The sequence below is a fragment of the Panthera uncia genome (genome assembly GCF_023721935.1).
Source record: "Panthera uncia isolate 11264 chromosome C1 unlocalized genomic scaffold, Puncia_PCG_1.0 HiC_scaffold_4, whole genome shotgun sequence".
NCBI lineage: Eukaryota > Metazoa > Chordata > Mammalia > Carnivora > Felidae > Panthera > Panthera uncia.
The window spans coordinates 84,985,626-85,103,714 of NW_026057585.1; the positions used below are offsets into that span (position 1 = coordinate 84,985,626).

Genomic DNA, 118,089 nt, shown 5'->3' on the forward strand with positions numbered 1-118,089 from the left:
GGGCCCGGGATGGCGCTCGCGCCCCGCGGCCGGCCCCGGCCCCGCTGCGCACCCTGAGCCGCGGCGGTCCCCTCTGCAAGATGACGGGGCAGCAGATGCGCGCTCCCGGGCGCCCTCTGTTCCCTTGCAATGAAATCATTTCTTGGGTGTCCCCTGTGTGCCAGGCACCTTGCCAAGCGCCGAGATTCGAGTGGTGGACTTCTTGATCTACTTCTGGCAATCTGTAATTCCAGGGCCAGGCTTCACCCATCTCTGAGGTCTGACTGGATAGGTATTGGGGGGGGGGGGGGGGTGGGGGGGGGGGACTGGCAGGGGAGGGCGTGGGGACACAATCTGCTTTGAAACCCAGGGGCCTGTTAACGACTGTCTTGGAGTTCACAATGCCCAGTGGGCGTGTGTGGCACATCCTGACCTTCCCTCACCCAGATCTGTGATCTGGACCCAGACCAAGGGTTATCTAGATATCTGGGTTGATGTAGAGTTGATGCCACAGGCCTCAGTATTTTTCAAGAATTTTGGGTGTGTTTGCTTTCCAAATGGCTGTGTAACAAATTATCGCAAATTTAGTGGCTTAAAACAATACACATTATTATCTCATACATTCCAGGTCTGGAGCCCCAACCCAGTCAGTTGAATCCTTTGCTCTGAGTCTCAGAAGGCTGCAGTCAAGGTATCAGCAAGGCTGCATCCTCATCTGGAGACTCAACTGGGGAAGAATCCACTTGCAAGCCCACTCAAGTTTTGTTGGCAGAACTTATTTCCTTAGACTCTGTGACTCAGGGCCTGAGATTTTTGCTGGCTGTCAGCTGGAGGCTTCCCTCGGGTTCCAGAGGCCATCTGCAGTTCCTAGAGATTCCCACAGTTCCTTGCCATGTGGGTTTCTCCAACATGGCTGCTTATTTCATCAGGCCCACAAGGAGAGTCTGACTCCAGTGTGCTAAGTCAGAGTTTCACATAATGTAACTTATTATGTATGTAGCAGGAATGACGTCGCGTCACCTTTGCCATATTCTATAGGTGAGAAGAAAGTCACAGGTCCCACTCGAACTCAAAAAGAGAGAATCACAAAAAGATGTGAATAGCAGGAGGCAGGAATCACTAGGGGTTACCTTAGGGTCTGTCCACAACACTGGAGTTACTGGAAAAACCTAAGGAAAAGTATAGGAAAAGGGAGAGCTGGAGACGAGCATAGGAGAGAGTAAAAAAGAAAGTCAAAATACACGATGCAGAGGGGTGGAAAGGTAACAACAGTGACCTCAAGGATCACTAATTGTTACACATGCCAGAGGCTGCCCAGCCATGCCTTTGGTGCCAAAGATCCTGGGTCTGATGAGCCCCACCTTGGAGTGAACCATGTTGTGGGCTTCTTCCCCTCTTGCTCCTTGGCTGTAGAACAAAGTTAAAAACTGGACATACTGGTTTCAGTAAAGAGTCCTGCTGTCCCACCCAACTGGGTTCTTTTGCAGCCCTACACCTTTGCTTGCTCCTTGTCACTTTCCAGAAACTCAACCTATCCTGCTTGATTTCAGCCTTCCTCCTCTCTACCTCATAATCTCCCCATTTGCATGGATCCTTTCCTCTCGTCTTAAAGATGTGGGCTTCCTTCTGCCCATGGCCAGGCCTCCACTCATGTCCACTCATGTCGCTCTCCGTTCATACAGACTGCAAACACACACTCTATTCTCCTCTATCAATTGAAAGGCAAAATGAAACTAAAATATCAATAACAGAAACAGCATTCCCTCCTCGTTCTAGAGTCAGGTTTATCTTTTTCTCTCTCATTTAAAGAGCAGCTACCACTTGCATACCACCCATTCATTTGACTTTTTTCAGTTTAGCCTCTGTTGACATCACTCCTCTAAAACCTCTATCTTGGGGCACCTGGCTGGGTCAGTCCGTACAGCATGCGACTCTTGGTCTTTGGGTTGTAAGTTCAAGCCCCACACTGGGTGTAGAGATTACTTAAAAATAAAATCTAAGGGGCGCCTGGGTGGCTCAGTCGGTTAAGCATCTGACTTTGGCTCAGGCCATGATCTCATGGTTTGTGGGTTCAAGCCCCGCATCAGGCTCTGCACTACAGTGCCGGAGCCTGCTTGGGATTCTCTCTCCCTCCCCTGCTCTCTCTCAAAATAAATAAATAAACTTTAAAAAAAAAAAAAGAACCCTTCTATCTTAAATGTCACTAATGACCCATTTAGTGTGGCATAAACTACTCATTCTCACCAATACCCACAGTTCCCAGCCTCTCTTACAGATGGGTGTGGCCAAGTGACTGAATTCTAGCTAATGGAATGTGAGTGGAAGTGACAAGCTGGCTCACAGAAGTCCCAAGTGCTGATCTTTGCTCCCTTCCCATCTGCTAGTAGAATGGAGGAGACTCTGAGAGTCAAACTAGATGTCCTCATTCCAAGTTTCAGGGTCCCAGTCTTTCTCAATCACCAGAAAGATTTAATAAGACTGAATTCAACTGATGTAATTGTGCAACATGCACAATATTTTTTTTATGTTTTATTTATTTTTTGACAGAGAGACAGACAGACAGACAGACAGAGCATGAGTGGGGTAAGGGCAGAGAGAGAGGGAGACCCAGAATTCAAAGCAGGCTCCAGGCTCTGAGTTGTCAGCACAGAGCCCGACGCGGGGCCTGAACTCACAGACTGCGAGATCATGACCTGAGCTGAAGTCAGACGCTCAACCGACTGAGCCACCCAGGCGCCCCAACATGCACAATATTTTGTTTTATTTGTAGCAGATAAGTCTGGGGGCTAGAAGAAATAAGACATTGTTTTATGGTTATCCTGGAAACTCTCTGATTCTCTGACTGTGACTTAGAGAGTTTAAAGATCCAACCTTGTCATTTTCTTTCTGCAAGAACTCTGATGCATTCAGAAGCATTCCTGTAGTCATCATCACTGCCATAACAGTCAAGTGCAACAATCACTTGGGCCCCCAAGGCACTTGCTTTAGTTGGCACTCCGTCACAAATAACCACAGGTGATAATTTGATTAATCATGATGCCACAGCACGCGGTGGATTCGTCCCATTGTGTTTCCCATCGGCAAGGAGCTCAGCACCCTGAAATCCAAGGACACAACCAAACCAGATCCCTATTCCTGTCTTTTGAGATTTTCTGGGACTCCCCCTGAGTACCAATTTCTGTATCAGTCAGGGTCCAGCCAATGAGACAGAACCATACCAGTCATTGCATAGAGGGGATTTAGTATAAAGAACAGTTGGAACCGTTAACTAGGTATAAAGCTGTAGCTAAATAACTGGAAGTTATTAAACACAACTTAAAACAATTTTTTTAATGTTTGTTTATTTTTGAGAGAGAGAGCATGAGCAGGGGAGTGGCAGAGAGGAGACACAGGATTCAAAGCAGGCTCCAGGCTGTGAGCTGTCAGCACAGAGCCGGATGCGGGGCTCTGGGCGCTCAAACTCATGGACCGCGAGATCATGACCTGAGCCGAAGTCCGACGCTCAATGGACTGAGTCACCCAGGTGCCCCTAAAGACAACTTTAAAGTTGTAAAAAGACAACCCTGAGAGATCACGGAGGCGGCAACAGCAGGAGGCATCTATAGCTCGTAGGGCTAGGAGAACAAAGGGGAGCGTTTGGAATCACTCAAACTTAGCAACTGAGAAGAGGGGCTCCGCAGGGCTGACACTCAGACCCCTGTGTCTAATGCTGGTGTCTGGTGTCTCTGCGCATGGAGGAGGGACCAACACCGCTGAGGAAGGAGTGCCACCTGGCTGGCGCTGGTGTCTCTGACTGGGACACCGTGAAGCTGGTTCTGAAATCGTTGGAAAAAATCTGCAAAGTGGATTCAGCTGCTGCTACGGGAAGGCACTGCTGCCACCCAGGTGAAGGGGCGTCGCTACAGTGACCTCACAGGAAAAGGAAGCACACAGGAGGGCGCTTCTCTTCCTCCTCTGGACTCACTGGCTCCCTCTAGTGGCCCTTATTGGCAGAGCCAAATACAGAGCCCGCTGACAGAGCAGAAATGTGATTTGCAGAGCCCCGGCTCCCCGATCTCATAATAGAAAGCAGAGGGTGGGTTTAGAGCTGCGAGACAGCAACTCGCTAACTAGCCCGAGCGCTTTTATAAAGTATTAGAAGAAAGAGGTGAAGTTAGGTGAGAATTAGCTGGTTTTCAAGCAGAGATGGAAGGGAAATAGAGACAGTCCAGAGGTAATGGCACTTTCAGAGTCAGAAAAGCTGACTGCGTTTAGACAATAAGTAGTATAAGACTGAAAAGGGTCTTGAAAGACGTGAGCACCTGTAAGGCAAGTATCAGCCGAAGAGTGTGGACTTCCCAATTATTATTTCATGTGACTTTGGTGTAGCCACCATTACATTAAGCATGAGGCAAGGGGTGATGAAGCAAATAAATAGATTAGCTTGAGAATTCAGTCTACGAAAGAACTTGAGGGTGGTTAGTGTCACATGGATATGACTAGAAGCAAATAGAACAGAAACTTTGTATTGTAAACGTTGTATTAATTTTGTATGTCAATTTGACTAGGCCACCGTATGCAGATATTTGGTCAAATATTATTCTAAATGTTTCTGTGAAGGTATTTTTAAGGTGAGTTTAACATTTTTAAAGTTTATTTATTTATTTTTGAGAGAGAGAAAGAGTGGTGGAGGGGCAGAGAGAGAATCCCAAGCAGGCTCCACACTGTCAGCGTAGAGCCCAACACAGGGCTCGAACTCATGAGCTGTGAGATCATGACCTGAGCCAAAATCAAGAGCCAGATGCTTAACCAACTGAGCCACCCAGGATTAGGCTCAGAAATGTTATATTCTTAATGTTTTTAAGAATATATTTTTAAAGTAATCACCACACCAATGTGGGGCTTGAACCCATGACCCCGAGATCAAGAGTCGCCTGCTCGGCCAATTGAGCCAGCCAGACACCTCATAAGGTGAGATTAACATTTAACCAGCAGACTTTAGGGACGCCCGGGTGGCTCAGTCAGTTAAGCATCTGACTTCAGCTAGGGTCATGAATCTCACGTTTGGTGGGTTTGGGCCCCACAACGGGCTCTATGCTGACAGCTCAGAGCCTGGAGTCTGCTTCGGATTCTGTGTCTCCCTCTCTCTGCCTGTCCCCTGATCTCACTCTGCCTCTCTCTCTCTCTCTCTCAAAAATAAATAAACATTAAATAAATAAAGTTTAGTGAAGCAGATTATTCTCCATAAAGTAGGTGGGCCTCATTCAATCAGTTGAAGGCCTTAATAGAAAAAAGACTGACTTCCCCCAGTGAAGAGGGAATTCTGCCAGCAGACTGTCTTCAGATTTGAACTGCAACATCAACTCCTCCACGGTCTCTAGCTGCTGGCCTAACATGCAGATTTTGGATTTCCCAGCCTCACAATCATGAGCCAATTCTCTCCCTTGTACCCATCTATATGTACCCCACATATGTACACTTAATATATCCCATTAGTTATGTTTCTCTGGAGAACTCTGACTTATATGCCAAAAAGGCTTTGTGGTAACTGTATTGCCAAAGAATCCATGAGACCAAATTTTAAAAAACCTTTGTCTGCCTAAAATTAGTATGAAATCTCAAGGGACCCTGAACAGTCAAAACAATTTTGATCAAGAATAAAATTGGAGGTCTCACATTTCCTGATTTCAAAATGTACTACAGGACACCTAGGTGGCTCAGTCGGTTGAGCATCCGACTTCAGCTCAGGTCATGATCTCACCGTTTGTGGGTTCAAGCCCCACATCAGGCTCTGTGCTGACAGCTCAGAGCCTGGAGCCTGTTTTGGATTCTGGGTCTCCCTCTCTCTTTGCTGCTCCCCAACTCATGCTCTGACTCTCTCACTCTCTCAAAAATAAAATAAACATAAAAAAATATTCAAAATGTACTACAAAGCTACAGGAATCAAAACAGTATGGTACTGGCATAAAGACAGACATATAGACCAATGGAATAAAATTAAAAGCCTGGAAACAACTTTGCATAGAGGTACCTGAGTGACTCAGTCAGTTAAGTGTCCGACTCTTGATTTCAGCTCAGGTCATGATCTTATGGTTTGTGGGATCAAGCCTGGGATTCCCTTTCTCTCTCTCTCTCTCTCTCTCTCTCTCTCTCTCTCTCTCTCTCTCTGCCTTTCCTCTGCTCTCTCTCTCTCTCTCAAAATAAATTTTAAAAAACATTTTTAAAAAAGAAAAGAAAAAGAAATAACTTTGCATATATGGTCAAATGATTTCAACAAGGGCCCCAAGACCAGTCAATGGAGAAAAGACTGTCTTTTCAACACACGGTACTAGGAAAATTGGATATTCACACGCAAAAGAATGGAAGTTAGACTTTTCTCTCACACCACATACAAAAATTAACCCCAGACGGATCAAACACTTAAACATAAGAGCTAAAACCATAAAACTCTTAGAAGAAAACAAAGAGCAAAACTTCACGACATTGGATCTGGCAATGATTTCTTGCACATAACCTTGAAAGCATAGGCAACAAGAGAAAAATAGATAAAATTGGACTGCATCAAAATTAAAACTTTTGTGCATCAAAGGACACTATGAACAAAGCAATAAGGCAACCGGGCAACCTATGGAATGAGAGAAAATATTTGCAAATCATGTATCTGACTGGTATCCAAAATATCCAACAACTCAAAAACAACAAAAAACAAGCAACCTGATTTAAAAATGGGCAAAGGAGAGGTGCCTGGGTGGTTCAGTTGACTAAGCATCCGACTCTTGATTTCAGCTCAGGTCACCTCATGGTTTGTGGGATCAAGTCCCATGTCAGGCTCTGCACTGACAGCACAGAGCCTGCTTAGGAGTTTCTCTCTCCTTCTTTCTCTGCCTCTCCTCTGCTCATGCTCTCTCTCTCGCTCTCTCAAAATAAATAGACTTTCAAAATATGGGCAAAAGATCTGAATGTTTTTCCAAAGGTATACATTTCATGCACCAGTAAGCACATGAAAAGGTGTTCAACATCACTTATCATTAGGGAAATGCAAATCAAAACCACAATGAGACATCACCTCATACCCACTAGGATGGCTATTAGTTAAAACAAAACAAAATAGGGGCACCTGGCTGGCTCAGTTGGTAAAGCATGTGACTCTTAATCTCAGGGTTGTGAGTTCAAGCCCCACATTGGGCATGGAGCCTACTTTAAAAAATAAAATAAAACAAGTGTTGGTGAGAATGTGGACAAATTTGAAACATGTGCATTGCTAGTCGGAATGTAAAATGGTGTGACTCCTGTGGAAAACAGCATGACAGTTCCTCAAAAAATTAAACATAGAATTAGCATATCATCCAGCAATGCCAATGCTGGGTATATACCCAAAAGAATTGAAAGCAGGGACTTAAACAGACACTTGTCTACTAATATTCATAGCAGCATTATTCATTAATAGCCAAAAGGTGGAAGCAACCAAAATATCCATTGACAGATGCTCCATTGACAGATGCTTGGATAAGCAAAATGTGGTGTATTCATACAATGCAATATTATTCAGCCATAAAAAGGAAAATGTGACATAGGCTACATACAATACGGATGAACCTTGAAGGTATAATGAGAAGTGAAATAAGCTAGTCAAAAAGGGACAAATATTGTGAAGGAGTGGCCAGATTCACACAAAAGTAGAATGATGATTGTCAGAGGATGGGAGGGTAGAGGGAATGGGGGGTTACTGCTGAATGGGTATCAGGTTTTAGTTTGGAAAGATGAAAAAGTTCTGGAGCTGAATGGTGGTGATTGTTGGACGACAAGGTGAATATACTAATGCCACTGAACTTTACACTTAAAAGCGGTTAAAATGCTAAGTTTTATGTTATGTATATTTTAACATATACATACCCATGAGTGCCCGTGAGTGCACACATGGGTGCCTCTGGCTGGCCGTGATTTAAAATAATTTTTTGGTCCCCATGCTTGCACCAGCAGGAAGTAGACTGTGAAACCTGCACATTCTCCAAGGAGCTCATACTGCCCAAAGCCCATCTCAGATGCGGCCCTAAAGGATAATCAATGAGCCAGAGGGCACAGCCAGGAGGCCTGGAGAACAATGGACAAAGAAGTCCCTCCTGGAACAAATCAGTGTCTAATCAAGGAGTGTCTCCAGCCCCAGGGAAGAGGACTTTGATAATCTGACCAGTGGAGATTCAGAACTGCTTTGGATCAGAGACTGTGACACATCTTCAATTCTTTCCTTTTCTAAATAGATATTTCTATGGACGTTATTCTTGCTCTGCCATTGGATGTTTTGCTTTTTCAGTTCATAAGGAACCAAATCAGAAGCAGACTGAGAGACTTGGAGCTGAATATAGTCACTAGATGGGATTTGGGGTTATCTCCCTTGGGAAGGGGTGTGTTCTCTCTGTGAGAAGAGCAAAAACAGGTATTTGGCTCCGAAAGACAGACTGAGGCAGACTGTGACACAAATATCTGTATTTTCTTCTTCCTAAACCCACATCCAGACTTTATTTCCCAGTAGGGTTCCCAGATTTAGCAAATAAAAATACAGGCTGCCTGGTTAAATTTGAATTTCAGATAAACAATGAAGAATTTCTTAGTAGAAGCATGTCCCGTGCGATGTTTGAAACCATAATTATACTGAAAAAAAAAATTTGTTTACCCAAAATTAAATTTTAACTGAACGTCCTGTATTTCATCTGGGAACCCTACTTCCCAACCTCCCTTGCAGTTAGATGCGGCCATGTGACTGAGTTCTAGCCAATGGTACGAAGTGCAAGTGATGTGCATCTCCTTTAGGCCTGGCCTCTTAAAACCTCTCTGAAAGCAGAGGACTCTGAGCATCTAGAGGGGGAGTCACAAAATGGTAGAAGCCTAGGTCCCAAACGACTGGGTAGAAGAGGCCTCCCTCTCCAAAGCTGCACAAGACTACGATGCAAACAAGAAAGGAGCTTGTATGATTAAGCCACTGAGTTTTAGTAGTTGTTTATTACAACAGTTAGTCTATCTTGAATAATATCCCTAATCCCTAAATCAATAACTTTTCCCATCCTTTCCTTAACAGTGGGTGATCTTAGTAACTATCTGTTTCTTCTTGAAACTTTCTCTTCCCTATTTTTTTTTCTAGTCCTTTGATGATGATGATGATGATGATGATGATGATAAATACCCACTGCTCATGAAGTTCTTACTATTGCCAGGTGCCGTGCTAGTGCTTTATCTAGTGTCTCATTTAATCCTCGTAACTACTCTGTGGGGTTGGTGCTATCACCCCCATTTTCAGGATGAGAAAACTGGCTTGGAGAAGTTGAATCACTTGCCCAAGGTCTTCTAGGCCCTCCTACTCTATACTTTTCTGACAGTCTCATCCGAGATCATGGCTGCTGCTGTAATGATCATGTCTGTGTGGATGGCTCCCTGACCTCTCTCCTTGTCTCCAGTTCCACATTTCCTGGCGTATGAATGTGTTGAATGTGTTGTCATTGTAAACTCAGCAAGTCTGAAGTGCAGCTATTCATTTGTTGGACTGTTCTAAACACTTTTCATTCAGTTTCCACAACAACCCTATGAGACAGATATTATTCACATCTGTGAGGTAGATAGTGTTTCCATACTTCACAGGTGAGTAAACGGAGGCTCAGAGATTCAGTATCTGGCTCACATTTATGCGTCAGTACGCAGATCTCAATGACAATACCTCAGTTCCACTCAAGCTAAGCTTCTTCCAGTCCTGTTCCATGGCCTGCTTCCTATACTCATTCTCTGCCCTTAACTTTCAAATCCTTTCTGTCCTTCCAAGTCCAGCTCAAAGGTTATTTCCCCGCCAAGTCTGTTCAGGTATTACAAACTGGAAGGGGTCACCACTTTGTGTGAATTTACAGAGGACTTAATCTGTACCTCACTTACCTTTTCCTAAGCATACAAGCAAAACTTTAACTCTTCCTTGGCATAAAAAGTTCAAGTAGAGAGGTACAGAGCAAGAAGTTTACGTGGCCCTTCAGTCTTCAGAATTTTCCAGTTTCTACCTTGATTAATGTTTCTGTGTATCTGCTAGCAACTCTGTTAGACAGTTATTTGAGGGCAGGACATATAGCAAATCACCTTTCGTCCCTAAAACAGGCATAATAAACAATTGTTGAAAGAATCCATCAATTTCAAATCCTTTGAGCTTGCACACACTACATTTTTAGACGAAGGTGAGAAGGTCTGTTCAAGAAAAGAAGTGATTTTTCCTCAAGGGGACTGGTAAAGACATGTCAAACACTCCCTCTCCTCCCACCTTCATTAAAGAACAAAAAAGCATCTACTTCTTAGGTGTATGGAGCGTCTGGTTTCTGTTTTAGCTGGGTCTCAGAAGGAAATGACTTTTCTCTGAAATTGTAGACGCCCAACCCAGCTGCAGCATTGTTAGACCTTAAGGTAAACAGGAAGCTTCCTGCCTTGGGCCCTTCATGTCCCTCTCCCAGACTATTAAAGACTGTTAATAGGATGGTAAAAGGACAGCTGCTGGCCATAAAATCAGCCCATTCCTTAGATCCTTGGAGAATAGCAACTAGATCCCTCCAAGGTCAGAGAGAAAACTGTGTCCGTCTCCAGGTCACATACCAGGTGTGTCCATCTAGCTGGGGTCCTCAGTTATCTCCTCTATGATCAAATGTAACCATTAAGGCCTTTGCAGAACACCAAGAGTTTGATTCCTCGGTATTAGTTGAGAAGGTGGGATTTCCATTTACAAATGGAAAGGGTTTCTGGTCCTTGAAAGAATTTGTGTCTGCAAGCATCATGTCCTGTTCACCCCCCAAAAAGACGTAAAGAGGAGAATCCATGAAAACAAAGCATCTAGTGCTCCTACCTCTGCGGTACAGAGCTGAAATAGGACCTCAAGTCTTCCTGCACACGGGGTGGATTTGCAGCTGTTGGTGAGGAAGGAGGGAATGGTTTCTGCCAACTGGAGGGACACTAGGGCAGGGGTTATCCTCTTTTGCCAAGAAGGGCACTCGGGTGTCTTGGCAGAAGGCAGAGGGCTGCCCCAATCTGTGTGTACATTTTCAGAAGCATTTGACTCTGGACCAAATGCTCTCAGCTGTGCTAAAGCTGGGGCAATGGATGGGAAATGCTTATTGGCCAGGCTGACTAGAAGCTCCAACAGAGGGTGTTGGGGCTCAGCCAGGAGCTTCCCTTCAGCTGGCAAGTTTAGCTTTCTGTCATGGTCAGAGGGAGCATGTCAAAATTCCAATTCTCAGTGCTCTCCAGAAGCTATGATTACCCATCTATTTTGAAATTTCTGCTTGTTGGAATTTTTAGCTCAAACAGGGATCGAGTGGTGACGATACAGAGCCTCTTACCTGGCTCAAAGAATGAGCAAAAATAGCTGAGGAGGGGTCAATGCTCTTACCACCAGTACAGTGATGGGCTCATAACCAAATGGGAGCCAGAAAGATACCATTTCGTTCAACCTTGTACTTACAATTTTTCAATTCATGCTGCCTGGTTGGCTCCTCTGACCCATGTCTACCAATCAAGCAAGCACAGACACTTGGGCAGGGCAGGGAAACCAGTCACCACTTTGACCATTTATTTGCCCGGCACAGATTTACTTACACAGGTCAGGGAGCCGTATTTGCCAGGTGTCGCTGCTTTCCCTCATTCAAAGGAAAGGTCACTTGAGTTACTCGTCAGAGTTGCACCCAAGAAGGGAGAGTTCCTTCTAAGTACTGAAGGCAGGAGAATTGGATATTTTCTCCTAAACTCACATGTGTGAGCCGCTACACGAAGTGTTTAGACTGGGGTGATTCCATGGCTTAAGGCAGCTCTTAAGATCCTAGAGCAGAAAGGGACCTACTAGATTATATGGCCCATCCCCTCTCCTCTCCCAATAGGATAATATTATTTCCCCCAGTTTCAGAAGAGGTGACTAAGGCTGTGAAAACCCTCCCAAGGTCACACAGCTGGTAAGTGGGGTTTTACTGAGAGGACTACAATCCAGGTCTCCTGCTTCTTTGTGCAATGTTCTTTTTACCATGACTTTTTCCCTAAGAAATTTGTAGTATTTTAAAAAAGGTAATTCATTGCCTGCATAACCAACACTTGTTTAATTTGCCTATCTTTGCAAGTTTTTTCGTATAAATAAATGAACGAATCATGAAAAAAGTAGTCAGAAACAATGTCCCATTAAAAAGGTGGTCCTACTTTACTTCTTACTGCCACTACACTGTTCAGGCCTCTGCCATCATGTGTGGACTATTACCAGCCTGTCAGCTAGAGCTTTTGATGAAATAGACATTTAAACAATTTACATTTAAATTTACATGTGGGTCAGTGGTAAGTTTGCAACTATCTTTGCTATGCTTGGTTGAGGGGACAGATCCAAGTGTAACTTTAGACCTAGAGTATGATTTCTTTACTCACAGAGAAAATAGCTGCTACTAATCTAAAATTTGCCACAGCCAGGACCAGCAGGGGTTCTCCAGTGGCTCACACTTCTCCCAGTCCTGACCAACCTTCAGAGAGAGAGACGGAGGGGTTCTAATGGACGGAGCAACGGTCCCAGGGCAGTGCAGCCAGTCCCAGTGTGTATCTGTACTTCCAGACCCCTGAGACTCCAGGTCACGTCCAAGGCAGGAAGTTGCAATGTAGGAGTAGTCCCAGGAGCCAGTAAGACAGGAAGTAGCCCAGAATGCATCGTGTGACTAGAGAACAGGTTTTCCAGTTGTACAAAAGTCCCATGATAGAATTCCTGGGGACCTTTTGTCCTGGTGGGCAGGCCCCTGCAAGCGGCTTCCAAGGCACAGTCTCTAGGGATCTCAACAGTGGCTCTTGATCCTGAAGCAAGTAAGCTGGAAACCAGTACACAATAGGAGTGGAGGAACCTAGAAATCTGGTGAGAACCTGAAAATCGTAAGAGAGGGAAAACCGACATTTATTGGACTGTCAATGCTTCAAACCGGACCAGCCTGGGACTTCCCTGCTGCTAGGTGAACTACAGCCCCATGACTAGAAATGTATTGTACTGGAAAAGAGACACAGCAGAACTTAGGATCTGCCTGATAAAGCTGTGTGTGACACCAGCCGGGTGACCTCAATGTTACAAATAAACAGCTACAGGCTAATTACTACAGTAATGGGCCAATCAATACTAAAAACTCTATGGGGTCCAATTTTAGCCTAGAGCCTGGACTCTAAACACTAGGCTGTGACGTGGGCTTTGGGGACCTGAAGTGGTTTCCTCATCCCCTGGGAATGGCAAAACAGAGGGAAAAGGGGCAGGCAATCCTGTGGTTCAACATTTTCCCTTCTAGGGGAGTTCAGAGCCAAGTCTCCACATGGCCTCCCTCATCTAAGCTGGAAACTCTAAGCTTTGCTGGCACGCACTCTACTAGTTAATCCAGCTACAAACACAGAATGCTACTTTCTATTTCCCCTGTGCCTCTTATTCACACAGCCCAGAGAACTTCACAAACAGCCAATGTGCGCCTCCAAGAGGCAGAAACTGCTAAGGAGTGGCCGGCACGGAGAAAAACAACTTCCTCGAGATTATGTGGGAAATGGGGCCACAGCCAGGAATAAAAAAAAATAGAAAGAATCAAACACTTCCCATTCCTATCTCCCCACCCCCACCCCAAAGATGGCACAAGGGAGCTCCTCTGAAGACGGAGTATCTGCCAGAGGGGAGAGCACCTCAACAAGTCAACACTCAAGCAGACACTCTGGGTGTTAACCATACAGGAGGGGAAGGTCCCGAGCTCTCCTCTGCACTTACTCCTTTATCACCATCACATCAGGTCCTTCTACAACTCTCGTGTCTCCGCACACACCCTTCATCTGCCCAGAATAGCTTTCCTCTGCTTCTTAAATGCATTCCTTCTTACTCTTTAGGACCCAGCCTTAGTATGATGCCCTCCTCAACTCCTTCAGTCCATTTTTTGCTCTGTGCTTCCAAAATACTTGATCTCAGAACAGCAACTCCTCTTCCATCCCGCTATACCAGAATTTTATCTGGGAAGTGTCTGTCTCCCCATTTCTACCATGAGACCCACCAGGGCAGCAACTTTATCTCACTTGTGTTCCATTCCTCAGTGGTCTGACCCAGGATCTAGACAAAGAAAGCCCACAAATAGTTGTTGAATGAATAAATTAGGTGCAGGTTTCTCAAATGGGAGAAGCTAGCAGGCTTCCTTGTCCCTGGCCAAGGGGTCCTGCCTGTATTCACACCCTTATCCCAGCCAGGAATTCACACCCTTATCCCACCTCACCTGAACATGCATGCACAGACTGCCAAACAGCAACAGTGCTGCAGCGTGGACCAGGTACACAAACACCCGAGGACCGAGGAATCCAGAGTCAGATTTTTCTAGGGTCTTACTCTTCTTGCTCCTTTGCATTCCAAGGGTAAGGCAGAACCAAGGGTGGGTGGTCACATATGTCCACGTGGCCCAGGCAACCAGGAGGGCCACTGGTGCCGCCAGTAGGAAATTGGGCACCTGCTTGAGCTCATAGTATCTCAAAAAGCCAACATTCCAGTAGATATCCTGGATATAGCTATATATTAGGGGAAGTTCCCAGGAGCACCAAGGTGGCTCATTTCCCTCCACGATCCGGTAGCCCTTGTCAACAGCTAACTGCAGCAAGGGCTTAGGGATGGGGTGGGCTGAGCCTGACAGACAGAACTGAGTATAGGCATAATACTGAAAGAGGGCAAAGGGAAGGCCAAGTATGAGCACAGAGAGGAACACAGAGCCCATCAGCTTCAAGAGCTGTCTCAGAGGATTCAGCACCATGAGAGAAGACAGAAAGCTTTGGCACTGAGAATACACGAGGAAGCCAATGTTGACCAGCCCATTGGAACGTACACCAGTGGCAAGGGCAAAGAGGAGTCCACTAGTCCAGCTTCGGCCCCTTTCCAGCTGCCCCATGGCGCTGAATGTCAGGAGGGCAAACAAAGCTTCTGAGTAACCAGCTGCCAGGAAGACATTGGCTGGGCTGAGGCAGAAGAGCAGGGCTCCGTAAAAGGCCTGGCGGGGACAGTGCAAAACCAGACAGCCCAGGTCGTGAAGTGCGACTGCAGCCAGGACGGAGAACAAAGAATTGAGCAATGCTACTGAGATTAACAGGCAACTCCGTAGGTTCAGTAAGGCCCGCAGGGGTCTCAGGAGTTCAGCTCCCACCAGGAGAGCCAGGGGGAAGCCAGGGAAGAAGGCAAAGTTGTGCTCATACAGATAGCCGTGCTCGGCAATGAACAGGAAGTGTTCCGCATCCCAGTGAGACAGGCCACCCAGAAGACCTTCCACAAGTTGGTCCACAGAGCCCGAGGGGGTGAGGCGAGGAGGAGAGAAGGCTTCTGCACGGTGATCTGGGATGACGACATTGAAGAGAGCCTGCGGGATGAAGGAGAACTAGGATTTCGGTTGAGCAACTGGAAGGGAAGAATTACCATTTAATAAAATGAGGAAGAACCGACTTGTTGGAGGACAATCGGGAGTTCGGTTCTAGACTAGCTAAATTTGAGTTAAGACATTCCAGCGCAGAGGTCAACAAGGCAGTGAGATCTAGGAGTCTGAGGGTAAGGAGGGCAGTCAGGGCTGGAGATGTAAATTCAGGCATCATAAGTGCACAGAAGGTATTTAAAGGCATGAGACTGAATGAGATCATCTGGAGAGGAAGTATGGCTAGAGAAGAGATATCGGAGGATTGGGCCCTGGATGTGTCAACATTTAGAGGGTTGGGGCTTGAAGGACAATGAGGATCCAGAATGAAGATAAAGAAGGAACAGTCAGTAAGGTAGAGGAAAACCAGGAGAGAGTGGTGTCTTAGAACCAAGTGAAGCATGGGAGTGATCAACTCTGTTAAGTGCTGCTGGGAGGTCAGGAAGATGGGGACTGAAAAGTGACCACTGGATTTAGAAATGTGTAGGTCACTGGTAAGTTTGACAAGAGTTATTTCAGTAGAATTGAGGACACAGCAGACTTCATGGACTGGGTTTGGCAGAGAAGGGAAGAAGACAGACTGAGGCAAACAGACAACTATTTGGATAAGTTTGGTTGTAAATGGGGTAGTAGTGAATGACAATGTGGGAGATAAGTATTTGTTTGTGAATGGGAACAATCCAGTGGAAAGGCAACCACCAGGTTTGCAGGAGAGAGGGGAGAATGGCTGGAGCAGGCAGAAGGGGGTAGGAACTGCTACACAGGTAGAGGTGGGGGGCGGGCCTGGATAGGAGGGCTGGGTTCAGCCTCACTTCAGCAGTGAAGGCCCAGAGGTGCAGATGCAAGCGTGTGACAGAGGAGGTGGGAGCACTCCCAAGGCCATTTCTGATGGCATCTATTTTTCTGAGTTTTCACTCAGGGAAGCAAGTTGGGGAAAAGGTGTTAGGGACTTGAACAAAGAGGAAAACGTGTAAAATAAGTCATCTCTGACTCTAGTTCTCAAAATAGGCTGTGCACTGGAATCACCCCAGGAAATTAAAAACTACTGAGGTCTGAATGTCTGGGTCCTATCCCCAGGGTTAATGATTGAACTGGTATGAGATACAGCCTGGGTATTGACATTTTTTTAAAGCTCCCCCAGGGGGATTCTGATGTACAGAACAATTTGAGAGAATGGGAGGGTGAATGGGCCTGGGAAATACACTAAGATTGCCAGGTAGCACTAAAGACTCACTTGGGCCAGTGATCTTGCAGAGAAAGAGACCAGTCAATACAGTTGTGTGTTCTCTGGGCAGACGCAGCAGTAGACAGAGAATGAAACTGAGCTGTGACTGGGCTTTTGTGTTGTAAGCCAGGGAGAAGGGAGCAAGCGAATTATGCGTGTATGCCTGGTGGACTATGGAATCTAGCTGGCTAAGAAGGGGCATGGAAGCCATAAAGTGGATGAGGCACAGTGAAACAGTGGTAGAACCAACGGATTTTAAGTTCTGAGGGGGTGGGAGAACCGTTAGAACTGGGTTACTAGAGGGAGTGAGCTGGAAAGATAGGAGATAGTGGTTAGTTGTATCAGCTGTATTAATATTGAAACCACCAAGAAATCAACAGTTCTGGAAAGAGCAATGGTGAGTCAGGAGCTAAAATCTTCAAGGAATGAAGAGGAATGAGTTGTCATTAACAGAGAGGCCAGCAACAATGAAGGATAACTGGGGATATCATTTGAGGCGTGAGCTTTAAAGCTGGAAGGGGGCTGGGGGAGAGAGAGGGATGATGAAGTAGCATTACTGTCAAGTGTCTTTTTGCATCATTAGATTGTCAGTTACTTAAAGGAAAAGAGACCAAGACTTTTCATACTCATCACCTAGCACAGTACTCAGAACAGAGTAGGCACTTCATACAATTGTGGTGGCTGAGTGAGAGAAGAGGAGACATACTCATTTCCAGATCACCATCGGAATTAGTCCTGGTTCCCTATCCCAGATGCCAGTTCACGGTCCTGCCAGTCACTCATCTGATGCTGTTCAAAGCCATCACTGAGTCATTTTCCCCATATGACCCCATTTTTAAGGCTCTCTCTCTTTTTGGTCAGTTTCTTTATCAGGCCACTTTCAACAGTGAAGACAAATGGGACAGGAGAGATAGTCACAGAAAATGGCCCTAGTCTCCAAGTTGAAGCTACTTTTAACTAAACCTGGGGCCCAGCAGAGGCTGCTATGCCTCATTGTGTGGGAAGGGAGAAAGGAGGTTTCCAGAAAGGAACCAGCTATGAGCCTGAGGAAGTGCCATTTGTGAAAAAAAGCACACATAATTATGCTAATATAACATCACTAGGTTGTTGGCATCCATTCAACAACACACAGTGAGAACATACTAAGCACTGAGCACCGTGCTAGGCACCAGATAGAATTCATATATGTGTGAAATTTGATTAAAATATGTATCAAGGCCAGCCTCAGAGGGGAAAGGGAATTGTAAAAGTGCAAATGCATTCTGAGGGTTGTGGTGGGTAAGGCAGCAAGGGGCGATACCAGGGGAAGAGTTGGGACATTGCTGACTAACCGAGTATACACAGAGTGTCTCAGGATCGTGCACTCAACTGACTGACACAGTGCTCAGTCTCCTGCTAAGGGAACTCTAGGGCAACGCCTTGTGCTGTCATGCCCTAATGGCATCTCTCATTACAGAACTTCATGGTCTGTTAGAAAGCCCACTACCTCTGGAGTTAGGAACCCTGGGGTCTGACTCTGGCCCTTCTCTAACTTGCTGTGTGTCTTTAGGGAAGCCACTTAACCTTTCTGGGCCTCTGCTGCTTCATGTGTAAAACAAGGGATTAAAAGATCATTTCTGGGGCACCTGGCTGGCTCAGTCAGTAAAACATGCAACTCTTGTTCTTGGGGTTGTGAGTTTGAGACCCACACTGAGCATGAAGTTTACTTTAAAAAGTCAGTAAGGGGCGCCTGGGTGGCTCAGTCGGTTAAGCGTCCGACTTCGGTTCAGGTCACGATCTCGCGGTCCGTGAGTTCGAGCCCCGCGTCGGGCTCTGCGCTGACAGCTCGGAGCCTGGAGCCTGCTTCCGATTCTGTGTCTCCCTCTCTCTCTGCCCCTCCCCTGTTCATGCTCTGTCTCTCTCTGTCTCAAAAATAAATAAAAAGCATTAAAAAAAATTAAAAAATAAATAAAAAATAAAAAGTCAGTAAAATATTTTTTAAAAGACCATTTCTAAGAGTCCCGACCACTTCTGAGTTATCAGGTATAGGTGTCTATGGTTCCAACCACATGGAAGGGTACACCTGGGAGGCAGAAAGAATACAGGGACAATTCTTAGTGCCTAGCCCAGCATGTTCAGGACAAAAGATCAGAGACTGACCTGCAGCACCAGAGTCAGGACACGGCAGCTGACTGCAAACCTCAGCACCTCTTTCCTGGATGGATCCATGGGCCACATCCTCTCACCACCGGGAATTCAGGGGTGTTGCTGCCAGGACTGAGCTCCCTCGGGTTTCTAAACTCCAAAACCCAAGGAGAAAACATTACATGTGGGCCAAAAGTAAATTCTTGAAAGCATTCTTCACAGGAGACTCCCCCTTCGGCATTACATGGCAAACTCAACCACCTAACGGCCCAGATGAGGGAAAAGCATCTTGAAGGCAGATGGGACCCACTTGGTATCACCCTGAAGCACTGTATTGTCAGGAAAGTTCTACATGAAGATTGGCATGAGGTTGGCAGCTAAGCTCGCAGAAAACCTTTAAAAGACTGTTGAGTGCCTCTATGTAGGAACTAAAGACCTGGGTTCAAGTCCTGACTCTGTCGCTCACAAGGTCTCATTTAGTCCTTCTGAGCCTCAGTTCTTTACGCATAAAATGGGATCAGACTATTTTTTTCCCCAGACTATTTTCTCTCACAAAATTGTCATGATGGTGAAATGGACGAAAGTGTGAAAAAGTACTAGCAAATCCATGTTGTGGTTGCTATTATTTGGTGTGTGCCCTTTTCCTCCTGCCCAGAATAATAAACTAGATCCCAAACCAGAGTCCCAAAAGTGGGGCATAGAACTGAACTGGAAGACCATAATGACTACACCCTCTAGCCTAGCTCTCTGATGTGTGTTCAGCTGGTCTGTTAAATTAAGTGGAGAAGGAAAAGAAAACCACCACTCAGCAGGACTTCAGCCAGCTCACATTGCTAAAACAAACTTAGGGGGAAGACAGAGTCGACTACTAGGGATGGAGAAAACTCTTATTTCCCCATCTCTTTGTTGGAATGGCAGCAATGTATAAACAATTGCAAAGCCATTCTGAGGCAAGGAATGAACTTTAAGGCTTTTTTTTCTTTTCTTTTCTTTTCTTTTTTTTTTTTTTTTTTTTTTGGTCTTAAACAGTTCCTTGGGCTGAAAGAAGTAGCAAAGGCTCCTACAGAACATTCAAACACCAGTCTGGGAAATCAGAAGTGGGGGCAAGAGCACCAGAGGCAGCTCACTGATTTGGGGTGCACTATCCCTAACAGAAAAAATATTAAAACTTAGAAATTAATGGAGAGGGCTGGAAGAGTGTTCTTTCTTATCTGGCCAATACCTATCACATCTTTAGGTGTCACCTGTTTCTGGAATTCTTCTCTGATGCTCACTAGACTATTTGATATGCTCTCATTATACTCGGCCTTGTCGTCCTTACTGCTGTTGCTTATTTAAGTTGCTTGTGAGGGCGGGGGCTTTGTTTTGCTCCCAACTATACCCCCAGGGCCTGGCATTATAAACAGGCATTTCAAGCCTGTGTTCCCATTGAGTGGAAGTGGCAAGAACAAGATATGGCATCACCAGTTCATTGGCTCGGGATATAAAATCGCTGCTTTAAGTATTCCTCCCACCATATCTCACGGTAAGATCAAGACCTAAGTCACAGAAGCCACAGGAAAATACAATTCCTCCAGAAAGGGAGCAAGGTTGGCCAAGGCTGACAGTACACTTTCCTCAGCAGAAGGGGGCGCCTGCTGCTCACTCCATCACCAGGAGGCCTGAAGGAAGGGAGGGGCCCTTAACGCTACACCGGTTTGCTCATCAAGATTCAGTTCAAAGGCAAGCTTTTGAAAAAAACCAAAGAGCCGCGGTAGTTTATGAATCTACCCAACATTTCCAGCATCTGACTCACTGAATTGAGAGGAACTGCAGAAACAAGTACAGCCAACTTCACACGGCGGCTGATTCTTTATCCTAGAGCGAATTCACTTTTTCCCTTCCTTCTCTTCCCACTCACATGCAGAAGAAAAAGTTGGGGACAGAAAAGCAGTTAACCCACCTCTGCCTCTTCACCAGGCTTCCATTCTTCCTTTCCTCTCTCCAGAGTCAAGCTCTAGCCCCAGCGACCACCGGAGACTTGTAACCTACTCTTAGCTTACAGGTAAACCAAGTAAAAAACAAAATAAAGCCAGTGAGTTGTCCCTCTTGGCTAGTTGCAGACCTCACTTCCCAACAACCCCTTGACGGAATCAGACTCTTGAATTGGCAGGACATTTACAGGGCAACTAGTTTTACTCTATCTTCCCGGGAGATAAATATGCCCATAGTGGTGAATAATAAAAATCTCCTTGGTTTTTACATCAGAGATCTCATCAGACCCTGTGAGGCCAGTATGGTTACCATCGCCATTTTATGGATGTGGAAACTGAGGCTCATTGGGGTCAAGTGACACACCTTAGGCTATATTTAAAGAGAATGTCATTTTTTTCCTTCTGGAACTTCATGGTCTTCCCACCAGCCTTCACCCGGGCCAAAGGGGATGCGCTCTTTCACAGCCAGGGCAACAACCCAGGTCTCCCAAGTCCTAGCCCAATACTTGTCCGAAGACAGCGCATGCTCCTACTGGGTATGCTCAGGGCAAGGGAGGGCCCTGAGACTCTGAGGGAGCCTGAATCGGAGCCCTGGACCCTTGGATGCTCCCTTGGAGCATCCTCTGTGGAGTGAGGAAGTTTCCGTGACTCAGGGTCCTTGGGGCCAGAGGCCTCGCTGGCTGTCGCGAGCCAGGGGCCGCCTTCTGCCAGCCCAGCCGGGTCGGAAGCCCATTCTAACCCTTACTCTCGGACATAGTCCTAAATGGACAGTGGGCACCTCTTCTCCCAAAAGGAGCCACGGCTCAGGGACTAGTCCCGAGGGGGCCGGCGGGGCCCGGCCTAAGGCCGGAAGGCAGGCTAGGGCGGGAGGCTGTAAAGGAAGAGGCGGCACCGGGAAGCCGCTATGGCGGAGGGGCGGGGCTCCCCGCTTCTCGGCGGCCTCCGCCTCATTTCCCTCGGCCTCCGTTTGACGGCTTCCCTCCCCCGAGAACTCCAAGGCTCCAGAGCTGGCGCCTGGTCCACAACGCCGGCCCGTCTCGACCTCCCAGGCGGGGCCCGAACCTCGGCTCCTCCATCCGGGGCCCCGAGCATCCCGCGCTTGCGCACTGGCTCCGCCGAGGCGACCCCGCCCCCCTCCTGCCCGGACTCGGTGTTGCCCCGCCCCCTTCCGCGGCGGCCATGTTGACTCCGGGCGCGCGGGGCGGGGACGGCGTGGACCCGAGAGGCCGCGCCCCTCGGCCTTGGCACCTTCCCGCCTTGGTGACACCTGAAGAGTTCCCCCTGGCGCTTTACGCGCCTCAGGCCCCCTCCCTCTCCTTCCGTTAGTCCGCCGTGTGTCAGAGTCGGCGCTCTCGCCCGGGTTGCATCCCGCAAACATCCACTGAGTTCCCGATGTGTGTGTGCTGAGGCTCTCGGAGTTTCGGGCCGCCCCGCGACCTCTTCGCAGAAGCCGGAGAGAGCCGCACTTTCCCTGCTGTCAGGCAACCCCAGCTCAGCACAGGGCCTGGCACACAATAGATGTTCCCTGAATAGAAAGAAACGCCTTGGGGTTTCTGTGGCCAGCAGTGGCATTTTGCGTCCTGGGTGTGAGGAAAGTGGGGGATCCCCATGCTTTTCCCCTTCAGCTCCCTACTTCGTGTCCTACTTCGTGTCCTACTTCGATCCTCAACCCCACCTCCTCAGGTGGCTAACGAGGATTATGAAGGAAACTTAAGAGAATGCGCCCCGCCCCCCCCCCCCCCCCCCGACTCTTCTTCCTCATTCGGGCAGTTGCTCTCGTAGGAAGTGAGGCCAAAAAGAAGAAGAAAAAGAAGCTAACTCAACAAAACCGTCTGTTAGGGAGGAGCGGCCGGTGGGCACCCCTGTAACGGAAACTGTTAGAACAACTTTGCACCCTCCTTAAAGGAAATAGATAATAAATCCTTCTCCGTTGGTGGATTTCTTGTTTCTCAGGATTCCAAAGCCTTCTGTGGTTTCAGTTATCGGCCCTCCAGAACGGAGCGAGGGTCTGGGTTAGCCTCTGGCCACAGCCCCGGCTGAGGGAGGGGTTTTATCTTCTGCCACAGCTATTAACGTGGGTGGGAACAAAGGGATGGTTGCTATCTCTCCAGGCAGAGAAAACTAGCCTCCATCAGTTCTGTGGGGGCCAGGGACTGTAGCTTTTGGTTCTCCCTCATTTCAGGCTCTGAGACCTAAGCTGCCCTAGGGTACTGTTGTGTGTAAGGTGGATCCGGTAGAAATCACATTTTAGTCCTGTGTTGGAGAAGGGAAACAAATGGAGAGGACTCTCCCCCCGTTTTTTCAGGGACACTTGTCCTCAGCTTCAGACGCCCCTGAGTGAATCGGCCAAGCTGTGGTGCACACTCGTGACTGGGGCCTGAGGTTGTGGCTTGAATCTCTAGAAGTCCATGAGGCTCCCAGCAGCACTCAGTTTGCAGAGACTAAACTGAGCAGTGTACCGTACTTGCTTTGTGAGTTCACAAGGGAGAAAGACCAGCATTCCTAAGGTTCCCTCTATCCACACCAAATTCTCTCAAAAATCTATTTGTAAAAAGGACAGGGGTCTCTTGTGACAAGTCAGAATGTTTCCTAACAGCTCAACTGTCACCCGTGAGAGGTAGAACTTTGTCCAGACCTTCAGCTCTACTTTCCAGCAATTTCCAGCAATTCCTTCCTTTCTCTGCTGCCCACCCCCCTCCTCTTCCGCTCTGTTTCCTGTTTCATTTTCTGGCTTCTGCTCTGACAGGAAAACAAGAAAGCTGAACCTTGTGCTCTCAAAGCCCTGGCTTGTCAGAATGGAAGAAGACTGGGTGGGATGGGAGGGGGTTCTGGGCCTCCAAGGCCGTGGGTAAGTAGTTGAGGAGGCAGCTCTCTCCAGTCTGCGTTTAGAGTCTGCAGCTAAAATGGAGTCTGCATCTACACAGGGAGCCAGCTGAGCAACCAGCACTGTGGGAGAGCCAGGGAGACAGAGACGTATCCAAGGGCTCCACAAAGACTCTATACCACCCATCCACTTCCATTAAGAAGCAAATGTCCCATACCGCCAACAAATGATTTCATAATACAAATCCCTGACCTAAACAACACAAGCAATGCGTCACTATTTCTAGAATCCTAGAAGGTAAGGGTTACAGCATTTCTGTTTCTTCGACTTGCCTGGCTCTGCTCTTGCTGCTTCCCCTGCTTGAAATGCCTCACTGCCAGACCACCCTCTAGCCAGCCCACTACCTTCAGGTCTCAGCTGAAAGGTGGCTTTGTCAGAGGGGCTTTCTGCCACTACCTGGTCACAGCCAGCACTCTGTACTATCCCATCACTCTGTTCTGTTATTTTCATAGCATCTATCATCACCTGATTGTCTTAGGAACTTCCCTCCTTCCATTGTCTGTTTCCTTCTTATGAAATATAAGCTCTATGACAGCACAGGCCTCGTTCACCAAAGTATTACCAGCACTTAGAACAGTGCTTTGCGCATCGTATATACTCAGTAAAGATCTGGTTTATGAATCAGCTTAACCTGACACCAATTGTTTATGGATATGGGAACTAAGGCTCAGAAAAGAGGAGTTACTCGCCTGAAGTTACATAGCTGGTGGTGAAGGTGGGACTTGAATTCGGATCTCTGGCCTCTGAAGCTGGTTTTCTCATAGTATTTTTTTTTTTTAATTTTTTTTTTATTTTTGGGACAGAGAGAGACAGAGCATGAACGGGGGAGGGGCAGAGAGAGAGGGAGACACAGAATCGGAAACAGGCTCCAGGCTCCGAGCCATCAGCCCAGAGCCCGACGCGGGGCTCGAACTCACGGACCGCGAGATCGTGACCTGGCTGAAGTCGGACGCTTAACCGACTGCGCCACCCAGGCGCCCCTGAAGCTGGTTTTCTGTCCCTCCACACTACTTTAGTCTTTTTCAGGTTTACCTCTTTCCCTCTCTTCCTTTTGTTCCACACAACTACGAATCTTTACAGGCTATGCCAAGAATCCTGCATCGGGCATACCATGGCTTAATGGCTCCTACCTCCTCTTTCCTCTAGTAAATTCCCATATTACCTCTTTGATTTAGTCAACAAAATGGGACTGCCTACTGTGTGACAGGGGATGAGAATGTAACACAGAGCAAGACAGACACAGTCCTTGTCCTCGTGGAGGAGATGGTGATAATATCTACCTCATGGTTCCTGTAGTGCTTGGCACAAAGGGCTCGATAAAGATGGGCTGTTGTAATTCCCTGAACAAAAAGGGGGAGAGAGTGATGTTCCCACTGGAGGTGTGAAGAAGGAAGGTTGGTAGTTCTCATGGAGCACTCACCATGCTGAGCAACCTGACGACTCATTTCTTTCTGTAGCTGCCTTGCCTTGCTCCTGCACCATATCCAAGCCCCAGACCGAGCAGTGTTATCTATTCTCAGTAATTCAGTTTCAGACACTAAACTTGCCTTTTTTTTTTTTTTTTTTTAGTTTATTTATTTTGAGAGAGAAAGAGAACGAGTGGGGGAGGGACAGAGAGCAAGGGAGAAGGAGAATCCCAAGCAGGCTCCTCATTGTCAGCACAGAGCCGGATGGGGGGGGCTCAAACTCACGAACCGTGAGATCAAGAGCTGAGCCGAAGTCAAGAACCGGATGCTTAACTGACTGAGCGACCCAGGCACCCGAGACACTAAACTTTCCATGGCCCCAGTCCTGTGGGAATGATGGAGTAGGTGACCCTGATCTTGGCTTTGAGGCCACGCCATCATGGGATAAAAGTGACCACACTGGCTTCTGATTCAGTCACCGCCAACTGTTAGCAGGCAGGTCTAATGCCTGTGATGACAGGCAGGCATCTGTGCCTTACGAGAACTTTATGCCACTTCTTTCCCCTGTGGGTATCCACTGGCAGTTTCCAAGGGTGCCCGGTGACATTTACATCCATCCTGAGATCTGGGGTGGCACCAGCCAGGTTTTGGACATTTACCAAAAGCAGCATCCTTTTGGCCTCTGCTGTGTCATTTGAAGATGTCCATCCACCGTAGGACAGAGTCCCCACCCTGCCTCTCAATTGCAGGAGCCACCAGACACTGACCCTTTAAAGGTCATGACACTAAATATTTTTCACCCTTCTTTCGGTGTTTGCCTTTCAGTAGTTAGAAAACCTTGACCCCACTGAGAGGCCTAGTGGGAAGGGCTTTAGCCACTTGGGGGTGGCAGTGGCTGCAAGGCAAAAGAGCCAATGAGGTTGAGAGTATTGTTTAGGCCAGACTTGGCTGCTCTCCAGCTATGAAAGAAGGTTAAGGTCACTTGGGGGGTGGGGAGGGAGGAGCCTGGGAAAAGAACTACTGGCCACACCCCTGGGTTCTCTACTGGCGAGGTTCTATTTACTTCTCAAAAGCAAATTACTCACAGCTCAGTGGCTAGCCGTTCTCTCAGCCTGTGGTAACTCCAGTCAGAAACTGGAGACCAGGCTAGGCTCCCCCTGCATTGCAGGAGAGTAGATGAAAGGAACCCAGGAAACCAAACTCCTAGGTAATGCTCCACACACAGCCCAGAAATGCACTTTCTAGACTAGAAAATGAAGTTGAAGAGGCCCGGTGCAAATATAGCCATTAGCAACACCGCTCACCAAAATATAGATATGAAAAGTTTCCCATGTCGTTTTTTTCCAGGAGAGTCCCAGGAAGGCATCCTGGTTGACAGAGGTTCGCCATTGTCTCTACCTCCCCCTTAATAGAGAAAAACACTGATTATTCATTCCTGTCCCTGACCCAAATATTAACAACCACACTCAGGCTGATGAACACTTGATTGATATTCTTTTTTTTTTTTTTTTTAATTTTTTTTTTTTTTCAACGTTTATTTATTTTTGGGACAGAGAGAGACAGAGCATGAACGGGGGAGGGACAGAGAGAGAGGGAGACACACAGAATCGGAAACAGGCTCCAGGCTCTGAGCCATCAGCCCAGAGCCCGACGCGGGGCTCGAACTCACGGACCGTGAGATCGTGACCTGGCTGAAGTCGGACGCTTAACCGACTGCGCCACCCAGGCGCCCCTTGATTGATATTCTTGGGACACTTTTTACCTCATGCTGAATACAACAAAGATCTTTCCTGCGGAGCTCCACAGCTAGATTCCGTTACTCCTTGTTGTCCTCTGACCCAGGAAGGAGGGCCTTCGTCAGCAGGACCTTGCTTGGTGTGTGAGCTCAAACCAGCCACTTTCAATTGTAAAATGGGAACCAGAATACTGATTCACAGGCACAATCCTCAATCCTCCCTTGTAGGGTTATTTGACCTACTACATCTGGTACCCAAGTGGGTACTCACTAGAGCACTGTGGTTTCAAGTTTACTTCTAAGTGTCCACAACAATAGCATTTTCTCTGTTACTGCTTCTGATCTCTCCGTTGTTTCCCCAAAGAAGGAGATGAACAGAGAAGCTCTATATTGCAACATTTAGCCTCATAAAAGTAACTGCATCTGGCCAACATCTACAATTTCATCCAACAACTACTTAAGTGGCCAGGCTGTTGTAGGACAGGGATGGAGCAGTGAACAAAATAACCTCCCTGCCCTCAGAGAGCTTACATTCTAGTGGAAGGCGACAGGGGAGTACAATATACAGTTGACCCTTGAACACTGGGCTTGAACTGCACAGGTCCACTTAGATTTTTCGATCCGGTGCAGTACTCTTAAGTGTATTTTCTGTTACGATTTTCCCGACATTTTCCCTCTCTACCTTGATTGTAGAAACACTGTATATAATACATGTAACATACAAAGTATGCGTTAATCAACTGTTTGTGTATCAGTAAGCCTTTTCCTGTCAAAAGTAGGCCGATAGTGTTAAGTTTTGGGGGGGATCAAAAGTTACACGTGTTATTTCTGGGGCACCTAGCCGGCTGGCTCAGTTCGTGGAGCATGGGAATTCTTGATCTTGGGGTGAGGAGTTCAAGCCCCACGCCGTGGGTCAAGATTACTTAAAAAGGAAAAAAAATAAAAGCAACATGTGTAAAATTAAAAAAAAAAAAATTACACATGTATTTTTTGCTTGGGCAGGGGGTTGGTGCGCCCCTAACCTCCACATTGTTCAAGGGTCAACCATAACAATAGGCCAGATGGTAACAAGTGCTACCAAGTAAGGTAAAGCAGAGAGGGAAATAAGGCAGGGGAGCAGAGATTGCTATTTTAAATAAGGTAGCCAGGGAAGGATTCGCTGATACAGTATTTGAGCGAAGACCCGAAGGAGAGAAGGACTTCAGCCGTGTAGTTATCTGGTCAAAGAGTATTCTGGACAGAGGGAACAGTAAAGTGCAAAAGCCCTGAGGTGGAAACATTGCTATGTGGTGGAGCGAGCAACGGGGAAGAGAAAAGGGGCCCAGGGAGGTAATAGCAAGCCAGATAATGGAGTGAGACGCGCTGAAGGATTTCTTTTTGATCTTAGGTTTTAAAGAGAGCGTTTCTGGTTACTATGTCAAGAATAGGTTCAACCAGGCAAAGCAGAAGCAAGAAGGTCAGTTTGGGGAGTAGTTCATGAATTCAAGAAAGATAGGACAGCGTCTCGAACTACAGTGATAATGGCTAGACTGAGGGTTCTTTTTTGGAGAGCGCTAACATACTGGATGTAGAAATGATAGTAGTTGGGTTTTTTGGGTTTTTTTTTTTTTTGCCAAGGAATGGAGTTGCTGTTTACTGGGCAAACTATGGGAGAAGCAGGCTTCTAGGGGGAAGTCAGAGGATTTTAGCTTGGTGGGGTGTTCAAATTAAACTTCCAAGCAGAGATGTCAAGAAGCAGCTGAATGCTCAAATCTGGTAACAGAGGAGAGTGCCAGTCTGGAGAAATAAAGTTGCAGGCTGCCTCGAGATAAATGATTGTCTTACTGTTAAAGATTTTCTAGAAAAGCAGATATCCTCCCTTCGCCAACTATTCCCGAAAGTTTTTTTTTCTTTCCTAGAGCATCATCAATTTCTTTGGCTAGTACACCCGTTTCATTTCAAGAGGCTACCGTGTTTTTTATGTCTAAAACTTCCTCTTGCAGGTGTAATCATCTCAGACGCTTTCTTGCACTGTGGAAGGTAAAGCAGGATGTGATGCAACGGTGACAGTGTCCAGGATGCCACCACTCAGTGGGGAGAGAGAGCGCACCACAGGAGATTTCCAAAAAAAAAAAAAAAAAAAAAAAAAAAAAAACAAAACCGAGACCGGCAACTCCCCATGCCCCACCCCCCGAAAGGTCAAGCTTTTAAATAGTCGGAAAACAGTAAAAAGCCTCACAAACGTCTTACCAAGATTTAATGTACATTTATTCTTAACACGTGGAACATATAGTATAAAGATTTCATACTGAATAAATGATATTCATTAAGCCAAAAAAGGAAAAAAGGAGGAATTTACATCAAGTTTTAGCTACATTGTTTGAAATACAAATATGCAGATTTTATCACTGAAAAAATCTCAATTGTGTTTCTTCATCAGGAACTTCAACTGAACCTAGAACTTTTTCACACCTCGATTAGAAAGAAAACAAAACAAAACAAAAAACCCGGAAAAAAATAAACTATAAGTTGATTGGCTGCTGAGACAGCAAGGACTTTTTACAGAGACCTGTACAGCATCGCGCCGAGGGGGGCGATGTCTGGCAAGAGATTAAATAGCTGTGTCTCGCTTTGTGCAGGTCACCAACTTGTTAACTCGTCATACTATAAAGGGGTAGCTGGGAGGGGGACCAAACTGTGGGTATCCAAGGGTATGTGCAATGTACAACGTCATGTATATACACACGTGGCAGCGCAGCCGCTGCAGCTAAGGTTAAAACCAGTTCTAAGAGGTGATCTCAGGGTTATTCATACAATCAAGGAGGAGAGAAAGAGGTCAGGGTGTTGTAGGTTCACACATGATACTTTGGGGGAAAAGCCTTTTTTTTTTTTTTTTTTTCTCCTCAACGTTTAACTAAAAACATTTTTAAAAACTACAGCTTGCTGCTGACCCAGCGTTTTCTCTTGTTTCCATGTGAGACATTATTATTACAGTATGTTTACAGTATCGGGTGTACAGTACAGTACATGAAAGGGTCTACACTCTACTGCACAGGCCTCTCCAGTGAACAGAGTCTGTCCACAACTGCGAACTTCTCGGCTCCCGCAAGATTGTGAATGTACAACAATAAACCACACACAGTTCAGCAGTCACCTTTTTTGTCCTTCAGAGGGTTTTTTTTTTTTTGTATTTTTTTCCTTTTTTTTTTTTTTTACCATTAAAAACAGTTATGAAATGTGGCATCCCGTCGATGCAAGGGCCGGGAAAGCCATTTTTATTTTATTTTATTTTTTTTCCCCAAACTCACTGTAAACGACAGTAACTTTGGTTAAAATAAAAAAGTCTTCTATGTAGGCAGAGCTTTGTCTTTTCAAACAGGGTGGGGTCCTGAGGGGAGTGAGGTGAGGACAAGGAACAGACAGGTGTGGGGGGGGTGGGGGGGGGGGGAGAGGAGGAGGAAAGAGAACTAGGAGAGACTTTTGACCCAAGGGAGAAGCCGGACAGCACAGGGTAAACTGGATTCTGAGGTGGTTTTGCATAAATAAAGGGCAACAGTCAGTTTCTAAGTTCTCCACACACGCACACACACACAGGGAGGGAGGTGTCCCACGGCTGTCATGACTGGCCAATCAAAAACAGTACATCACAAATGACTTGTGAAACCAACGAGTTCATCAACGGTGAGACCGAGATGTCCAACAGCCGCGACTCGTACAGCGTGAACTCCGAGTGGTTCTCGTCCACCTTGGCCAGGGCCAGCAGCGCGCGGGCAGCCCGCCGCATCATGTCCACGCTAGTTGGCTCGAAGGGCGGGTTCTGCATGTGGAGCAGGCTGGCCTGGCTCTGCTGGAACTGTGTGGCGGCAAGGCTGTCCTCCAGGAAGCCCAGGAGGTTGCCGATGCTGCCCTTCTGCACTGCGATGGCACGGGCCGCCAGGCTGTCGCCCTGCGCCAGGTTGGCCAGCAGTACCACGGCCATCTCCCGGCACACCGGGTTCTTTCGGTCACTGAGGAAGCGCACCATGGTGCTATACAACTTCTCCAGGCGGCTGAAGGGGGGAGTGGCCAGGATCAGGTCCACATTGTTGTCCTGGATGCTGAGTTTGCTGAGGGTTTCCAAGACCAGTCTCTGCGGGGAGAGGACGGCGTTGGGGCCCAGGGTGGAGAAGGGGTCCTGGGCTTCGGCGGAAGGGCAGACTGCCCAGTGTAGGAGTCCGTCCAGGACAGGCAGGCAAATGCTCTCAGGGTATGGGGAGAGGTCCAACTGCCCCGAGATGTTGGCGAGTGTGACCAAGGTGTTTTCCCGGAGCATCTCCAAGCAGTCCCACCACCACTCCACTTTGTTGCAGCTCACCCCTTGGTCCTGCTCCTCCTCCTTCTCGTAAGTCAGTGGTGCCTGCTTCCGCTCTGGGTGCTTGTGGTGCAGAAGGATCAGCTTGCCCAGGATCAGCAGCAGCCCCGGGTGTTTGGACATCTCAAAGTCGTTGCCTGGCACGAATGACAGGCTTCGGATGGTGTTGGAGACACAGACGCAGCGCTTGGCGAGGGAATCCTGCCAGTCCAGAAGGGTACACAGTGGGGTCTCATCTTTACTGTGGGGCTCGTCCTCTAGGATCTTGATGTTCCGGTGGCTCTGTGCCGGGCTGATGCCAAACGGAAACTTGCTGCTCTCCTTGGTGGCCTCTGCACTCTTAGCTCCCTCCTCGCTCAACGTGCTAGACCGGGTGGACAACATGTCATCCATTGTGGCTGTGATCCGTTTCTCTGGAGGGCCATCGGGTGGGGGGCCCTCCTGTTCTGTTGTCCCTGGTGTCCCCTCTGCCGCCGTGACGTGTTTCCGGGTGACTGGTGGGCAGGGCACGTGAGGCCGGGTAGGCAGCAGCTCCGTCTTGCTCTCAAAGTGGGTCTGGATATGCTCAGTGGTGTCCCCCCCACCAATCCGCCAGTGCAGCAGGCCACTGTCAAACTCCTGCACACGCCCAAGCTTATCTGAGCAGTCCACCACAAACGGGTCATTCTTCTGCACGATCTTTACCGGGAGCTTGTCAAACTTGCTAACCAGTTTCTCCTCACTACTCTCCGAGGCCGCCTTGTCCTTGCTCGAAAAGGCCATCTCCTCATCATTTTCCACTACTTCCTCCTCTTCTTCCTCCTCTAGTTTAGGACCTAGAAGGTCTTCCTCCTCCTCCCCCTCCATAGGGGCTGGACTAGACGCCTTGCTGAATCTCCCAGGGTCCAGTAGTGTTCTCTGTCCTGGGTCACCCACCTCATACTCCTTTAAAATGCCAAAGATCTCGATGAGGCAACGCCGGAAATATTCCACAAGGAGCTCTAGCAACCCTGGGAGCTAAAAGAGGAAAAAAACAGGAGATAAATTAAGGGAGAGAAGTGGGCTAAACGAGAGAATCCTTGACTTGAGAGGCCCCCCCAAGGTCTTCTAGCAGATCTCCCCGCTTTCCTTGGAGGTCAGACATCTGTATCCCTGGGAGAGATGAGAGTTGCTCCTTTCCCAAAGGCTCTCCGCAGAGCAAGTCGTTGGGTCTCTCCCATGCCCAGCACACAGTTGTCCCTTCTGCTCAGCCTACCTCCATATAAGCCCGCTTCCAGCAGGACAGACATGCTGAGTGACAGCCCTGCACCTCACCATCTCACAGCCTCCTCTTTCCCTACCAATCCCTGCTTTTCTTCCTCAGGCGCAGTTTCCTACCCACTGGTCAATGCTACCGTCCCTCTTACGATACCCTACGTCACACTGCCAAGTGTAGCCCGAGGCTAGGCACGGTGGGATGACCCCTCTAACACAAGCTGAGAGAAGAAGAGATGCAGTGCGGACAGATGTTCACCTGCTCTCTTCTCCAAGCTTCCCAACATTCCAGGAGGCTAGACCTCCATGAATCAATCGTGCAACATAATGAAAGGGATGAGGCTTCGGTCCTTCAAACACTGGTGCAAGCTGGTGCTAGATAGACCCAAATTCCAGCTTGGATCCAAAACAGGCTAGTTATCTCTAGAAGAAAACCCTAATTGCCAGTCAGATTAAATCTCTGGCAAGACTACAGCAAAATGGAAAACATAAGGGCTTTAGAATTAGAAAGACCTAGGTTTGAATTCTGGCTTTTCTAGGAACTAGCCATATGATTTAAACTCTCTAAGCTGTACTTCTTCTATCTTTCCACTGAACATGACGGAAATTCCTAAACTTTAAACGGTGGTTCTGAGGACTAAATGGAATATATCAAATGCCTGGCATATGGAAATCAGTATCTGTTCCTTTTCTTTCTCATGGGGAGGCAATTTTATAAAATGGACATCAAGTCAGGCTTTGGAATCAGAAAGACCCTGATGATAGCTGTGTGAACTTGGGCAAAGATAAGACGCTCAGCCGACTTACTCATCTCTAAGAGGCCACACGTGCCTCAGAAGACTGTTGTGAGGCTGACATGAAAGAAAATATGAAGGATCTTGCACAAGGTGACGGCACAACAAATGGTTAACTATTAATAACAATGCTCCCTAGTCAGCTCCTTGATAGATGGGTTGGTAAGTACTAAGGATGATCAAAAAGACTGGGATGGTGCAGCAGAAACTCTTCCCAGCTAGTGGGAAAACTCAAGGTGCACACATCCTGTGGAGAGAGGATCCGGAGAACCATCTCTCTGCAAGAACGTAATTAAAATACCACCATCACCCCTCGCCCCCCGCCAAGCCTACTTCTTTCCACTTCCCTTTCTATACCTTAGGAAAATGGGATTGATAAAGACCTCCCGTACTCATGGTGGATGAAGTAAGAAGGGGAAAAAAAGAAACTGTCATGCTCACTAATAAAGACCACAGGTTTTTCTTGTAGTCTGAAAAGGTGGTGTCCTCACTCACACCAACAGAATCTGCATTTCTTACCGATTCCAAAAAGTTTCTCCCCAATTCCCTTTGAAGTCAATCCTGATACCTTACACAAATTATTATTGTTCCCAGTGTTCTGGGCCCATGGCCAGTGGCAAAGTACTGGCATGGAATCAAAGCACTGGCATGGAAGATACCAGAGAGTGAGTGAGAGAGGGGAGACCATTTTGGCCAGGGAAGGCTTAATTCCCTGTGTCACGTAGCACTGTCTACTTCAAGAAGGTCTCAGGCCCTCCCATTCTTCCAATCTTTCCCAGGCACCTGTACTCACCTGACTGAGGTTGAAGGTCATGATGCTGTTGTCGTCATACAGCAGGATGTTAATGGTGTCTAATGCCCATGTGCTCTCTGCCAGCAGCCCAGACTTGAGGGACATCATTACCCGCCATGCCTCCGGGGTTCCTGAAATAAACCTCCATGTCGTCCATCTACCAAGCCCAGGTTGGCCGGATGCTCCCCCAGGGCTGGCCCATCAGTCAGGCTACTCTGAAGATAACACATGGCGGGAGGCAGTTCCTATCTAGGAGAGGACACACATCTGCTTCTAGGCTCCCTTAGGACATCACTGCATGGCGCTTGCTTTTAGTAAAGCCTCGTACCAGCTGTTTTCCTTATCCAAAGTTCTTTGGCTCTATTTCAGACAACACTGGACCAGATTTTATCTCATCCAGAATGTTGGGATGGAGACAAAAAAATGGACAAGACTTTAGGAAGAGATAAAGCAACCTGATCGGGGAGGTCTCCTTACCAATGTCTTTCATTGTGAGCCGCCTCCTCTGCTTCAACACAGGCTGTGTTGCTTCCACAGAGCCAGGTGGGAAGGTGATGTCCCGCCGAATCATGGGTGGCTGCACAGGGGCAGGTGCTATGTGCGAGGCAGGCACTGGGGGACCTGCCTTTTGCATCTTCATCCCAGAGTGCAGGAATGGAGACTTGCTAGGGGAGGTGCGGTTCTCCATTGGCCGGGGCAGGGGAGCGGGGCTGGATACCTGAGGAATGTGATTCTGCATGCTTGGCGGGGGCTGGTAGTTGGATGGAGGGGGCCTTGTCATGGGGGGCACGGGGGCAGAGGGACCATATGGGGGCTGACGTGTGCCATGGGAAGGCCACGGGCCTTCATGGTTGGCCCTCTGATCCGTGTGCAGCATTTCATCTGTTCGGTTCACACCATGATAGGCGGGGCCCTGGGGGGCAGAGCCAGTGCTCTGCCTGTTGGCGTAATTGTAGGTCATGTCATTACGCCCTTGCCACATGGTGCCTTGCTGAGTAACCTCAGCCGATGCCTGTATGGGGCCGCCCATCATTTGCGGTGGCATGTTCTGCTGGGCATTGGAGCCGGGGGGTGCAGAGACACGGTCTCGGCCAAACTGGAATGGAAACTGGTTCTGGGGGCCGCCTGCTGGTCGGCGCTCAGTAGCAGCAGCGGCAGTGGCGGGGTAAGTGTTGCCATACTGGTTGTACACATCTTGCTGAGGGGAAGGCTGGGCAGCTTGCTGCTGGCTGGCAGGCTGGGGCTGGGCTGGGGGCAACTGCTGCTGTTGGGGCTGCCCCTGCCCCGTGCTGTACGGCACGCTGTACATCTCCCCTTCGTGCCGCTTGGCAGGAGGGCCGTACGTGCCATCCATCGGCCGCTTGTAATTCTAAGACAGGGACAAGCAGAGGGGAGGTTAAATTCTGCACTCAGGGACCCAAGATCCAAACGCAGCTGCCAAGATGGCTACACCAGACACTCGCCAGGCTTACTTCCACTCCTCTAGAAGAGGACATGGTCTCCAAGCGAACAAAGGATTCACCTTTACAAATGATCTTTTGAAGTTGTTTCTGAAATCAAGAACCATTCCCTATTCCCCTCTGGTTCTCCCTTGCTCTGTGTAGAAAAATGTACATAAGTCTAAAAATCAAAATAAGGCCTGTATCTGGCCCTTGTGGAGAACTAGAGAGACTGGACTAGAATCTAAACAGGACGAGGCTGAGGGCTTGGCTCTTCAGCAGAATTGGTCATGTAGGTGGGAGAACACCAAAGTATCAAAAGCAAGCCTAAACTTTTCAACTTCGTTTTCTAACTGCCTCTCGAGGGGAACCTGTGTGTCAGTTCACCCTGTTACCCTCCTCACCTGCTGCTGCTGCTGATACATTGTGGTCTGCTGGCTGGGGAAGGGGCTGCCGGAAGGGGTGCCTTGAGTGGAGAACTGATTGCCATAGGAATCATGTCTGCGGGAGGGAGAGAATCAGAGGATCAGGGTGGGAAATGGCAAAGCCTGAGCCACAACGACACTAGGACCAGGGTTCACTCACCGTTGTTGCTGCTGCTGCTGCTGCGGGGGGTAGCGGCTAGGAGAATACATCCCCGAGTCTGGGTTGGAAGGCATGAGATTCGGCTGTGGGGCTCCAGTGCCCATGTTTCCCTCGGGTCCTATTCCAGGCTCCGTCCTAAACACAATTGAAGAAGTGGATTGAGTCCACTAGAGCTGTGGGGTGCTGGGGTGGGACAGGAGCGGGGGCCATGTTTACCTCACTCTGTCATAAGGACCTCCATAGGGATAGTGCTGTCGAGGTCCCATCGCCACATTTCCCAGCCCAGGGCCGGCAGCTCGGCTGTAGGGGTCTCCCATTCCGCCATTGGGGCCCTGCCCTGAGGACATGAAGGGATCACTCCCTGGAGCTGAGTACAGAAAGGAAGGCAGTGAGCAAACGGGTAAGCCAGCAGGCCTAGCAACCCACACCTTGCCTGCCCCAAAGACCAGGCCCTGTTTGGAGCTTGGGTTTGTTCCTACGGTTTCCCCGGCAAGTTCATAAGAGATCTAAAGAGGCTCCAACCAGCAAAGAGCACATACTTGTTAAGGTATGACAAGGTAAGGCCAGGGAGAGGGAGACAAGAAAGGAGGTAGGGACGAAGAGTGGTGGTTAGGTCTGGAAATGCCTTATCTCAGAAAATGGCTCGACAAGAACCCTGAGCCACTCTCAAGACATCCCCCCCATTTCCCTGGCCCTGTCCTCAAGGGCACGAGGCCAACAGTAATTGGTCACCTTTCCTCATGCTGCCATAAGGATCCTTATTTGGCTCGTAGGACATGCGCCCCATCATGTCAGAGGTATTCATACTGGGCTGGTACCCAGGGTTTGGAGTCATGGAATTCCGCTTCTGGAATGTGGGGTCACTTCCATCAGGAAAGGCATCCTGGATCCCAACCGAATTGCTCCTGCTCCAGAGTGAGGAAAGCCAATTAAACCCCAAATAAAGCAATTCCTCCAGTAAGCAGGGCACATGCGAGTCACTGGCTGGGCAGGCAGAGCAGGGACCACTCCTGGGCTGCACAGAAGCTCATGCACTTCTGCTCAGGTCTTTCAACCCCCCTGCCCCTGCTCCTGGCCTTACCTCATGCCTGGCAAGGGGGGGATCTGACTGTGTGGTGTGGATGCTGGAGTTGGTGGCTTCAGGTCTCCTCCTTCTGCCATGGAACTGCTGGTTGACTGAGGTGTCTGTGGCCCCTGCATAGACCCAGATCCCGCTGTGGACAGAGATGTGGGGTGAGCCAGCAAGTGTTTAACTCTCACAGAAATACACAAATGCCCCAGGATCTTTTTGGAAGGGATTGCTATAAAGCTAAAGCTGGGGTTCTTTAAAGCCTGAATCGCCCTTCTCAGCAGGAGATCGATCTATAAGGCCAGGTAATAGAGGAGGGAATTTGAGGGGTCTATTGCTCCTTGCTACGATTTCACATTTGGAGAACAGGGGTAGTATGGCAATGCCATCACCACGCTGGTGATTTCCTGGACTCTCTGCCAGCTTCCCTGACTATTTTGCTTTCCTTCCCCAAGGACTCTGGTTAACTTACTAAACCCTGTAATGCTGGAGCCCAAGTTCCCAGGCAGAGCCCCTAGAATCCTAGGTAGGAAGGCTCCATCTTGCCCTAAACCTGCAGCGTGCTTTAGGAACCTAGGAGCTCCTACTCACAAGAATCTAGCACAGTGTCACCACTTAGGTTCCAATGTTCCTCCTCTAAGCTGATGCGAGCAGAACCACCAGTAATTAATGTTTCCATTAGTTACCATTCCCAACAGCAGACATCCCACTGCTTAGGCCTCCCCAGCTGATGAGTCATCTCAGGCACTCATTACACCCTCAGAGGTCAATACCAGGGCACATGTGTTTACACCCACCTTCTAGGAGCCCTGGCCCTCTTCCCTCTCCTTCCCATGCTTGCCCAGGACCCAGCCTCCTCTCAGAAAGGAGGGTGGGCAGAGGCCCTCCCATCAGAGAGTTCCATTCATATCCCTCCCTACCCGCTCCTTCCCATTCATTAGCATCTGAGCTCCCTGGGGAATTCAGGGCTCTCGTCTGAGCGGCATTCTAAGGCGCTGACATCAGTGGGCCAAAGCTCCCAGATGGCCCTGCCTCACTGCTATTTGTCAGATTTCCCCACTCCTCTGGTGTCCCTCCCACTCACTAGTTTACAAACATTTGGCAAGATGCCAGGTGCACAATGAAAATTAAAACTTAAGGGCTGCTACAGACTACGTCTCAAGGGAGTCGCCACCGTCCACTCTTTAGTCTGTCAACGCGTTAAAGCCCTGTGGTAGGACAGGGCGGAGTACACGTCCCCGGTGCCAGGCACTGCCGGATAACGAGCCTGGACCCTGAATGGTTTGGTGGGGCGGCTCACCCAGATCCTTACCAGGAGAGGGAGGCTGGATCTTGGGCTGCGACTTCTTGGAATCAGCAGCTGCGAAGATGTCTGGGGGAGGGTCTTCCCCCCGTTCAATCTTGCACTCAAAGGCATAGAGACACTGGATGTACTGCTTTTTCAGGGAGCTGGCAGCGCTGCTTGAGGTGCCCACATTGAGGTTGGTCGCAAGTTCCCGCCATTTTTTGTTCTTGTTGACCTGTACAACCAACCAGAAGAGTCGGGGTACGTCTTCCACCTGATCTTCCTGCCCACAAGCCCCAGACCCCATCAGGCTTCCAGGTTCTCATCTCTTAGGGAATCACGGTTCTCAGTCAACCACCAAAGTTAACCCCGCTTGGTGCGTAAGTCCGTGACAAATGTTAAATCCATGGCTAGCGTCCCTCCACCCTCAGCAGGCTCTATCCACAGATCACTGCAACTAGCAGACAGTGCTTATTCACATGAGGGCAAATTTCACATCACTGTTAGTGGGAGAGAACAGAATTTAGAAGGTATGATGCTTTACACAAGTATATTACTGAAAACTGTTGTGCAAATCACCATCAGATCCAAACCCCTTTCAAGGCAACAATAAAAAATCACTTTTCCAAAACGGAGATGTGGTACTGTCAGCCACCACTCTGCCTGACTTACTTTTGTCAAACTGGAGGTTTCCGGGTTTTTCTTTTCTTTTTTTTTTTCTTGGTGTGGGGCTCTTTGCAAATTTTACATTCTTGTGCCACTGCTGCCCTCCTTCTCAGTGACATGTAACTAACTACAAGCCCTTCCCTACTAGGCACTATCCTGATTGTTCAGGAGATGCTTCAGGCCCTATAACTTCTCTGTGCCTTCCCAGCAGCTAACCTACCCTTCTGCCTCCTTTCCTAAGCTTCAGGACACGCTGACCAAGACCATGCCCCAATCCCTACAATTAGACAGTCTTTCTGCTCTAGCCAGGCAGGCCTCCTTCTTCATGTATTCTTACACTTATTCATCTACCTCAAAGGCTGGGAACACCAGCTTTCCAGTCCTAACCCATAACGGAAGTTCAATATGTTGTCATATCTACTGATCTGGTACCCGTGATACCAGAGAGAAGAGTGATAAGGAAGCAAAGACAGGGACAACCTAGATGGCGGGGAGGTGACCAGAACACGTCCCTAGAACAGGTAATGTCCGAGATGAATTCTGAAGGTTGGAGATGGTGTCGGTCGTGTATATTCCAGACTCTCTCCTATTTCCATGCCACTTAGGCCAGTCAACTGGAATGGCCCCTTCCTCTGCCTAACACCCTACAAATCCTTCACAGAAGCTCAAGACTCATTTTCTGCCTTCTTGGAAGCATTACAGACTAGCTTTTAACAGCGCTATTTCTCCTCTGAACCCCGTCTTTAGCGTTCAATTACATCATAGCGCCTAAAAGGCTGGCATTTTCTCACAAACTGCAAGACAGGCACAGGCTTCAGGATTCCCTCTGTACCTCATCCTACATCATTTAATGAATCCAGAAGCCCATTCAATCAAAAGCGTGCCAAACCTAAGCCAACGACCCCCCCACCCCCACCCCCCGCCCCCATCCCCACAGGCAGGAGAAGCCTGGCTAGGAAAACTCAACGCCAGGGATAACGGCGGGAATGAGCCCAGGGTCACCTCAGAGGCCTGCTGTGGCGTTGCTTCCCACGCCAGTTATGTGGCAGTGTGCACGTGTCTTGTTTTGTTTTGTTTTCCTTTGTGGGGGAGGGGAATAAAGCCTGAAGGGAGAAGGAATTCATAACTGACTGTTGGCTGGCTTCATTCCAATCACTTTCTTTTCTGCTGGTGACAGCTGTTTTCCTCTTCTGATTTAGAAGGTTTGGAATACATCTCTCCCTGCCACGCCTCCCCCTGAGCTAAGCCACAAACTCAGATCCAACAGCAGGCTCCTGATCTAATGACTACGTAATACACATAGGAGGAAAGTTTGCAAGGCACAGCACTGCCTCAACTGTGTGCCTCATGGGCTGAGTGTAAAGCAAAACTCTAAGGTTTCAGAGCAGAGGCAGGGCTCAGGATGGAGTTCAGTTCAGAGTTTTTCAGCAGAAATGAATCCATTCACTTAAATATCCCATACAGAGTAACTAAACAATTTCCCAACCTACTTTGTCCTTCAGAAACTATTTCTACTAAATAGCTCCTGAAATCCCATCTTCACCAGGAAGTTTCCAGGAATGAAAGGGTCAGCCACTACTATGGCTACCTGGGTACCATCTCACAAACCAATTTACGTGGCAGAAATCTTGCTGTAAGCTTTGCATATTATTTCCAGCTTTAGACAATCTAGCAGGATACACACTATCCCTACTTAACAAATAAGAAAAGTTAGGACTCAGAGTGGCCGTACACCTCGATTAAGGTGACATATATTGTTAAGTGGCTAAGGAAGAATTCAAAACCAGGCCCATCTCTCCAAACCATGGTCTTGCTTGCAATGCCAGACTGTCTCCCATGGAATCAGAATGTCCACATTTTGCCTATCTTTGCACCCCAGTGAGACCCTAGACATATGGTAAACTCAATGCTAATACTTCATACTAGCCAGGGAGGTCTCAGCCTCCTGCCTATGGAAGCCCCATGCTTCCAGTCTATCAGTATGTGCCTCAGAGAGCAGGAGACGGTGACGTCCCTGTGGGATGCTTTGCACCAGGTGAAGCCACTGAGCACCTAGAGAGAGGCTTGTTGAAACCACAGGGGAAGCCAAGTGCTAGGCACTCACCTGAGTCAATCCACCAATCTCCTTCACAGACACATAGAGGCGATAGAGGTCCAGAGGTTTCCTACCCACAGCAGGCAGATTTGTCATGCCCATGGCCTTCTCCTCCGTGAAGGCCAGATAACGGTCCACCCACATCTTCCTCTCAGGCTCACCACCCAGCTCATACAACTTGGTGATCTTCTCATTGGTTGTAGTAGAAGAACTGGATTTCTGGAAGGGGCAGGTCAAGATTCATAGGAATCGGTCAGATTCAAAGCCTATGCTAAGGGTCTCAGAAGTCCCTTGATTAGGGTAGTGGTAAAGCTTCTTATTCTGGGGTACCTTGCATTTGCAAGGTCAAAAGACCAAATGAGAGCTAGAAATTCTTCCTGTAAAGGAAGGAAGCTAACACTGACTATATATAATGCATTGGGCGCTATGCTAAATGCCTTTTCATATTAGGTATTATAAATTATTCTCCTCTTCAAAGATAAGGAAGCAGGCACATGGAGGCCATTCCTAAAATCTCACAGTTTTTAAGCAGCAGAGCTAAGTGTCAAACCCTTATCCACCTCACATCAATGTCACTACTACTCCCCTGCTATCACCCAGGAGCCTAGGCATGCTTTTATACACGGTTTCTGAGAATTCAAGAAACTCAAAACATGATCTTGAGACAATGGGATGGACTAAAACAAAAAGAAACTTCCTCCTCTCAAGAAAGGAAGGGTCTCCTACGTGCCTAAAAAGGCTCTGGATGTTAATTATCCTGTCCAAGACAGGAAGATGGCTAAAAGGGTCTGAGAGCCAGAGGTGAAGGTCCACAGGAGGTGGCAGCTGTAGATTTTTACTTTCCCCTACTTTATAAGATGGGGAAAATGGGGTATGACAAAGGGCAGAAATGTTTCAAATGACTCAAACACTGAGCAGGTCCCCAGATTGCCACATAACCCAATAGACAGCACACTCAGGACCATCCTACAGGGAGGCCAAGCAAGGGCCCAAACCCCACCTGCCTCATCTCCTTCTTTAGAGAACCCAGGGTACCAACCATTCCTACTGCTCTGAGTAAGGTCCAGGAAGAGAAGAGGAACTAGTTGCCTATGGCACACACCACCTATCAATGCATGAGCACAGGGTGCACAGTTTCACAGAGGGCATTACAGACAATTCTACACTGCTGGCCTGGCACTTCCTCTATAACAGACAGCTGTGAGAACACCGTGTTATTTACATCAGGACCCCTTAGGCTAACTGAAATCTAATTCCATGAGCTATTAGCCTGGGAACCTTCATGATTAGAAGAGGTAAGAGCAGCCTTTTCTGAGATGATCTAATCCATGTCATAAAAGACTAGAGAATCTAGTCACCCTCTTTTCTTTTTCCTTCCTATCACTGGAAAGCATGGGACAGAGAGCTGAGAGGAGTCAAGATATAAATCATTACCTTGGATTTGGATTCTGTCTTGGGTGTCCCATCTGCCTTGTTGTTCATTTTGGTGGCTGGAGTTAACTTGACGTCCCCAAGGCCCATCATCTCTGGGCTGGCTGCCATCCCTATAAAAGAGGGAAAAAAAATCTCAAGTCCAACAAGCGTGTGACAGGAAGATCATTCTAGACGAAATTCCTGGAGTGAGCAAGGACTTGTACTTACCTGCTGAATTGTTGGCCATGGTTCCACCCATGGGATACGGGGGTCCCTGAGGGTTGATCATGCCAGCCATACTATTAATCCCTTGCCCATAGGGAGGTCCTGTTCCCATCATGCCTCCCTGATTCATATTGGGGTAGCCTGGTGGCCTGAGGAAGAAGATGGAAAGTGTGTGTGAGAGAGAGAGAGAGAGAGAGAGAGAGAGAGAGAGAGAGAGAGAAGACACTGAGCGTCACACTTGGACCTGAGCTGAATAGAGTTTGTGAACCAAGATTATCTACTGAGGCTTATACAAGGAAAAAGTTTATGGGTTTCCCAAACCAAAACCATGTACCACCTGACCTAGATATTCCCATCTTCTACCTCCCACAAGAAGTTCTAAGAGGGTTCAGGCTCCAAACAGGACACAGTAAAGCTCAATTTTAAACGATACAGTACTTGAAGAAGGAAGTCCTACAGTGTCTCTCTGTAAGTACTGCCTCCCTCTGAGGCACCTCCAGTGTCAAAATGTGTTTCCATACAAGGACCTTCTGTATGGCAAAAGGCCTAAATTAAATGCTCAACTTTACCATTCTTTGTTATGTCAAATCCCAACCAAACTGGACCCCTCACAGCATTGCACCTGGATGGACCTACTGCAAACCCTATGGTTCCATCATTCTTCAAAGTACTGTCAAACTCACCTCTTTACCATTAATCACCCTATTCTACCTTAGTTCATCAAGATTTCCATAAGATAAGAGTCACTTTAAGAACTGTAGCCACCAACAATGGAGTGCATGGACAGAGCCTTCAAAAACTAGTAGAATCATATTCACTGAAGTCAACAGCCACCAAATTGAGTGGCCAAGGAAGAATGGATGAATCTTCAAGTCATTAAACCAAATCACATGAGCTCTCTGCACTTTAGTACCAGACTCAAACACAAAGAACCATACAGAACAGTAGAAAAATGGCAAACCACAACCCTGCCATCCTCTATTTCTCACACTACAGATCCAAGTCATGTGTATATTAAAAATCCTTTTGGAAACCAAAAAACTAGATTGACACAAGAAATAAAGAAACTCTGAAGACTTATTTTACTCATCAAAATAATCTATGTTTACATACAGTATCAGGTCATGTGAAACTTGATACCAACTGAAGATGCTTAAGAATCAGCACTTTGGATCCTGTGTCCACCCCCCCACCCCAGCTCTCTCTGCCCCTCCCCACTGGTTTTCTTGGTTCTCTTTCTGTCAAAATAAATAAACTTAACACACACACACAGAACCAGCACTTTTGTTGTGTATTTCACTGTAAGGAAACTCAGTTTTCAAAAGAGCTCTCAATAAAATACATATTTACCAAGATGACATGGTTTAGAACCAGAAGTGTCTCAAGAACCTGAATCACTTTACAATTTATTTCCTTGTGCTGACACTCTCTTCACTTCCCAGACCTTACCTGTTTTGGATAGAGTTGGCAGCAACATGCATGGCGACAGCAGTTTCTTGAGTTTTCCGGTTCATGCCCCCTGGTGGGGGACACATCCCTGACCCAACCTGAGGTGGCATATTGGCCATGTTAGGGCCATAAGGCCGGTTGCCCATGGAGGCATGACTCATTCTCCCTGGAGGGAGTGTGCCATAAGGTGGGATGCCAGGCTGCCCATGCATCTGACCTCCAGCACCCATAGGGTTCATGCTTCCAGCCATGCCTGCACTGGGGTAGTTAGCATTGGGCAAGGCATTATAGTTTGGCTGCCTGGGGTAGCCTCCTGGGAGGGAAAGAAGAAAAGAAGACACAGAGATTTGGTTAGTGACTCACTAGCAACTCCCAAATCTTGCTCAGCTCTAAAACTCCAAAGACAATAAATGATGGGAATCACTCAATATTTGGTCTGGTAAGACCAACTTCATGGCAGCCTTCACCCCATTAAAAAAAAAAAAAAAAAAGGTGGGAGGAGGCCAGGAGCATACAAAGGCAGGCCTCAGCTGTCCTCTCATCTTAAAGACAGTACACAGCACAAAGCAAGGGTGGCTGGCTGGCAAGGCTAGCTTTGTTGCTATCCAAGCCCTTCAACTCCCGGAACTCTTTCCTTTCTACGTGCACAACCTGCATGCTCTCCCATGCTCTGTGTAAGACATTCAGTTTTACATCTGTCCAGGGCTCATTCTGAGCAAAGATATATTCTATAAGGACTAATTTATTTTAATTACCATTAAGTGTCTGTGCCCAGTCTTGGGTTAAACACCGTCTTCCCATTTTACAGATGAAAAAAAAGGCTCAGAGACTTTCCACTATTTTAGGACCTGGCTATGTAAACATAGACTATTTTAGGGCCTGGCTTTGGTGGATTTAAAGCAAAGGGCAATCCTACTCTTGCAACCCAGATAGCAGCATATCAGACAAGGAACTGTTTTCTCCTCCCTTCCATCTCTATGTACTCCTAACTGGGCAATATACTCACCCTGTGGGCCGTACTGACTCCCCTGGGGACCATAGCTCCCCATGGAGTTCTGCTGGTAGGAGCCCATGCCTGTGTGCATCTGTCCACCCGAAGGCTGACGCGGAGATAAGGCCGAGCCGGGCTGGGGGGAACTGTACTGGGGCATCTGGGGGTTCCTCTGCATGTAACCTATTTGTGGGTAGTATCCATATAAGTTATTACCTCAATACAATGAGAATAAATGCGCTCCCTTATCACAGGACTTCACCATCTACATTTTCTTTAGCGAATACTTGCATGAAGTCTCTTATGTTATTTGCTATATAACTAGGTGCCCTTTTAGGGACCCTCCGAAGTGACATGGCCATTAACCAGGGCATGCCAACTGTTTCTATTAAATGGGGGTTGAAAAGACAAACAGCAATGACAACAAAACGGTACATGATTTGAAGGGTAAAGATTTGATGCTGAGTCTTCAGTATTTGCTGACCAAATTAGGTGCAATGTAGGGAGGAATCCATCAGAACACAAACACTGAGAAACAAAGACTGGCGGGGTGGGAGGAGTGGTGCATGCACAGTGGAACATAATTCTGGAGCCACCAACATGGTTAAACCCACTGTAACTTCACAATTTGCTGCTGGGATTGTCCTAAGCTTCCTGGTCATACAGCTCTCCCAAAGCTATTGCACAGGATAATCAAATGGCTCCCTTAGACCTCTGCACCTCCCTGAAAGCCCAGGGTCTCACCTCGATCTTGAGCAATGCTCGATTGATTCATGGAAGGATGCATGATGCTGTCCGACTGGCCACTGGGTGGCCGAGGTGGCATCTGGTTGCCTGCTCCAAACAAAGAAAGAAGCCAATAGTGGCTAAGCCTGGAAATTCTAGCTCAAAGGTCATTTCAGAGAGAAATGGCTCCTGGGAAGGCCAATACCAATACCACCTCCCAATACCACATACACAGAGGGACCCAACCAAGGGGCTCCCATCTCTCTTCTTCAAATGCTGAAGGGAAACTTTGCAGACATCCTCTCTGTGGCAGTGGAAGGCTGGGGCTCCCTGATATCACTGGGGACTAGTCCCCTTTCCCTCTCCCCAAAGTCCAGCATTTGAGGGTACCTGGCACTGCAGCAGGCGAGAGTGGTCCTGAGCGAGACTGGGCAACACTGGCGGGAGAGCCAACAGGGGACGGGGAGGGGCCTCGGATGCCAGGCAGGTGAGGGGAAGTATGAGGAGAGAAAGGAGACTGAGCTGGATTACTCTGCTCTCCTTGGCTGCTGGAAATCCCTGATGTGCTCACTCCAGGGCTCAGAGCTCCTTCTGTCCCCATGGGGAGATCGTCTATTGAACCAGACAGATCCTGAAACATACACACAAGGACATATATTAGCAATATTAGGCAGAAAGACTCTTCTTTCAACAGTCGTACTATACGGCTAACATCTTCCTTAACCAACCAAAAGCAAATACACTGCACACGTTATATAGTCCTGATACTAAAGCTTACAGGTGGCAATGTCTATTCAGAGCCAGATAGAAAATATTTTAGACTCTGTGGGCCATTAGCATTTGTCACAACTACTCAACTCTGCCATTGTAACGCAAAAGCATAATCAGATAATACATAAACAAATGTGTGTGACTGCGTTTTTTTTTGTTTTTTTTTTTTTTACTCTTCGCTAGCTGTGTTCTAATAAAACTTTATTTATATCTATAAAAAAAAGTAACTAGCCCATAAGCTGGAGTTTGCTAGCCCATAAGCTGGAGTTTGCTGACCCATGGTCTATCTACCAGAAACAGATCATCTAGTACTTTCGTCTTCTTTCCTGTCCCCAACATCTATAGTCATAGGAAAGCTGCTCTTTCAGTGAGCCTTTAGTTCTTTTCCAATGGGGAAACTTTATAAAACACTGCCAGGATGGCACCAGGAGTTGGCTACAGTTCCCCTCTCCATCAGGTTATTATAAAGTACATTTATCAAGGACACACTTGTTCCAAGTTACCATACAATAAGCTTAAAGTGTAGGAGGTGGGAAAAAGATGTATTGTATAGGAAAGACAATTCCCTTTCTGCCAAGAAGGTCTGGGACTATATTCCTAACAAGTGGCCCACAACAGGGATGAACAAATGTACAAATGTTTACCAACTGAACAAGTTCAGTTTTTGTCCTAGCTTTTTTGTTGTTGTTTAATGAGAACTTGATGTTTATTGGGGGGCCTTGCTTGCCTTGAATTAATCAGTAAAGAGTTCACTCTAGGTCAGTAAACTCCAAGATTGGCAACCAAGAGCTCAATATGAAAAATATTCGCCACAGCAAATGCACCGCCGGCCCCAGCTTCATTCTCTAGCAATACCACTGGTTCAACACCACACATTAACTTCAAGCTGGGAACTAACTGTATCCTGAAGAAAGGATGAGAGCTTTGGGTATGGGCTCAGGTCTGGGAAAGCTCTTAATACTCAAATGGTTAAGAAAGAAGTTCTCTTGGGGCGCCTGGGTGGCGCAGTCGGTTAAGCGTCCGACTTCAGCCAGGTCACGATCTCGCGGTCTGTGAGTTCGAGCCCCGCGTCAGGCATCTGGGCTGATGGCTCGGAGCCTGGAGCCTGTTTCCGATTCTGTGTCTCCCTCTCTCTGCCCCTCCCCCGTTCATGCTCTGTCTCTCTCTGTCCCAAAAATAAAAAAAAAAAAATAATAATAATAATAAAAAAAAAAAAGAAAGAAAGAAGTTCTCTTAAAGAGACACATCTGAAGAGAAAGGAGATCCAAAATGGCCTGATCTAAGTCTATTGCTACTCCCACAACAAGCTCATCCTGGAAAGATTATGTCGAGACGACTCTGACTCTGGAGTCTGATGATAACATTGAAGGACAGAAGGTACCTCTTAGGCTCTCTCCCAAGTATCCGGGTTGGTTGGACCTTCTGCAAACCATGGGTTACTTCACTAAGCTGGGAACATTTCTGCTGAGTACTGTGTGAACAAAGCTTGCCCTCAACGCAAGGCAGGCATGTAGGTATGCATTTGTGGATGTGTCTAGCTCTCCAGTGTTAGCTCAGAAAGTCAGAAAATTCTAGCTTTCCTCTAAGCAGCAGACCTAGAACACCATAGCATGCTTTAAATATACAATTAGAATTAGTCCCATCATGGACGAGAACTCAAGAAGGCCCTCCTCTAGGTAACACCAGAGTGTCTTCCCTTCCAAAGGAATAAAGTACCTGTAGCTATAAAAAGCCCTGGGTTCATTCCAAGAAAGGAGGATTCCACCCCCATGTTGAGGGTTAAGCTATACCAGGGACAGCTGGCTTCTAAGCCAAAGAGAATAAACTCAAAAGAGGCAGCAAGAAGACAAGAGGAGCCAACTGTGTAGGCCTTGAAAGCCACCTGCTAGGCTCTGGTCTGTATCAGAAACCACAGCTCAATGCTCTCTTTTACAGGGGCCAGTAGGTTCCCTCAGCATTCCTTCCCTCAGTATCCATTCCTTATCAATCTGCCAGCTTCTGGTAATAAGAATTACTTGCTTGCAGAAAAAAGAAATCAGTGTATTCTGAAACAGAATAGGAATCAAAGGTCCATCCATAAGAACTTGGCTCTTTTCAAATGGCTTTGAAAAATTAACTGTTTTGGGGTGCCTGGGTGGCTCAGTCAGTTAAGTGTCTGACTTTTTTTTTTCTTTTTTTTTTAACATTTATTTATTTTTGAGACAGAGAGAGAGCATGAACAGGGGAGGGTCACAGAAAGAGGGAGACACAGAATCTGAAACAGGCTCCAGGCTCTGAGCTGTCAGCACAGAGCCCGATGCGGGGCTCAAACCCACGGACCGCGAGATCATGACCTGAGCCGAAGTCAGACGCTTAACCGACTGAGCCACCCAGGCGCCCCTTACGTGTCTGACTTCTAATCAGATCATGATCTCACGGTTGGGGAGTTTGAGCCCCGCGTCGGGCTCTGTGCTGACAAGCCCAGAACCTGAAGCCTGCTTCGGATTCGGGGTCTCCCCCCTCTCTCTGCCCCTCCCCAGCTTGTGCTCTCTCTCGTTCTCTCTCAATAATAAATAAACTTTTTAAAAAATCTTAAAAAAAATTAAGTGTTTTGAACATTTTTCTTTTTAACTGAGTAAGTAAAGCATAAATATTCTCATGATAAAAACAGTTCCAACAGTAAAAGCCAAAGTCCCCTTTTGCTCTCTTTCTGCTGCCCTCAGCTGAGGAACCCTGCTCAACTAGGCGTATATCCTTGAAATCTTCCGAGGAACTCGGGGGGGGGGGGGGGGGGGAGGAAGAAAAAAACCCCCAAAACAACCCACCAACCACTGTTATATAGGTCGGGCAGGGCCTACGGATGCTCACATCCACAGGCTGATGCTTCAGCCACAACTTCTGTTTTTAAAAAACCAGGCTCTCCACAGATCCACAAGTGAATGTTCTAGTCCTGCTGAGAGGTCCCAGGAGTTGGAAGAAAACATCAGCAGCCCCTGCGACAGGGCTCTCAGGACCCTGGAGGTAACTGCAGTGGCAGTGTGGTGGCTTCCTTCAGAGATACACTGAGGAGGGCTGTCAGTTTTGGTAAAGTACCCTGAGCTCCTTGGAGAAAAAGTGCGAAATAAACCACTGTCAACAGCAGCCCCACGTGGGCTGGGATGCCTGGGCACAGAATAATAGTAGGGAAGGAAGCAGCATTAATCTTATCTCTCTGATTTGGTTGGTTTGGGGCCAATCTCTCAAACTGTCATTTTCAGCAGATGGCAACTGGTCAGCATGGGGGTAGCTGATTGGGGGAAACAAATTTTTTTTTTTTTAAGAACCCAAACGTTAGCATAGGAAGAGACAGATCATTTCCCATTTGAGCATGTATGATGTGCCAGGCACTTTATGGAATTCCTTCATTTCCTACCACTCTTGGAAGCACTCCCGTTCACATGTGAGGATGAGCACGCTGATGCTCAGAGGGACTGGGTTACATGTCCAAGTCATCCAGCAAGTAAGTGGCAGAAACGAGATTGTGATCCCAGGTCTGCTGAACTCCAAAGCCTGTGTTCTCTCTCTCTCCATTACGCTGTGATACCGTATGGACTAAGGGGAAAGCACCACACCTTTGTGTTAGGAGACCAAGACCTAGTGCTTGGCACTTATCAGTTGTGGCCTTGGACAAAAGCTGGCAACAAGCTGGGCTTCGTTCTCTCAGTTATACAAAGGAGGACTGGACAAATCGGAGTTTGTGGTACCCCTGGGGCCTATGCATGAAAGTCCACTGGCACCATATGGTTGGGGCCATATGGAATATGCAGTTACCGGCAGTAACACCCTGGAATGAGTGATATGACAACACATAAGCAGTGTAAAGATGTAAGATGTATCTATCAGTCCCAATGGCTAATCACAGCAAGTGTGTTTATTGGGAATTAGGAGGGACTGGTAGGGGAGGAAGACTCCGAAGGGGAGAAGTCTCTCCCCTCTATCCACATGGACAGATAGTGCTCTGAACTCCATGTCCTTTTATTGCACAGGACACACCTCTGCTTTCTACCCTACAAAAAGCCAGTTTTTCAGGTCTTTTGTTCCACAAAAAGCCGGATGTCTGGTTGTTGAGTCAGACCTCAATGTGCCGAACAAGTTCGACTTTCTACAACACACCTATCACACAGACAAAGTTCAATCAGCCTAAGCCCCTATTCACCTGGTGGGGGCCACTTTTAGCATTTCCAAACTCAGGGTCTCCGTTCTTCCAAAAGGGCCCACCTAACAGGTACCTTCCAGGAGGTCTACTGAAAGAATTGTAGCAATGCCCCTTAAGTGGAAAGATCTCTTTCCCCGGGTTAGCTATCTTCCAAGCATAATCCTGCTGAGAGATGGGAGGTAAGGATCAGCCCACTCAGTGCCCTGCCAGTTCCAAGGAAGCAGCAGGGCCAGGGAGAATTTCCTCACGTGTTTCCAACGTGTTTCATGCATTTTATTGCTCATCTACCATGCAGATCAAAAGCGCTGGAGCAGGTCCAAGTATTTCACACAGAATCTCACACTCCAGGCTGGCTACAGCCCCGAAAGCCTTCGTTTCTTCACTTGAAATACTGCCCAATGTTATTTTGGGATGTGACCTGATAGAGGAAGCCCATAGGGACTCCATGACGATAACCGTTCCAGCTGTGATTGGTTGCCCAGCCCCAGCAAGTGCCAGCATGGGTTTGTCAGGCTCTGCTGACAAACAGAACTCGGCAGCTAACACCTTCTCTTCACACCACAACAAAACCATGCCTGAAATCACACAGTCCATACCTCACTGGGGGGTGTGTGGGGGGAGGCCAGCCAGTGCTCTCGCAGGAAGGACTGCAAGCTCTAACATGAATTGGCTGTCTGATGAAGTACATTTTCAAAGCAGGAAGATACCAGATCAGGGTTAGAGGAGGGGGGGGGATTCAAACAATCTCCTGACAGAGCCTGAGGATGACATCAGTTCGTTTTGCTGCGCAGATTAAATAACATCAACAGGCAAGTCTAAAGTACAGGCTCGTGGAAATGCTCAGATTCAGGGTTTTCTCTCAAATTTGGCTGAATCCTTGAGAAATGGAGCTTTTGTTAACCCCCAGATGGAGTTCTCGTCTTCTTTCAGTTGAGGAGTGCTTTTGCCAAGTTGTGCAGACTACTGGCGAGGAAACCACCCACCAAGAGAACCAGGTAAATCCTATACACATACTTATAGGGTGTGTATGTTGGGGTGGGGGTGGGGGGAACCTGGAAATTCAGCCACATTCACTTAAATGACTTTTCCTTGAATGAAAATGCACAGCCTGAAATGACCAAATCTGCACTGGCATTTGTCAAGTGTTTTTCCGGCGGCATACCTAACAGATCCATGGCCACGGCGGGAGGCTGCTCCCATGCTGGAGAATGGGAGGAAATCCTGAAGAACACAGAAAAGGCTGGGAGACCTGACTCTTGAAGAAAGGCAGACAGCAGGGAAGGAGGCAACAGCCTGGACAAACTTCAAGGAAAATGGAGTATGGCAAACTTAATTATATAGAAACTACTTAAGGCAAGTGAGTTTTGGGGGAGACCTGGTTTTTCATAAAGACTTCCTTAAGCAACTTAATTGTCAAGTGTCAGGGGAAAAGAAGCTACCTCAAACGCTTCTAAAAGATATTCAGTACAATAAAGCTTCAGTTGTAGGTTCTCTTTTCCTCAGTATTTGCTAAGTGGAAGAAAGGGTGATCTGACCCACCCCAGACTAGTAGGGATTCCAGAGTTACAAAACTCTGCCCTTGTTCCAATGAGTGGTCAACAGTCCAACAGACGAGCTGCCATCCCTGCCCAGAGAGCAGGCTAGCTGGTGCTGGCTGAAATGCCAAGAACGGATCAATACACAGAACAAGCTGCCTCTTAATCCTGGTGGTACTTTTTTTTTTTTTTTTTAATGTTTATTTTTGAGCAAGTGAGCGAGAGAGAGTGGAGGAGGGGTAGAGAGAGAGAGAGAGAGGGAGGGAGAGAGAGAGGGAGGGAGGGAGGGAGACACAGAACCTGAAGCAGGCTCCAGGCTCCGAGCTGTCAGCACAGAGCCTGACACGGGGCTCGAACTCACAAACCACAAGATCATGACCTGAGCCGAAGTCGGATGCTTAACTGACAACTGAGCCACCCAGGTGCCTCATACTGGTGGTACTTTCAAGTCAGGGGCTAAGCAGGGATTAACAAGGTGAAAGGGAAGGCAGAGAGGCTGGCACCATCGTTTTAGCTTAGGACCAAACACCATCTCCTGCTTGAACTACACCCACTGTTTGGAATGGCAGAAACTGCTCTGGGAAAGGCTAAGAGAACTTGATTTCCTACCTAACCCCTACCCCAAGTTTCCCAAAACCCCCCCACTGAACTCCCTCACAATAGGCTATTGTTCTGGAGATAAGGGGACATTTCTTCCTGGTACCTTCGGGCTGCCAGGTGGGGAATGCACAGTAAAGGAGAGTCAGAACTCTTCTGGTCTCCAGAATGCTTTTCAGGAGCCCACCTCCACAGGGAAACCCCCTATATATACACTTCAGAAGTCATAAATAAAGCTCAAGGAGACCAAATCTCCAAATTCAAAGGATGCTGGAAAGAGGAATAAAGCAAGTCTCCTTGTGGGAAGGGAAGCACAACTGATACAAATATGGGACTCTCGTGCGTCTAACCCTCAGGTACATGGCTGACTCACATTTAACTCTCGCAACCGTCTTCTGATGCAGGCATTCTCCCCATTTTACCAAAGCAGGAGCTCAGAAGTGAAATGACTTACCCAAGGACAGAGAACTATTAAACAGAAGCACTGGAGTTCAAACCCACAGCCCTCTGATTCCAGAGCATGCACTCTTTCCACTGTAAAGGGGAAGCTTGCCACCATGAGAGGCGATGCTCCACGCTCCACAAAAAGCCTGGCGACAACCCGTCTCTGGACATGCTGAGTGCCTACCTCCATGGTTCTAACAAGTTAACCTCACTAGGCCTTGCCTGGCTCCTATGTAGAAGGGAAGACTAAAACTAGCTAAGCTAGCTCTACTAGTCTGCAATGCCTCACACTCCCCTCGTTCCTAGCCGCTCTTCCTAGAAGAGACCTTCCTTTCTAGACCTTCTTTCATGGCTTATTTCAAATCGGCCCTTTCATCTAGAACTCTCTTAATTTAAACTTACTATTGCTACACTAAAGGGTATGGTACTTCTTCTCACCTCTGGGCCCTTAGAGGGGTACTTAATGTACAGGGGGTAGGAGGAAGGACAGTGTGACTGAGACTCCAGGGAGACCAGCAGGAAGTTGAGTCCCATGAAGGTATCTGGTCTCCGCAGGTATTCATACTGAATGTGCTCTAATAATGTTATCAAGCACAGGGGTGTGGCCCAGAGAGAGAAGTCAAAACATGCCTGGCCTCTAGATGGCCTCATCTCAGGCGATTTCAAACCCTCACCCAGACCTGCAGGCAAGCAAGCTTCAACCCCCGGACCACAGCTGTTCTCCAACAGGGGGGCACCAGAACTCTCCTCTCACACAGCCGGGTGGCCCATTTCCCAGAGAACCAGAGAACTGGGTGGGAAAACCAATTACTTGAAGCTATAGGTGCAGCAACTATGGACTAAAATCATTTATTTTTTGGCTTGGAGACTTCAAAGATAAGAATAGCTTCGTGGGGACAAAGCCTACATAGTCCCAGCACAACTTCTCTGGCCTTTCACTCTCACCCCGCGGGCGATGCTCAGAGTCCCTCCAAGGGTTCCCCTTGACCCAGTGCGGCAAGACTGATAGCACTGTGTTGAATCTGCCTGTGGGACCAGAGCAGGACCAGGCTATACCCTCTTATGTTATTAGTAACCAGAAAAATGTCAGGCACACAAAAGACAACATGCTTCATAAATGTTACTCAATGAACCAATCTACTCAAAAGCATCCTCTTTAGACCCAGTCTCTCTGTCTTCTCTCTTTCGTTTAACCTTCACTCCCACAGTAATCCCATACCCGACCGAGCTCTAGACCTCTACATGGAGGGAGAGACTCTTGGGTGCCGGCATCAGGGGAATGAACTCTCCTGTCTAAAACTGCCAAGTACAACCCCGAACAGGCCCTGGCCACTTGGGTAAGAGCTCTTGATAGAACTGCAGTGCAGAGAAGGAACGCCTGGAAAGGAGGCTGCCGGGAGGCGGGGCTCTGTGTCACTGGAGAAATTTCAATCTAATTACAAAAATACAAGAACCTGCTGTTCTAATCCACCTCAGCAAAATCTCTTGAGGTAGTTCTGACCCTTTGGGTGGGGGCCGAGGGCGTTTCTGAGGCGAAAAAGGGGGGAAGAGAGACTGTGGGGCTGCCTGCACTCCTGCGGCGGGAGCCCCTGCAAACAGCAGCCTGGGCCACTGCAGCAGCCATTGATTTTCCAGGGGTCGATATTCTGCTCCCACAGATCTGCTCGGCTAGAGGTTTAATCACATTGAGTGCTTCTGCTCAACATCTCCCCTGCACTTCCCCCTCCCCAAACCAATAAAACAAACACCAAACACAAGGAGAGCTGGCAATGGGTAGATGGCATTCCCCACAGCTGGCCCCCACCCCCAGAAAAATTCTAAATCCCAGCTCCAAGGAAGCCAAAACTACATGGGTAGTCCACAAGAAGCTGCAGGAACAGACCCACAGGTGCCAGAGAACCTTTTAACCCACTGCCTGACACTCGCATATAGACTCTTCTAATAATCCCAAGATTTTATATTAAAAGCCCAGGGCACCTGGGTGGTTCAGTCAGTTAAGTGTCCAACTTTTGATTTTGGCTCAGGTCATGATCTCACGGTCCTGAGATCGAGCCCCATGTCAGGCCCTGCACCAACAGTGAGGAGTCTGCTTGGGATTCTCTCTCCCACTCTCTCTCTCTGCCCCTCCCATGCACACACTCTCTCTTTCAAAATAAACAAATAAACTTAAAAAAAAAAAAAAAAAAAACCCACAAAACTCCAGTTTCCCAACTTGTGAAAAAAATAGATCCTAGAACTCCCATAGGGTAGCGAGCTAACTTGTTTTCCAATGTGTCACAGTCCCCACCCAGGCCTGTATAATACCACGTTACCTACCTGACCAGCCTTTGGACACATACCCCTCCCCTGAAAAGGCTACTTTCTCACTTGGGCCAGGAGAGAATGTCTTATCTAGTCAGAAATCACCTCTTGGCCAAAAATGTACAGGGTTTTAAGGGTCACTAGCTAACGGACTCAAATCTGAAAAAAAAAAAAAGGAAACTGGGTCAGAGCTGGGCCTGAGTTAGAGCAGTCAAGAACAGTGCATATTTATGGAATAGGGCTGTTCTAATCCCAGCAGGAAACAAGTGCTGTAAAGTTTGAGAAAGCAAAGAAGTTAGGAACTCCCTACTTTCCCCAAGTTAAGCATTTCCTGTTAGGAAAGCCAACCACATAGACCTTGTTCTACCATGATCATCAGCTGAAATCCTAGAACTTGAGCAAGGAGCGGGTAGGGGAGGGAAGAGCAAAGAAGCACAGAAAAGAAGGCAGAGTTCTAGAAAGGAGAAGTGTTAAGGAAGGGGTGCCTGGGTGGCTCAGTCGGTTTGATCGAGTTGACTTGATTTCAGCTCAGGTCATAATCCCAAGGGCGGAGGCTGTGTGGTGTCTGCTTAAGAGTCTGTCTGTCTGTTTGTCTGTCTCTCAAATTAAAAAAAAAAGTGTAAGGGAGAAGGGGTGTGGCCTTAGGCTTCCACCTCAAGCAGAAAGCAAGCAAGGATACAAAGTGCATAACTAGGGAAGGCAAGACTGGCACTGTGCTGCACACAGCTTAGACCAAGGTCTAGGGAGCTCCAAGGCCTCCTCGGTTTGGTATTAAAACCCCCTAAATTTATATTTGCCAGTGGTCTTCTCTACCATGGCCTACTAGATAAAATCCAAAGATTTGGGGGACGATAGGGAACAAACAGATCTGAGAGTAGGAAATGGACAGCATCTTTACCCAGAAAAGACAGCCAGCCATCTATCCCAAAGGCCTGAAAACCAGAACTCTGAACATGGGGAGAGACACAGTCAAGTTCTGAAAGTAGAAGATGAGGGGGGAAAACAACCAAATATTCTTTTTTTTAATTTAAATATTTATTTTTATTTTTGAGAGAGTGCGTGAGCACACATGCGTGCAGGGGAGGGGCAGAGGAACCGAAGCAGGCTCCGTGACAGCCCGAATTGGGGCTCAAACTCACAAATTGGGAGACCACGACCTGAGCTGAAGTCGGACACTTAACCGACTGAGCCACCCAGGAGCCCCACAACCAAATAGTCCTAATAACAGTTCTTCTGACACTGATCCCATTTATTTGGAACTTAATTCTTCACCTACCTTCCCCAGAATGTCAGGAAATTACCTTCACTTATCTTAGTAAATAATATTCAATATTCCTCCCACATGAAAGCTGGTCTTCAGGGACAGGTTCTCTGACTCTCAGCTTGAGCCTTCCACTCTTAGTTTCCACTTTCAACAAGACATGGCTTCTTAGTTTCCTTGGGAAAGGTCAAATGGGGAAGCAAGCTAGCAGCTTGGAGGTGAGCTATACCTCACGGAAATCAGAGACTATGTCACAATACCAGCCAATTCCATGCTGACAGCAGGTGGGGAAGAAAGAACAGGTTCAGGCTGTGGAAGTGGATGGAGCAAGAGAGTAAGCACCGGTCCCCAAAGGTTGACACCAAATATCTTAGGAATATGAAGAAAAAGACAACAGAACTAATTCTATGCTTCATTTATCAGGTATGTTAACACAGCTCCATACCCAGGGGTCCTCCCCTCTGGACCAAGTTTGCCAGAACAGATTTTCACTCTGGTGTCCGGTTGGAGGGGGAGGCCCTCATGGTTTCTAAATTATAGCATTTCTAGGAAGATTTGGTTTATTTCTATTTATTTATTTATTTATTTTTAAATTTTTTTTTTAATGTTTATTTATTTTTGAGAGGGAGAGAGACAGAGTGTGAGCAGGGGAGGGGCAAAGAGACAGGGAGACACAGAATCCGAAGCAGGCTCCAGGCTCCGAGCTGTCAGCACAGAGCCCGACACGGGGCTCGAACTCACGAACCGTGAGATCATGACCTGAGTCGAAGTCGGATGCTTAACCGACTGAGCCACCCAGACGCCCCCCCCCCTTTTTTTTTTAAATGTTTATTTTTGAGAGAGAGAGAGACAGAGAGAACATGAACAAGTTGGGGAGGGGCAGTGAGAGGCAGAGACCATAGAATCTGAAGCAGGTTCCAGGCTGAGCTGTCAGCACAGAGCCTGGTGTGGGGCTCAAACTCATGAGCTGTGAGAGCATGACCTGAGCTGAAGTCGGATGCCCAACCGACTGAGCCACCCAGGCACCCCCAACTTGGTTTATTTCTTGTCCAAAAAGCCCAACACCCCCCTTGCCCCAAGAACAGATGAGAAACAGCTTGGCAATCACACATCTGGGGGCTGGATTTCTGATTTTGTTGGTCTTTTTGGAGAAGGACAATGGCAGAAGCCAGGGCATGTACTTCACTGAGGTAATCGTCCAAACAGCTTGCAGAACGTTATAAATGTACCAATGGGAGAGAAAGGGAAGCGGGGTGGGGGTGAAAGAGAGCCATGTTCACCAAGGCAACTGAGTTCATCCATATGTTGACTCAGGAATTGCAGGAAATTCTAGTTTTTGAGGTTTCTTCCTATCAGAATATTTCCTACATCTTCCTGGAGAGTAGGCCTAAATCCAGAAGCTGTATAGTATCACTACCTTTGCCTAGAAATCTCAACCCCGCATCTCTACATACCTCTTCCTTCCTTTTCTCCAAAGAAGAGACTATGGTATTCTTCCTTCTCTTAAAGGAGTTGTTTTTTTTTTTTTTTTTTTAACTGATCCTTTAGAGGAGTTTAGTAAAAACTCCTAATAGTAAAAACACTGGAATGGGAGTCAGGAACCCAATGTTCTCATTTACTGAATGACCTTGGGCAAGTCCTTTACCCTTTCTGGGCCTTAGGTTCCTCATATGTAAAGTGGGGGGAAGGGGGAGGGGTAGTGTTGGTGTTAGTGTGGTGAATATTCTGTGGCCTAGCTCACGCTGTCTCCATCCTACTCTTTTCCTAATTATAGAGGTTAAAAAGCTAAAAACCAAATTTCCCAGAATCCCTTGTGGATGGGTTTAGATATAGTTCAGGTTCTCCTAATTAGGAGCAAACTCGAGGTTAGATCAAAGTATGGCAGAGACCATATTTCCGTCTCCTTCACTTGTTTCTGCAGCAGCATTTTGGCTTCCTCTTCCAGTAAACTGGATGCTGGTTCTGGCGGCAGCAGCTGCTCCTTCTTGACTCCAGCTCACTGATCCCTGGATAGCAGACTTAGGGCATTTAATCTGATAGTGGCTCAAAGGTAGGAATTTCCTTCTGGAGGACAAGCCTAGAGCATGCTTCCTCAACCTTCCTAGCAAGTTTGTAAGCCCAATTCCCTGCATTAAATTCCACTCTATTAAATATACCTAGGCCTAGGGTTCAGTGTAGAAACCACTTGATCTGACACAGGATTATCAGATGATCCCAAAAGAGTCGTTATGAAGGAGAGAGGAGAATAGAATTATTCACAAGGCCTACTCTCTGCTAAGCCAGCATCTTCTGGGGAAAATGGGCAAGATGGAGGAGCATTAGAGCATTAAAATACATTTGTCCAGAACAATCTCCTTCACTTCTTCCTTTCTTTAATTTTTTTTAACAACCTCCCTGCACTTTCTCCCTCCCACTCTAACCCTGGGGTGGGGGTGGGGGTGTTGAACTGCTTACACAGGACAGAAGGTTGAGTCAGCACATGCTTTCTTTCCATCTCTATACTCTCTGCAAGCTATTACTCTGCTGAGGATAGCATTACCTGCCCAACCCCATATAAGTATTCTCTGGATTTTAGAGGGGGGAGGTTTGGGCTAGAAAGGGCTACAAAGTGTCTTTGGCAGCAGCAGGAAATGCTTTTAAGCGCCAGGTAAAAAAAAAAAAGAACCAGTCCCGACAACCCTGTGCAGCTGAGGAGTGAAGACAAGTTTGGCTGCAAAAGATCCCAGCTCATCTTCTTATAGCAATCTCTGGTCTAAGCAATGAGCCACCAGCTTCCTGTAGCAAGACTGGGGACCAACTGAAGAACAAGGTCAAATCCAACAGGTATAGTATGCTTGGTGGGAAGGAGGTACTTCCTGCCAGTCCTCCATAGGGTACTGACCCCAGGAGCCATCACACTAGAAGTAAGGCTCAGTTAGTTTTCAGACCGAAGTTGTTCCGAAGAAAACAAAAGGTACTAGCAAGAGGAATCTGTGTGAGACACACAGGCAGGAAGCAGAGCTGAGCCACCAGCGACTAGAATAGAAACAGGAAATGGGCCCAGGAACAAGCATAGAGTAATGTGCTGCAAGCAGCACAGGCTCCGGCAGGCACCAGGCAGTATCAGGGCCGGAGCAGCGTGACTGGGATGGAGAAGCAGATTGGCTAGCCCTGCCAGAGAACAGGCGTTCTAGGGAAGGGGCGGCTACTTGCACATGGTACACGCTGCTCTGAGCAGTCTGGGCAGATATGACCGAGGGGGTGGGGATTTCCTTTCTGAGACTTTTTGAGAGCACCTGGGCTACAATTCAAGGGGAGCAAGCACACACAGTCAGATATAAAGAAAACAGGTCACCAACCTCAGAAAAGCCCAGCTTCTCTGAGTACCAAAAGTGCTAGTGGCATTTTTGTCAGCCCCTTGAAAATAAGCCATCAAAAGCCTAGGCAAAAACTGTTGGCCTGTTTCCTTTCACCATGAGACGTGACAAAAGGCAACACAGTGTAAAATTTTAATCCTTCAAGCGTTCCAATTTTTTTAAGCCTTCAGAGGATTTCTGTCACTCCCCCCAGTAAACACAGATGACAAAACGCTGGCCCCCGAGCTCACGTGGGCAGCAGGAGCCCAGGGCTGCTCAGCACAGGTGTACCGAGCCCAGGAGCTGCCTCGCACAGGTGCTACACGCAGACCCGGTCCCTGAGCAGAGGTCCCAGGCCACCATGAAGAAATCAGGGGAAAAGTCCCAGAAAACGTATTGCAGCTAGGTTTTGAAGCCAACGTAGGAGTTTGCCAGGCATTAAAGAGAGAGACAGGGAACGTGACTGGGCAGTCATCGGAAGCAAGAAGACACTGGCAGGAAGGACTGGGAGTTGTGAGGAGTTTGAGGCACACCTGAGTGGCTGGGGACGAGGCTACACAGGTATGCTGGGAGCTGTGGCTGGTCCCACAATGGGGTCTGGCCTGTAGGCATGGAGAACCAGGGCCCCCAAAGCACCACAAAACAACGGGTGGTGGTCTTCCATTCCCACCCCACACACTCAGAGATTATTTACAGTTTACTAGACACAGTCAGTAAAATTCATGTATTCCAAAGTCCCCAAGCTTGACATTTCATTTGAAAATTTTACTCTCAGTTCTCAGGGTCTAACTCCTTGCTGCTGCTGCTGCTGCTTCTTTTCTTTTAATGTTTATTTATTTATTTAGAGAGAGAGAAAGAAAGAGGCAGAGAGAGGCAGGAGAGAGAGATTATCCCAAGAAGGCTCTGCACTGTCAGCATAGAGCCAGACTCAGGGCTCAATCTCAGGAACCATGAGATCATGACCTGAGCCAAAATCCAGAGTCAACCAGACGTTCAACCGACTGAGTTACTCAGGAGTCCCCCTAACTCCTTGTTTCTAAACCATTAGATAAATGAGTCACCCGGGGATCTTGTTAACAGTGTTGGATTCAATAAAGCTGGGTGGGACCCAAGAACCTGCATTTCTAAGCAATTTCCCGGGTGATGTCCGTGTTGCTAGATACAGGACCACATTTTTTCAGTAGCAAGGCTCTGATTAACATCACCATTAATCAGGACACTGTTCTCTAAGAAGAAAGGCACAAACAGGGTTTGCTCCCATCTAAGTCAAGGGGAACAAAAGAACCAAATTTGAGTCAACTTGCCACTGTTTGAGGCGATTCCCTAGTTGGTTACTTCCTCCAGCAACCCTGCGCCCTATCAATTTGGGCATGTTCCCTCTCCCACCCCTCCCTGCCCCCCAGCTGCCCTTTTCACAACTCATCTGTGCTCCATGACAAGGAGGTCTGGAAAAACAGAAGTGAAATGGCAATTCTTTCAGGACAAGCCTGGTAAATGTTAAACGACAAAGGGGTTGAGGCTTCTGGTTAAACTTGAAGAGAGAAATTCAGATTCTCCAAGCCTTTCTTCTGCTGTGTGGGATGCTAGAGGAAATATTTCGTCTGAAATATCAGAGAGAGCTGGATTCAAATCCTAGTTCTGACCCTTAGTTTCTTCTAACATAAAAAAAGGAGTGGTTACTCATTACATTTCAATTCCTGCTCTTCTAGGAGGATTGGTATTGCCTATAGCTCCTTTCCTGGCCTCACTCCTACCGTCTTAAGATGTGGATGCTACAGAAACAACGTAGTTCCCTCCCATTTCTTCTTTCTAGATCACTGTAACCCAAGCTCCCAGCAGTCTGACAGTAGTAAAACATGAGTGCTAATAGCTATAGTGTTATTAAGTAAAGTCTTAAAAGGGGCTTGAAAACCCAGGTGATTAAAAAAAAATCTGTACATAACTTAACAGACATTAAAAATCCTAATCCTATTCTCCACCTCATTCCCAGCATCCATAACCTCCATTCCTACCTAATGAGAAGAAACAAGTATGATCCAGCCCTTCAACACTGGCCTCTAAGATTCTCCAGTCAAGGGTACAGTGCCCTTTGTGAGCTAACCCAGTGAGTGCCCTTGATGCCTTTTTTTTCACAACTCTTGAGAGATAAGTCTGTTTACACCCTCCTAATATTCTGCCAGCATCTTCAACCTTCTTCCTATCTACAGTATACACATGCGGGTCTTCACGTGAAGTGGAGGAATTTGGGCTGATTCAGCTGTCACCGCCCCCACCCCCCAACACCTTTCAAGAGTGTTCTTTACCTTTATACCTTTCCCTGAATTTCCTTTTCCTCCAGCCCTCAGAAACCAGGTCCTCTCCACACCTAAAAAGGATCCCAATAACCTGCTTCATGACAGATCCCACTTTATATTCCTTGAAATATAAATTCGATGTGGACCATTCCCCCTCGCCTTTGGCTTCCATAAATATGACACAATCCTGGTCCTACTCAGAGCTCACCAGCTATCTGCTGGGCGCTTCTACCAGATGACTGCAGGCATTGTCCAGGGCTCCATCTGACTCCTCTCTCCGTAAGCCATGGGCTGGGAGGCCTCCTTCAGGCCACAGTTTAACTGTTAATCACTATACACACAGCTCTCCAATTCTATCTAGTCTCAGCTCTTTCCCAAGTTGCAGTCTCCTCTCTCCAACTAGCAACTCAGCATATGTTTTTGTCTTGTTGTTTAAGTAGGCTCCACACCCAACGTGGAGCTTGCATTCACCACCCTGAGATCAAGAGTAGGATGCTCTGGGTGCCTGGGTGGCTCAGGTAGCTAAGTGTCCGACTCTTGGGTTTCAGCTCAGGTCATGATCTCATAGTTTCATGGGTTCGAGCCCCACGCCAGGGTCTGCACTGACAGTGCAGAGCCTGATTGCGATTCTCTGTCTCCCTCTCTCTCTGCCCCTCCCCCAACTCACACTGTCTCTCTCAAAATAAATAACTTAAAAAAGAAAAAAAAAAAACAAACAGTAGGATACTCTACCAACTGAGTCAGACAGGCACCCGTATTTTTTTTTTTTTTTAAGTTTCACTATATGGAACTTAACTTCTCCCCCAAAATGAGTTTTCCTTTTAACTTTTCCGTCAACGAGATCTTTCTCCTCACCCCCTTCAAGATCATTAAATTTTCTACCCAGTAGAAGCCACTTTCTCTCAGATCTATACTTTTTTTCCTGCACACCTCATAAATGGGACTAGTTGGCTATGCAAATGAGACAAAGGGGTACAACTCCACACCTCTCACCAGAATTTTTTCAACAGTTTAACTTCTGCCCTTGCTTCCAGACTCTCCCCTTTTCAAACCACACTATACACGAATGGATTATTTTTTATAACATTAGTTTTATCACGTTACTGCTCTAATTCCATATCTAGTCTGCAGGCCTGTAAGATCAAATCCAAATGGCTTACTTGGCCCACCAGGGTCCTAATTCCTTTAATCTAGCTTTCCTTCCTGTTACTGTCCACCCCCTGGAAGCTGGATCCTGACCAGCTCCCCAATATCATCTATACTATACCCCACCCCCACCTGGCCTCTGCTCAGGCTATACTTTTCTTTTTTAACCACCCGAGTATCTCCATATCTAGGTCATTCTAAACTTCTGCCATGATGTCTTCCCTCAACTATGTAGACATAAATGATCACTGACTTAACCAAACTTGGCAGTATCCATTATGACATTCAGGTATACATTCTTCTACCTGTTTTACTAATGAAACAGAGAAGGATCCTTGAGGGTAGCAACCATGTCATATTCAGAATCACAGGCTGCCTCAGAAGTCATCAAAGTCTAACCCTTGTCTAATGCCTGTCTGCCTTCTATAGAATGCCCACAGCAAACAGTGTGCTAGCTTTTACTCCAGGGACAGGAAACTTACTCACTTTTTTTAATATTCTCATCCTCCAGATCACAAAAGAACTTGAATGTCACACTTGGCCTTAAACCTACAGGCAACAGGTAGCCAGAGGCTTTTAAAGCAGTAATGTTAACTTGCCAGATTTGACTTTTTAAGATGATTACAATGAGGACAGACTTGGAAGGAAAAGAAACAGAACAGCTGGGAGTCTGGGGGGGAAGACACTAGGTGAGAAGTTAACAGGGGACTTAAAAAAAAAAAAAAAAAAGGCAATGGGTAGGACGGGAGAAACCAGATCCAAAAGACATTTCTGAGGTAGACTGGGATTTGGTGGCCAACTTCTAGAAGGGCTTCAGTGACGAGTGCCACAGAGCGGAGAACTCCCAGGGTGGTGTTGACAGTGCAAGGGCTGCCCTACCCCAGGAATAGACTGCACTGAGCCCACAACTGTGGGCAGACTATTTCTCCCAAGTCTCTTTTCTCTCCACCTTTTTCAAGTCACAGCCTTCCCTCCAGATCACCAAGAGTCAAACTACAGTTTAAGTCACCACTGTTATTCAAGTTACCATTGTGGCTTCCTCGTCTTCTGATTTTTTTCTTCCCCTTTCGAAGGGCTACCTAAGCTCACTATTATTCAAGTATGGTTTTTAGAACTCTAGCACCACCTGAGAGCTTGCTAGAAATGCAAACTGTTAGGTCCCACTCTACACCCAGAATCTCTGGGTAGAGGTCGGTAATCTGTGTTTTAATTGATCTCCAGATGATTCTTAGTGCATGCTAAAGTTTGAGAAGCACTGATCTAGCTAACCTTTCTAGATCTGGATTTTCAATTCTATATCTATTTTCCACCACTGAATGGAAATTGTATTCCAAGTAAAATTTCAAGACTAAAATGTAAATTTACAAATGTGCCTCAGTAAGAAAAAAAATTGGGAAGCATTCTCTAGGGAAACCACATACACTTGAATGAATCACTTAAACAGAAGCTTTTATTTATTTATTTTTTTAAGTTTTTATTTATTTTTGAGACAGAGACAGAGCATGAGCAGGGAAGGGGCAGAGAGAGAGGGAGACCCAGAATCTGAAGCAAGCTCCAGGCTCTGAGCTGTCAGCACAGAGCCCGACGCGGGGCTCGAACTCACAGACTGCGAGATCATGACCTGAGCCGAAGTCGGACGCTCAACCGACTGAGCGACCCAGGCACCCCAAACAGAAGCTTTTAAAGATGTAACTCCAAGTCATTCCCAGAAATGATTATAATCAAAAGTCAGATACCAATTTTCAGATGAGACCCTTAAAGATTTTGCCCCAAACTAAAGAAACCCCAAACAAACCCATTTTGTTTGCTTGTTCACCCATCCCTTACAAGAACTTTCTTCTCTTTTTTTTAATGTTTATTTATTTTTCAGAGAGAGAGAAAAAAAAAACCAAACAGCAGGGGAGGGGCAAAGAGAAAGAGGGAGACACAGAATCTGAATCAGGCTCCAGACTCTGAGTTGTCAGCACAGAGCCTAATGTGGGGCTCAAAACCATGAACCGTGAGATCATGCCCTGAGCCAAAGTCAGACGCTTAACCAACTGAGCCACCCAGGCACCCCAAGAACCTTCTTACCATAAGGTGAAGTAGTAGCTATTTTACAAGACAGATGACAAACCCTAACCCCACTTCTTCCTAAGGCCACTGTCAGGAAGCACAAATAAATTAATCCATCCTCTACCACGGAGTTTGGGCTTTCCTGTAACAGGTTGTGATACCTGCCTTGCCCTAGTAGTGAAAGCAACAATCTTATAATATGGTCAAGCTGTCCCCTGTCAGACATACACTTTGTGAATGAACAATGTAATAGATGCTGCTCAGTGGAGCCTACTTTATGCCAGGCACTAGGATGCCAAGGAACAAGACAGTCAGCCCTCATGAGTTTGTGTTAAATAAGTAACACTTATTTAAATTTGAAATTACACTTGAGAAAGATACTGACGAAAAAACATGGGTGCTAAGTCTATTTTAGCAAAGGAACCTGACACAGTTTGGATTAGTGGATTTCTACCAGGGCTGCAAATCACAGTCACCTGGGACAGCCTCTAACCACAGCAAAGCCCAAGCCCCACCCCCCCCGCCAAACAATTCAGAACTCTGAACCCTGGCCACTGGATTTTAAGATCGTTTGTTCCCCAGGCATTTCTGACATGCAGCCAAAGTAGAGAACCACTGGTCTGGGGCATCATGTGATAGATATTAGGGGTAGATAGGTCATTAACACAGTGCCTGCCCTCCAGAAGCTTACCATCAAGTGGAAGAGACCCAAGTAAGTAGAGGTATCAGCAAATTGCTCTAGTGACATGAAGGAAAGAAACCTCAGATATTGGATAGTGTTTCCCTTGGTACAAGGATGGGGAAGTGATCTCAGAGAGCTATATAAGGTGCTTTTACCTATGTCAGCAAGGTTTGCTTGCTAACGATGGGTCCTCAGGCTGAATCATTCTTTGTATCTTTCAATTTTTTTTAGTGTTTATTTATTTTTGAAAGAGACAGACAGACAGACAGACAGTGAGCAGGGAAGGGTCAGAGAAAGGGAGACACAGAATCGGAAGCAGGCTCCAGGCTCTGAGCTGTCAGCACAGAGCCTGATGTGGGGCTCAAACTCACAAAACTGCGAGATCATGACCTGAGCCGAAGTTGGACACTTAACCGACTGAGCCACCCAGGAGCCCCTCTTTGTATCTTTAATAGGTCTTAAATATTGCAGATGTTTTATTTATTTATTTATTTAGCATTTATTCATTTTTGAGAGACAGAAACAGAGCGTGAGTGGAGGAGGGGCAGAGAGAGAGGGAGACACAGAAGGCTCTGAGCTGTCAGCACAGAGCCCGATGCGGGGCTCAAACTCGTGAACCGCAAGATCATGACTTGAGCCAAGGTCAGACACTTAACCGACTGAGCCACCCAGGCGCCCCTGTTTTTTGTTTTTTAAATAAAAACTGACTTCAGTCTGTGAGGGCATCGCAGAAGTTATTTAAGCTGAGTTTTGACACTTGATTGGGAAGGAGTTTTCTGAGGAAATAATCTTAAATATGTAGTCTGAAATATGAACAAGAATTAGGAGGAAATGTGTATTAGGCAAGGGAAGGGTCTGTGCAAGGGTCCAGAAGCAGAAAAAAGCATGGGGCCTTATAAAAACTGAGAGGAAGTCGACAGCAAGGCAAAGAGCAAAAAAGGATGAAACAGAAGTTCTCAAAGTGCCATCCCTGATCTAGCAGCATCAAGTGATCTGTTAGAAATGCAAGGTCTCAGGCCTCATTCCAGATCTAAATCAGAAGCAGGGGGCAGCCTATGTAATATTAAGGATTTTGGATTTTATTCTAAGATTAATGAAAAATAACTGAGAGGTTTTAAATAGAGGGATAACATAATCAGGATAATAGCAGCTAAACGGTCTGGCATTAATAGCTGAGCAAAAACTCCTCAAAATCTAATTTTTGTAATAATCAGGATCAGAAACCATAATGAGTCTTTAAATCAAGGGTCACAATCATAATGCTTTTAAGGCTAAGTGGGTAAGGTGAATGAGCGAAGAGGGTGATGTGGAAAACTGGAAAGGCTGCCCTCCAGTCAGCTGCTAGCTACTGTTCTGGAGCCACACACAAAGGGGTGCCCCCTAGACATCTGCTGAGTGAAGGAATGCACTGGCAAACCTAGGGATCCCTAACACAACCGCTTAAGAAAAGAGAGGGCCCCTTCTAGGGAATCCCAACTTCTCCTTTCTTCAGATGTGACGGTTTCCCAGCCTGGCTAGGCAAATCTGGCATCAAACCAAAATTTCAAAGAATAACCACCTTTTGTTTCTTAGTCCAAGTAGCAGAGGGATAAAAAGCAATTCAACAAACAAGATGCCAATAACCCAGCCAGCTCACCTCCCACATAGAGCTTCTACCACAGAGCAAATGACCCATTTGGATGAATCTATAGTAGAAGCCTGAGCTTGGGAATGCTGCTTGTGATAGGCTGCCCAGGAACAATCCTCCCCTGGGCCTACAAAGCTGCCAGCACCCTCCCTTCAGCAGGTCAAATCAGAAGCTCTGGCTCAAGGCTCTCAACCGTTAGAAGACATGCAACATGTTTGTATGCTAGGCTTCCCAGGACTAAAAGACAACAAATACAGTTCTGTTGAAAGCTTACTAGGAGCAAGCAGAAACTTTTTGACGGGGAGCAACTTAAAGCACCGGCAAAAACCCACTGATTTGGTTTCTTGCCACAGTAGCACCTCACCAAGATTTACCTACAGACCACAGATGACGAGGGAGTGGTTACACATTTCTGACTGAATCAGGTTAAAAAACACGTTCCAGTGAGGTTCAGGATGCAGAAAAGGATTGCGACAGACATTTGTGAAAAGGGAACAAAAAGGGACTGCCTTATTCAGACACATCCTCACCCAGTTCCTCAACTGAGAAAGTCAAGGGTCTCAGACTCCCATCTGACAGTGCCTACTTGTCCTGGCCTGGGATGCCTGCACAGCAGGTACCCAGGGACTCCGCAGATCTTGCCCTACTCAGGTCATGGCTCAGAGATCTTCAGGGGAAGCCCCGAGAGGCTTCATGATGAACAGAGTTCCTGCTTCCTACCTCTTCCTTAAAGATCCAGAAACCATTTTCTCCCAAGTCAGAATAACTGAAGAGACAGGCTTCAAATCTGAGTAGAATCAACATTTCAAAAGACTTTTATCTAGATACATGTGGCTGAATTCCTATTTACTAATAACTGAAGCACGATTTGCCATGGAGGGTTTGATACCTACTGTCTTAACTAGATTTCAGAGCAGCCCATTTTATTCCTGTGCCCAGATTAATTTTCAGAGTCCGACTGACTTGCCTACATACAGCACCAGAGCTAAGATCTGGGGCAAATGTTCCCAGAACCAGTCTACTGTTAACTAGTTGGTGCCGTCTCTCAGGTATCATGTAGAGTCTCTATGCCCTCAGAAGTGATGATGATCATATCTGACATTTATGTAGGGTCAGATATTCACAAGCACTCTATTTTAACTTATCTCACGTTAGTAACCACCCCACAAAGTGGGTACTTTTAGGTTCATTTTACAGATGCAGAAACTAAGGCATGGCAAGGTTAAGTGACTTGCCCAAGGCTACAGTTAGTGGCAGAGTCAAAAGGTAGACTGAGTAACAATGGCTCCACAGCCCAAGCTCTTCATCAGCAGACTGTACTGCTGTTCTCAGGATACAGTCGGTTCATCCATAAACACCAATCAAGCATCTGGGCACCAAGCACTTAACTAGACAAAAGCACCTATTCACACAAAACAACCAGAAAAACTACTTTTACTCAGTCTATGCTCAATGCAATAATCCATGCTGAATGCACCCCCAGATCGTACTTCCTAGCTAAACACTGAGACAAAAACCTAAAAATTAAGCCCTGAAAAGTAAGGTGAAAACATCCCTGAGACTTCTCTCCCTTTGGTGGAGAGCACATAGTGCTTCCAACATCTTCATCATCTCTGTCCCTCACCTGGCCCATGCCGCAGAGTCCAAGATTTAAAAAACAAAACCCCAAACCAAAAACTCTAAATAGAGATCACAAACTTATTCTCCAGGCAGGGAGCCAAAACAGACATTCCACAAGGTCAGTCCATAAATTCCTATTTAGAATTTTCAACCTGAATTCAAGGAATAGCTCATTGTTTATTTAGGTCATACCACCAAAACACCCAACCAGAAACCAGTTTTCTTTGCTTTCCTCTCTGCCCCAACATCTTTTAGAGGTCGGCAAGAATACTCACAGGCAAGCTCGAGGGTCTTGACTGAAGACTCAAGTTCATATCTTCTTGCCCTCCCTTACTGGAGGTCATTGAGGGGGCTGAGGATGCCTGAGACCCAAATGAATCTTGAGATAACTCCTAAAATAAGAAAACAAAAGCTGTGAAGGCCTGGTACTGATAAACCAGGCAAGCTTGCTTCATGGTTAATGGGCTATGGGGCTGTCTCACAGAGGGCCAGTGAGAGCAAGAAACTGCCCAATTGCCCGCAATATTATCTGAAGGCAGAAAAATACAAGGTGTGGCTCTTAAGACACATGTCAAGGAGCACCAGGTGATGTACGGAATTGATGAATCGCTATAATATACACTTGAAACTAATAGAACACTGTGAACTAATTGGAATTAAAAAAATAAAGTTGTTGGTTGGAAAAAAAAAAAAAGACTTGTCAAAATGGATGTAAGACTCTTTCTGAATGGCACTGCTGACCATTTATCACCACAGAGTGTTGTTTCTTCGAGTTAAATGTTGAAGTATGGCTAACTATAATTTTATGTATCAAGGAATGAGACTAATTAAAAAAAAAATCCCTCTGCATTAAAATGAGTCCTGCTTCCTTCAAAGACATTGCCTTAGGATGAGATATTCATTCCAATAATGCTACCAATGCACAGAATCTTTAGTGGATCTGTCACCACTCGGTCATTTCTTCTCTTTTTTGCTTTTTAAAGAATAAAACCCAAATTGTTATTTTTAAGCTTTATCACCTACCTTGTTCACAGACATGACTACAAATGAATGTTCGCTATTTCCTAAAATCAAATCCACCTTCAACAAATGAAAGGACTCGCCACCATGGAGAATATTCTAAGCTATGTGATGTCAGCTCTGATGGCAGTTTCAAATGAAGGGGTCCGAAATACTTTGAGCAATAGCAGAATGTAATGGCAGTTGGAATGAATGTGCAGTACAGCCTCCCAAAGCAACTGTTTTTAAAAAGACCAAACTCACTTAGATGTTCAAGTTCTGAACGCTAGTATAAAAATTAAAAAAAAACAAAACAAAACAGTCCCGTTATCTTTAATTTCTTATCCGTCTATGCAACTTTCCATTGCCCTATTTCTTCATCAGTAAGGAAAGGTACAGGTTTTTATGCAGTTAAGGTTATGCCTTTATTAGTTCAATCAATCCAGTTAGCATGTTTACCCAGAGTTTAATTGGTTTTTAAGTGCACATTTGAGAACCAATTTGTATGGCAAAGTTCTCGGGACAACCAATCCCCGAGTTGCCCGTGGTCACGTGTAGGGAAGGGTGAAAGGCAGAGGTGCCTTACCTGCGGTGGAGGGAAGCGCTGCTGGGAATAGGCAGTTTGCTGGGACTGCTGAGACTGGGGCTGAGGGTACGCAGCCTGCTGGGAGAGCGTCGAGGAGGCTGGCTGCTGAGGTTGCTGCTGCTGGTAGGGAGACTGTGCCTGTGGCTGTGAGTAGGGGGGCTGGCTCTGGGGGTGCTGCTGCGTCGTGGATTGCTGGGAGGGGTATGGAGTCGGGGACTGCTGATGTGGAGGCTGGGATGGCTGCTGGGAATAGGGAGGCTGAGAAGACGGGAGCTGTGGCGGCTGAGACTGCGGCTGCTGCTGATAGGAAGGCTGGGCGTGAGGGTTCTGGGATGGTGGCTGCTGGGAGTAGGGTGGCTGCTGCTGCTGGGGGTGAGGACTTTGCTGGTTGTAATATGGAGTCTGGCCCTGTTGACCATACCCACTGGGGCCTTGTTGTCCATAAGGAGGAATCTGTAGGAAAGGAAAGGATACTTTTAGCACAGACTCTTCTGGATGAAGAAAGGTATTCTGTCAGAAGCTACGCCCTAAGGATGGGTATAGAAAGCAGGCAAGCCAAGCCTCCCACTTAGAAGGCCCATGGTTTCTCCTACCATCCCTCTCTCAACTGAGCCAGGAAGGACAGCCAAGCTGGGTTACAAGTTGGTTTGTTTACAAGTAGAATGCATTCATCCACAAAAAATTTACACTATTTAATATTTGAGCAGCTTACAAGAGTTCAAGAGCAGCTGTTTTTACCAATGAACCTACTCTTTTTATCATGGCCTAGACTGTTTTTGTAAGTGCTAGGAATCTGCACCCTAGCCACAACGAATAGTCAACAGCAGCCTGGCTCAGCCAAGTGAAAACTGGGTTTAGTAACCCAGACAGTGTGCAAATCTCTAAGCTACTCAGGCTCTCTTTTTTCATTTAGTCTTCATTCAAAAAATATCTGAAAGCCTACCTGTTTACTTGTACTAGGCATGATCCTAGGCACTGGGGATATATTTGGTAAGCAGGCAAAACCAAAAAACAACAAAAAACAACCAACCTAATAATATCTACCCATCTTTTCCTCCGTTTTCTCGTTGGAAAAAAAAATCCAAACAAAAGAAAACAAACTAAACAAACAACAAAAAACCCCAAAGTGACAGTATCCTATTTTCTATATTTAAGAGCATACTTTAAAGTCTTAGAAGTAAAGTTAGGTTTTATATTCTGTCCATCACCATTTTCAGTATGAGTATTACTCAAATATAAATGATAGAAAATGCTGTCAAAACAAAAAAATGACAATAAAAAGATAATGGTGCAGATGGCCAGACAAGAGGAGATGAGGGAAATCTTAACATTTATAACAGCACTGTTAGCATCGTTATGGTTCGGTCTTCCCCTTCTCTTCTATTCCCAGTCCCTCCTAACCATTCATTTTGAATCAGCTATATGCTGAAGGCCTTGGGAAACGTGAAGGGTCTTTTCCATCCCCAGGGCTCATGGCATGAGGGGTTTTCTTGGTAGCAGTGGATAGGTGCCTAGCTGCTGCCTTTCTTCTCACCTTCCCAGAGATCACTACTCAGTGAATACAAGCAGGCCAGCCAGGTCAAAGAACACAGATCTGTACAGCCTGTGGCCAGGGAGTTTTCCTTCAAGCACACAGGGGATGGTACCCACAACCTTGGCCTTGTAAGCAGCCTACTGGAGCCAACTGAGTTAGTTGGTCTATCCTCCTTTCAAGAGATTTAGATGCCAGAGACACATTCTGATTCTATAACTCAAGACCAGATCATGGACAGCAACAAGGGTTAAGGTAACTGGAGTCACCATCTACCTGCTGTGCATAAGAGAGGCCGCCCATGGTACTCTGCGCCCGGCCCTGCATGGCCATCGGGTACCGCTGCGGGGTCTGGGACCCATATGGCTGCCCTGGGTACCCATGTCCTTGCTGCGGTCCTGATGAAGGTCCCTGTTGTTGCGAGTATGGGTTAGTCCCGCCATATGGCTGAGGTCTCATCTTGCCCATCTGATCCATTGGACTGGATGGCTACAAAATAAAAAGCATTTCATTAACCTGAAGCTTTGATAGCCCCTGGCCAATATGAACATAAACCCAAGCGTATAGGTCTGTATGCCACATAGAAAAACAGTTACTGTGAAAAAGTAATGGTACAGACCCAGTAACCCGTGGGCAAGTCACTTAACCTTCCTCAGAACCTTGATTTTATCATTTGCAAAACAAAAATACCACCATGAAAGCGTCTTGTATAAGTGTGGTACTACTTGAGATCCAAGGGAAAAACCATGTATAGAGCAATGAATATAGGTACTCTAGGATGCAGAAAATCAGAACAAAGGCCCTGCAAGCTGGGAGAGGACATTGCTGCTGTATCTTGTTCAACACCACCAAAACTAATGCTTCAATACTGTGGTTGGGAATTCAAATACATAAGCATCTAGATGTTTCCATTCTTTAAATAGTAGAATCCCTTTTCTGCATATCTGTAGACCGTTCATACTATGGCACAAGCACTTAAATTTATGCTTTCTTCCAAATGGGTAACGTGGCTAAGTTACAGTTGTTGAGAGCCTCGGGCATCTCAACTGAAAAGTTCATCTCCTTTAATATTCAAGAGTTTGAATGTGTAAGAAGGATTATAACTTTTGTCTCTTTAAAGGACAAGGCATAGAGGTATACCAATAACGGAAACTCAAAGTACAATTCACAAGTATTTGGTTATACGTATAGCTTTCCTTCAGCTCTTTGAGTGACAAGTTCAATCAGCTCATTCACTTTCTGACATAACTCTACCCTACTGGAGCTACATAGGATACAGCCCAGCATATTTCCCAGCCAGAGATGCCTACCCATATGGATGTGGGCATGGGGGTGGGGTAGAGGGAGTGTCTCTAAACACCTTAAATAGATACACCCAAGTTGAGAAGTAGGCTTGGACCAGACACAAAACTTGGAAACTAAATTTTAATTTGGGAATGGGCAGTAGATATTAATACCCTGGACCTGAAGATCATTAGCTCTCAAATTAAGAAGGAGTTCAGTAGTTCCCAAACTTTAGCCTGCATCAAAATCAGCTAGAGGGCTTGTTAGAACACAGACTGATGAGACCCACACACCTGGGGTATCTGACTCTGTAGGTTCAGGGTTGGGCCTTGCATACATATCTGTAACAGTTCCCCAGTGATGTTGATGCTGCTGGTCCAGGAGCCACACTTAAGAACTTTAGATTATATCTAGGGTCCCCCTTCCTGTTCCATTATTCTGTAGTTAGTAAATTATTCTATAATTTAAGGTGTGTAAGACCTTAAAACAACAACAAAACCCCTCTAAGGGGAGGGAGGCACATTCAGATAGCTGGTTCTCTGTACATGTCTTTCTTGGGGGGCAGAGTACTACATAATTATTTTATAATAGAGGGAAAGTCAAGCTATCATGAGGAAAATGGATAAGACAAAAAGCTACAGAAACTATTCTTCTAAATACCAAGAGGAAAAAAGCTGAGGCAAAATTCTCTTAGGCTACAGCAAAATCTCAGCTAAAAAGGTTAGCAATGATGATGGGAGCACCCTTCAAGTTTCTAAACTACAGTGAATCACAGTAAAACTGTATCCCAAATTACTATTACATGTCAACATTATTAAAGTGTTGTTTCAATCATCCTACATAAACCATTTTTGTTTAAGTCCTGCCTCTGTGTCAGAAGCTCTAAGAAAGCTCTCAGTCATTAATTTTGGAGCTACACAGATTCTTTTGGGGCTTTTTAGGAAATTCAGATTGAACAACAATTGGACTAGTGAGTAATAAATGGCATGTGGTCTTCCCCAGATACACCTGGCAGTGAAGCCAAAACACCACCAGTCCTCCCCATACAGAGCTCAGGGGCTTACGCAGCTAAGTTATGCCAGATATAGCGACCAGATCCTCATCTCATCCCAAACTGCAGCTGCTCTCCATGTGTCTCCCAGGTGACACCCTCTTCCCAGGTGAAGAGACTACATTTACTCAACAGGGAGACCAGCCCACTCTGGGTATCTCTGTCAGTCCAGGTCTCCCCACAACACAAGAGGGGCAGTCATTACCATGGTTACTATGGAGCTTCTAGAGCAGCAGCTATCAACCAGGGCTACAGATCAGAATTTTCTGTGAATTTCACAAATGGAATCTCTAGGGAGAGACGCAGGCACTATAGAGAGTCTGCAAGGGCTTGGGCCCACCCACCCTCTCCACCCCTCAAGATCCTCGGATGATTCAAATGTGTACTACTGAGATCTAGACACACTGTCCGATCAAATTTTCTGTGACAGGTGACTATTAAGTACTTGAAATATAGCTAGTGTGACTGAAGAACTCGATTATTTTTATTTACTTTTAATTAAATTCATATAACCACATGTGGCTAGTGACTATCATATTGGACTCCACAGTTCTAGAGCAATGCTCACAAATCATTTTCACCTTTCCCTGTCCAACGATAGCTACAAACTCCCTGTCTACATCCTGGACACTATCACATAGAAAGAGCAAAGAATGTAGTACATCTACAGACTTGGGTTCAAATCCTAACTCTACCATTGTCTGACCTTGAACACAAGCCCATCTAAACAGTGACTTTTTCATCTAAAACGCACACAACACACTACACCCAGTGCCTGGTATTTAAATGCCCAATAAATAGTAGCCATTATCAATAATGATAAATAGTGCTGCCTGGCTCCAAAGCCCTGCACAATGTGCTCCAGTTCTACACATTTTTTCATTCTCACCCCAAAATTCCCCACATAGATACGAGCCCAGCTCCATGCAATGGTCCGCTGCCCTGCCCTCCTGTCCACAATGGATTCCACCAGCAGAACCCCAACCCTTCAACATGAAGCCACTTCCCATTCTTCAGCACAGTCTGATCTGTCACGTTTCTAAACATCCTATGGCAAATTCAGTCAGAATCATAAGATATGGCACTTAGTTGTCTAATTAACTGACTGCATCTCTCAAGACTACGTTGTAGGAAGCCAGCGATCGGGTGTTTTACCTTCAAAGTCGTCCCCCACCCTGCCCCACCACCACAGACCCCAAGTGCAGAGCTAGGGCAGTAGAATTTCACTGTGCCAGGCTGCCCTACTGTAAGAAGTAGGCAGGGGATACTATGGGGAGAAAGTCCAGATCAAACCCCCTTTAGGGTCAGGGGCATACCCTAAACCAGGTTATGACTTTGAGGGAAGAAAAACAATGTGGATTGAACTGGAAGAAAAAAGAGGGCAGGGTAGAACAAACAGCTAAGGGGAAACAAGTATACTTCTGAGAAGAATCTTACGCACCATCCTACACCAGAGAGGTCTTCAAAATTGCAAAGGCATCCCCAAACCCACTCCTTAAAAACAAAAGGCTAAAGGCCAGTTAGTTACCTTTTTCTCCCTCGTATCTAGGGTCCTGCGCCCCCAACGGAGGACACCTACTTAGCAGAGGCTAGTTAATAAACATTTCAAGGATCTCTCCATCAACTTTAGGAAATCTTCGCAGTCCAAAAATAAATGCAAATCAAAGAAATTCTTATTCTAAAAATAAAACTAAGACATTTCCCTTTCCTGGACATCAGACTTCTGACCTCCTCTCTTCACCAAAGAGTTCTAATCAACAGAATATTCAGTTTAGCAAACTAAAATATATTCAGTTCAAACAATCTGATTACTCCGATCTCATGTCCAAGTTAAACATTTGCTCATATCAAAAGGGGAGGTGAGTCGGGACCTAACTCATACTTGTGACATTTAAAACCATTGTGAAAGATTTGTGATTTGCAGTTACAGATGAAATGCCATCTTCCAATCTCTCATAACAGAAAAGGGGCTTTAAATCATCACTAATCAGTTTTATTGGAAAAGAGCAATCTCAGGCCAGAAAAATCCCTACTACATGCAAGACAGAAAAGCCAGTATCAGCAGTCTGCAGACACCAAGAAAGGCAGGGGATGGGAAACACCAAACTCTGGCTGCAAAGAGCCAGAGATTCCACTCTGGGAATGATGGAGAGGAAATCCTTTCAATGGGAAACCACAGGAGTAGATTTTACTATGATTACACTTCAAAAGCAAAGGCTCTGCCACAAAGACACATAATTGAGAGGAAAATGCTGCCCCCTTGATCAGGGAAGTCGGGCCCCTTGCTGTATATATTCTCCTGCATTCATAAAAACATAAAAATTAAAAAAGGGGGGAAAGAGGCATAAGAAAAAAAATCCACCACCATCCACCACTTATCGCTTTCCAGATTACTGACAAACTGCCTGTCAAATAAAATGCATCAAAAGACACAGTTTAGGGGCATCAAAGCCAAGGAGGCCTAGTAGGCTAGACCTTCCTCTAGCAGGTTGTAGACTGTCCATTGGCATAGAGTCCCCCTATCCTAAGCAGAAAGAATTACATGCCCCTCCAGACCAGTGAGCTAACGGGATCCCTTACAACTTCTTATTGACCCCAAGGAAAGCCATAACAATCCTCAGGGTTGCTGGGATACAAGAAACTGGACTTCAAATTCTCCAACTTCTGACCATGACGGATAGAGAAGAGAGCAGAGAAGCCCCCCGCCCTCCCCTGCCTCCTGTCAAACTTCCAGGCAGAAAGATACTATTCACCAAAATGTATCACACCATGTTGCAGTGGCACCAAGAAAGACAAACTCAATGTTCTTGAAATGAAAGTCCAACTGAGAAAAGCTCCAGGCTTTTGGTCTCAATCCAAAGACGCAGAAAGGACGTGACCAGGCAGCAACCGTAAGGAGCCAGATTTGGTATCCCAAGACTGGCAAGAACAAGACGGGAGATGGATGGGCCGGGGCTGCGGAGACGGTGTCCATCAGAAAGCAGAAGTCTTGCCTCCCATTTGTTCTGTCATCCTAAATGCCAACTAGACGGGGCCAGTATAAACTTGGTGCCATACCCTGGAATTTGGACATTTAAATATTATTTCTTACTCCTGGTGTTTTCAATTCGTTCCTGGCCAGATTTGTTGTATGACTTTTAATAATAACAATAAAAAAAAAAGCATCCCTGGCTCTTTAACCGAAAGAACCCCCTAATTGATTCCCACAGTAATTAACCTGCATTTTACCTCAGAGAGCGGTAGTTAAGGAAGTCGGCACTGCTATTTATAACTCATCTCAAATTGAGGGCAGACTGCCTAAAATCTAACACATCCCAGCTGTACTCCTGTTTGAACTGGGGCCAAGGGAATTTTTTAAAGCAATCTTGGCACCGAATGAATGACACCAACAGTATGAGAGCGCGAGCGGTTGTGTTGTGGTGACGTAGCACTGGAGGTGGAATGGGAGGGGGCCAGTGTACTGTGATCCCTCTCGTGCACGCCTGCTGCTCGCGAGTCCCAGTACAGTAAGCTGGGAACCGCCCACTGAGAGCCAAACACAGGAAAAGGCTTTTCCTGTGGAACGCCTTGAAGTGAGAAACACATGGCTAATCTGCATAAACGCGAAGCCACACCGCCCCTGCCAGGAAGGTTAGTGCTCGTAATCTCTGGCCATGAAGCTGGCTGCCTGGGAGGACTTGGACTGGCGCCTGATAACCCAGAAAGAGCCGAGAGAGAACAGATGGGTAAGGACCCCGGCAGAAAACAGCCCCGGGTCACGTGACTCGCCACATGGCCCCGCCAGCACAAACTATTGTCTGGCCGCGGAGCTCCCATACAAAGGCACCCGGCCTCAGCTTCCTGTGATTACAGGGACAGGCGGCAGCTGTTGATCCAGTTCCCGTTCGGGACCCTCCCCTGTTGAGGAGCATTCCAGGCGGGGCCAAATATAAAAGGTAAGGACTCTCCCAACCAACGCTTTCAGCTTCCCGCGAGCTCCACGTGGCTCCACTGGGATCCTAGGGTGGACAGAACAGACTCCCCTAAAACGAACCACCCTTTTTACCCTGGTACACATTAGTTAACCAGAATAAGTCGTTCTCATGGTGTCCCCCTCCCCAGCCACACACATCTGTATCCAAAGCCGCCTCATCCTTTTCTTACTCACTCTTCCAGTATTTCGTGGCTTTGAAAATTGTTCAAAAACCCTTACTCCAACTGACGAGAAACTGCCCAGAAATCTGTTTAGTTCTATCCCCAGACTCTGCCTCCTAAAGTAAAGAGACTTCCTTCATTTGGGTTTGCGTTTAAACAGGTTTCCTTACTGTTTATGTGACCTAGGACAATAAAACATTCCTTAACTTCCTATTGGCCTCACCAGAGTCATTAAGATTTTCTGAAGCTAAATCGAAGTTGATGATGGGATAAGAAAAATATCTCATCAGACATACCAACACCTGACCCAGGAAATCAAACCCACTCAGCCCAAGATTCTTATTATCCTTCTTAATCTCAGAATCATACCCCAAATTTTCTACTTTACAAGAGATGGGAAACAATTCATTCTAGTTCTAGTTCATTCGCATTCTAAACAAACTGGTCATCTGCCTATGGTGAGAGAGAAATTACCAACATCTACCACTCCGAAGAGACAGGTTTAAAAACCAAATCTTTTCAAATTCCACAAGTGTCCAAGTTGAATATAAATTAAAAACCCAGGGGCGCCTGGGTGGCTCAGTCGGTTGAGCATTTGACTTCGGCTCAGGTCATGATCTCACAGTTCATGAGTTCGAACCCCGCGTCGGGGTCTGTGCTGACAGCTCAGAGCCTGGACCCTCCTTTGGGTTCTGTGTCTCCCTCTCTCTCTGCCTCTCCCTCGTTCATGCTCTGTCTCTCTCTGTCTCAAAAATAAACATTAAAAACAATTTTTTTTTTTAAATCCAAACTCAATGAAAATCAACCCTATTCTGTTTACAGAAACAATTCTATTTTTTAAAATATTTATTTTTGAGAGAGAGAAACAGAGCATGAGCAAGGGAGGGGCACAGAGAGATGGAGACACAAAATCTGAAGCAGGCTCCAGGCCCTGAGCTGTCAGCACAGAGCCTGATGCAGGGCTGGAACCCACAAACGGCGAGATCATGACCTGAGCCGAAGTTGGCCACTCAACCAACTGAACCACCAAAGCGCCCCTGTTTACAGAAACAATTCTAGAAGATTAGGGCATGTTCCTCTTTGCAGACTAAGTAAGAACTCATTTCAAAGACATCACTTGAAGCACCAGCCTGACCAAACCCCTAAGAGGGGCTGCAACCAGACATCAGACTTGACCTTCCAACCCATACCTGTCTCTAAAGTGATAGAGAACAAGGTGCCTCTCTCCCTGGCTCAGAGAAATTCAGGCTACTGTGCTCCATCCTTCCAGATCAGATGAACAGAGAACGCTAACTAAGGGTAGGAAAAAAAAGAGAGGCCAAAGGGGTAAGAGTCATTGAATCATCTAGCAAAACTCAAACAGATTATGAGAGCCAACTGTAATAACCACCTCACAGCTGTCCACCCAAAAGAGGCATGCCAGAAAAACCACAACCAGGTGGCTGGTATTTTCTTTATTTCTTCCTGGGTTCCAGAAAGAGTCCTTCAAATAATGCAGCTACAGCACCAAACTAATGAACTTATTAACAAATGATCAAGGCTTTCTCATCCAGAACACTTTCAATTAGCCACCTTTCACACAGAAAATGCTCTTCTGTAAATGACAAAGATCACTTTTTTGAAAGACCAAACTTAGCTAACGAATCTCTCCCATTTCCAACGACTTACAAAAGCCTCTGAGAAAACCATACAACTTCCTTTTTTTTTTTTTTTTTTTTTTAATTTGAGAGAGAGAGAAAGAGAGAGAGAATCCCAAACAGGCTTCACGCCCATTGTGGAGCCCGATGCATGGGGCTCCATCCCACGACCGCTGGGATCATGACCTGAGCCAAAATCGAGAGTTGGACACTTAACTGACTGTGCCACCCAGGTGCCCCAAAACACTAGAAACCATACAACTTCTTGAGAAAGCATTCCTCTTTAGGTACTGCTTCAATCCCAGGGCTCTAAAAACAGTAAGGCCTCAAGAAGATGATTAAACAGGAACTGAAATGCCATCTGACAAAATTAAACATCCCCTTCTATACAATATTTTAATCTCAAGAGTAAGGCAGCAGCACAACATGGTGAGGAGTACTAAGCTGAGAGGACACCTGGGTCCCCATCCCAGTTCTCTGACTGACTCCCTGGGGTGAGCTGGGGGTGGGGAGGGGCAAGGCACTAACCGGGTTGTACCTTAACTTCCTCAGCAACACAATGGAATCCTGCCCTCCAGATTCCGAATCAGCAGCTCTGGGACAGGGCCAAGAATCTCCTCCGGAGATTCTCACGTCCAGTCTAGGAGCATTTGGGCTACATGCCCTCTTTCCCAAACTCCTCCCATCTCCAGCACCAAGTGACTCTAGAACGCAGATGCACCTGTCCAATTTCCTTAGCCAAGAAAGGGTCTGAAGAGGGCAGTGCCTGGCCAACAGAGAAACAATCAGGAATGCACCTCAGATTCCCAGATTCCCAAATAAGCAGCATTCTCAGTCAAAGCCAAGCTTTCCTAAATTCCTATACCCGGTCCCTGGATTATCTTGTTCGCCTGAACACGTATCACTAACGTACTATATACTTATCTTGTTCACCATCTGTATTCTAGACTAGAATATAAGCTCCAGGAAGGTAAAGATTTGTGTGTAAAACAAACTTTCCTACTTTAAAAGTAGGAAAACTGTCGAAGAGAGAGTGAAATTCTAGAGGCCTTGCAATTCCCAACCTTGTTCGTGCAGAGGAAATGCTTTGGCCCTGGGTGGCCAGTCCCACATAATGGTTACGAGCTCTGCCCCTGCAATGCCTTCAACTTCTCTCTCAGTTTCTGCAACAACAGAATAGAGACAATAGTAGTAGCACCCTCAGCGCTGAATGAGTGAGTTGATACATTAAAACAAAACACTGTTCCTCAAATCAGCAGGATATGCTCTGGCCTCACTATCTCTCCACCAGGTACTCTTTCTTCAGGTATTAGTCTAGCTCTCTTTCACATCAAATAACACTTTAATCTGGTCTTCCCTGGTGAACCCATCTAAAATTTCAATCCTGCACACCTCTTATACCTGGTCCATGACAAATCTTTCTCCTGAGCATGTATCACTAGAACACTCTATGGTTTACTATTTATCTTGCTTAATGTTGATATCCTAGACTAGAATATATAAGCTAGTGGGTGGGTATGTGTCTAGAAGAACTAGAGGTGGATGTGTGTTTAATTGACTGCTATATCCTCTAGCACCCAAAATGTTAGCTATTATCATCCTACACAAGTCCCAAATTTCTAGAAACAAAGCTTAGCAACCAGAACACATAAGGTCTGGTCCCCATGCATTCCAGACCAGAAACCCAAAGTGGTCAATTAGAGGTTAACTAACAATCAAATAAATTAAGGTTATGCTTTTTATTTATTTTTTTTTAATTTTTTTAATGTTTATTTATTTTTGACAGAGAGAGAGAGACAGGGCATGAGTGGGGGAGGGTCAGAGAGAGAGGAAGACACAGAATCTGAAACAGGCTCCAGGCTCTGAGCTGTCAGCACAGAGCCCGACGCGGGACTCGAACTCACAGACTGTGAGATCATGACCCGAGCTGAAGTCGGATGCTCAACCGACTGAGCCACCCAGGTGTCCCAAGGTTATGCTTTTTAAAACAGAGAAAAAAGTATAGGCTTTGACAAGTCACCTCCCTTGGCACCAGAGCCATCTGTAAAACGGGGATTAAAACCTAACAAAGATATGAGACAGCTGAAGTGATTAGGTATGTGAAATGCTCGTTAAAGTACCAGTTCATAAACTATACATACAACAGACATTACTTCCCTCTCTCTACCCTCAGTAAGAGGAAGAGCAGAATGGGTTGAAAGCAAAGTTTCAAAGTAAATGCTTAAGAATCAAGAACACACAAGTCAGACATCAAAAGGATTGAGGAGTCCAGTTTTCAAGCTCCATCTACTTTCAGTCTGTTCTCCCAAAGGAATTTGTTCAGTAGCTCCTCCCAAGAATCCTGACGGTAAATAAAGCCCAATAGTTTTCAACCAGGACAGTACTAAATCCCTGAGAAGTGTTTGGAAATAAATGTATCCAAGTGCCTTTTTTTGGTTATCATATCAACTCTGTGGTGCTACTGGCATTTATTACCTGGGGAGCAGGATGCCAAATGTCCTGCAATGCATCTCCACACAAAGAAGAGCCTCGATGAGAAACAATGGACTCTAGCCCATTACAAGTCCAATCTTAGATGGAGAATTTCCTGTAACACTTGACCCTGGAGCAGTGAAGGGAAAGGGAATCAGAACTGGCCAGTACCCATCCCAAGAGCCCAACATTACAAAGTCACCCAGTAGCCACGGTAATCATAAATAAAAATTTACTTTTAAAAATGGTTGGAAGATAATTTACTGAATGAATGTGGTACTTCTCCAGTGCACTTATTACAATTTAATTATGGTTATTTGTGATTATTTACTTACATCTTTCCCCACTAGAAAGTACTCCATAGAGGCAGAAATTATGAATCCCGTGTTCACAACACAGTGACTGATACATTGTAGAAGCTCGGGAAGTATTTGTTGAGTTACTGTAAGCAATTGGCAAAAGGAAGGTAGGCCCTCACAGGTTTTCCAAAAAAAAGTTCTGCCATTAAGATTTATTACACTGGCAAGTCCCAACTATCGTATGTATGCTTCAAAGTCAGTAACAGGACTGGGTAATTAAGTGAGCCAAAAAAATGTTATTATCCCCAAAACTGAGAAACGGGGAATATGATCAAAGTCTAGGAAATCTTGATGGTGTGCAAGAAAGATCGGCTGGGATACTGCATCCCAATATATGCTCAATAATTAAAAACAATGGGCAGATCTTGCTACCCACATAAGGTGGGATGGATTGACACCAGGAAAAGGTACTTCCTCCCACAAACCACCCTTTGGTGTTTCTAGGAGGGAAAGGACCTTGTGGATGGACCACAAGCCCAACTGAGTGGTGCAGTTTTTTAGACATTTTCTGCCCTGCTCATTTGTCATTTATCATTAAGTCATATGGTACACTTAAGGAATACACGGAGAGGCAAGGGTCATGTAACCTTACAGAGATTCACCCAGGAGGGTACACAGCAACTTATCTTTAAGTTTATTTATTTTGGGGGGGGGGGGAGAGTGCGCACAAGCGGGAGAGGGGCAGAGAGGGAGAGAGAGAACCCCAAGCAGTCTCCACGCTGTCAGCACAGAGCCTGATGCAGGGCTTGATTCCACTAATCGTGACATCACGACTTGAGCCGAAATCAAGAGTCAGCCCAGCGGACTGAGCCACCGCAGCAACTTTTCAATAAAGTTCAATAAAGATAACACTTCTAAATCACACCTACTTCTGACCTAGTTTCTAAAATACTCCTCCTTCTTCCATATTAAACTGCTTTGCAGATAACTGCTCAAAAACAAAAAAAAGGCAAAGGCAAAAACTGCTCCTAGTCATAAAACTTTAAGGCCTCATTTGCTTTCTCTTTAAAAAGCTCTCCTTTTCCCCACTCCTTTTATTTTATCTATAACTCCAAACTTGGACTGGTCTTGCATGGGTTATATAAAAAGATCCTAAATTTCTCTAAGTGCACAGTTCTACATCCTGCCAAAATTTCTCCTTCTGTACTATAAAAGGTGTCTGTGACACATCATTGAGCTGTAGGAACTTGATTTACATGCAGTCGGAGATTCCGTTTGTCATCAATCCAATCAAGTCCTGTATTTCAGTAAAGACACTGAGAAGCAGCAGCAATGCCACTGTGTTTATTTAATTCCTAGTGCTGCCTTGGACCACTTTCCAAAAATGCCAGTCTCTCACCTGGTCCCCCTAAGTTCACTCTGAACTGTAACAGGCACGATCAAGTAAGTTAAAGAATGGCCCAGGGCACAGCCAACCTTACTAAGATTATAGTGCCTCCAAATCTTCAGGCTTTTTTAAGGTCAACAATTCCCTGAATGAAAAGCCAAGAGTCCCGTAAATTGTCCAGTTCTTTTCAAAGCTCCAAAAGTACATTGGTACCAACCCTCTCTACACCACTGTTCACACAAATGTGTATAGGAGACCCTGGCTTCATCATTTATACTAGAAATACATTGGACCAGACCGATGTTACCAGCTGTCTTTTCTGAAGCTTATTTGTCTCTCCTCTTTATTTGTTATCTCTGGCCAGTATAATCAAATTGAGATGTGTACTTGGCATGCTAAGTTATGCAAATCTAGCTAAAATTTATCTCTTCCTCACCCCCTTACCCCCAAGTGTGTTTGGCTCGTACACTTTTATTCAAGGCACACAGAATTTCCTTTTGGTGAATGTGTCTGGGTGGATGAACCCAGCTATCTCAATCTCATTTTATTTTAAACCAAAATACCATAATGAGACCGCATATTGGTCACTTGAGGTTTTATGCAGGGGTTTTAAAGAAGCCGATTCAAAGCTGCGCTGGGAAAGCAGAGAATTCAAATCACAGACCAGAAAGAAAAACAAAAATGTTACAAATCTGTCATGTCCCAACACAACCCCAAAAACAGATCAAGGAGGGCTAAGAAACAGTCTCCAGACCAAGGCAATAAAGTGGGAAAAGAGAGCAGAAGAGGTAGAGATCATTTAGGAAAACTTCTGTTTGTTAGTTATTAGATAAAGGCACTGGCTGCCGCTAGTTAGCCAGGCAACTCCAACAGAGGTACACAGATACCAGGAATTTTTACTAAAATGATGTTGATCTGAAAGTGGTAGAAGTTGCATCTCCAGTACTTTTAAAAACATTTAAGCAGCTCTGGTGTGGTAAAGTTACGGAGGCCTCCATGTGCTCTGTGTTCTGCTAACGGAGTTAGACACCAGAGGACAGAATGAAAAAGAGGAAAAAAAAGAACAGAGAAAATAAAGCTATAAGGCAGAGGGACGACAAAATGAGTTTAAAACACACAAACACACACACAAAGAACATAAAACTCCCTACTGGAATTTTTGTCTGTGCATACAAATGTTAAATCCCAGATCAAACTGTCAGCATACTGCCTCCTGAAAGCCTCAGCCTTCATTGCAGCCGGGTCACAGTTGATCTCCGCTTCAGTCCTCAGGCAGGAAGGAAAAGAGGCCTGGTACAAGGAAACTTGCTTGTATTGGGGACGATACAGAAACCACATCAGGTTTTCAGAAAGCACAGGTGTTCCAGAACACTGGTTCTCCACTAGGTCTTTTGCATGGTTACTGTTTATTATCTGACCATTTCTCTAACTTCCATTTCTGGGTCAAGTACAATCATTATTTATTACATACAACTAGGGACAGGTGTTGGCTCAAATGTCCACCCCTTAGAGAGACATCATCTACTTCAAAGATGGGCGATTTGTCAGGAGTTGACTTAATGGGTTTATTTGCTAGGACTTTAAGACAAGAGACACAAGGAAAGGAAAAATCACAGTACAACTGGCTAGCCACTGGGGCTCAGGTGAGAGAGGGAGGGAGGTCTTTGAGGATGACCTGAGAGACCAGCAGATCACTGAAGGTCCTGTTCTCAGATCACAAGCCATCATAAGCAGAAGGGACATCATGGTGTTTAATTAAAGCTTTCCAAACTGGCATCTACAAGAATCACTTTCTTAAGCAATTTACTTGGCTGGTCATACCTGGAGACCACAGGTCACCATCCTAAAATTATCTTTTCCACCTTCATCAAACAACCAGTACCACAGATTCAGATTATCCTCATGCTACATGTCACCAAAGAGCTAAGAGAGAGAGAAATGGAAGGCAGGGAGTCCCCAAGCCCTATAAAGAAAACAGACATTTTCTGTCACTAGAGTTTATCATTATTGCATAATAGAAGATCCATCTCAAAAGTATTTCCTTTCTTCTCCCCCAACCCCAAGCACTTTTAACCTTTTCTGTATCCAGTAACTCTTTCACATCTTGGGAGAAACACATACATCTGAAATATTAGCCTATGGTGCAATCTGGAAGAAGCCCCTCAGGTAATTCTGATGGACTCTAGCCCAGTTGAGCATAGATGCATAAATCCGGTAGTTCTAACTTGGGCCTGCATCACAATGGCCTGGAGGGTTTGTTAAAACAATGCTAAAGTTTTGGATTCAGTAGGTCTAGATGAGTATTTGCATTTCTAAACAGGGCCCAGGTAATGCTGAGGCTAATGGTTAGGGACCCCCCACTCCCCATCCCCTGGAGAACCACTGCACAAATCTGTCTCTCAAACTGACAACAGGTACTTAATAAAATTTGTCGGTTTTTTTCTTTTAAGTATCAATATAACTTAGATGCAGCTAAAAACTATGGGATAGCTTTTTTTTTTTTTTTTAAGTTGATTTATTTTGAGAGGGAGAGGGAGAAAAGGGCAGAGAAAGAGGGGGAGAGAGAATCGCAAGCAGGCTCCATGCTGTCAGAACAGAGCCCCACATGGGGCTCAATCTCCCGAACTGTGAGATCATGGACCTGAGCCGAAATCAAGAGTCAGACACTTAACCAACTAGCTTTTAATTCAGTGAAGATCAACAACAGTCTTTAACCACCAATACTATCCCCCTCTCAAGCAGGGGCCTCTACCAACCAGGAGTCATGTTCAAATTTTATTTGATAATAGTATTTTCACATATCTCATTAATATTTATTGAAGCCTGCAAGGTAGATACTTTTCCTCATTACACAGTTGAGGATACAGATTCAGAGAAGTGACTTGCCTAAAGTCACACAGCCTAAGGGAACTTTAAACCTTGGTTTTAGAGCTGACTCTTCTAGGAAACTCTGTGTGAGGCACTTAATCTTTGTGTTCACTTTCCCCAAGTGGAAATTAAGACAATAATCTTTGCCTCTCCTGCAAGTGCTCCAAGTCATAGAAAGTAAAATCACTCTGCAAATATTTTTGTAATGCAAGTTACTCTCACTTAGATCAAAGTGAAGGAGTCTATTTTTGAGCCTCAATCCACCACCCACCCACCCCCAGCCCACCAACACTCTCAAAGACCCCTCCCGAAAAGAAAGTGGCCTGAGGACCAAATGCTGCCAACTCTTACACTGGGATCACATGGCCACTCTTCAGAAACTTAAATAAAATTCTAAATGGACAGAAATCTAGGCATAATGTAAAATTGTAACTTTTCAGTCTTTCACCCCATTTAAGAGGTCTGGGCCATTGCAAAAATAATGTCCCAATAAGCCTTTGTGCTTAAAACATTTATTTTAGAGAAGCAAATTTAGTATTTTACGTTACAACTCTAGAGAATCAGACAAACCTTGATTCATATCAGAACTCTACCTTTTACTAGCATATTGCCCTAGGGCAAATTTCTCATTTTTACTGTTTCCTCATGTGTAAAGTAGGAGGAGTAACAATAGAAACCCACCTCTCATGGTTTTGAAAATTAAATCAGTAAATTCATGGAGAGACCCAGCATAGAGCTTGCACATTGTAAGTGCTCAAATGCATGGTTGCTATCATTAATACTCACCCTCAACATGCCATCATTTGAAAATTTGGATCTCAGTGAGGCTTTCAGCCTATCCGTAGCCCAGGACACAGTTACGGATAAACTACCTATAGAATCGTTCCCTCAATCCTTTATAGTAGAATTATCTTTGGCAATCAGATTCCTAAACAGATAAAAAGTTAGAAGTCTACCACTGTTGGACCAACCCAAGAACTCCACCACCTTCGTAACAGAGGAAAAAAGAGAGAAAGCCATCTGTATGCACCAGGCAAGACACAGCAACAAACAGCAATTAATTCCCAGCATTAGGTGACTTGTTCACTAAGGACAAGAGAAAGCCATAATAAGGTCCACCCAGAGAGAGGGGGAAATCACTGTGCAAGAAGAGGCCGAACACATACTTGTTTCCTCTAAAAGGAAGCAGCCCTGCACTTCAATCATCTACCACGTGGCTGAACTCACACTTTTCTTAAAGTACACCGGCATAAGTCAGTTGAGAGTAAACAGCTGGACCCAGATGCACTCATGCCCAGCAAGCAAGTTGTGACCTCAAGGGAAACAGGAGGCAAAATAAAAAACACAAAGTACACGGCAAATGGGTTTTTAAATGACTGGTATCACACCAACCCCTAAACTCCCCTGCTGCAGTCATGCTGGTGCTAGATCTTAAGCAGGGAGTTCCTTTTAACAGAGATGTCTATAAACAAGCAAGCTGAAAGCTAACAAGTTTAAGAGGGAAAAAGCATACAAAAATCTTGGCTGCTGGTGATGAGCCACAGAAAATCATAAATGTGCCCGTGCCAAGGGAGGAGGAAGTCTAATATCTAACATTGCAGACTTGGGAACCCAGAAGCAACGAAGCCATAAGGAAGCCCAAATGTAGAAGAGGAAAAAAAGCACATGGCACATTTCCTCTTCATATGGGTGGCAATTTAAGCAGCACTCTGGGCCTGCAGAGCCCATAGCCCCAGTGCCCCAAGCTCCTTAGTATTTCATATCAACATTAACTTCCTGGAGGGCGACAAAAATCTGTCCTGGATTACTGGGTGATTTCTAATATGTACCATAACCAACACTAAGTCAACATTTTAGGGATCAAATTTCCTACTCTGCAGCATGTTGGAATGCATTCTTGGCATTAGACTGCTCATTGCAGTACACCCTTAGAAAATGCAGAAGCCACTGGTAAATACTCAACTTGTCCCAAGACTATCTTCTAGTATGCATAAATGACTAACAAAAACAAATGAAAGTTCACTCAGATGTCCTTTTACATTCAACAAAAACTAATTCCATCCATTTGAATGGCGGGGGCGGGGGGGGGGGGGACCACAATTTCAGGGAAGAATACTCAAGATAGTTAATTCCACATTCACCCTAACTTGGATTCCTCTAAAACTTAGACAGACTAAGGAGCTCATCTCAAGCCCCTACTCACCAGCTATCCATGGCAGATGAACCACTGTGCCCTAATTCTGAGTTACTGGAAATTTGGTTTGCCAAATGCCAGAATATTTTCTAAACTAGAATCTGTATTTAAGACTCCACTCCATACTTGTATTCTGGAACAGTGTAACCTATCCTTCTCTTCCAGGTGAAAGCCCTGTAGCAGCCTGGCACTGGACTCTCTATGCATTTTCAGCTGTTAAAGCATCCACTTACAGTCCTTGAAAAGTGCCAGAAATCATGTGTGTTCCAATCACACATGGATCAGCAGGTAAAGAGAAACCAAAATCACTACATTGCAGAGGCTCCCATAAGGAATAAGCATGTGTTTGCACCATTTATGAGCTTCTTGGCCACAGCCAACCTAATCAAAAACAATATTAAAGGCCATTTCTGTGAACAGATGGGCAAACTGTGTACATGCAGGCTTATCCACCCATCAACCCTCAATAGAAGGTCTCATCCAAGCAACTCAGCTTCAGCACAGCTCCCAACTCTTCAGAAATAGCAGCAGCCTAAGTGTCTGGACAGGTACTTCACGACTCTTGTTTTGCTTAAAAAAACTCAATTAACTCTACCAAAAAGAAGAAGAAGAAGAAAAACAGGCTCTCCAACCAAAGTTAAACCACCGTCACTGCAGAGTTGTCCAGGGCACACAACTCTGAAGGTGACACAACCTTCCAAACCCGAAATTACTACAAAAGAGCCCCTGAACTGGCCAAGAACTTGGCAGGTTGTACTAAAGGCCCCACATAACCACAAGAACCACTAAGACCCTGGAACCACTCTCACGGAATTTTACAGTTACAGTCCAAATTCTCAAAGTCACTAGAATGAGACAAATACAGGTCTGGGGAGGGTTGTGTAGTTTGGATTCTATAAAGCCCATGGAACTCAGAGTAGCGGTATGAAAAGGCAAATTAATATTTTAACTTTCCCCGTCTTGAACATTAAGCTTCACAAATCATTGCCTCTGAAAAGCTGTCCCAGGTTAACCTTGCCCAACTCTGATTGCTCCTTATTCTGGAATTCCTTCAGCCCATACACTCAGGTTGGTCTATACCCATTTATAAAACCCTGCTTTGCAAGTTTTCCAGATGTATGCACATAAGCATGCTTCACCAAGAAAGCGAAATTCCTCTGAAGCAGATACTGTCTCTTTTAAGTCCCTTCCTAATATCTAACTGATGTGTTCACATAGGGCTATTTCCTATTTCCATTTGAATCTCCAAATCCCCCTGAGCTAAAAATTATACTCTCAGCAATGAGCCTCATGTTCTAATATCCTTACCACCACACTGACAAAGGCCTGGGCAACCACTGTCTGTGTCAACGCAAGTTTTTGAATTTTGTTTTAAAACAAGCTGATAGCCTTTGGTTAAGTCAGCAGAACCTAAAAATTATGGTCAGGGCCATAATGACATTCATATTCCTTACTGCTATGCTAAATCAAAAAGACACTTGCAGGACTCTGGTCTATAAAAACACTTCTTGGGGCACCTGGGTGACTCAGTCAATTAAGCGTCCGACTTCAGCTCAGGTCATGATCTCACGGTTTGTGGGTTCAAGCCCCGCATCGGGCTCCGTGCTAACAGCTCAGAGCCTGGATCCTGCTTCAGATTCTGTGTCTCCCTCCTTCTCTGCCCCTCCCCAACTCACACACTGTCTCTTTCTCTCAAAAATAAATAAACATTAAAAACACTTCTTGTAAAGAAAAGCGGTGTCAGAGTCAGTGGATTTTGTTTAAAAAGAGATTTTTAGAAGATAAATCTGGTTATCTCACAAGGCTACCAAACCAGAGTACCACAGCCACACAGCTAAAATACTTCTAAAATATTTCTTCCTCCACAAAAAGAATGTTTCACTGAAGGAACTCAGAAATGTTTTTAATCCTAAAATGGCAATTTCAAAAACAAAGATTGAATCTATCCATATAACCCTTCAGGCAGGATTTAGTGAGTCCCCAAACATTTGGACTTTGTACTAACCCAGGAACTTGGGAGCATTAACTTTATATATATGTAAATATATATATAAATATGTAAATATATATATATTCACACATATATATATAAATATGTAAATATATATATTTACATATATATATATGATGCACAGAAGAAGTCCAGTAAAAACTATACAAATAAACCCAACCCTTAAAGCGGGCTTATAATTCCGAGAGCCACAGCCAGAGGCTGAGGACGACGCTGAAGTTGCAGTATCTTTTTTTCTCCTTTCTGGTATTCCAAAAATGCAAACCCAACCCTAGAAACATCTCACCAAACTACAAAACCTTTCCAAAAGAACAAGGCTTTAAACCTCAAAGTCTCATAAACCAAGCTTTTGGAGCACACTTACCTCACTATTGAAACTTAGGATCTTCTTTCCAGACTTCTGTTTATTTTCTCTCTGAAACTGCAATCCATTTTGAACGGGGCTCCATTGTGCCCTGAACTACGCCTAGACCCAGGACCATGGAGGCTTCTCTTCCAGCGTAGCAGCGTCTTTTCACTTCCAGTCTCTTTTAGATCATCTCTCCTAGCCTCCATCCACGCCTCCACACCCCCAGTACTACCCTCTTCCCTATCCACATTTCTTTTCCTCCAAAGTTATTTTATTCCACCACATGAGAACAGACTAGCATTATCTTTGCTTGAAAACTGTTTATTAATTTGCCTGTCAAACATTCTATAGAGCCGTTTACATCTTACTACAGAAACCTCCTGGGTACATATTGACAGCTCAGCAAGTATTTACACAAAGCTCTGAAACATTTGGTTCCTTCAGAAGAGGAAGGAGCTGCTGTGTCAAGCAGAGAATTATCAAACACCTTTTCCTCTCCCTTTTTTCCTCTTTTATAAAGGGAAGCTTCTTCCTTCTAGCATACCTCTAAGATGCCTAAATTATACTTCTAAACTATCCAGCCAGGAGGAGAAAGAATGGAAATTCAGGTGTGCTGGAGAAGGGGAAAGAATAGCATTTCCAGGACCACTTGCAAAACACACCACATAGTTTAAAAAACTAAGGGTATGAGAAAAGGCAATAGGCCTATGAAACTGACCCTGCAATGCTTAGCTTTTCCGTTCCAGTCTCAGGAACTTTTGCTCCTCTCTCAGCAAAACTTACAGGGCAAGTTCAGGCACTCAGATTACAACCAACTGCCCAAACCAGACCTAGACCTGCCCAAACACCTGAAGAGTCTGGAGAACTTAATGCTACCTCTCCCCACCTTCCTATCCCCCCAAGAGAAGCAGAGTGTTAATGTTATGACTATCCACTCCCTACCCCACCCCAAATCCACTCCCAAAATCCCCTCTTAGAGATTTTGAGGCAACTATTTTTCAAGACTTGCTTTAATGAAATCTGCCCAATTTTTCAATTAATGTTTAGTGTTTTAAAACCACCAGCCAGGTGGAATGACTAATGACAAACATAAGCAGTTTCAAAACAAAATAGTCTGGTAAGGCTTTTTCTGTAAAGGGCCACAGACCATTGTGGTACCCAACTGTTCAGAGCTTGTTCCTGTAAATCCTCAAGAGAAAACAGCCTTGAGTTCCTCGAGCCCAAGGGAAGAAAGATGGTCTCAAGACCCCTACTGGTCAATGTACAGGCAGAAATTGCCTTCATAACAAGTTAGGTATGGAAGCACAGCCCAATGCGTAGCATCACAGAGGAAGAAGGCCATACAGTCCACCAACTTCACTTTACTGATGAAGAGAAAATAAACCCAAGGTCAGTGGCTTGCCCCAAATCACACAGCTTAATCTAGATCTGCATGTGGAACCAAAGCCTCTTCCTCCTGAATCCTGCACTCTTTACTCCTCACCACTGTCACACACAACTCAGTGTGCATCAATAATGATAATGACCAATCTAAACAAGGAGAAACCCAGAGATAAAAGCCATGGGAATTAGGACTCCATGTTAGAGACCAAGGTATCCCAGCTCACTTGCAGGAAAGAACTATTCAGTGCCAATGTATTTTGAATACCGTATTTTAACCATATATTTGCTTGGTTCATTTCAGTTGCTTCTAGAATTTTGGGATTTGAAGCCAATCGATACAACGGCAGAGGGGCGGGGGGGAGGATTGGAAAGGGTCCTGACCATTACTTTGTCAGCCTATTTCCACATTAAAAAAAAAAGTCCACTAACCTCATTGCTAAAGCCTGCTGCAGACATCACACCCTACAGGAGCCAATCCAACAGATGAATGTTTAATGCAATCCAAGACATCTTATTACAGTAGGTGCCACTTGTCATGGTTACTGGTTGCTCTGTGTCACACACAAAGGAAGGAACCTTAAAAAGTCCTTGCAGGGCCCAATACAAAGAAGCCAACCTTGGTCCTGATGCTTTCTCTTCTCTTGCAACCATCCCAACCCCCATCACCCCTAGTTCCCTCACGGACAGTAGAGAAACATGAAGCCCTCACAATGAAGTGCCGTCTCAGTGTGGTTTTCCTGGTCCCTCCTACTTGAGAGAGTTCCAAGAGTCCTGTATTTTAGCCAGCCCAGAATTTCTGCCAGTAGGCATTCCCATAATAAGCCCAAGATGCCTGTATTTGTTTCCCAGGAGTTGGAAATATCGTCTGATATTTCCATAGCAAGAACTAACAGCCAAACTTCTACAATCAAATCCATCTTGATCCCAGACTACATATTCTATTTCATTTTTTACTTTGATGAGCTGATACTACTCTCAAGGTACTAGAGCTAAAAGCATCCCCAATAAAACGCTTCACATGAGGTTCAAGTACATAGGTGACTAAAAAGTATCTCATCAGTAGCAGGATTCAACACCTTGAGATACAGTATTACTTATGGAAAGCCCTAAAGGGAAAATTTGCCTGCTGGGATCTTCCGGCTCCTGTGAAAAAGACAGAGCCACAATACAAACACTCAGCTAATCTTTATTTCATAAAGGCAGAGTCAAATGAGAACGTTACAACCTTAGCTATGTCCATCAATTCTCTGCAAAACAGTCTTAATCCAAGATTCAGTTAAGGAAAGAAAGGGACAGAGCAAGACCCCATTATTTAAGAATGCTTAAGAATAAGGCATCATGGTCTGATAAGAGGTTTATCCTTAAGTAGCAAAGAGAAATTCCTATCAAAATCTACCCACCTACATCCCTCATAGAGACTACCACAAAACTGGAAGTTGCACTGTCTCTTCCACAAGTGAATGCTCACTAGCCCATTCTCTGGGCATCAGGGCAACTGGAATGAAATTGAACAGGAATCTATGTTGTATGAAGTGCTAGGAATGGTGATGTTAAAAGTGAAACCAAAAATTCACCCAAGGGCAGCACAAACTTCCAAACAGGGACTGTATCTATTTTCCTACCATGTACTCAGCACACAGCATAGTACTCAGCACAAAGGAAGTGCTCAAATATTCGTTTAATGACTGAAAATCACTATATGGCAAGAGTTGGTTTTATACCCCCCAAAAACAAAGTGTTTGCCTGAATATTATTTTTCAACTTTAATTTTTGCTTTTAAATGAACCTTGACTTAGCCCAAATGTACTCCTCTAATAGTTTACAAAAGGTAAATGACTCAGCCCCCCTCCCCTCAAGGGAAAAGAGATGTAGCATGTCTCTTGTCCAGAGACAAGAGAATGTTCTCTTTGCTAAGACTAAGCTCATCCTCTAGACACTAGAGATTCAATTTAAAATTCTCCGTTTCTTGCCCAAACACAGAACATTATGGACAATGTGGAGTCAAGGCACAGCACTCTAAACCTGCCATTTAACACAACTGTTTTCAAAATTCCTACCTTAATAGAAGAGAACAGCAGTTCTAGAATGAGGAAGGAACACAACTAATCAGTGAACAAAATCTCATAGCAGGAAGGTACAACTGAATACTGCTGGGGCGGGGGGCGGGGGGCATGAAAGGAGCTTTCCCCCTCTTTGAAAAGATACAGGACTCCTGACAAAAGCACTGAAGACAGAACATGAAGAGGTACGAAGAGCAAAATTAAAATAAAACAGAATGCATAAAAATGTACCTTAAAGTTGTCATTTCTAAGCAAATATCAAGTATCATTATAGGTGGTATCTTTATTATCTTGGAAGATGGGGGGGGGGAATGGAACATACCTTAAAATGCAAAGAAAAAAACAATCGACCTCTATTTCAAAGCTCTAAAATAACAGATGACAAAATACAAAACTAGCCTTTTTGATATCTCAGGAACAAATGATAAATTTCACCAAACCAGGCCTTTAGGAGAAAGTCCCTCACAAGATCATGAAAGACATCGGCTTCTCTTTAAATTGAGCTGCTCTCCCAAAGTTCAATTAACAAAAGAAAGTGTTAACCAGACTCAACATGTAAACAAAGAAGGAGGCCAGTCGTCCTTAAAACAGAACACTTGAACCTAGTATGAAATTCTCTCTCAGAAAGCTTCCAGTTCTCAAAATAAATAAATAAAAGTTTTCCTCCTACCCCCTCCCATAAAGATCCCACATTTGTCACTCGATAAAAACCCCAGTAAAATAATTTCAATTCTGCAAAGCGAACAGGGTCAAAATTACTCAAGACAAATGCATCTTCAGAGCCATCAAAGAAGTCATTTATACCATCAGGAAAGTCACAAAACCAAAACAAACAGCAAACCCATTGTAGAGAAAAACTCAGCTACTGTTCTGACAACACAGAATCTATTTCAGGCTGCATAAAACATAACAAGCAAAATAAATCCAAGGTACAAGCAAAATGCCACTGCCTCCTCTTTTGTTTCGGCACAATGTAACAAGGGCAGCCTGTCTGGGGCTCTGCTCCTGCTGATACAGTATTGCTGCTTAAACCTCCCTCCTCAAGGTCACAGCCAATTTCAGCTCTGGAATAAAAGGCAGATAGTGGCAGCGATGGTTTGGGTTATCACTGGCAGAAAAGCAGAGTGTAAAAGTTTATGAGCTCATCAGGATTGTTGTACCATTACATCAGAGGCAATTATAAATGGCCAAGAGCAGGAGATGGGGAGCCAATCAGATCACAGATAGGATGTCAACCTAAGACCAACTGTCTCCTGGCTTTGACAGAAGGATTTTACCTCCATAATTCAAATCCCAAACCAAAGCAATCTGCACTTACTACTCCAATCACTCAGCTGTTTACCAGCACTTCCAGGGAGAAGCCCAGGCCACTGGGCCGACGGAGACTGAGACAGGAGATGGCCCAGGCTGCCCTGGGTGAACCGCAGCCGGCCTCTAGCTGCCCCCAAGCAGGCCCCTGCCCTCCCTCGAGGTACCCCCGAACCCGAGGGGCCCCTCCTTGAACGCACAGATGGGGAACGGCCTAGAGAAAGACAGGAGGGCAGGCAGAGAGGAGCGGCAGGTGAGCAAAGAATTGTTCACTCCACTCCCGAGCTCCTAACACCGCACACCCCTAACCTGAGCCCCCAGCACCCCCCTCAACCCCGGCCAGGCCCTTCCCCGCACATTCTGCCCCACACCCCCTTGAAGACCCCCGGAGTTCGAGGGGACCAGGAGGGAGGGAGAAGGGGAGCAAACACCTCAGGGAAAGCCCCACACAAAGGCTGAAGGAGGGAAGGAGAGGAAGGCAGACAGGCAGCCATTTTAAGAGAAGAGCCAGACAATGGCAGCTCCCCAGCAGTGGGGGCCCCGGACTGGGGGTATCCCAAGGCTGTGGCCTGCTCCCCGCAGCCGCCACCCACTCCCCGGACCCCGCTCGCCCCAGCCCCCTCCCCACTCAGCTGTGTACCTGCGGGGTCCGGGCGAGCGGCTGCCCCCCGCCGCCGCTGCTCCCGGGGCTCATGGGCGCGTGGTGGCTCCTTTGTTGGGCCCCTCCCGAGGCGGCTGCCGCCGCCGCCGCTGCTGCCGCCGCAGCCCCCCAGCACTGCGAGGCCATGTCCGCCGGGCCCTTGCCGGCGCCCCCGTCCTGGGGCCCGCCGCCGTAGTCGCCCCCGGGGTAGCCCTGGTAGCCCCGGGCCGAGCTGGGCGACGTGAGCAGTTGGTTGAGGGTGGGGGTGGCGGTGGGCTGGGGGGTTCCCCCGCCGGCCGCTGAGGGGCCGCCTCCCCCCATGGCCCCGAAGCGCTGCTGAGCGAAGGACGAAGACGACGAGGAGGCGGAGGCGCTGGAGGAGGGAGGCGGCTTGGAGCCTGCGGCCGCCGCCGCGCCGGAGCCCGGAGTGCCACCTCTCGGGGAGCTCAGCGCGTAGGCCTGGGGGGGCGGGGGGTAGGCGCTGCGGTTGGGGTAGTAGGAGTTGTACTGGTGGTTGGGGAAGCCGTGGTCGTGCGAGTTCTGCTGGGGCCCCGCGTAGGGCTCCAGGCCCCCGCCGCCGCCGCCGCTCTGCAGCGCTGCCAGGCCAGGGCTTTGTTGTCCGCCATGTTGTTGGTGGAAGACGGCGGCCGCCGCGGCGGCGACGGCAGACGGGCTCCGGCCGTAGGGTTGCCCGAAGCCGTAGGCTGGGGGCGGCAGGGCGGCCGCGGCTGAGTGAGGAGGCGCCCCCACCCCATCGCTGCTGCCGCCGCCGCCGCCGCCGGGCGGCTCCGTGAGGTTATTGTTCAGGGCGGGCCTAGGGCCCGCGTTCCCGTTCGAGTTCTTCAGGTCCGGCTCCGCGCCGGGCCCGCCGCCGGCGCCGGCTCCGCCGCCGCCGCCACCCCCATTGCTCTCGGCCCCGTCCTGCAGCTCCTTTCCCAGCGGCTGCGGCGGCCCCACGGCGGGGCCCTCGCTTTCCTGCCCGGCGGCTGCCTTCATTTCCCCGCGCTCGGCCGCTGCCGCCGCCGCCGCCTCGCCCCCCGCCTCCTCCCGCTGCTGCTGCTCCGCTTTCTTCAGCTCCGAGGGCGGCGGCGGCGGGTTGCCCAGGCTGCTGGCGGCGGCGGGGGCGACCTGCGCGGCCATGATCCCCGCTGTCTCGTCCGCGGAGAGACCCGGCCCTGTCTTCGTCTTCTCCCCCCCTCCCACCCCGCCCCGGGGCCGAGTCCCCCGGGCTGCCCTCCCCACCCGCCCGGGCGGGCCTCGCGGGGCTCCGCTGCTGCGCGGCGCTCGCTCGCTCGCTCCTCTCCCCCCCGCCCCGCCGGCTCAGGCTCCGGGCTGGCGGCGGCGGAGGAGGAGGAGGCGGCGGCGGCCGAGGCGCCGGCGGCTCAGCTGCTCCCGGCTCTGTAGGCTCGGGACCCGGCTCTCCCGGCTCATTCCCCCCAAGCCCTTGCCTGGGAATGAGGGGGGCGGTGGAGGCTCCGCTCCCCAGGGCCTGGCCCCGCTGTGACTCTCCGCTTTCTGCTGCCGGAGAAAGGAGGAGGGAGGGAGGGAGGGAGGCGAGGGGGAGGGGGCGGGGAGGGAGGGAGGGAGGGAGCGGGGGGAGGGGGACCCGGGACGGGCGGGCTGGAGGGCGCGCGGCAGCAGCCCGGGCGCCGGGAGGCAGAGTCGGAGCGCGGACTGGGCCGGGCGCCCTGCCTCCCCTCCCCGGCCGCGGCGCGAGCTGAGGCTGCTGCGCGGCAGCGGGCGAGCGAGCGGGCGGGCGGCCGGACTGAGCGGCTAGAGCGCCCCACTCTCCTCCGAGTCCCCCTCACTCCGACACGAGGCTCAGCACTGCCATTTTACCCAGCGCCGTCGCGGCCGCCTGGCAAACCCGGACCGGAGCGCGGAGCGGGCGCAGGCCATGGAACGGACTCGCTCCCTTCCCCTCACAAAGGAGGAGGGGAGAGAACGAGCCGCGGCGGCGGCAGGCCCTCTGCCGCTTTCGCTCGGCAGCGCCGCCGCCGAAGGCTTCGGGGAAAACCCGGCCCGGAGCCCGCGCCTCCCCGGAGCCTGCGCCGCCTCCCTCCTGGCGTTCCTTCCTATCCGGGTCGGTCCCCTCCGGGCCGTGCGGAGGGGAGCGGGCAGCGTGAACTTTACTCGCGGCTGCAAAATTGGCCTGAGCCCGAGACCGCGGCCGCCTCGGCCCAGGCCTGACCCTCTGGCAGCGGTCCTGGTCTCTTGGCTGCTACTTAGCACCTCTACAGCACTTTTATTCTTCAAAGCCTTTTACAAACCCGCTCTTAAAGACCCAGCTGAGTGAGCGAGCAGGGCCTAACATTTTACACCCTTTGCAAGCCCTGCGGAATGACAGATCATTTGTTCAGACTTTCCGTTTTCCCACTCCCCAGCCCTCTTTAGCCGGGCCTCATAAGGCCCTGGGGGCGTGAGGTCCGACTCTCCCCATTTTCTAGAATTGTAAGACCGAGGGGAGGGGACTGCCCTGTCAGTCAGGGGGCGGAGGAGGGTGATTTTAAAAAGTAGCAAAGTCCCCAAAGCTACCCGCGTACTTAGCCTTGGGGGAAAAAAAAAAAAGTGATCAAGTTGCATCATATACAGCAATGGAATCAGACTAGAAGAATGGGTTTGAGACCAAGCTGATCATCTCAGTCTTAGATCATCCCAACACTAACGTGAAATGGTAACCACTGGAGCTACTTTGGGGCATAAGACAGCCTTCCAGCAGGAGAACCCAACCCTAATCTTTTCCCAAGAGAACTTAGCCCACAATGACCAATAGTGCCAGTCTCCAGAGACAATACCTGTAAAACTGGGGAACAGACCACGGAAGAGGCTCTGCAGAAGAGCAGTGGGAAACCATTTTCTCCTTAAAGAGAGAAAAGGGACAGTCTAACAGGTCACTTAGAAAATAGATGTCACCAGGAGCACCCAGGTGGCTCAGTCAGTTAAGCATCGGACTTTGGTTCAGGTCATGATCTTGAAGTTCGTGGGCTCCAGTCCGGTGTTCCGCTCTGTACTGACAGAGCAGAGTCTGGAGCCTGCTTCTGAGCCTGGAACCTGCTTCACGTTCTGTGTCTCCCTCTCTCTCTGCTCCTTCCCCGCACATTCCCATTCTCTCTCTCTCTCTCTCTCTCTCTCTCTCTCTCTCAAAAATAAACATTAAAAAAATAAAAAAGAAAGAAAATAAATGTAACCAAATTTATTTTCTATCCTCCCGTGTAAAGATTCATCACAGTTTACCATTATATTCCAAGAGATGCCAATCGAGCTAGAGGCATACATAGAAACTTCTAGATCTACAGGCCCTACCACATCCCAGCACCAAGCAGTCTTTTCCTCCTCAAGCTGACTTGGAATGCTCTGACGTGACAGGCTACAAAAGCCAGAGGGGATTCCAGCTCCTCACCAGGCCCAGGCTGCCTTGGGAGAGGCCCAGGCCAGTGTAGTCACTAAACACCAGGGCCTCTTTCCCCCCTCAGATTTTATAAATGGAGACTTCATAGCCACAGAGCCATTATCTTAGAACTGGCAGATCCCGCAGGCCCCTTGGACAAGTTCTGGCCATGCCACTGGTCACTGTGAATAATTCCAAAAACCTGAAGCCACTCCTACTCTGAAGAAAACTTAATAGGATCTTACGCTAAAAAGGCAAAAACCTTCCTGTTAGTCTAAGAGTGGTGGTGGGTTTTCCGCCTCTAGCCAAGAACCAAAAGGAGTACCAGGATCTGGCTGACTGGAACGGGCCAGTGCCCTGGTTTCACTCACAGTCCTCAGGGGCAACTACTCTCCCAGTGCATTAGGTCCTAGAAACCAAATTATAGGCTGCCTCATAAATGGAGCTTGGCTATTTAATCAACTGCTTCTGAGCTGGCAAACAGTCCTGAGTCCTGCACACAAATGAGGAGTTTTTACATGCAATTACCCTGCCATTTTCCTCAGAGCTGGACTGTAATGGGAAACCTGGAACCCAGTGAAAATCTGGAAGCCATAATGGATTTGTCTCCAGAGAAAGCCCTCATCTCCTTTTTTCAATGGCTGTGAAATTTGGAAAGTGCCCAAATCCCTTTCCTACACGTGAGCACGCTGTTTTGAAAACAGCCACCATTTTTTTCTAGCAATAAGGTAAAGTGCACAAAAATCTATCCACCTGGACTGGAGCAGGTAATGTGGGATTTCTCCATTCCCACTTAAAAAAAAAAAAAATCTCAAATCCTTCAGGGTCCTCTTCCACCTCTACCTTTAGAGCCCCACACCACTATCCCAGGGACTGACGAGTTGAAGGGAACTTTCTTAGAAACTGGCCCATCAGCTTTCCCTAGGGGCAATGGCAGCGGGAAAGGGGGGGGGGGGGGGGGGAGGAGCTGGGCACGTGGCTGGCTGGAGCTCCAAGACCCAGGTTTGGGGCTGCGGGTTCTCCCCGTGGAGTTTTTTTCCCCCCACGGCCCCAGTGTTTTAACCCCACACCCAGGCAGCTCAGGAATCCCGGCGCAGATTGGAGAACTAGGACTAGGACAGCGCTACCCTCACGAAAGCGCCTCTGCCACCAACAGCCTGATGGCAAATATGGACTGAATCGTTGACATGGAAACCGGACTAAAGTCTTGCTCGCTCCCTCACAAGAGAGTTCTTATCACCATCCCCGACCGCAAAGCACTTGGCAAACGTGGACTGGATCTCCCGCCCAGAGGATCAGGCGGAGTTTCTGTGCGCTGCTTTAACTCCTGCGGCTGCGGCAGCCAAGGAGGGGGGCAGGGCTGCCAGGACAAACCGACTGAAAATGGCAGAGGATGTTCTCATTTTATCTGGCTTGTACAGTGTGCATGGATTGGGCCGAGAATAAGAGAACAACCTATTAAAATCCACGCAGTCAACTGCAAAATGTGGAACCGAGGCCTGGAGGGTTTGTTAAGAGAGAGAAACGTTTGCAGGGAGAGAAACAGCCCTTCCTTTCTCGAAATTTGCTTCCCCTAAGTGTGCGAAATACAAAACTCAACAAACAAACAAAAGATCAGTCTCGGCTCCTTCCCTTCCTCACTCCTTTGGGGGGAAGGCGTTTTAAGCCTTAGGACCCTAGTGGAGGAATTGCCTCTGTTCTGAATAAGGCGCTGGGAATCGGAGGAGCGCGGGGTTGTGGCCCTCACACGCGTCCCCGCCGCGGCAAAGCATCAGACACCCAGCGGAGCTCTCCCGAGTGCGAACTGGAGCTGCGAGTTTGAGCAAAAGGGCAACTATGTCAGTTGACGGAAGCCAGAAGCAGAGTTCAAATCCTGGCGTGGATTTCCGTCTGGAGCTGTCTGCTTCTTAAAGTTTGTAACTCGGTGTTCAGAAACAGCCCCAGCGGAGGCTTTGGGAGCAGTGTGAAAGTCTAGCACTACCATCTGACAGCGAGCAGCAAAACTTTGGGCTGCATATTAAGCGAGGAAAGTGGATTGAAGCAAGAGTCAAGGCAATTCATTATATTATCGGCTCCCAGACGGGAGCTGTAAGTTACGAACTGGATCGCCACGGAGAAAAATGGAATGGAGTCTAAATGGCGCTCAACAGCTCTTAGCGGTAAAATTGTGGCTGCCCAGCACCTAGGATCCTAAAGCAGCAGCAGCAGCAACCGTAGAGGCATCGAGCCTGGCGGGCGCTCAACGACTGCTTGTGTAGATGCTTTCTTCCACTCAAGATTTTAAAATAAAATCTCAAGATTTTAAAATAATTTGGAGGAATTTACATTTAGAATAATAAGGGACACATTTTGAGAAATGTTCATTTCTGCATGAGGCTTTCTTCCCCCCCCCCCCCCCCCGAAAAGAGTAGCCCTGTAAAAAAACCCAACCCAAAAACAAAATGTTTTTTTTTTTTTTTTTTTTGTATCAATATAGAATGAGAATGCTCCTCACCATCACCTCACCAAAAACTAAAACCAGAAATAAAGATCCACGTTGGTCTGGTTTGTGGCAGATTGCAAACAAAATGTAACACCCAGGTTCAATCTAACATGAGGAAATAGGTACCAACTCGTACACTCTAATATGCACATTTTACTTATCCACAAATTTCATTGATGAGTTTGCCGACTATTCCTTTGGAGACGACAGAGTAAAACTACTAACAATATTTTAAAGGGAAACAAACATACCTGAACTGGAGTTCTATAAAACCCCTGGGCAGATCAGGAATTTGGACATTTCTGCTGAGCCTCACTGAAGGTTTGTATTCCCCAACTGATACAAAAATAGTAGATGAAAAGCCTACTTGCAAAGAAGGTTGAAAGCCACTTTATAGTCCATCAGAAGAGAAACTTCAAGATGCTGTATTTGGTACTTACTACACCAAGTTGTTTTTAGATTTGGAAAGCTAAGAACCAACAATATTACCAAGGGAAGATCAGGTCAGCAATCTTAATATTGAAGCCTATTTCTCAGGAACAGGAAAAGTTTGTTATCTTTGACTTTCCATATGAAACCAATGTAGGCTGCTTTTGTTTTGCTTTACTTTAAAACCAATCGAGGAAAATTTCACACATGTAAAATGATTACAAGGGAAATTTTTGAAAGCTGAGGGTGGAGGAGAACATCAGAAGGTAAATAAAATATTCGAGGTGATTGCATAAAGCTTTCTTCACTGCCATTTTACTGAGATAGGAAAAAGAGAGAGTGGGGAAGTTTCTTGCTGCAACTCTGGAATGGATCTGGAATGGAGTCTTTTGCTCCAACACAAGTTAAATGGAAGAGGGAGAAAGAGAAGGAAAAACTGTGAGCACTGACAAAATGGAGGGAAGCAGGCATGCAGTCCTGTAAAACAGGATGGAAGGCTAAAACAGCAAATGTTCTGCCTGCTCTCTGTCACACAGCCACCTCAAGAGAATACTCCCGGCGTGATCATCCCAGGCTTTTTATGTAAGAATCAAAGAAAATCCAAAGGAACCTATTAGGCATAAGACAGGAAGTGAATGTCCCCTAAGGGAAAGCATTCTGACTAGCTTTAATAGAATTTAAACTCAACCATCCTCCCTACAGAAAGAAAATGGCTTCTTCCAAAGATAAAAGAAAAGTTGACCAAACAAAAAAGTGAGCTGTGGAATACTTTAGTGGTAGTGTTGTGGCACTCCAGTGAAATGCACAACTTACCAATGACACCAAAGGCAAGCTGCCTGGGGAAAAAAAATCACAGTGGGCTTTGGCACTTTATCAAATGATCATTTTCTGCCCCGAAATTGAACAACACTGGATTCAGAAGCCCCCAGAGGGGCTGGAGGGTGGGGACCACCAGGTTGGTTCTCGTTGGCCTACCCCTCCAAAGATACTATTGGAAACCTGTGTACAAGTGTGTTGTTCTTCCAGTCTTGCTGTGGAGGGAGAGAACAGGAGACAAAGGAGAAATAACCCAACATACTTCATTGAACCTATCTGACAGGCCATTGAGAAAACTGCTGAACCCACCACCCCACCCACACATACACACAATCCTCTCTACTACAGTGTATTTTCATCAATAGAGTCCATCCACAAAATACACTCAAACGAAAGAATACACAATGCCATAAAACATTAGGCACTATTTTTGCCCCAAACACTAAGACCAGGATATAGATTATACATTTTTTTTTTTTAAATGTGAGGTCCCTTTCGACCTCAGAACAAAGTCTGAGAGCTCACTTGTTTTTTTTTTCCTAATCAGCCACAGCTACCTAAAAATATGGACACTCTGTCCAACAAAAACTGGAGTTTATGGCTGATGTTGTGTTTCCCCTTCAACCAGCTAAAGTTGGAAGTCCAAAGTATTCTAGGAAAGAAGTGTGATAGTTGACTCCACACCTACTCTCTGGTTTTTTATGAACTAGCAGCCGGTGTTTCTAAAATGGAATCCTAGGAGAGTTGGAATACTACATGGCTTTCAAAAAGATCTTCTCTAGGGAAAAAACTTAGAGGTAAGGAAGTAATCCTGATTGGCTACTGAAGATTTTGAGTAATCCATCACTAGCACAATTTGTAACTGATACTGGAGAGGTTAGACAGAAACCATTTTTATAAACATAACCAAATACCACAGATCAAGGGCACTCATTTTGCCCCTTGAATACTCGCCTTTCATAATGAAGCAGCCTTACCCTATGCACCTGCCCTTCTTCAGCAATCCTTGAGTTGCATGTGCTGTTCTGACCCAATCCCCACCAAAACGGGTCCTCTTCTGAGGCTCAGAAATCTTGTGAGCATGTTATTCTTCCAACTAGAAATTAATAGTATGACTATTGCTAATAATAAGATTATTTCAAAGCCATGGTTATAAACTTCATTAAGTACCTTGCTCCTTGCTTTAACTATCTCCTGGAATACTTATTAATGCTATGTTTGGTGTAGACATTTCTAAAGTGCCACAGTAAGACCCATAGGACAGCCTTGCCATAGCAAGAGCTCTAGGACCAAATGCAATAACAAACAGAAACAGTCATGCCGAGCCCTAACCGTTCACTGACATCACCTTTTGACTGCTTGTGAGTGATTCATATTCTCAGTGATCTGCTAATTGAAGATTAATTAATTTAGTAAGTTCTTCACCGTTGCACATTATGCTACCTGACCTACCTCCCTCATCTCTACTGCATGCGCGCGCGCGCGCGCACACACACACACACACACACACACACTGACGCTAGGTTTTGGTGTGCAATGCCAAAATGAGAAATATTTAGCAGGAACAACAGGAGAAACATTTTCTAAACAGCTAAAAACATGGAGGGGATCTGGATAATAAGGCACGTTTGTTTTCTGCCTTATTTGAGGTTTTTAATTCTGTACTTCAAACACAGAACACACACACATAGACACACACACATATACAGTATATATAATTCTTTTAAGAGATCACAGATGCCAGCCAGCATTAGAGTTATACCAAACATTTTCTACACTGCCATTTTCCAAACTAAGTGAAACAGAACAAAAACATGGAGAAGGAATTTACAGGAATGGAGTACTACAAAGACAGATGAAAACTCTGGTCAAGGTCTTTTGGGAGATGAGTGGGGATGGAGGATGAACTAGGGAAAGACAAGATTTAAAGGAGGATGACGTACCTAATATTCAAGGCAAAGAGCCTATAGTTTGAGAGCTATCTCAATATTTGAGACAAATGTCTGGACTTTCATTTTAAGGCAGATTTCCAAATGGTTATCCTCGTTTATAAATTGTAATGATCAATCTTAGACTCACGAAATCTAATCAGATGAACTATGTATGCTCAGATGCATCAGAGCAGAGGCTCTCCATGAAGCAAATGACTATCGCTGCTCTGTGATGCTTTGAAACCAGTCTAGAATTTTCCCCTTTTTATTTTGGATATCAATTCTCTCATTCAGCTTACTATAAATGGGAGGCCCTTTGACAATTATTTTGCTGTGCCGTACAGCATTATATATATCCTACCCTTGTACCTCCTATAAAGTACATTGTAGGCTAATGTCTACTTAAGAGGAAAGACATGCCTCCAAAATAGTATAGGCCTTTTTCACTCAAAACTTATAAGTTCTTAGCACTCAGGTCAAGATCCCTCATTTTCAGAGAAAGTTGATGAAGAAAGAGAAAAGAGAAATAAAGAAAAACTTAAGACATGGCAATACCTGTTCTATAGGTCCTTGAGATTTTGGTGAGTACCAAGAAAATGATGAATGTTAAAAGTACTTTGAGATCACTGGCCTAGTTATCAAAGGTATTATTATTAATAATATTACTAATGCTCTTACATGCAGGTTATATTTTAGTCATTCTTTTCCCCTCGTGAGAACTCAGACAAGTGAATTTGGATAACTTCTCCTGTTCCTCCTTTTTTTCTCTCTTCTCTCTCTCCTTTTTGTCTCAGTGTCACATAGGCTTTCACATCGGGTAATTGGACTCTGACTAAATAGTACGAAAGTGTCCATGAGGTACAATTTATGCCACACAGCTGCTTTCAAAGCTCAGGCGCCTGTCCATAACGGTGATCATAACAGGGACTCCTGCATGGATCGGAACCCAGTGCTGCTATGGCAGTTACGTAGAATGATGCGGTATTTGTTCTATCTACTTGACTGAGTCTGAGTTTAGAATGGTCTTTGATCTTTTTAAGAAGAGAAACAACTATCCACCAAAACGAATGGCTGAGATGCACCAAATCAAATAATGTCCTTAATTGGACAGAGGAGGGCGAAAAGAACAAGCCGGACTTAGAGTCCGTTTAATTGCACCTCTCCAACAGAATCCTGGTGCTAGATGAGGAAACAGAATACAGCCTTCCACCCTTTTGATCCTTGCTATTGAAGACAAGAATTTGATCTTTAGATCAGTGTTTGGAGGGTTTCAAAATTAGTGACCTGGGAAGTCCCCAGCCAGCAGCTAGCACTTCCTCACTCCATGAGCGTGTGGTTATTCCTTTCAGGGGACTGGTGTCTCCAGCTCAGTCTTTTTGAGCACCTCATGTAGCAATGATGCAAAGAACAGTTACTAGAAGAAATCCTAAATATTCAAAGCTACATTGAGCAGGTAGAAACTCCTGTTTTTGGGGCACCTGGGTGGCTCAGTTGGTTAAGCAGCCGACCTTGGCTTGGGTCATGATCTCGCGGTCCGTGGGTTCGAGCCCCGCATCGGGCTCTGTGCTGACAGCTCAGAGCCTGGAGCCTGTTTCAGATTCTGTGTCTCCCTCTCTCTGACCCTCCCCCGTTCATGCTCTCTCTCTGTCTCAAAAATAAATAAACGTTAAAAAAAAATTTTAAAAAAGAAACTCCTGTTTTCTTTTCCAAATGTGAAAACATGTGTTCAAGAGAATTGTTTATAAGATGGATTTTTTTAAATGGCATCTTCAAAACCAGTTTGCTGTTGGAGTGATGTTTATCTTAAACCCTAAACGTTATAAAAGTTGGAGTGATGTTTACCTTAAACTCTACACACTTACCAGTTGACAGCATTAGAGTCTTTTATAATTTAAAAATCAAATAGAGAAGAAAACAAATTCTTGTCTCCATACTGCTTAGGCCTTCATATAGGTAAGGCTGAGTACACGGTGATAGAAATGTGTTGGCAAGAGGTTAAATTTATAAAAGTATAAAAAAAAAAAAGGAGAAACAAATTTCGCTGAGGCTGCATGGCATAAACTTGCCAGTGATAATGTTTGCCACATTTTCTTCCAGAAACCAGGAAAACCAAGGAGATGAAGTCGGCCTAAAAGTCAGAAGAAAATGAAAAGAAAAGTAAATAAAGACATGGGGCAGCCTCTTATATGTCCGTAACTTCCAGAGAATAGCCCGAGTGTAACGTGGGGGAACAAGGCACCTAGACTCACCTAGGGCTGTAGGCCATGAACCCCCAAGGTCAGAGTCTCAAGAAGGAAGAAGCAGCAGGCTTTGCTCCAGCCCAAGCCCTGTGCCAATGATGTCATGTCATTTGTAGCAGGAATCCCTCTTCCACGGGGAGCTATTAAGGAGGAGCTCTGTTCCAAAACAGCGTTTTCCAAATCGCCTCTCTCTGTAGGCTTCCCCGAGGGCCAGGTATTAGAAGAACTTGCATGCTGTACCTGTAAAGGAAAAGGAAAATAACAGAGGCCCTAAAACGAAATTGAGCAACTCAGTCTGAAAATTTTTTTGATGAAAGTAGGGATCATTGTTGTTGAATTATTTCAGCCTCACACATAAGAATCAGGGAGACTGGGGCGCCTGGCTGGTGCAGTTGGAAGAGAATGTAACTCTTGATCTCTGGGTCGTGAGTTCGAGCCCCATGTAGGGTGTAGAGATTACTTAAATAAATAAAACTTAAAAAAAAAAAGAATCAAGGAGGCCGAAGTTCCTTATTGAATACCTCAAATTTACTTTGAATTCCTTTTTTCTTAAAATTTTTTAATGTTTATTTCATTCTCGAGAGAGAGAGAGGGACAGAGGGTGAGTGGGAGAGGGGCAGAGAGAAAGAGAGGGAGACACAGAATCTGAAGCAGGCTCCAGACTCTGAGCTGTCAGCATAGAGCTTGACACGGGGCTCGAACCCGTGGACCTCGAGATCATGACCTGAGCTGAAATCGGATGCTTAACTGACTGAGCCACCCAGGCGCCCCTACTTCGAATTCCTTAATATCAGAATGAATTTTTTAAAAGCACAAATCTATGTATGAAAAATTTTATATTCCATATGGATTTTACTAGAGCTCTAAACAACAATGCCTTCTTCAAATGGATGAAGAAAAATATTCATACAGAAGCATCTCTTACACAACCCAAATTTCAAGATTTAGGATGGATTTAGAAGAAAATATGGAGAAATACAGACATGAAAAAGAAAGGTGGATAGATCCTCCCATCTCATACACTTTTGATGACAATAATAGTGATCTCTTGAGTGACCACTATGTGCATGCCATCTAGCCTCTAGTGCTCACAAAAATCCACTAAGATAGATATTATTATCTCCAAATATAAACAAAGATACTGGAGCTCAGATAGATTAAGCAATCCAGGCCATGATGCTTGTAAATGACAGAGTCAGGATTCAAACCTAGCTCTCTTCCAAATTCCAAGTCCTGACTTTTCAATAAAAATAGATAGTAAATGCCATAGTGTATTTGGTAATGTACTTTTTCAAGATACCAGTATTAATTTTTTTATTAGATACATCACCATGCATATATATATGCCATTAGACATATTAATGCCACTATCAAGTATGAGGTCAAAATAAAACTATTTAATTGGTCTTTTAACTTTAGTATAGAGCTGGCATACTACTGATCCCAATCAGACAATAAACATAATTTCTTTGGATGTCTTAGAGTCTCTCAGTTCAAAATGTGTTTCTAAGACTAGAAGCTTCAGGATCACGTAGGAGCTTCTTAGAAACGTACAATCTCAGGCCCTATTTCAGACCTTCTGAAACAATCTGCATTCTGACAAGATCCTTAGGTGCTTTGTATACAAATTAAAGTGTAAGTGGCACTGTCTTAGAGATGGATGATTCCAGAAAAAGGGATGCCTCTCACCCACACTGAAGTCATCTTTGTTCCTAAGACCAGGGAGGGAGAGAATGGTAAGAATCCATTCACATTATTACCTTTCCTTTCTGTTTTTAAACCAAATGTTCATCAGTCGTTCTTATTTTTTAGTAACAGCTTTATTGGGATATATTAAAATTCACCCATTGAAGCGCACAATTCAATTGTTTTTAGCTTACTCAGAGTTGTGCAACCATCACCACAATCAATTTTAGAACATTTCATCACCCCAGAATGAAACCCCATACTCTTTAGCAGTCGCCCCCCCCCCCACTGCCCCCACCATTCTCACCAGCCCCAACCCTAGGCAACCACTAATCTTTCCGTCTCTACAGATTTGCTTGTTCTGGACATTTCATATAACACAATACAATATATGGTCTCTTGTGATTGGCTTCTTTCACTTACCATGTTCTCAGAGTTCATCCATGTTGTTCATCAATCCATCTTAATCCTTCCTCATAAGTAGAAGTTATTCTTTCAACAGATGTGTGGGTGCCAGGCCAGGGGACCCATCACCCAGTCCTCCCTATGGAACTCCTGAGTGCCACTGCTCCCCTAAGAAAAGCCTTTCTCTTCCCATTACTAACTACCCTAATAAGGAGGTATTTAACAGAGTTCCCTTTGCCCATCTTCTCCCTGGGATTTGGCAGCTCAAGGACAGCTGGCCCTTGGCCAAGTTTCTCTCCACAACACCTGCGGGCACACTACGAGTGCTGCCACCTTATGCCCATTTCTTGAAGTAGTGGACACTGGGTCAGGCACTGTCTTCCTCCCCAGAGTCCTGCTCTCTGCTGTTTCCACAGCAAGGAAGGTTGTGACTCATGACTGAGTGTGACCAGGAGAGGTCGAGGGTGTGCCGTGTGGGAACACATGCCTGGTACCTTCAAACAACCAAGAGGCAGAGAAAGAAACAAGTGCAAATGCACTTGGGGCGAAGGGGGACATGATTTTGCAATCTCTCTTCCTGATTCTCTTGGCTGTTTCTTCAGCCACCATTTGCTCTTCCTCTCCTCGCTTCACTTTCGTTTCCCTATGTTATTCTTCGCAGAATAGGGAACCTAAACATCTCTCCCCTTTCCTTTCTACCTGGATTGTTTTCTCTTTTGCTTCCAGCAGCACCACAGTGGTGCACTTAGACATTTGGACTCACTCACTAAGTTACTTCTTAAAGAAGAGAGTCAGTCTAGGGGCGCCTGGGTGGCTCAGTCGATTGAGCGTCGGACTTCAGCTCAGGTCATGATCTTGAGGTTCATAGGTTCAAGCCCCGCGTCGGGCTCTGTGCTGATGGCTCAGAGCCTAGAGCCTGCTTGGGTTTCTGTGTTTCCCTCTCTCTGCCCCTCCCCCACTCATGCTCGCTCTCTCTCTCTCTCTCTCTCTCTCAAAAATAAATTAAAAAATATGTACATAAAAAAAGAGAGAGAGTCGGTTTAAACATTCTGCCTTACTGAGAAGCAGGACAAGGAAGAGTTTTTTTTTTTGTTTTTTTTTTTTTTGTTCTCCCAAATCAAGATAGTCTTCTTTAATGGAGAATTATTGATATGAGACCTAAATTAACGGTCCCAGAGAAAAATCAGCTTAATAACGAAAACACTTTCTCGAGATGCTCGTGGCTGGATTTAGAACCTTGCCGGAGTTCATTTTGGGGTGGACACTTTGGCTACAGGTTGTTGCACACTACCCCATACTCCCTGAGTAGCCCGTCCTTCCCCCGGTCATGGCCTTATTTCTGAGACAGGCTTTCCAAACTCACACTTCAGGTACCTCAAGCTCTCACTGCCACTCTGTCATATTCATTCAAGAAATGTTTGGCTCCTACTGCCCTCCAGAACTGTGCCATACACAAGGCAGACAAGGATCCAGTTCTCAAGGCGTTTTGCACGAGAGAACGTGGAGAAGGATATATAATGGTACACTGCAGCCGTAATAGTCTCGTCATGTGTTTGGCTGATTCCCTCTGTGTGTCTTTTTTTTTTTTTTAACGTTTTTTATTTATTTTTGAGACAGGGAGAGACAGAGCATGAACAGGGGAGGGTCAGAGAGAGGGAGACACAGAATCTGAAAGAGGCTCCAGGCTCTGAGCTGTCAGCACACAGCCCAACGCGGGGCTCGAACTCACGGACCATGAGATCATGACCTGAGCTGAAGTCGGCCGCTTAACCGACTGAGCCACCCAGGTGCCCCATCCCCCTCTGTGTGTCTTAATGAACCCTGCTCTCTGGGACTGAAGCAGGCAAGAAAGACCTTGCTGTCTTGGACATCAAGGAAGAAAAGCAGATGGACTGATGTGGTCCTGGCTGGTAGCCTTGCAGAACCTTCTACCTTCAACTTCCTTTGACACTTGAATCACCCTGAGAGCCACCGAGGTATCACAAAGGCTAAGAACCATGGTGGTAATGGATTTCATATTTCTGAATTCTTAGCTGATAGCTTATATGTATCAGGCGTTGCTTAGAAATTGTTCTTGTACATAATCTTTGTTAATTTATGTAGTTTCATATTATTTAGCTGCATCAATGATTTATGTTGGGGATTTGTTTGCATGACCATCCTTTAATCCTTGGGAACTTAGAACAGGGTGTTACATACCTTTTCTATTTTCTACTCTTTTTGTCTCTCACAGAGCTGGGCATACCAATGGGAGCTTGTTAAACTTTTACTGTTAGTCAGCTTGTAGTGGAATGCATTATTTATCTTCTCTTGCTTGGGGGTCAAAGCAACCAACCAGATCTAAAGACACATTTAGAAGACCTGTCAACATAAACTGGTGCGTATTTACTCTGACTTTGCTATTACAATTCAGAAAAGCTGCACTTATCAACACCTTTGAAAAATATAACCGTCTGAATCAGTTTTCTAAATAATTGAAAGTAATCCCTTTAAGTAGCAGATGCTTAAAAATCTGCCTTTAATGAAATATTATATTAAATAAAATAGATTTCTGCATTCTCAAAATGTATCTTATTTTCTTGGTCATTATTAGCATTCAGAACTTGAGGGCAAAGTAATGCATCTTTGAGAAACACAGAAATATGCTAGGCTTTTTAGTCTACCCAAAATGATCCAAGGTTGGTGTGTTTTTGTGTTCATTCATGTCCTTTTAATAATTTTCTTTTTTCCTTTTCTTTTTTTTTTTACATTCTTAATCTTCACTTTATTTATTTTTTTAAGTTTATTTATTTTTGAGAGAGACAGACAGACAGAAAGAGTGTGAGTGGAGGAGAGGCAGAGAGAGAGGGGGACACAGAATCTGAAGCAGGCTCCAGGCTCTGAGCTGTCAGCACAGAGCCCGACACGGGGGTCGAACTCACGAACCGTGAGATCATGACCTGAGCTGAAGTCGAATGCTTAATTGACCGAGCCACCCAGGTGCTTCTATTTGTTTATTTTTTTTTTTTAATTTTAACTCCAGTATAGTTAACATACAGTGTTATATTAGTTTCAGGTATACAGCATAGTGATCCAACCATTCTATATATTCCTCGGTGCTCATCATGGTAAGTGTACTCTTTTTTTTTCTTTAAGTTTATTTATTTTGAGAGAGAGAGAGAGAGAGAGATTGAGCACTGGGAGAGGCAGAGAGAGAAGGAGAGAGAGAGAATCGCAAGCAGTCTCTGCACTGTTAGTACAGAGCCCGACATGGGGCTCAAACTCACGAACTGTGAGATCCTGACCTGAGCCAAAACTAAGAGTCGGCCACTTAACCAACTGAACCACTCAGGTGCCCCGATAAGTGTACTCTTAATCCCCTTCGCCTATTTCACCCATCACCCCCACCTACCTCCCCTCCTCTCTGGTAGCCATCAATTTGTTCTTTATAGTTAAGAGTCAGCTTTTGGTTTATGTCTTTGTTTTTAATTTGTTCATTTGTTTCTTAAATTCCACATATGAGTAAAATCATATGGTTTTTGCCTTTCTTTGAGTATTTCACTTAGCATTATACTCTATAGATCTACTTATTGTTGCAAATGGCAAGATTTCATTCTCCTTTATGGCTGAGTAATATTCCATTATATATATATATACATATATATATATATATATGTATATATATATATATATATGTATACGTATATATATGTACACACCACATCTTCTTTATCCGTTCATCTATCAATGCACACTTGGGCTGCTTCCATAATAATAATTTTCTTTCTGGCTTTTTGCCCCCTATTTTGTTAAGATATTAGATAGTACCTCTTGAGACTTCCTGGGTGCCTAGCTTTGGTAATCCTCTCCCTAATCTGCATCCTAGGAAACCAGATAACCAAATTTATTAGCATTGTGTGTAAAGTAAGAGCAAACAGGTTTTGAATTTGAGAGTCTTTCCTAAAAGTGAGTAGTACTGACTTTCAAAGGCAGTTCAATTTTCCTTTTTATTTACTCCAGTATTCTGGGGGCGCCTAGGTGGCTCAGTTGGTTAAGCCTCTGACTTCAGCTCAGGTCATGATCTCGTGGTTCATGAGTTCGAGCCCCACATGGGCTCTCTGCTGTCAGCACAAAGCCCGCTTCAGATCCTCTGTCCCCCTCTTTCTACTCCTCCCCTGCTCTCGCTGTCTCCAAAATAAACATTAAAAATAAAAAAGAAATAGTAAGTGTAAAAGCTGATATTCAAATCCAATCCTGAATCAAAAGTCTGGATTTTCTAATTTTTTCTTTCAGAAAACAGAAAACAGACGTTTATTTGTCCAGTAACAGTCTGGCAGATCCTGGACTGCAGGCAGCTCTACTCCACGTGGTCAATCAAGGACTTGGGTTCCTTTCATATTGTTGCTTTGCTCCCCCCGCCCTTTTTTAATGTTTACTTATTCATTTTGAGAGAGAGCAAGAGCAGGGGAGGGACCAAGAGAGAGAAAGAGGGAGAGGGAATGCCAAGCAGACTCCGTGCTCAGTGCCCCTGGATCCCACGACTCTGGGATCATGATCCGAGTTGAAATTAAGAGTCGCACATTTAACCGACCGAGCCATCCAGGCACCCCAGTTTTACTCTCTCTTATAGGGATTTCACCTCAGTTGCATGGTCAAAACTCTGTCTCAGGCACATCTGGTCCAGCTTGTTCTGGATCCGTAGTGGCCTGACAGGAGTGTGCAGAGGAAACTTCAGGTGCCTGTGTGTTGAGGGGAAGGATGTATAGGGAATCTGGGTGCTCCTGGATGAATAAGGGTTAAGGACTAGGGGTGCCCATCTCCCTACTTCCACCTACCTCTCTCTCTCTGGTTCCCATACCTAGAAAGCTACTCTCAAAGTCCTCATCCTTTCTATTAAGCCAAATTGCCTTCCTTAAAACCATTGCTGAGAGATAAAAGGGTATTCAGCATGTATTCTCGTCATTGTGATCAACTTGACCATGGATGTATCGGCAATAAATGTAACCAACCAGCTGTGTCTATAATCAGCAATTATGATTTGAAGATAAAGTGGAAGTGCTTCTTTCCAGTTGCTACAATCTTCCTCTGAAGGAGGGGTTAGGGATAACTTGGACTAACCCAGCTTGAGCCAAAGGCCAAATCTTTTAAAGTCCAGGGTTAGGTTCCATAAGAGGAGGCCTAAAGCCGCCCAAGGAAAGCCAAATGGCCAAATATTGGCCAGGGATATGAACACCCCCTCCAGAGTGCAAAGGCAAATAATGGATTGGTGGAATATAGTGTTGAGATTTGGGTGAGAACAAGTGCAGAAGTAGTTCAATAAGAAGAAATCTTGGGGCACCTGGCTGGCTCAGTTGGAAGAGTATATGACGCTTAATCATATACTCAGGGTTGTGAGTTTGAGCCCCATGTTGGGTATAGAGGTGACTTAAATAAATAAGTAAATCTCTAAAAAAGAAGAAGAGGAAGAAGAAGAAGAAGAAGAAGAAGAAGAAGAAGAAGAAGGAGAAGGAGAAGGAGAAATCTTAGGCAATTTTCTAAAACACCTGTGACTGGAAGACATGTAGAGGGGTCAATGTGGTTTAAAGGGACAGGATCTTCTGTGAAGATATATGAGATGACTTAAATCAGGGGAGCTATTCGCAAGTTCTGTTAACCAATGGCATGGTCCCCTAATGAATAAATGACAATGAGAATTGTGCTTTTCTGAGTTTTTATTTAATATTTCTAGCAGCTTTGTGAAGCCTTTAATTCTTTTTTTTATGTTTATTTATTTATTTATTTTGAGAGAGAGAGAGAGAGAGCAGGGGAGGGGCAGAAAGAGAGGGGCTCAGGGATCTGTCAGCAGGCTCCACGCTGATAGCAGAGTGCCCAATGTGGGGCTTGAACTCGTGAACCACGAGATCATGACCTGAGTTGAAGACAGATGCTTAACAGATTGAGCCACCTGGGCACCTTTAATTCTTTATTTTTTCTTCCTTATCCCATTAATTGTGACAAGCACCAATTCTGGTTTGCCTCAGTTAATTCATATTTTCTTCCATTTTCTGCTTCTGCTTTAGGTAAGTTTTATGCTATGTAATGTATATGTTCATATATATTATTGTATTCATTTCTGCCCAGACTGCTTCTACCCAGTTAGCTATACTGTCCCATGATTCCACCCTTGGGGTTGGTTTTTTCCCTTGACTTTTTTTCCTTCAAATTTTCAGATTTACAGTTTTGTCTGTTACTTGGCCTTCTGTACACCTACTACCTTTTTACCTAGAAGATGTGAAACATCTGGTGTTCGTTGTGGTAAAGAGGTTTGGGATTCTAAGGGCTCTTCTTTCTTCAGATCCTGCAACCCATCAAAGTTGGGCCCCAAACTCAGTTTAACTAAAAGTCAACTGAAATCAATAATTCACCCTTCAAAGTTTTGCTTTGGATCTTTGTGTGAGGAGGAGGGAGAAGTAGGGATGTGGGCTGTGAGCTATGACTGATGAGAGATTCTGAGCTACACTACTTAGACACTCCTGAAATCCTGACCCTTGAAAACTATATGAGATAATGTTAATAATTGTCTTAAGCTGATGATTTGGGGAATTATTTGTTATACAGCAATAGGTAACATACAATATGCTAAGTGGCTTTCATTCTGCGTAAAATCCCTATAGTCTTTCAAAACACCTTGTTAGCATTTCTTCTAGTATTTAAAATATCTAGGGGTGCCTGGGTGGCTCAATCGGTTAAGCTTCCGACTTCGGCTCAGGTCATGATCTCGAGGTCTGTGAGTTCGAGCCCCGCATCGGGCTCTGTGCTGACTGCTCAGAGCCTGGAGCCTGTTTCCAATTCTGTGTTTCCCTCTCTCTCTGACCCCCCCCCCCCCCTTC

At 46.1% G+C, this 118,089-nt stretch overlaps 3 protein-coding genes and 2 long non-coding RNA genes across 13 annotated transcripts in view; 1 reads left to right on the top strand and 4 right to left on the bottom strand.

The window, feature by feature from the left end:
- Nucleotides 1-1,631, bottom strand: part of ZDHHC18 (zinc finger DHHC-type palmitoyltransferase 18) — a 29,886-nt gene extending 28,255 nt beyond the window's left edge. The window contains exon 1 of the mRNA XM_049618896.1: nt 1,546-1,631. Within this exon, the coding sequence (XP_049474853.1) occupies nt 1,546-1,631 (86 nt within the window). The remainder of the gene's footprint in view (nt 1-1,545) is intronic.
- A 7,468-nt stretch (nt 1,632-9,099) lies between these two features.
- On the bottom strand, nt 9,100-21,947 carry PIGV (phosphatidylinositol glycan anchor biosynthesis class V). 4 transcript variants are annotated; one of them, XM_049617702.1, is made up of 5 exons: nt 21,774-21,947; nt 20,681-20,775; nt 18,754-18,888; nt 14,220-15,341; nt 9,100-12,855 (listed from the first exon to the last, which is right to left on the bottom strand). In XM_049617702.1, exons 3-5 carry the CDS (start codon nt 18,829-18,831, stop codon nt 12,574-12,576), a joined length of 1,482 nt encoding a protein of 493 aa, XP_049473659.1. In that variant the 5' UTR covers nt 18,832-18,888; nt 20,681-20,775; nt 21,774-21,947; the 3' UTR covers nt 9,100-12,573. The 4 variants fall into 4 exon arrangements, with proteins under 4 accessions (XP_049473659.1, XP_049473660.1, XP_049473658.1 ...); XM_049617703.1 differs by having other exon boundaries at nt 21,604-21,947; XM_049617701.1 differs by having other exon boundaries at nt 21,076-21,942.
- A 7,014-nt stretch (nt 21,948-28,961) lies between these two features.
- On the bottom strand, nt 28,962-99,433 carry ARID1A (AT-rich interaction domain 1A). 4 transcript variants are annotated; one of them, XM_049617689.1, is made up of 20 exons: nt 97,865-99,432; nt 73,064-73,276; nt 71,257-71,709; nt 69,947-70,063; nt 46,220-46,460; nt 45,848-45,937; nt 45,119-45,286; nt 44,113-44,425; nt 42,667-42,812; nt 42,460-42,569; nt 41,035-41,244; nt 38,292-38,499; nt 36,992-37,124; nt 36,643-36,818; nt 36,127-36,277; nt 35,911-36,045; nt 35,730-35,826; nt 34,364-35,255; nt 33,887-34,017; nt 28,962-32,062 (listed from the first exon to the last, which is right to left on the bottom strand). In XM_049617689.1, exons 1-20 carry the CDS (start codon nt 99,002-99,004, stop codon nt 30,332-30,334), a joined length of 6,855 nt encoding a protein of 2,284 aa, XP_049473646.1. In that variant the 5' UTR covers nt 99,005-99,432; the 3' UTR covers nt 28,962-30,331. The 4 variants fall into 4 exon arrangements, with proteins under 4 accessions (XP_049473646.1, XP_049473647.1, XP_049473649.1 ...); XM_049617690.1 differs by having other exon boundaries at nt 36,643-36,815; nt 97,865-99,431; XM_049617692.1 differs by lacking the exon at nt 97,865-99,432 and adding an exon at nt 75,136-92,145.
- LOC125912903 (uncharacterized) lies at nt 57,208-70,946 on the top strand. Of its 3 annotated transcripts, XR_007454864.1 has the most exons (4): nt 57,208-57,335; nt 58,834-59,735; nt 61,957-62,351; nt 70,706-70,946. It is a non-coding gene; the product is annotated as an uncharacterized LOC125912903 (long non-coding RNA). The 3 variants fall into 3 exon arrangements; XR_007454862.1 differs by lacking the exon at nt 57,208-57,335 and having other exon boundaries at nt 57,821-59,735; XR_007454863.1 differs by lacking the exon at nt 57,208-57,335 and having other exon boundaries at nt 57,821-59,735; nt 62,238-62,351.
- Nucleotides 99,434-106,520: 7,087 nt separating the features above from the next.
- Nucleotides 106,521-118,089, bottom strand: part of LOC125912905 (uncharacterized) — a 32,193-nt gene continuing 20,624 nt past the window's right edge. The window contains exons 3-4 of the long non-coding RNA XR_007454868.1: nt 109,160-109,390; nt 106,521-109,038 (exon numbers count right to left, since the gene is read on the bottom strand). This is a non-coding gene — a long non-coding RNA (uncharacterized LOC125912905). The remainder of the gene's footprint in view (nt 109,039-109,159; nt 109,391-118,089) is intronic.

Excerpts from the sequence above, each read along its gene's own strand:
- PIGV (XM_049617702.1), bottom strand. The coding sequence starts at position 18,831 with ATGTGGCCCATGGATCCATCCAGGAAAGAGGTGCTGAGGTTTGCAGTC. Across the intron at positions 15,342-18,753 it reads TCCTGACTCTGGTGCTGCAG|GCTCTCTTCAATGTCGTCAT; the intron begins GTCAGTCTCTGA and ends TTCATCCCGCAG. Across the intron at positions 12,856-14,219 it reads GTCTGTGCATGCATGTTCAG|GTTCTCACCAGATTTCTAGG; the intron begins GTGAGGTGGGAT and ends TACGATTTTCAG.
- ARID1A (XM_049617689.1), bottom strand. The coding sequence starts at position 99,004 with ATGGCCGCGCAGGTCGCCCCCGCCGCCGCCAGCAGCCTGGGCAACCCG. Across the intron at positions 38,500-41,034 it reads AGATTGGTGGATTGACTCAG|GTCAACAAGAACAAAAAATG; the intron begins GTGAGTGCCTAG and ends TTGGTTGTACAG. Across the intron at positions 35,256-35,729 it reads TGTATCAGCAGCAGCAGCAG|AATTACAAGCGGCCGATGGA; the intron begins GTGAGGAGGGTA and ends TCCCTGTCTTAG.